This window comes from Dermacentor silvarum, chromosome 5, assembly GCF_013339745.2.
Source record: "Dermacentor silvarum isolate Dsil-2018 chromosome 5, BIME_Dsil_1.4, whole genome shotgun sequence".
Lineage (NCBI taxonomy): Eukaryota > Metazoa > Arthropoda > Arachnida > Ixodida > Ixodidae > Dermacentor > Dermacentor silvarum.
Genome location: NC_051158.1, coordinates 117,882,309 through 118,012,928, shown reverse-complemented (window position 1 = coordinate 118,012,928; position 130,620 = coordinate 117,882,309). Strand labels below are relative to the sequence as shown.

Sequence of the window (130,620 nt, the reverse complement as noted above, 5' to 3'; positions counted from 1 at the left end):
GAAGCTTAGGACCTTAGGGTGGAACGTTCCCAACGGCGATATGAAGGCGGCAAGTTTACAAGCTTGCTCGGTAAGCGGAACCTGCCAGTAGCATCGAACTACATCCAGTGGGGAAGTGAATCGGGCGCTACTAAACTTCTCGATGTGCTCTTAGATGCTTGGTATAGGATAAATTCGATCTTTAGTAAACCCCTGTGGGGGCAGGGGTAGGACCCTGTCCGGTTTCTGAATATAATAGTTTAATTATTACTACTACTACTTTAGTGATCGCGTTTAGCCTGCGGTAATCTGCGCAAGGATGCGGATTCTTGCCCGGCACCTCAACTAAGGTTAAAGGCCAGGTGTAATCGCTGCCGCACGGCTAGATCACACCCGGTCAACATTTTTTCCACTTCCGCATCCATAATCTCATGGTGGCGCAGTGACACTCGGTCAGCCTTTGAACGTACCAGCTCCGCAGCCTTTGAACGTACCAGCTCCGAAGAATTGAGCTCGATGTCGTGCGTAAGAACTGATGTCCTTCCTGGCCTATCTACAAATAAATCCTAAAATTCTTGCAGGACTTCCTGCAACTCCTTCATTTGTTCAGGCTCCAGCTGTGCTTTTGAGACTAGTTCCTTAATTGGTTCTTGGCTAGCCTCTCCGTTAGTGACTCACACGAGCCCCGGAAGCTCTATACCGGAATCTCTTCGGGAAGGTTTAGCATCATGCATACAAATGCTTCCCGTTCCCTAACCAAGGCTGAGCTGTCTATCTCTAACCGCCCTTATAGGCCTTCCGACGTGGGCGCTACAAGCAAATCTGGCAACTGCTCTTCCAATGACTCGGCTGCTGCCACTACGGGTACTTCTGATCGCGCGGATCCATACTCTTGTGGTTCCAACGCGGAGGCATTCTCGATCTCTGCTTTCTGAGATTGCGAACAGCCATCCACTTCACTTAGTGCCGTTTCCGCGACTGCTTTTGCAGCTAACTCACGAGCTTTCGGTCTCGTTTGTGCCATCACGCAGGCCTCCTCGAACATTAGCCCTTTCTCGCGAAGAATCGGATCCGACCTATTTGAGAACAGGTATGTGTACGGCGTAGGAGGCGTAGGCGATAAGGCAGCTTCCGTCTCAACGGTAGCGAAATTACCTTTAATAGCTACTTTTGCGACCGGAAGACATGTACTATGAGTTCCTACAGCTTGCTTTATCCAGACGCATTCACCCGTGAACATCTCAGGTTCCACATAAGAGCTGTGAACCACGTCCATGGTAGCCCCGGAGTCTCGCAGTACGCGACAGGATTTCCCGTTTACCTCAAGGTCACGCATATACGGTTCGTGCATTTTCATGTTCTCGTCATTGCAACCAACCGATAAAAACGCTACCTTTACATCGTCACATTGCGCAGCAATGTGCCCTGGTTTATGACATGTGCAGGAAAGACAGGGTTTCCTCCTTTCCAATTTAGCTGCTCTGCTGTAAATACAGGGGTACCTTCCGACCCAGGAGTACTACATATTGAGGTACCCTCAATTACAGGCTCGTTCTTTCTCTTTTCGGGCCCTAGCTTCGGCCTGCCACACCTGAAATTGAGATTGCATTTTCGACCATCGCTGACTTCGCGAGCCCGACGCGTCACAGATTCCTCGGCTAGTTTAGCGGCTCTGGCTAGCGTGCTAACTTCTGACCTATCATGAACCCATTACCTCACATTCTCAGGTGAACGGTTATACAATTGCTCACTGAACAACCATCGCGTGATCACCATAGGCTTTTTGTTGCTTGAGCCATTCCTCCATGTTTAACATAAGATTATATGCAAACTCTGTATAGGACTCATTCCTAGCCTTTTCAATTTCGCGGAACTTCCGCCGGAACGCTTCCGCTAACAGCCTATACTTTCTCAGCAAACTGGGTATTACCTTATCATAATCCTCAGCATCCTCTCTGGTTAAGCGAACGATTACGTCCGTTGCCTCGCCCGGTAACAGTGTGAGCAGACGCCGTGGGCACGACTCCCGAAAGAACCCTTGCTTGTCGCACGTCCGCTCGAAGTTCACCAAGAACAAACCAACGTCCTCTCCGAGCTTATAAGTCAGCATTAGCTCTGTCATATTTAATGATACGCGCTCTCCTGCACTGTTTCCATCGCTCCTCTGCCCTGCTGCTCGAGCTCGTTCCATTTCAATCTCGAGTCACTTCAAGTCTAGCGCACGTTCCCTCTGTTCCTTCCGCTCTTCCCGTTCTTTACGTTCCCGTTCTTCACGCTCTTATGCCTGACACTTTGCAGTCTCCCTCTCTCTAATGATCTCTAGGCATTCCATAAGCTTATCATCCTCAGCCTTTAGAGCAACAATAGCCTCAATAAACTCTGGTTTTCAGAGTGCGTCAGTGACATCCAGGCGCAACTCCTTCACTAGCTCCAACAACTCCGATTTACGCGACGACTTCTAATTCATAGCTGTTTTCAGTGCTGCTCTCTCTACTGTACACAACTCCGGCCACGGCGGCCGCATTTCGATGGGGGCGAAATGCGAAAACACCCGTGTACTTAGATTTAGGTGCACGTTAAAGAACCTCAGGTGGTCTAAATTTCCGGAGTCCCCCACTACGGCGTGCCTCATAATCAGATCGTGGTTTTGGCTCGTAAAACCCCATAACTTAACTTAACTCTACTGTACACAACTATCTTGCCGCGACCAAACTAGAAGAACCTGTAATATCTGTAAATAAATAAAAAAAACTAGGCGACAACAATAGCTCGAATTATCCGTTCTCTTATATAACACTTCAACAAAATCTGGCCAAACTAAGCAAAGAAAGTCCCACACTCACCACCTTGCAGCCAAGAATCCGGCGTAGACCATCGCAAACGCTGCATTCAGTTGCGACTTGCGTAGAAGGCTCGTAGATCCATATCTCACCACTTGCCATCCAGTTGTACATCGGGTTGGGAGTTGATTGATCTCACCGCTGCCATACAGTTGTTAGAGCGGGTACGGGGTTTGGTGAACCTTCGATAGCGTCTACTTGGAGCTCGAACCAGGTTGGCCATCGGAGAGGGTCCGACACGGAAGAGGAGGCGACGTAAAAACAAATAACACAAGTTTAATACATAGGGGTGAACGGTGTGCTCCGAAGAAAACATACAAGAAACGTTCAGCGTGCATGCACCTGCATGCTAGGGCAAACCAAAAGTGTTCTTTATGTGGCTGCTTGCTGTCTTTTTTATTCCCTACACCACCCGCGCACTCTTCGCCTCTCCTGTCCCTACTGCAGGACAGGGCAAACGAGATGAAGTAGTGATGGTGGGTGACCGTAGCGGAGTGAACGTCCCTAGCGGGGGTGAGATTGTTGCAAGGCGGCATGGCAGGTTTCGGGTCTCTGACGTATATCTGACCTTCGCGGCGGACACGTCTGTTCATGTTGACGAGCGAGATCGTTAGGCGGGATCTCATGCGTTTGCACGTGGTCCGGGCATGGCCGCTCGGAGTGAATCGCGACAGACTGCACGTGGTCCGGGCATGGTCACTCTGAGTGAATCGTAACGGTGGCAATAAGACGACCGGGTGATACTGCCAACAAAGTACTAAAAGTATTAATTGTTGATAATAAGCTCATAATAAAGTGACAATAATGATTGCGAGAGCGCCTGAGGCACTGAGAGTACAACTAAAATGAATATGGCCTCATAAACGTGAATTTTGTCCAGAACATGTTATTGAACAAGCTGGCAGCGCAAACGCACGAAGTGGATGAGCACAAATTTAACGTTGTACAACAGCTTTCACGCAGAGCATTTACGCTTGTCTGTCGCTGAGCAGGACTAAATAGATTCAATTGGGGTCACTGTGATAGGATTCGCATGGGACTGGAATGTTAAAACGCTCATACACTGACATTTGGTGGGCTCCAAACAAGACGCAAGTGGTCAATGTTAGTTGTTTTATTCGATGCTATCTTTACGTCGTTTCACAAATTTCTGTGTCTTTGTTATCAAAATACCTCGGACTAGAGGAGAACCTCCTCCACCCTACGTTTCCGATCCCCTTGATACATGCGCGTAGTTTCACTTCTGCAAGACGATGCGCAGGAGATTGTAGCGCACTGTTTAAATTTCCCCATGCTGTACCTTGCCCACCAATGCTATTTGTTGCAATTATGTTCATGCAGATCTCGACTCACATAAAGTGCCAAAATAATCTGAAGCTTTTTTAGAGCGCAGCTCTTAGGCGTCTGTTCCGGCGGCGAGTGGTGGTGGCGGCGTGGTCACTCGTAACTGGGCGAACGAGCACAGCGAAGCATGAAAGAGCTAACGCGGAGCACCGCGGCGGATGACAGACGTGAGGAGGAAAGCGAACAGGAGGGTGTCGCGGAACCATGAGGCGGAAAGCGGAGAGTATGGCGAAAGCGTGACAAGAAAAGTGTAGTGCGGTGTCTATGGCAACGAGATGGCGCCAGAGTAGCGCGCGTTGTCTGGGAGGTCTGCCGGCGGCGGCTGCACTGAATCACTCCCACGCGTCATTCACGCGCTCGCTCTCGCGATCCCCACATTACCGAGACAGTCGCGGTACACTTCGCTCAATTTACAACGTGCCGCACGAGACAGATTATCCGCGCCAGTCAATAGATCGCTAAATGAAAACACGTATAGAGCTGCACACAAATTTCGCATTAGGGAGTATTGTAATCGTCGGTGAATTTTTTCTTCGGATTCTCACCCGCGACGCCTACCCCATCTAACAGGACAAGATGAGTTTTCACAGTCACGTACCATGGCCAGGAGAAATATTGTTACGTGGACAGTCGCAGACGACAGGCTATGTACAAATATATTTTCAAGCGCATACGTTTAGCACGTACTGCAAGGTGACAGAGAGCCACAGCAAAATTGAAATTGTCTTGGCGTTTGCAGACGATTTCTTCATCTTCTATTGTACAAGGTATGAATGTTAAACCACCGCGGCAAACTCAGTGCGCCTGCTACCCACGAAAAATTTGTACGCATGTCCTGCACTCGTAGGCACATCAGTACTTCACGATTGTGGCGAGAACTCAGTGTTGCTTTTTGTACGCACCGGGCTATAGGCACTATGAAAATAGAAGTTACCACGTACGTCGTCGTACATGCCAGATACATTAAGGTGCCGTGCAGTTGGTTTGGCAGGAAGCTCGGAGAGAATATAGTCTAACGAGAAGACCAGGCACGTCAGGGTGCAAGTTACGGATTTATAGATTGCAACACTAAAGGACAAACCCGTAACCGAGGCGTCAGTACGTGAATATTTCACACGTTCGATGAGTGCTTGCAGCGGCAGATCGCGGTTCTTCTCGTCGATGATGCTTGTGAAGGTAGACACAGAGAAAGTGCAGCTCGCAATGCAGAACTGGTATAAGCATATTGATGGCGAAGACTGCATTTTCGTGAAGCTAGGCATACAGAAATGAAACTAGATCACGTGCTACCACAGTGCGCTATCAAGTAGCTTCACGAAGCACAAAAAAGTATGTACCTGGCTGGAGGTTTCCGCTGTGCGACCTCGATGCATAATTCCATCTTGCACTTCTCATATCTTTTTGTGCAACGCAACTTCCGGCTGATCTATACGTGTGTTAGTTTTTATAATGGGCTCTACTTTTTTTTTCATATTTTGCAGGAACGCCATGTTGCTGTGTCTCCAAGTAATTGTCAGCATGATCTGTGAGTATACCAACATTTAAATGCCCTTTGTTTTCAATACACAAGAAGCGTTTAGTGATGCAGTGCCCTACCAATAGAATGAATAACGTTATAATGCTCTATACGACACATATCATAAGATGAGAAGAAATATACCGGTATTATGCCTTATAGTATATGTTTTTGTACATCATATTGAACGTTCTGTGAAATCACATTCTTTTTTCTGCGTATGCCCGACGGGCCTTGCGGGTATACGTTCTAACCTACAACCAAACGCCGGAACGCCCACCGTGAGATGACAGCGATGCATGACTAGTGAAGTACACACTTTGATTTTCAAGTTAAGGTTTACAACGTCTCTAGCTTTACCATCACTGAAAGATTTGTAGGACCGAATACTGCAGTCTTGTTAATCTAACCACATATATAGTTTAAAGGGACCCTGCAATAGATTTTAGCGAAGTCTTGAAAAGCATTTCACAGAAAAGGGCACAGTTTTAGAGATATGTAGCGACAAAAAGTATCTGAATGCGTTCATGAGAAGCGGAATTATCGGCAATCAAAGATCGCCCCTATTTAGACACATACCCATTCAGTAGCACATACTTTGTGGACATACCTAATTAGCCAAGCTAGACAACAATGGACATACACAAAGTTCTTGAAGTTCCCACACAATGTTCATCAAAAGAAAGAACGAGATCTGTCAAGGAAGGAAATCCAGTATACATTGATAGATAACACACTTCACAACAAGACGTAACTGCATAGACTTAGACATTTCAAAGCAAAGTGCGGAAAGCGGAAATGTTGACGTACTTGGTTTTCCAATCCGAAAGTTGCGTAATCACACAACACGTAAACCACTACAAGGATAACTTGCTCTACTGTGAAACGATATTTACCTGGGGAGAGCCTTTGATAGGGTCTAGGAAAGTTTCTCTACTGCGTAGATAAACCAGAGCATACGTAAATAAACGTAATGTGGCATTCTTTAGTAATTAAGTGCAAGTCAAGATGGTTGTTATTTCAAGAAACAAAACGTGTGCATCTAAAAGGTAAAGAGTAATTGCACAATTTGAAATCACTGCAAAAGTGACACACAGGAGCACTCTGCTACACTATAGCGATAAGCCGTTAACTATCAAGCCATTAATTATTTCTTACACCTAAAACACATATTGACGCGCTGAACTCAGTTACTTTTACAAATCAATTTTAACAGTATTTGTAAGTTGACTGCTGAGTATAATAAAGACAAACAGGCACACATACAAAATCTATCTCTTGCTTTAAGGTAATTTCACCCGAAGTTTATTTAAATGGATGTTGAACGTGTTATTCCAAATGACAAGTAGCCAAGCAACACACAATTTCAATCGGCCGGTTGATGCGATAGTGCGTCAGGAGCAGGCTGTTTCTCCAGGGAACTTACCATGCAAACACACACACACACACACACACACACACACACACACACACACAAGGCAATTATTTGCTGACGGAAGCGCTTGCTAACTAAAGTAATGCACTTGCACACAAACCTTGTCACAGTGCAGTCGCAGTGAGCAGGAATCCCGTCTGCGATTATTGAGCTCCCCGCCCACAGCTACTCTTCTCGTATACTTTGCAGTTGGAGCGTGGCTGTTCATCACACTTCCGCGGTGGCTACTTCTCCTCGTGGGATTCGGACCGACGGGAGTGAAGCCGCGTAGTCTGGCAGCCGCGTGGCAATCTTGCCTGCGCGGCCGCGTCAAGAAATACGGCTGCTTCTCCAGACTGCAACAGTGGGGAATGATTGGCCTACCTATCTGGCCGAAGATAATCCTTGGTTACATTGGAGCCCTATGGGGCCTAGATTTGATAGCATAGGACTCGGGCGCACTCCTTCCAAATCACCCGCGCATAGACCACAAGTTGTGGAAAAATTCTAAATGGCGCAGCAATGGATGGTCTAGAGACCGCGAAGTTTTTGAAGGCAATAAAAATTTTACGTCATCGGAGATATGTCATAAGCTGAGTAAGAACAACTCTTTGTTAACAGTTTAGTATGAAATAGCAGGTAAATACGCGAGGAAGAGTCGTAGGGCTTAGGGCTGGTAGTTGTGGATGATTCCGAGAGGATGACTTCGCAAGATACGAGTGATGCCCAAGTACAGTCGGCATCCACGCTTAAAATTGATTGGCCTTGTGATGCGTATGGGAGGACCTGCAACTGAGGCGATGAAGATAATGTGGTTATGGTAACGTGTTGCATTGATAACAGGTCTGTTCATTCATAACAAAATGTGAATACCATGCCTCAAGACAACGTCGGCACAGCTACAATATTGGTGTCCGTAATTTAGAAATTTGCCCTCGTGGCGTAAACGTAAGTCTTTTACTATAGCATTGTGCGGGTACGCCGTAAACCCGGGACCTTAGTTACCGTCGGTCGGTTTTACTCGAGCTATGTCCTAAGCTGGGCCCACCTGGCTTTCACGACGATCTTGAATCATGTTCTTCAAGAATCTGGACGCCGAAAGGAAAACTAAGTAGTACTGAAAAGACTTGTAGACGGCGCAACGATGTCTTCGACGACGACAACAGTGACGACCATGAGTGCACGAGGGCTCACTGTATCGTAGAGCTAGAATGTAATCCTGATAGGCAAGTAGGAAAGATGGCTGATGAAAAATTGATAGTTATTCGGAGGCTACTTATACTGACGTGACAAATCTCACAATAGCCTTTTGGCACCTCGTGTGCAGAAATCCACAGCTGAAAGAAGCTATCACAGCTGGTATTTTAATATAGCCTTCAGACATACGCTTTCTTTTTTCAAGGATAGGCACACAATAATATATTTTACGGCTTGGAGGCTTGGTTCGTTAGAATAATGGTTGTAGTGTGAAATCTGCTTTGTTCGTATCACAGGACCTCTAAGCACTTTCTCAAGGCATGGCATTTCTCCCCGGACACAGCTGCACAAGATGGCCTACACGTGGTACAGACGCTGGGGCAGACCTTTACGTTCAGTTCCCAGGATTTTTAGCGGACTACATCTCAGACCCAGCTGTTACGAAAGGTGTAAAGGGCACCCCCATTTTCCGGAAAGAGATGTTGTTATTGACTTAAAGTTGGTTTGTTGGTTGTTCCTCATTGCAACTGCGCCATATACGCTCGGCTATTTTTGAAGGAATCGGGAGTTGCAAGGGGTAACGAATTACGTATGTTCCGAGAAATGTAAGTTAAAACTAATAGCCGTGGATATATGTGACATAGTCAATGCAAATAAGTAGTGAATAAAAATTCAATTTTTGTTAGTGTGGAGGACATCTGTAGTCGGACCGAGCGTGAAATTTACCATAAAAGTTTTGTCTCAGTCAGGAAACCAAGAAAATTCCGACAGTACTTAACTAGCAGTTGTCGACGTTGATGCGATTAGCATTGCATCAATGTAGCGACACACCATACCGCTTATTAACTTTTCTTTACAGTCTGTAATGAGTTTAAGGTTTTAATTGCTTCGGCGATACGAGACACACACTAATCAGGGATCGACCCACTTGCTTTGATATTCGCACGCCAGATTCGGTCGTGGCCATGGCGATATGATGATTGCTGCATGACAGCGACGCATCGACGCCGAGGGTATGAAGGTACTCGTATGATGTCGTTATGACGAAATGACGATGTTATGATGATGGTATGGCGAGGCGACAACTGCGTGAGGACGACGTTACGAAGAGAATCGGATGACGAAGATGGGTTGACGATGGTGGAATGACCCCCACGGCATCACCTCACGGTACACAACAATGAATGATGCAACAATGCTCATTACAGACTACAACGCGATAACCACATTGGTGTGACAACGATGGCATGACGACATGACAACGATGGAAATGACGACAGCCTGATTACGATCGAGTGACGGAGAAACGCATTCTGTGGAATGACAAAGGAGGTATGATAGTATGATGATGTCATGATGTCCACGGGTACCGTGCTTGGTGACCAGACGAAAAAAAATGACGACGACATTGCATGGTGTCGGCACGAGCGCTCCCAAGAAGATTCGTCGAATCGGCACGAGGCTATTGGAGAAGCTGAGCCAATGAGCAGCTTCCACGAGAAGTGGAAGAAAAAAAGAAGGCAAAAGCTTGCACTAGGCCACGCCAAGCTCAAGACACAGTGAAGCTGGCCGATTGATTGCGTCTCTTGGTTGTAGCTAGGTTGAACTTTGCTATAAAGAGGTTTAAACTTGGTTGTAGCTAGACCTACACTCGTATACGTCATCTGTGCTACTACTGGAAAGGCTGCGGTAGTACTGGAAAGGTGCGCCGCGCCATCACGCCACCGCCGCTCGATCGCCGCCACCACAGCTGGTATGACGTCATGCTCCCCCGCACCATCGCTCTAGCGTCCGCAGTCAGACAGGCTGACATAATGTCATGGTTGGCGGCAGTAGAAAAGAAACCTGCTATGAGTAACAACTTAAAAGAAAAAAAAACAAAATCTGGAAAGAAACCATCTATGATAATTCAAAGGGAAGCTCTTTACTTTTTTAAGGGAGATCAGGTTGCCTTAGAACAAGAACTCATAAAGCGAGATACACCAAGGAAGAATCACGTGCTTGCTGCACTAAAGCTAGGGAAACGATGCGGCATGTGTTATTAGAATTTGAAGACATTTTCCCAGCGGTCGGATTAGGCTCCTCTGGCCTCCTTGAAGCCCTTGGATTCAGAGATAGCAGAGGGAAAGTAAACATGCCCACAATAGATATTAGTAAGAGGCGTTTGGGAGATTGGTGGAAGAAAAATAGGGAAACGAAAAACAATAGTCGCGTACAAAAAAAAACAATGTTCCCAGTAGGGGTTCAGAACGATTGGTGACGGGTATACTTCGTCTTTTTTTTTCAAGTTTAAGATAGGTAGGACATCAGACAATATAATAATAGCTTGATGGTGCAACCCACCGCCCCGTTCCAAAGAAGACGCTCCTAACATCCATCTTTCCAGCATGTGAATGACTTGTTTGAAGTTCGTAATGGCCCAAAAAATGAAGGTATGCCAGTAGCAACGGGGCTGGTGGAAGGCTCCATTTACCTGGATAATATAATGTGTTGTTTCCGCAGCCTGATGCCATCGTCTGCAAAGTCTTGCCGAAACATCCTCGCTATGGCAGTTAGACGCCCTGGTTGTACATAGGTTCGTCTGCAGGCAGAACAACTATTTTGTCACCTTCACCTGGCTCAATCCACCCATTCTCAGCAGGATTGCTCTCAAAAGCAAGTAGGCTTCTGTTTGAATAATTTTCGTGAGGCTCTCCAAGTGTGTTTTTATGGTAAGGATGAAGAGCCGTATCCAAGAGCGTCCTATATCCGTATACCCTATTCATCCTATAATCAAAACGGGATGCCCATTTTCTCTAGCTCCCGTCCGGTCCTGCTCATGACGTTCTCCAACACGGCGTCCATGATATGGGAACTCATGCACTGGAGTTGGAGACAGCATACAACAATGTGGATAATAATGGGGAGATATACATTGCAATTTCTCAAAAGGACTCAACCTTTATTAAGTGACAATTCTTCTGTTATACCTAATTGAAGTCTTGGGTAGTTTATTTATAGATAGGCTGACTCCTAAATATCTAATTACTTTATTCCAGCTCTTGAGGCTGACTCCATAGTCGATCCACTTAAGCCGGTGGGCATCGTACTTGCAGACAAAGCACTGCCTTCTTTGAGGCTTTAAATCAACACCAGCAAGACCAAGTCTAGGGTGGTGTCTACACTTAATTCAATCTCTTTGAAGTTTTACACTTAATTTAATATTTTTGAAGTGTTCTTGCGCTGCCTCTAGATTCCTCATCAGTTCTTCATAGCTAGACGCGACTAAGTGAGGTCGTTGGCACACGCGGGTGCTGACGCAGCCCACTCACCATTGTTATGCCTAAAGCCGGACGAGTTCAAACCATGCAGAATGGGATCACAAATCAAACTGAATGGGAAAGCCGATAGGGGATCCCTTTGCTTGATTCCCTTCTGCACGAAAACTCGAGCCCGTCAATGTGACCATGGAAGGTAAAAGTGGTCAAATGCATAAAAAATACCGGTTGAATGTTTAAAACATACTGATCGGCCAATAAAGAGACATATCGCGATGTGCACCCCCCTTTTCGAGGGGAAGTAAAGAGAGCTTGATGACAGAATCGAATGCCTGGCGTACGTCAAGTGATACTGCACACAACGATTGAAACATTTCACACGGTTCACGAGTCCCTGCAAAATTAAAGGGATTAGAATGGGCTGCCAGTCATGGAAGAAGCCGTTTTGAAATGGGTGGCAGATGAAATGGGCGCAGGATATCCTGCAGACGATGAAGAATAACCATTTGGTGACAACCAGTGTCAACACCCCTTACGAGACTTTGCACATCTCCCGCGCAGTAAGCCCATCCCGCCCTGGGATCGGCCCAGCACCCATCGCCACAAGAACCGCTGCCACTTCGCATTATTTCAGAAGCACTATTCCCTTTTTTTTCTTCTTCCCTTGGAAATAAATCTATACACAATGAACGCACGACACAAATTCAAATTCGTTATAGGGTGAGCCTGGGTATATGAATTAAATCTTATATCGAACTTCTTTGATCGCCTAAGCCTGTTCGCTATAACCTGGTTCGATTGTAGTTAACGGGCTCCTGTCCGATGCCGGAAATTACAGCACAAAATAAAATATATACAGAATGACAAAGCTTTGCAAAAGACAACCTCTCGAAGACAAGGGGCGCTTTGACGAGTGAGTTCAAACGCTGTAGGATTGTTATAGAATGTAGGTCCAATAGACTTACAGGCAATGAGCCACTAAATTGAGGCCTGTCCACGCTGCTATCCACTGCGGGCCCATCTGCCCCGTCAGCGCAGCGCACCGTACAACATTGACAGCACTTTGGGCGATCAATAAGCTTTGGGCGATCCATTGCCCACGATATGTGTCGAAGCGGGCCCGGGACGTGTTAAGTTACGGTGGGTGATGGACAATCCACGGTGTGCCTTACCGTGATGCATAGGCCGATCATGTCATCCTAATAGATGCTATTGTAAACATTCGAGTACGCCTACATTACTCATCCTTGGCTTCCGTTACATTTCTGTTTTACGCTTTTAACCCGGTATCATATTCGTAGTTGAGTTATATTCTTCCAAATGCCGTATCTGGGCGGCATTAAGTCAGTCAGATGTCTCGTACTGAAAGAAATTAAAAAAAAACTAGGAGTACGCTTAAGCGTCGCCTTTAAGATTGGAACGCGATAACGTTTTTGGACACCGTTGACGCCGACACCGACACCGTATTTTCTGCGACATGAGGCCCGATCAAAATTTAGAAAGGCTTGGTTTTCAACATTCCACTCAATGTTGCCTAGAAACAAAGTACAGCGATACACCATCAGAATTGGAGGACGCTTAGCTTCGCCTTTAAGAGTGGAACGCGATAGCATGCAAAGATTCCTGGGTGCTTATCAAGTTTTTTTCTCGTATATTCAAATTACAATCCGACATTATCACGACTGTAGGCTGTGGTTAAGTTGTACTTTACAATTTTTCTGACGGATTTTACTTTGAGAAATTGAATTTTTGTTCACTAACGCCTTGCGCCACGCGAAAGGCCCCCCCGGTCGGGGTGGTTCGGGATGATGTGGTTCGGCATGATTATATTTCTGCCAAACGCCGATGCTTGAGCCGACGCCGACACTGAATTTTCTGCGACACGGGGTCCTAACGCTATCGCGTTAAAAAGTTATCGCCGTTTCACCTGCAAGGCGAAGCATCAATTGCGATAGCAAACTTGTAGAGAGCTAAACGGAGTAATGATAGTAGCTTTATCAGCTGTATAAACTTGGACATGCAGCAGCACCGGCAACACGCAGAACTGTTGTCGACGCCGTCGGCGTTTTGCCCACGTTCGCACAAAATGCGTGCGGCGTTGGTGACTGTTGCCGGAGCCTCTGATATAAATAGGTACTTGGTGCCGCAGCTAAACGTCCCCTCCCCCCCCCCCCCCCCCACGGCCTTTCGTGCGTCAGAAGGCGCGTTTGCTCTACATATATGGTGATTGTAAAGGAGGAAAGAGACGCCTACTTCTGCAGCCCTTAAGGGAGCACGGCACAGAACGCGCGTTTGTTCTCCGCCGTGCGTTCACTCCCCGTGAAAGCGCGCGTCCCTCGCGCCCTTTCACTCGCACATACAGCGTTCGGCGGCGCGCGGCGACGATTTCATCTCCATTGACGTCATACGGAACCTCACGGCGACGGCGACGGCGACGCCGACGGCAGAAATCTGCTTTGGAGTGTCCATATAATTGCTATCGGAATAAAACAACAAGCAATAAATGCGGCACGCCGCACGGAATCGTGCATGCATGAAAACTGCAGGTGTGGCCGAGAGGTAGAGTATTCACCTCGTACGTGGGAGGTGCTAGGTTTGAAACCCGTTGCCGTCGGAAACCCCCCTGTTTTTCTAATAAGTAGACATGTCCTGCAGCCGGGTCCTCGGCTACTCGGTAGGGTTTACATTCGAAAGGGGGCCATATATTAATTTCAAGGCGTGCACGGTCGCTGGGCGTCCCTTGTCCAACCACAGACGGCCTTGGTGCAGAGCATCGTCCGCGGCTGTGGGAGGCAGACTATAGAGCTGTCGCCGTGTAACTACCGGTAAAATAGCTACTAGCGCGCTCCTGGCCAGGTGCTCATCTATTATGGGATCTCAAAGCTTGGAAAGGGGTTCTGGGCCGATCCCAAGACGACATTTTGCCATGTGGCATCCCATAACGTATTTTAGGTGAGGGCGTTTATCCTCGGGCTGTGGATAAAATATCCATTTCATGTTGCAGCACATCAATAAGGCACACAAGAAATCACCTGAATTCGGGTACAAAAAAGACGCAAAATAAGGTCAGATTGATAGTCTATAGGGGATGAGACAATCTGTAATCAATAATTTTTGACAATATTACGTCATTCCAGAAATTGAGAAGGCCGCTAGAGCTGTCTTTGTAAAGTATGTTTCCCATGTGCATTAGTTTAAGAGCGTTGCGATACAATTCCATCAGACTGCGTATCAAATTGCCGTTTCTTTCCTGCATTCATCTTAGCCTTCTTTACGTTTCCTGTGCGTTTTACGTGCCCTCTTTCGTGAGTTTTGATATCTAAATTTATAGTAGCTTACTTGACGTTCCATTGTGTTTTATGTGGTGCACTTATGTCAACTTACTTCAAGTGTGACTTCCTCGTCTTTCTTTTTTACCTCTCTTTCTTCGTTACTTATGTTTTATAGCTATTTTTACGTGAAATAAGCACCTGGCACCGAAAGACACCAACTTCGATTCCTTACAGCGCGCCAATACTTCCTAGATTTTCACGGCATCTGCTAAGGGGGCCTAGTTAATTGTTTATCAGTAAAAATGGGCGACATTGTGTTCCAGAGAAGCCAAAGGCTGAACGTGGCAAGCTTCGCAAGCTTTTACCGAGCCATCGACGCCCAAATACAAAAAAAACTGACATTCATGACGTCACAGTGACGTACCGGCGCAGACGTATCGGAGAGAAATTTCAGATATTAAAATTTGACTCATTTTTTTTTCATAATGAACCTATTATGCATAAATTAACTAAAGTAGTGCTCAAATCATACTTTATCAGCCTAAACAGATTTAGTGTTTCGATTTAGTGTTCATTTAGTGTAGCGGTGTGCGAATATATAAACTTTCGAAAAATGAATCGCATGTCGTATTCGATTCGAAGACCGAATCGAATCGCCATTATACGAAAATTCAAATATTGTTCGAATAGTTCTCGAATAATTCGTAAACTGCGCACAATCATCAATAAAATTTAAGCAAGAATGCAATATATTTTGTCCCAACCATACCGAACGCAACTCATAGAGCACGCAGCGTCATTCAGAGAGATAGACTTTTTCGGCAAAATAATGATCAATCACAATTTTAAAAAAAATCAGATCTGGCGTAGCGCTGTGGGTATTGTTTGGTACTATTTATAGATAGCACACATGCATCCTCTAATCGGATTATTTCTGGATACGTTCCACTGCACAATATTTCATACAATGGTGGCACCATCTGCCGCGACAATAAGACTTAGAGAGAAGGTGTTTTTGTTGCGATTATATGGACACACCAATAGAATTTTCGCCATCGTCATCACCGTTTCTATGAGGCTCCGCATATATTTACGCGTATGTATGCTACACATGTGTGTCATGCTGTATAGGCGGATTATACCGGGTGTTTCAGCGAATACTTTCAAATATTTGTTAAAATTGCTTGTGTAAGATAGCACAATTATAGTTCATGGTTTGGTCTACTCGAAGAAGCGGACCTACATTATTTGCACAAAAAGGTGAAATGCATATTTGACTAATTAACAAAAATTCACTAAATAAGTTGTCAACTAATTACGTTAAATATTGCAATTTACAAATTCTAGCCGGGGAGTTCGCAAGGCGGATCGGATCCACTTGAAACGAATTCTCAGGATGACACCAGTTTCGAGATATTAATTTCCGAACATTGCGGAGAAATAGATTGGCGTTTCAGATACTTTTGTGCTTCAATGGATAAAACGACGTTTTGACAGGAAGGTAAGTGGAGCGACAGTGCATTGTTACCACAAGTTTGACGGCGCATATCTCCTGAATGGTGTCATCCCCACAATATCTTAAAGTGGATATTCCTTGTAGTCTCACCCGCTAGAATATGTAAATTGCATTATGTGCCATAAAGGAAATATATTAAAACTTAATTATATGATTTTGTTAATTTATCCCAATTGGCGATTTCAATTTTTTTCAAGTAGTGTCCTTCTCTTCCAGTAGACCATCTCATGGACTAATTGTGCCATATGCCCCAAACCACTTTCAAAAATATATGCAAGTGTTCGTATCACAGCATTCTATCACTAAAGTTGTTCACCGCAGGTCTTCCATTCCTGACTAAATTATTCCTCAGAATTTTGAGAGTGGCAGCCCACAAACGAATGTCACGAAACATAACACTCACAGCGCACGCCTTTTATCTAATGTCTTCGCAGACTATTAAATAGTAAAATAACGAAATAATATCGGTGCTCTCAAACCTGAGAGCGATATAATTTTACTGGCGCGGCTGTTTCCGGTCAGCGTAGTGGAGCCTTCGCAATATCATTACAGGCCCTACACAGCGTGGTAAAGCTTTTCAGGGTGCCAGAAATTTTGCCGCACCCTGGTAGGTCGCGTCCGCGTTAGTCGGACCCGCGTAGAACACCGTTCGAGAAGTTGAAGCGCAATGCTACCTACACCTTGCTATCGTAGTCAGTGCTTCGCCCTTCGAGCGAAACTGCCATTTTTCGAACAGCGAAGCTGTTAAGGGCTAGGTTCCCGGAGATCGTGTCCACGTACAGAAAAGCCACTGACCTAGCGGGCGAGGAGAGGAAAAGAGAGCCCAACCTTGTGAGAGTGCTGTAAGAGGGTGCAGATGAAAAGGAGAACGGGGAGGGGGGGTTGACGCAAGTCGCGCCGTCCACTACTCTCGCGTTGGAGGTGGAGATCCTGAGGCGCGCCAACCAGTGGCGGTGTACGAAAAAAAAAGTTGTCGCAGTTTCACCTGAAAGGTAAAGCATCAATTGCGATAGCGAATTTGTAGAGAGCTATACGGAGTAATGATAGTAGCTTTATCAGCTGTATAAACTTGGACATGCAGCAGCACCGGCAACACGCAGAACTGTTGTCGATGCCGTCGGCGTTTTGCCTGCGTTCGCACAAAATGCGTGCGGCGTTGGAGACTGTTGCCAGAGCCTCTGATATAAATAGGCACTTGGTGCCGCAGCTAAACGTCGCCTCCCCCCCCCCCCACGGCCTTTCGTGTGTCAGAAGATGGCGCGTTTGCTCTACATATATGGTGATTATAAAGGAGGAAAGAGACGCCTACTTCTGCAGCCCTTAAGGGAGCACGGCACAGAACGCGCGTTCGTTCTCCGCCGTGCGTTCACTCCCCGTGAAGGCGCGCGTCCCTCGCGCCCTTTCACTCGCACATACAGCGTTCGGCGGCGCGCGGCGACGATTTCATCCCCATTGACGTCATACGGAACCTCACGGCGACGGCGACGGCAGAAATCTGCTTTTGAGTGTCCATATAATTGCTATCACAATAAAATAGGTCAGTGGAGGAGTGGGTTGTGAGAGAAATTTGCGTTAGCGCTGGTTGTATGTACGGAGCTTTGGTCAAGGACTCTTGTCTGGGAACGTCGTAGAAAAGCGTGAGGAACGCGCTAGGGACGCCGTCGTCCGTGGACGTCGACGCGTCCCATCCCTCGCAACGCGCTAGGAACGCCGTCGCCCGTGGACGCCGAGCCAGTCCTTTCAGAGACGGGCATTATATAGCCATCGTCTCACTGTAAGAAAATACGCCATTGTGCTACTCGCAGCCGACACCGAAGCATCTTTCCCGAGTACGTGGCGAAGGGGTCGGTTTACCTTTTTGTAGCCAAATTCAACATAGCAAATCCTCAATATAACTAAATCCCAACATAGCACATCCCACCAGAGAGCCAGCTTCGCTGGATTTCCCTCTTCACAGGATCGAAGGGTTCTGACTTGTAGGGGCGAAGCTCCTCATAGCGGCACCCGTTCCGTCCCCGTCGTCGTAGTAGTAGTGTGTAACCAGTAGTGTGTAACCAGTCTGAGAAAAATGAGAAAAAAAATTCCGAAGTTGTGTCCGTAGCGCGGAATCGAACCAGGGACCCCTCGCTTCCGAGCGCGCGGCGTTATCCCACTACGCCACGAAGCGGACATGGACACACGCACCACGATGGCAATAAAAAAGTTGTCGCAGTTTCACCTGAAAGGCGAAGCATCAATTGCGATAGCAAATTTGAAGAGAGCTATACGGAGTAATGATAGCAGCTTTATCAGCTGTATAAACTTGGACATGCGGCAGCACCGGCAACACGCAGAACTGTTGTCGACGCCGTCGGCGTTTTGCCCGCGTTCGCTCAAAATAGGGGCGGCGTTGGTGACTGTTGCCGGAGCCTCTGATATAAATAGGCACTTGGTGCCGCAGCTAAACGTCGCCTCCCTTCCCTCCCCCTCCCCCAGGTCCTTTCGCGCGTCGGAAGAAGGCACGTTTGCTCTACATATATGGTGATTGTAGAGGAGGAAAGAGACACCTACTTCTGCAGCCCTTAAGGGAGCACAGCGCAGAACGCGCGTTTGTTCTCCGCCGTGCGTTCACTCCCCGTGAAAGCGCGCGTCCCTCGCGCCCTTTCACTCGCACATACAGCGTTCGGCGGGCGGCGAAGATTTCATCTCCATTGACGTCATACGGAACCTCACGGCGACGGCGACGGCGACGCCGACGGCAGAAATCTGCTTTTGAGTGTCCATATAATTGCTATCGCAATAATACCCAACATTAACGAAAGGCCGCGTTTCTAGCGCGTTTCTAACGCGTTTGTGTTAGCGCGTTACGGCCCGTGTAAGAAGCTGGTGTAAGACGCTGTGGCCTCTCCGCCTTACCTTCAACGCGTTTCGAACGCGCTGCCCAAAGCGGTGGCAAGTCAAGTTCAAGTCGAGGAGCGTTTATGAATACGGGGGGTATACTCTCTCAGCAGTCATGTGATGGCGTCGGCAAACGCGGTGCACGTTCCGGCATGTGTAAATGGCTGCGTAAGACGCTGTGGCCGCTCCCCCTTACTAGAGAGTACTGCACGTTTCTAACGCGTTTGTGCTAGCGTCCCCTTAAGAGGGAGATCCGATGATTCCCTCCGGAGCTTCGCCCACTCATCATCATTCACCCCGTGGATATGCTGTGATTTTTTTTTCTCGCTCTTCCATTGCCGCATTCAATAACAATTCATAGTTGAGTCGCGATGGTATACGCAGATGGCCCAAAAGTATTGCCTTTAAAACTTCTACGATAACGCATGACTGCGTATCCTCCAAGGAGCCAGGAATTTGCGAAGTGTCTAGTTATTCCTAATGCTTCCTTTGTGCGTATGTAAAGCATATTTTACAATGTTCAGCGTAATGAAAGAAACTTTCCAATGCTGTGAAAATTGTTGGATACTAATGGTGAGAATAATGTACATTGCTCGCCAACTATTCGAAAAATAACCGTTATTGGATTCAATATCAAAAACTACCGTATTTAGTCGATTGTAACGCGAGGAGGAGGAATAAACTTTATTTAGAGAAATGATCAGACGGTGTAAGATCGTCCGAGATGGGCGGCGTCCCTAGTCCAGGATGCCGTGGGCCTGAGCTGATAGCTTGGCCTTGCTCACCAGGTGATACTAGTCTTCAGGGCTCGGGCTTGTCATCTGGGCCTCCTACTGCTGGACGGTTGGTCCGGTGATGGGTGGTGTCGATGGGGTTTGTCGACATTCCAATACCATGTGGTAGAGAGTGTTGGGAGCAGAGCAGAAGGCGCATTTGTGAGTATAGCTCGTAGGATACATGGCGTGTAGCAGGGTGCCGTGCGGGAATGTGCCGGTCTGAAGTTTGCGGAAGATCACCGCCTCTTGTCAGCTTGGGATGCGGGGGTGGGTAGATCCTCCTACCCAGTCTGTAATGACTCAGGATATCGGCGTATCTTTTCGGAACGCTATCATGTTGGTCTGCCGGTGCTCGTGAACCCGGCGGGATAGCCCGGAGAATGTGATCTCGGGCAGCGGCGTAACGCGAGCTTTTTAATTATTTTCTTTGCTTGAACTCAACCCTCACGCTACATTCAAATAACGGCAAAATTTACCAATTTTCTCACAAAGACTTTCGAACGATTTTCTAAATACCGCGGTTTTTACCGTTATGCTGGTAATCTCTATATCTCGATTCAATCCATAGACAAGTCGACTGAAGTGAAACCGTTTTTGTAGAAATCGACGCCATTTTCTCTGTGCTTGTGAGTGGTGTTACGTCTCCTTTCGCGCTTTGACTACGTTCATTCACAACGTTATGGCGACGCAGAGCGTTCGGTGTGACGGCAGCTTCGAGAGACGAGTAATTTTGACGGCCGAGGAGCTGAGAAACTCCGCCGCGGCTAGGCGGCTCGACGTCATTGAGTTGACGATTCACGGTAGGTGACACCAATGAGAGGCCCTTTGTAAATGCTGGGCACGTTGGAAGGGCCTCGTAGTGGCCTGGTACTGTCGCCGAATGAAATGGTTGTGCTGTCTTTTAATAAATTCTTCATCTCAAACGAGCTCGGCAGCACGGATGGCTTGATTCTCGGGCGATCACGTTCGGAAGTAGTTTCGATTTCGCGAGATTTAGCTCGTTTCGGCACCGAACCCTTCCGAAGTGTATGGCTGCATGCCAGCGCTCTTGGCACTGGTAAGGACCTTGGCACAGTGTCAGAAACACTTGTTGGGGATGCTTTCGGTGCCGAGTCAGGCGAAATTTCGCGAAAGTGAAACTATCTCACAGAGTGATCGCCCGAGAATACCGCCCAAGGAAAGCTCTATTTCCTTGTCAGATGCAGATGATAATTGAAGAGCACTCGTTTCCGAATTTACTCCTTGAATAAAGGTACCAGTTCTCTTTCCGTTCATCTCGCGTTACATTCGCGGTTTTATTTCTTTTTATTTCGCGTTACAATACATGCCGCGTTACATTCGGGTAAATACGGTACTCCTATTCACACGCGCCGGCTTTAATGCATTCGTAATGGTAACGGCACGAACAAACAAAGGACGGGGTTCAACTAATGCATTCGGTCAGAACGAATCTATGACAACTTAGAATAGTTAGTTCTCATATCGAATTACATGGATTATAATCCATATTAAAGATTTGGAATATTGGCACAAGTCTCACTTTCGCTTATCTGCATGTTGATTACAGGTGAACTTATTTACATACTATCGCACCAACTTTTTGTTTCATCTGTACCGGATGTTTCAATGAACCCTTTCGGTAAAAAAAAAGTCGAATGAAAAATAAAGTGTATATTTATTTATGTTTCTTACTGCTTTCGGAAAAGAGCACCTGCCGGGCACATAATAGCATTATCGGCAAAAAAGAAATATCGGCAAACAACGACGAAAATAAACGATCCAAGCAGAAACATATTGCCGAGCGTGATCAGGAAAGCATCGCAGTCACACCACGTGATGTGAGATCGCCTGAAATACGGGGTGAACACGTTCCGCGTTCGGTTGCCATGCGCTGGCCGCTGCGCCCCAGAGTTGGCGAAAGAACCGTATCCAATTCTCGGCCCCCCTCCTTCCCCCACCTGTGGCGAGCGGCCAGGGTCGCCACGCAGAGCCACCAGCGATTGGTCGAAGGCCACGCCGGTAATAGGACACGCACCACCACCACCACCACCACAACGAAAGGGCGTCAACAGCGGCCTCTTCTCCCCTTTTTCACTTTTCACTCACATATAGGCGACGACAACGACGCCGCTCTAAAGAGTCGTGCGTGCCCGACCTCGAACGCGCGTTCACCTGACGCATCGGCGACGCGCTTTCCACACGAGCCAACACCGTCGCCGCGACAAAGCTCTCGGAGACTGTCACGCACATTCTGCGCGTGCGACCAGAGAGGCCGTGCCACCCGCTGTCGAGCTCTCGAGGAGGAGCGGTACAAGTCGTTCCTCATTTCCTGAGGTACCTCTGGCAATCCACCGAAAGCAGCCGAGGCGCCGCACTCAACCGCTGACATGGAGCCCGCGACGTGGACCCGGTTCGTTATCTGGACGGCGCTCTGCGCGTGCTCCATTCTGAGGACAGGTGAGTGAACCCGTTTAGCGCGTGAAAGCGGATGCGAAATCGCCAGTCGGGGAGCCGTTGGTCTCTTAAGACGTCGTTCGTACACACGGTCGTGCCAGCGAAGATTACCCGAGCAGGCACAACGCGGTTTGAGGTACAGATACCGCCAGTTGTTCACAGCATAAACTGGTGATTCCTCTCAGTTATTATTTCTATTTCATTTGAATTTGGTATTTACAAATATACAGCGAGGGAAAAAAGAAGCACGCAGCAAACTGCCACTTAAAGGACCACGACAATGATTAAAATTCAATGCAAAGAAGCATTGAAGACAGCCTATATAGGCCTGCCTCACTGACATGCCCCGGAACGAGGCGGAACGATTTTATTGTTTGTATATTTGTTTCGGCGTTTCGCAATCCGGGGAAATTAAACGACAGAGACGTGTCTATCCAGGCGCACTACTTTTTGGTTTGACACCTTGCAGTCTTGAGTTCAGCATATAGCCTTCTCAAACCCAGCAGATTCCAAGTCACGCAATGCCTTTTATAGTCAGTTCTCATTGTCAATCGGTTTCTTGCGAACCTCAAGAATGTGTTGCTTCATTAGAAGGTGCAGCAAAATGCTAAGAGCATAACCACAATGTGCAATGAGACCATTCCTGCCGTGTTTTTATTTTTTTATATAAAAAAGCATTTCGTTTGCCTCTACACAAAACTATGGCTTTAACATCGCCTGGCATTTCGTCGCCTTCACTTTTTATCCTGTATTGCCGCGTCAACTGGTGGCAATAGAATTGCACTACACGTTCATGTTTCGCTGTCGGTGAGGAGCAGCTGTACGTTTCACACAAAAAAACTTGGAGGACGCTTAAGCTTCGCCTTTAAGAAGTGGGACGCGATATTCTTCAAAGTTCCCTGACTGCTTCTCACGTTTCCCGGCCACTGCAGCTTATGCCACCGTAATGTTTACCTGCAAACGCTGACTGGCGAACGCTGTGCACGAAGGCGAGCTTTCTGGTAGAAACGCGGCCTCTTAGAGCGTGAGCCGATCCCGGAGGTAGTACACAGCCGCGCCAAAAATAATACATCATTTTCAGGTTTCTGTTACTGTATCGCCCTTTTAATATTTCAGCCTGAGAAGATTTACCATAAAAGGCATGCGCTGTAGGTGTTTTGTTTCATAAAGCTTGTTTGTGGGCGCTAATTCTCAAAATTCCGAGGAATACCTTTGTCAAGAATGTAAGACAAGGTAAGAGCAACTTTAATGATAGAAAGATGTGGCAATATAACCCACAAATACCGCATGCCATGTAGCAAGGCGTGGCATATACCATATACCTAAATATATACGGGAATTTTCGCTCACGGAAACTCCGCCGACACTGACACCAGATTTCCTGCGACACGGCGTCCTTAACGCTGTCGCGTCAATACTAGTTTTCACAGAAAACGGTGTCAAAAGATTAAAGCTGAACATATAGTGCCACTTGCATTTCGGGTAATGTTACGCCGTTACGTTTTAGCTAGTCCCCCCATTTCTGGTTTAATTCCAAAACAGGAATGGAAGTCGTTGGACGAGTGTCGTTGCTTGATCTGAGGAATATAGAAACGAAAATGATATGAAACCTGTTAGGTATGTAGCACGTAAGAGAAGATGCCAACTAAGCGCCTAGGTGCTGCAATGAGGCCAGCGCTTCGCTCGTATTATTAGGGTGAAGCAGGATGTAAGCTACGCTCCATTGCACCACCTCCTTACAGCGCTAACATCTACGGTTCTTGTCAGTCAACCAGGAACTACATGACCAAGAGAGAGACAAACTTTATTTTCTAAAGACTCTTATAGTCTTAGTCATCGCTGTCGGAGTCCAGCCTGTTCAGCTGAGTCCCCGGTATTGTTGGTGAGTGCATTTGTCTGGACCTATTGATGCGTTTGATGCTGGACGCCAGCCGTACGTGGCCAAAGTCTAGGGCGTAGCCCTCGCGGTGGAACGGTCCATAACCACAAGAGCGCTCCTACAGAGTCCGACTGCTAATCCTTCAGCGCGTGACGCCGTTTGAGTGGAAAGATCACGAGATTATCAGATAACAATGGGAAACTTCGCTTCCATGCTGAAGACACTGCACAGTGCGTCACCAGCAGACAATTTGCTTAGTCAGCTGCCTCGGTAACTGAAGGACTATCTTTTTTTATACATCTCGAACAGGTGGTCGCGCTTTCGATACCCGGTCATGGTGGCCGTGTTTTGATGAAAGCGAAACGCAGAAACACTGGTGCGGTTCGATTTGCGGGCACGTTTAGGGAACCACAGGCGGTCTAATTAATCCGAAGCCCACCATTACGGCGTCTCTCATAAACCTCAGAGTCGATATTAGTCGTTAGAACTTAATCCTCGTTTTTTATCAATGCGTGGCCTAGTGGACAAAAAATGTGTGGAGAAGGGGAGGGCGTTTTTAGTAAATTCAGCGACATGAAAAATATTGCATGGTCACTCTAACCTTTTCACAGTACACTCTTCTGGGTATTCTAATGTATGCTGAACATTAGGCGAGCGAATTAGTAAGTTTCAAAAGTACCTGTGGCCTGGAGAGTTCTTCAAGCATCGTTAACACACGCACAATGAAAATGACGAGCAGAGGTGCTCACACAGACGAGAAGAGAAAGAGCTATTTTGGCGGTCACATTGCGACACGCATTGAAGGCAATGACCTTTGGCATTGAGGAGCAACGCAGTTGCCCTGGATGGTGGGTTCGCAAGCCTGTTTACCTGCATTCAGGATATTGAAGAACCTCTGCTGAAGACGATAAATCAAGGGCTTCTCAACTTCTCACCATTGAAAATTACAGTATCTAAGCTGGTATCATGCTGGCTGCGTGACAGGGCCCGTGAAATGTTCTCATCCCACCGTTACAAGTCGTCGTTTTGAGTCATCAACAAATCTAGCATGTTTGGCGTCCGGAACATTAGCATCGCAGAGAATGGCGCGATGTTATTTTTCAACCAGACCGATCAATCTGGGCACAAGGAAATATATTTTGTGACGTTAAAATCAACTCTTTCGTAGGTATATCAAGCTTCGGCTCCTCGTTCTGACAAAGCATTCGGCTGATTAGCAACGCGGAAATAACGCTGCATTCAATTGCATTCAATAATACCGACCCTGACAACCGTACTACCGTTCGAAATGGAACAGAAAAAAAATTCTCGTCTAACGGTTACGGGGTGCACGTTAAAAAAACCTTAAGTTTAAAACCCTCTTAAATATTTTGTCGAAACGCTTAACCTCATCACTCAAGAAACATTTCTTGGAAAGAGTATAATTACTAGCATGTTGGAACTGGGGCCATGCAGCTACAGCTTCTGAAGCTTGAAACTTATTTTCAAAGATCTATGAAGGTGACTCAAGAAGTTTAACTTAAAGAAACACTAGAAAAGAATGTTACTTTAGGTTGTGTTAGTGTATTACGCGTCGGCAGTGGAGGCCACTGGTGTCGTGAGAACAAGCTTGAAGCAAGAAAATACAAGAAAGACGTGCGGCAACGTGGTCCTCAAGTTTACGCAGAACTCTGTGACCGCATATTCTCGCACCATCCGCCCGTATATAACGAAATATTTATCGGTAAAGAAGGACTAAAGTGTATTCCAAAGAACCGAACGAGACAACGTACAAAGGCTGCAAACTTTTCCTGCACCTTAACGGTGGGAAATACCACAAAGTGCTTTGAAATCCGTGACGCCGCAATGACGCACCGACACTGTGGTTACATCGAAAAACTCAAATCAGGTTTGGCTTTCTTTTTCTCCACTAATAATCAAAATTTTCTTTCCCCAAAAAGTGAAAACTAAGTTTTCAAAGAATACTACATTTGCGTGAACAAAAATAGAGGTGCTCTTCTTCGGGTCCCATCCGATAAAATACAACGAATAAAAGCGAAAAGACAACACAGTTCAAGTTAGCTAACGTGGTTTTCGGTGGTACTCAATAGTCCTTTGTAAATTTTACACTTTCGCACAATCTTTTCGCCGAACAATTTGAGGAGCGTGACTACACGTTTACAAGTAGCGGTTGAAACAGCTGCAAAAAAGGGAAATATACCCATCAACATCCCCTTATTGCCGTGAGGGGCAGCAGCGTCCCGGAAGACAAGGTCTTTTTTTATATTTAGCTACCCTAATGATCGGTAACAAAAACAATGCTAAGCAGCAACTCAACTCTCTCACTAAAAACCTGAGGCAGCAAGGTATGCGTTTCCGTACGGAGTAAAAAGTATTATGCTGGCGTGACGCCGTTTTTCTGAATGACTGTCTCCGTACGTGCTGTCAAGGTCTTTTACAGACCGCACAACAAAAGAAGCCAAGAAAAAAGCGCACGCACGCGGCTAATCCGGCCAGCCTCTGCCCACTTTCTAAGCAAATCTTGGTGTTGCACTTGAATCTGTTTCGAACGCGAGCCAAACGCCCCGCTCGTTTCACGGTTGAGCAATGATCACCGTGCAAAATGGAAAGTGAAGTTTTTGGCTCATTACCCTAACGGAAGAGAAAACGATTCTATTTACCCGGTGAAGGGCGCTTGTTGAAGATAGCAGCTGCGAGTAAAGAAGGGCGTTACGCAAGCGAAAAAGGTGCGCCACAAACATTCGCAGCCAAACAGTGTCGAAGCAGCCGAGGACAGCGTGTGCGTCACAAACACACAAGTAGGTGCGGATGTATGGACCGGCCTACGCTAATAATTTACATATCTCAAATGGCGAAGGTGTCACCGTAGACAAGGAGGTTACGTTGAAAAGTCATATGTTTACGCACCTTATGAAACTCTTCCTTTTCTGGCGCCCCTGGAAATACCTGAAGCCAAGGATGTTCTTTATTATACACCTTTTCTTTTTCTGCATTACTTGTGCCTCGTGTACATTGCGATACACTTGTTCGGAGCAGAAATACACCCAAAAAATCGTATATTGGAAACTATGGTACTTGGTGCGCCAAAGAATACTTATGACAAACACAGGTAGCGCACGCTCACAAGAGCCCCAGCGTCGCTTACGTACTGGCGAAGCAATGCTGTCCCCGCGACGCTAAATTCTTGCGTTTCCTGCTTTACGCAATACAAAAACTCTCTAATGAGGGCCATGGTTGGGAAAAAAATCTAGAACGCATAGATATGATTGAAGATCAATTCATCCTTAAAAAGCACGCCACAAACGCTCCGCAGAAACACTACAACTACACCTTCGGCTGTACTTTTTTTCTTTATTTCTCCTGCTGGTGATTTATTAAATGATCCGTTTTAACGGCCCAAACCAATTCTGAGGCAATGATGTACGCCATAGTGGAGGGCTTCAGATTAATTTTGAGTTCAACTCTGCAATCGCAGCTCTTTTTTTACTATCACTAATTACGGGCAATTAAATCATTTTACCGCATTATGAGCCATTTTATGAAACAAGTTCGCAAGTTTGCCATGCCCGCTGCCCGAATACGGGCCAAAGGCATAACTTCTCTACATGGACCACATTTTAAAGTAAATTACTCACTGAAACAGAGCGAGCAGTTAAATTCATAAACTTGACCATCGGACAACGGTCATCCCTATTTATTTCGTTATTCAAGCTGGCTGCCGTGAGGCACACGAAAGTGCCTATATTAAAAGGTGCAAGCGCTCTTCATGTAAAAATTGCATCGGTCGTTTATTCGACGGTCATAAGTAGAGTGTCATCTTGCCAGATGCGTTTTTGTACATTGGCCTACAATTTTCCACATAAGTCCAAATTATGCCTGCAGGCCCGCAGTCAATCTCCCTCATAGCACGTGGAAACTTCGCATGCATTGCACGCCCACACGCGGCTACAGCCATGACTGCTATAGTTGCACAGTAGTAGACGAGTCCAAGATGTGCGTACGGGAAATACGTGCGGGACATTTCGTAATCATCTACTGCAGTCGTGTACGCCGCAGTTACCTGCAAGTAAGGTGTCTTCGTGCTAAGCAATTTCCGGGCTGCTGAAATTACAATATTACCCCCCCGCCCCTGCAAGCGACCGAACAGGCCATGGGACCGGAATTGCAGTCAGTGTAACCGTTACTTAGCGGCAATTCTACAGTGCAGCACAGCCCTCTTCAGCTGTAATTAGAGGTGCACTTCCGTTATGGTCTATACTTTCGATACCCCGTTACAGTTGTATGCGTATCCAAAGACTAATACGCACGTACGATGTACTCTCTCCACAGACACAATTCACACAACAACACGCGCGTATTTCAACTTCGTCGTCACCACACTACGCTCCTGTCTTTACCATCCTCAATGTGCAGATGTTTACAGCAGTACGGTGACGCCTCTTGGGTAGCAGGACTCCTCGCTTTAAGCCGTGACGTTCCCGGGGGAATGCAGTTAGGCACGGCCAGATTGCGGTACGCGCGCGAGGAAAGAAGAGTAAGTACTAAAGAAAACACGATCGCGGGCACGCGTACCGGAGTCCGGTCGTGGCTGCCACCATAGCCGTGGCTTGGGAGCAACCTGAGTCTTCGAAGTCAAAGATGATTGCACTACGCGTCGGCAGCGTCACCCACTGAAATGCACAGGCTCTTTCTCTCCGGCATGCCGTCACGGCTCAACCGGGTCGAGTCAGCAGTGCGTCGCCAAGCGAGAATGGATGCTGAGTTCACGCACGCCGTATTTCCTCGCCTCGAACGCTGTGCGCCGCTTCAATCTAGGTCGCTATAAGGAGTCCGCGTGCAAGTGTTCAGCGCTTGCATGTATATAGAGAAAATTTATTTGAGGAAAGGCAGAGAGGCCGGCCTGAGCTTGTGTTCTCTGGCCTGCTACTCTGCACAATGAATAGAAGGGGGCAAAAAATTGCTGTGGTTTAGCTTTGGTTAACCCTGGTTGATAGCGATAGCTTCACTGCACTGGCTAGGCCCATTGTCCAGCTGTGGCCGAGGTGTGGTTTCGCAATGATATACAGACATGTTTGCAATGAATACAGTGTTTATTCATCATTTTTAGGCCTATGAAGACACTGCGGTGATCAGTAAAGTAGTAAGCCTTGGATGCAACTCGCAGTCGGGCCCAACTCTACTCGGGAAACGGCGGCAATGTCTCCTTTCAGGGTTCCGTAAATGCCTAAATATAGTCCGACGTAGCGTGAACGAGCGCACACGTTATGTGATGTTGGCGAGAACACCAGCGGCTATAGTTCGACCGACGGTTCGACGTACTGGCGCCGCCAACGTAACTGGACGCGCGGCCAATGCGCTCCGACGCGCCCGGCGTCTGATGACGCTCGCCCGCGTGCCGGTAACGTCGAACTATAAACGCGCCTTAATGCTCTCTTGCGTTTTGACCTCTAGCTCTCAAGGTGAAAAGTGGAGTCGCCGACGGCTGCCCGAGGTAGCGTAATGAAGCTTTCACTTCAAAAAATAATGATGAAAGATGATGAGAACAGGAGTAGCGGATGCATATATACAATTACCTCGTAACACAGTGGTCGCCTAAAAGTTCCGAGTTTAGTCCGGCGCTCTTCGAAAAATCTACAACAGCCCGAGTAGCTGTTGTTGCTACAGTGCGGTCACACATTGCGAACAATATACTTTCAGACAGTGTTTGCCTGCCAATGCCTGCTAGCGTATAAGCCAGCCTCTTCCGCTGTGACGCGTGGAGAGGTCAGTCGCAAAACAGCTGCTTCATAGTTTCAGACACTTGGCAGCATTCACATTTCCGGCTGTCCACACGTCCGATAAAATATGCGTAGCGCCGAGTGCAGGCGACGCCCAGGCGAATCCGGTGAAGCGCATTCGCTTGCCTTCACTTGACTTTAGCCGGGAGGCGAAAAGTCCTGCAAGAGTCTATTTCCCGCAGAAGCCTGTACCGATGGCCTGGTTACGCCTGGAAATCTGCTGTGCAGTCTCGCATCAACGTACTCAACAAAGTTTAAATCACTTCGCGATATGGTATCTTTACGTCGACGGCCCTTTAGAACCTTGAATCTGTAACTCCCTACTGGCCAAATGGAACGTCTCGGCCCCCTTCGACACAATGCTCATCTCCCTCAAGCCTTACAAAGCGCGCAAGAGATTGCGTATAATATTCATAATTTCTCTGAAGTCGCATCTTGCCGTCTGCTTTCGAGGAAAAAAAGATGCTAATTTGATCGAGACCATTGCGACGTCACAGACAACGAAAAGCACCGTGAATTTAATTTAGAACTGCGTGAGTTGATAGGAAAATCTAGGCATCAACATGCCAACGCATACCACACAATGTTTCACCGGTGTTTAGGCAAATACAAGCATAATAAAATGGAGCCGTTTTCAAACAAAAATTTCTTTTGGGACTTTACGTTCCAGAATCAAGAAATCATTATGAGGCGCGCTGTTGTGGAGGAAACCGGATTAAATTTGACCACCTGAGGTTCCTTAACTCTTTAACTGGTAAGATACGAAGTTACATGGCCTACGTCCATTTATAGTCCTATTTCTTCATGTTGCGCAAATATATACCAAATGAAATGTAAGAACGTTTCTACAAAAACTAAGCGAGATGCAGTAGGTTAACAAGACTGTCGTGTGGTACCTGTTTACGAAAGCCAGCAGCGCACCATTTTTTAGAGTTTTGCTAATAATGAAAAGAAGAGAAAAAGTTGTTTCTGCTCTTCAAACACGGAAACGCATCCAATTGTCAACATTTGAAACCAGAATTATCACTTTGCCAAAGACAATAGTAGCCTCTCTGCTAAGCACGGGCTGAAGGAGAACTGAAGGATTAGTTTCCGCTGGACAAACTGCCACATGCTTTTCAGGCACTTTGTTAGGCATTTTGAGGCATTTTCGCTCAGAAAATTCAATTCTATTCCATGTTCAAGATTTTGTCATAGAGTGGTGGCTTTCCCGTTTGTCGTGCTACATGCGTTGTCGTCAGTAACGGTAGTCAATACGAAACCTTAGGTCTTCGGTGTAGTCGAGCGAGGTGCGAGCTTTCTTAGCCTACAAAAACTTATCTCGTGGTGGAGCAGATCCGCCAACAGAGTAAGCTAAGGGACATTCTAGCTGCCTGCTGACTGCTTTGACGTTTTAGGTTCTACCATTCGATCGGCTGGCATTATCGTCATTAGAATGAAGCACTAAGTGGCTCGGAAAGAGTTGAAGTTTTGTGCTGCGCCTCTCTGCCCTCTTGAAATGCGACATAATAGCAATTTCGTCAAGGCCAGGTAAAGGCAACATTTTGTTTAGTTATGAGATGCTCACAAGCCAACGTTTTTATGGAAATGTATGTCAGCTAAGACGTTTTTTTTTAATATTATTATTATTATTGGTGCACAAAACATTCGAAATATGCGATTGACACACACTATTTCGTGCAAATTGCAATACGCACTAAATTTCAGTTGCCCGGAATTCATAAAGGCCATGGAAGGTAGTCCGTAGGTGTGTGTGTGTGTGTGTGTGTGTGTGTGTGTGTGTGTGTGTGTGTGTGTGTGTGTGTGTGTGTGTGTGTGTGTGTGTGTGTGTGTGTGTGTGTGTGTGTGTGTGTGTGTGTGTGTGTGTGTGTGTGTGTGTGTGTGTGTGTGTGTGTGTGTGTGTGTGTGTGTGTGTGTGTGTGTGTGTGTGTGTGTGTGTGTGTGGTGTGTGTGTGTGTGTGTGTGTGTGTGTGTGTGTGTGTGTGTGTGTGTGTGTGTGTGTGTGTGTGTGTGTGTGTGTGTGTGTGTGTGTGTGTGTGTGTGTGTGTGTGTGTGTGTGTGTGTGTGTGTGTGTGTGTGTGTGTGTGTGTGTGTGTGTGTGTGTGTGTGTGTGTGTGTGTGTGTGTGTGTGTGTGTGTGTGTGTGTGTGTGTGTGTGTGTGTGTGTGTGTGTGTGTGTGTGTGTGTGTGTGTGTGTGTGTGTGTGTGTGTGTGTGTGTGTGTGTGTGTGTGTGTGTGTGTGTGTGTGTGTGTGTGTGTGTGTGTGTGTGTGTGTGTGTGTGTGTGTGTGTGTGTGTGTGTGTGTGTGTGTGTGTGTGTGTGTGTGTGTGGCATCGTGCACGACCTGTAGATTATCTGCAGGCGGTGCACGACGCCACAAAAAAATTGAGCTGCCAGCCAACTCACATTGACAAAGTCAATGTGTGTTCTTGAGATGCACACCTATGCAGATAAAAAATAAGAGCTTACTTAAACAGAAGAAACAATTTTCGCAGTGGCAAGAACACGACCGCCACGCGCGGTACGAAGAGTGTGACGAAGCCTGCAAGTTTTGTCACGAAAACATCTGCTGGGGCTCACGGTCTACATTTTTGTAAATACCGCTGTTGAGCAGGTAACTAAATAAAGGTAAACTTAAAGGCGCTCACTAAGATTTCAATGTGTCTTACTGTTTCAGATGTTTTTGTTAGGTAAACAATATTGTTTAGCTGCGCCAGTTCAAGGGTTAACATGCACCTAAATCTAAATACACAAACGTTCTTGCATTTCACTCACATCGAAATGTGGCCGCCGCAACCTCGTTCTCAACATCGCAACACTACACATAGCTAATGGTTATCGCGGCAGGTCAAAAGTGCTCTTTACGACTGGAAACGTGGAAATCTGGTTTAATTCTTCAAGCACACAAACATCATGCCTTCATAATAAAAAAAAAAGAAAAGTGTAGTATAAGGCAATCTTTTATTTGCGTTTGTAACGTACCAGTTGGTAATACTGTTCGATTATTAAGCGGCTACGTTCCTGAACCATCTTGTCTCAAAAGGATATTGCTCCAGGGAGCTATATACAGGAACACTAGGTAGGCACACTTGGCGTGCCTGAATATCTCAGCGTACACATTCACTGCCGTCAGTGTATATAATGCGACTGTCTCTGTAAGCGATAACATGGCAACACGCGAGAAAAAAGAACGCTCGAGGTAAGAAGGCCTAAGTGATCACATGGCCCTTGATGTCTTCACACAGCATCGCGGATTTGTCATCTAAGCTATGCGCTTACAGGCGTTTCCCGGTTGCTGTTACTTCACAGGACCGTTGCACACGGCGTTACTGCCTTGATTCTTCAATCCACTAGACCTTTAAAGTGTCTTCATAAATATAGACGTGCTATTGAGGCACCACAATTAGGCACAGTAGCTCCTTCTCTTCTTTTTTCGGATAAGACTTCGGGATAGCCAGCCATTAAAGTGGCCAAACATTCCATATTCCGCAGCTAATAACGAATTTCGTTACGTGCTGTCGAGTAGGGTTGCCCCACACCGACTGCGCTTCGATCTGGTGACGTCCGTATGACTTGTTCAAAACTACATTTCGAGGAATTTATCATTTGAGTTCCGACATGACAACTGTCCATTCGCGTAGCATGCCGACCATTGCTTCGGAGAACACAGAGTCCACATGCAGTAGATTGCCTTGTCTCAACAAAAGGTTCCGCTACGCTTCGCCAGCAAACGAGGGCGAATAGGATGATCTTACCTGCCTTCTTGTTACCATTCATCGCAGTACCAAGGCACGCCTTCGTGCGTTTGGGTACTTATTTTAGCGACAAGTAAAATGCGCTGCGAAGAAGAACATGGCTATAGGAATACACGAAAGTAAGACCTGTGTTATGAGCTCCGCGCATGCTGGCATAGTGCAGTAAGCGATCCTAAAGAACGTAGCTGCGAAAGAATGTTGGTGCTATTGTAGTACAGACTACCAGGAAGAATTAGAGTTGGGCAGCTCATAATGGTTTATATTACTCTGCAGAAACCTGCGCACTAGCTCCTGTTCTATTATAGTAACTGTTATACGGTCGCATAAAAGACAAAAAAACGCACTTTCTTACTTCCATAAATTGTAGCTGCGTAAAGCTATGACGTAGTAATGTGTGCATATCAGTACTCAGCGACAAAAGGGTCTTAAATAACGAAGTCAAGAAATAATCGGTCACAGGCGCGCATTTTCTTAGTTCTTGAGCTACAAGATCGAGTATAGCCTGAACAAAAAGGCGACAAAAAAGTGTAACTCAATGGACTGCTTTCGTGGAAATTCACTCGCCAGAAAACCTCTACACGCTCGAAAGGGCAAATCGACATCGGTGTAATGTTCCGCGCTGAAGTCAGCAGAATTCATAGGAGTGGCGATAGCTCCGACAAAATGCTTTGTGACGTGCAAGATCGCGTTCATCGCGCGGTAATGCGCTGGTGTTCTCAGAAACGGTGCATTGGATGTTGGATAGTGTGAATTAGGCAGGATAAAAGGGCCATTTACAAACAAAATGACTGCCGTTCTATTCTACGAATAGAACAAAATCTTCTTTTCAGATTAAAAAAAATGGTATGCATATCTGACCTCGTACACATCTTTCATCTGCACTTGCACACAGCATAAACAATGACCAAAGTGCCGCTGTTCATCGTCGCGTGGTTACTTCGTTTTTCTTTAGTGCGTGCTGGCGATTCAAGCGGCTTTTACGCGGCCACACCCCTTCCGGTTGCGGAACAGGCGTCTCTTGCCCCTCGAAGTGCAAGCGACCGCAGCTTTTTGCGAGAGAATGCGCGCGTACGTGTATGTGCGTACGTGTTTTTGCGCGTGCCTCTGTGTTTGTGCAGAGCATTTGTGCAAGCCGTGTCGTTTGAAGGACTCACTCCGGCCATCGGTTTGGCTACAAGAAGTGCTTATTTACATCAAGAGTTCAGAAACTTCCTTGAGTACAGGAGTTCCCATTTGAAAGTTTATTATGCGGACCGCCAACCCTAGCTCAGATAAAAATCGCACCTCAAGACCCTTTAGCGCCCGTCCCTTCTCTGTGGCTTGCCATCTCGTATTCAGAGCTGTGCGATGAAAACTGAGTCAAGATTATTTTTATTACGATAGCAATTATATGGACACTCCAAAGCAGATTTCTGCCGTCGGCGTCGCCGTCGCCGTCGCCGTGAGGTTCCGTATGACGTCAATGGAAATGAAATCGTCGCCGCGCGCCGCCGAACGCTGTATGTGCGAGTGAAAGGGCGCGAGGTACGCGCGCTTTCACAGGGAGTGAACCCACGGCGGAGAACAAACGCGCGTTCTGCGCCGTGCTCCCTTAAGGGCTGCAGAAGTATAGGCGTCTCTTTCCTCCTTTACAATCACCATATATGTAGAGCAAACGCGCCTTCTTCTGACGCACGAAAGGCCGTGGGGGGGGAGGGGTAGGGAAGGGAGGCGACGTTTAGCTGCGGCACCAAGTGCCTATTTATATCAGAGGCTCCGGCAACAGTCACCAACGCCGCACGCATTTTGTGCGAACGCGGGCAAAACGCCGACGGCGTCGACAACAGGTCTGCGTGTTGCCGGTGCTGCTGCATGTCCAAGTTTATACAGCTGATAAAGCTACTATCATTACTCCGTATAGCTCTCTACAAATTTGCTATCGCAATTGATGCTTTGCCTTTCAGGTGAAACTGCGACAACTTTTTTTTCATAAATCAACCAAGAAATGTTGTAGGTTCTTGCGCATCTGGATTTGTTTAGGCAGCTTAACTGTGTGTGATCAAATAGAAACAATTATCCGGTGGGCGTTACTGGAGACGCAGCCCCACTAGGTGAAACGTCTTGCGCGTTCTGCAGAGGGTACATAAATGATGCAACCAAATACACAAGTGACATTTATCGAAGCATCAGAAATTTTACATGCTTAACTTATGATCACAGCTAGCAGGGCTCCTATGGTCTAATCTTGCTGTCATTCTAGCTCCCTATTTGCACGGCCCGCCGTGGTCAAAAGTGGCGGGCGCAAATCGGTATCCATCTGTATTGCTGCCCGAGTCTCCTCACGCCTTTTTTGGGCCCTGCGTGTCGAAAGCGGAGCGCCATTACCTAGCAAGCGCAAATGTTTTGCGAAAGAACAATGCACTCTTGTAGGCTTTGTAACTCCTGGTGGTTACAACTTTGAATTTGATAGACAATACCCACTATGGCTGAGAACTCTCTAAAACGCAACCACTCGCACTCGGATCCACAGATGTACTGCCGAGCTTACTCCTCTCTGAACGCCGAGCGAGCGGCTAAATATAGCTTTGATTGCGTCGTGCATGACGGGACAACGGCGCCATCTATACACACGACCTATAGGTGACTGGGTAATGGCTCTTGATCTACACAGCGATAGCAAAGTGACACACGTGGGTAGTATGGTTGGTTACGAAGGTATGAGCGATAATAGTATGACATGTTTTCTTTACGTGCGGTTTTACCAAGCAACACCCTATGCTGACGGAATGAAAGACATGTCACGTCAGAACTTTACCGAATTCGCATGCAACATTCCGAATAGGCATACAACAATGCCAGCGTCAGCTTCGAGGGGCCCTTCAAAATGTTTAGTTGATGCTATAGTCTTCGCAGCGAAGGCTCAAGTCTGCAGAGTTCTATACGCAAAATTCTTAGAAACTTCAGGAATAGCGTTCATCGCCAGCCGCAGCAGAGAGCGGCCTTCCTGAATATGCTCCTTAGCGCTTATCAATGTTCAGTTGCCATGTAATACTTACAGATTACCATCAGACTGTTTTGCTGCAGCCCTTCTGCTTTCGGTATTGTTTCTCAGTAGCGCGATACCCGCAGCTGACGAGATCCAGCACATTCTGAAGGCTATCGACGATGCCGCCTCCCATGTCCCTTGGCCTAAAATCCGCGCACCGTCCCTGGTCATTAATTTATATCAAACGTACGACCACATGAACAGATGCACTTCGACTCGGTAGCCTTCTTGGAACGACGACTCACGGTTCGTTGTCATTCCCGGCCACCCGGATACTCGTGGCTGCTAATGCAGATCAAGGATACATTCGCGGGGAAGTTGCCCGTCAGGTTTCTATGGTCACCTTCCTTCAGGAGCTCGCCTACCGACTGCCCTCACAGTATAAGCTCCTAGCAATCATTGACAAATCCCTTCATGTCGCACACTATATTACTTCGCGCACGAACACGATCATTTGCGCACGCCTTTGGCACTTGCGGTGCCAGGCAGTGCGCAGACCTCCTCAGCCACCGTTTTCATTGCCACAAACTCCTACACAACCAGTCGATTCTTCGAATCATGGATCGAACTTGACGTAGCGAATTCCTGCTGTACGCCTCGCAAACGTTCATTTCCATCGCCTACTGCACTGCTGCGAGTAGCCTCAAAACTCCCATTTGACGCTTTCAGACAGCTCCAATGCAGTGGTCAGCTTTGCCGCTACTATAGCTTCCTGCTCACTCAGTCATCGGCTAAATGCTCAGTCAGTACGCATACATCACTAATCCTACTGACTTCCCCTCATGCCGCTTGCCATCCCCGCGTCGGCACTCGCTTTCCCCGCTGCGTCGCCGCCCCGGGCCCTCTGAACAGGAGTACTGATAGCTACGGTTCAGTAAGAACTGCGCCATCTTCAAACTGTTCAAATTAGGGCTACTCTCCTATTAACATGGCCAAAGTCTGTCAATGGAATCGCTACTTTTACATCTGTGGATGCCGGCGCAACTGCTCCTGTGCCCGACCAAGCTGTTAACTGCGAAAGGTTACGACACGCTTTTTGGAGCATCGCTTTATACGGCCAGCGCACGTAACGTTACGCCGCTTGCACCCTGTACTGTGAGTTTGCTTATATTAATTAAATTATTTGCACTGTTGAGTTTAGTCTTCGTAGACACTGCTACCATGACCTCATCCTTGGGTGGGTCTTGGTCGTGTAACCATGCCGTCATCGACTGCGAATGCACTGAAGTTGATTTTTCATCACTTTGGAACGTACCCATGAGCGAAACTCATGATAGGGTGCCTAAACTGGTCGTCACTCGTCAGCGGGGACACATGCGACATTCCACCCTGCCCTTGTACCAGTCACCTGTGGCGCTCTCACCGACGCTACGATCTTTACACCATCCGACGTCTTCGTCGCTTCCACTGGCTTTTGCACCACTTGACATCGCGACTGTATTCAGCAAAATTTCACCGTGTAATCTCCCCTGTGCAACACCAGGTTCTTTGGTGGGGAATGTCCCGGCTACGTGGGACTTTGTTAATGTGACTCTGGACTGTTTCGATGTCAATTTCAGCAAAATGTGCGCTTCGCCGCGCCCTAAGAGTGGCCAATTGCTATGTTCATCAGTTCTATCGCCGACACTGTCACCCTTGCTGAATGGTCCCAGCTTTTTCATATTCTGCGTCCGCTTCTAAACTCCTTCGACGTTTTCCCACTGCATATGGGCCGTATATCCGAAGTCGAGCACCATACCGACACCGGTTCAGAAGAGCCATTCAACCAAACACCGCACTGAGCCATTGTTATTGACGACCAAGTCAACAACTTGCTTCATCATGGCATTGTCCAACCATTTCACAGTTTTATATAACGCGTCCCTGGGCGTCTCCTGTCGTTCTTGTCAGGTACGAAGACGGTCCTATTCGTTTTCGTGTCGATGATCGTCATCTAAATAAGATAACGCTGAAATATGCCTACCCTGTGATATGACACACATAGACGACATCCCTGGCAGCCTTCAATGCGCAGACTTATTTTCTTTAGGTTCTGTTGTTCGACCGTACTTAAACTGCCACCCTTTCAACTTAACACACAGATCACTACGCCGTTGGTTTTTCTGATGTAATACGAACATTATTATAGAAAGCCTTCAGGCCTCTGCCTTCTGCTATTCTAAAGGCCAACAAATTTCATTTATGGAAGCCTCTAGCTTTATTTTTGCGAGGTTCTCGATCAACCATCATAACTGCATGACCATGTTCGTGGAAAGCTGTTTCTTGTGTGAATACTTCATTTTCATATTTCGGGTATTTTAAAGACAGTCCTCCCTCCATGAAAACGGGGGGTGACTACTTCAGGACGTCAATAAAGTTTACTGCCTACCTACCTACTCATAATCTTCACTCCTTTTAATAGGCTTCTTGCCAAGCCCTCCTTCGTACTATACTCAAAACAGGGAGCCCCTGCGTGTTTCCAACATCAACCTGTTTGTAAAGCTCTTTACCATCATGTAAATGTAATCACAACAGGCAGATTGAATTTTTGTTGTCTTCGCTCTCACATAGAACCATAACCAGAGCGCTGGTTCATCATTACTGCTACTTCGACATTAATCACAAGCATTGCAGCAGATTTTGGAAAAGAGGAAGCTTCTTCCTGAACAAATTTTTGTACTGGGTTTGGTATTGTGGCACGGTGCTTATAAGACGCTCCTATTGTGGCGTTTTTTGAACTATTATAGTGTCTCTCCAGACGCAAGAACTGTTTTTATAGCAGAATATGTTGTCCTTGGAAATATTTAAATAAGCCCGTGGATAAAATAAATGTTCATGTATGTAATAAATGTTCATGGCAACCTGCTGTGGTTGCCAGCACCGCAAGTCACCACACATACGCGCAGCCTGTCGATCCCTTGTCCTACAAAAACATTCAACTGTACCGGTGTCGATCTCTACGGCCCACTTCCGATGGCACATCAGTGGAATATAGTCGTTGTTGATCCCCTCGCACTCTAAGCCAAAACCGCTGATTTACCAGCCGCTACAGCGCGTGATGTAGTCTATGATCCAACGTGACATTCGTTGATAGAAGTCGGGCTTTTTTCTCCAAAGTCGTTGAAGCTCTGCTTTACAAATGCCACATCATTCATCGAACGAGCACGTCATACTATCTGAAAGCTAACAGGCTCAACGATTGCTTTAACTAAATTCTCGGCAATACGTGTCCTATTCTACCATGGTGACTGGGACCGCTTTCTTTCGGATACAGCACTTTCAGACAAGCTAGAACGAAAGTTTCACTTCCTCCTGTAAGGACGCCAGCCTCCGTAGACCATCAACGCACTGCTTCCGCGCCGTGCTGATGCTTCCTAAGTGCCCCTGTGACCGAAGCTTCCCGACAAGCCATTATAGCGCCGCCAGCTCGCACGCACTTTCACATGGCAAGAGCAAATAACCCCGGCAGAAGAAAAACCGCGCCGTCATTGCCAGACCCCAGCTCCGCAACAGGGACTGTCTTGCAGCCTGTACCACACCTAAATCCTGGACTGCCTTCGGAACTAGTTCCCAAGATACGACGGTCATTACCGCGTCTTGGAGCGAACGTCTGGGTGAATTATCGTACCACTCGCTCCGTCGGACTACTTGCGCGAGCATGGATGCGACCTTGTCCACGTGCGGCGCCCGTACCATCACCCGCTACCTCTTCTGCTTGCCGAGTGAAGATGGGTCTTTTCTACGTCCCAACAGTGAAAAAACGATACAAGCATCTTCTTTACCAGCATTGCCAATACTCTGCGTGTGTTGGTCCCTGGTGTCTTTTGAGACGGTATACATCACGTTTCCACGCCATTCCTGCTCGAAGCGTCGTTCCAAGATAGTGCCGCGGCAGTAAAGCGCCTCACACATTCATAATTTGGTAAAGTACTTCGCTTCATCATGGCTTCATGTCTCGAACCCGTTCTTTTGGGGTCATGCTGGCCGTACTCATTTCTTTAGCGTGAGAAGCAGTCGCACTATACCGTCCTATATGCTGCACCTGAGTGACTCGCGTTATATTCAAAAACTCGTTTAGTCGATTTATCTGTATAATTAGGGCTAAATAAAGCAGTGTATTACCTTGTTCATTATCGGCAAAAAAATTCCTTGGTAGACCATTGTCGCGAAGACATTCATTCGAAAGCACTTCCTCCTTGAGCAATGAACAAAGCTTGCGCTTCCCCATCTTCCACTTGCTCCACGCCGGCAAGCAACATTTCTTATGCACGGCAGCTGAGTTTGACCTCGGCACCGCCGACAAAAGCAAACACATTCCCGCTAAAACTATTGCACGCACCGACGCTCTGAAATGCACCGCACACATTTGGAAACGGCGGGCGTTTGCTGAGTGCAAAAAAGAAACTACGTTCGTTAAAAACACCAAATACAATGAACTCCAGCAAAATGCCACGCCGATCCTTGCTGCCGGGACGCCGGGCTGCTGAGCACGACGGCGTGTGATGACGTAAGACAAGGCCGGCTTACCTTATCTAAAGGCGCGGATCAAGGAGGTTTTTAAACCTCCTTGGCGCGAATATATTCTGTCGCGGCGCAGATAAGCTGAGCCGGCTCAGCGCGGGTGCTCTACAGACTAGCGTCATCGCGCAACCAGCATGACTACGGCATTCGGCGCGCTTTGGCGTGGCCAGCGCGGGAACAACAGAACATGTCGGGAACGGCAATAGAGCAAAGTGCCCGTCGCGCGGCTATTTTTCGTCTATTCGCGGGCTTCTTTCACGTTAGAAAAAATACTTTTATGTAGCACGTATTGAGCAACAGAAAGCTGTATCGGGAGTTTTTCATGTTGCTCTACAATTTTCTCGTTAACACTGTTCGTCTAATTATCAGAATTGAGAAGTTGTTTCATTATTTAAGACTAATTATCTAGCTAGGCTGAATACAAAATATAACCTTAGTGTCTCCGTGCGACGGCAAACAACATTACCTTGGTTCTGACCATCAAGTAGCATTTGCGTATCTTTTAAATTTTGGCCCAAGTCAAGTAAAACACCCTGTATTCAAGACAGCAGGCGTGTTGCCATCTTTTTCGCATCGCCAGGGCTATTAGGGAGTTTTAGTATAGCGGAAAATAGCAAACGCAAAGATTTAGCGTTAGCGTTACGTGCTGCAAACTGCGCATGCGCAGAACGTAAACGTAGCCAGAACTCTTACGTACGTACGCTATTTCCGGAATATAGCGTTCAACACTAACGCACGCAAGGTATTCCGTACGTAGGGCAAGATGGCGGTGCCTGTTGAAGCGAGAGCCGTCCACTTCGGATCTATCGAGTCGTCGGCCTGCACTGTTCGGCTCATTCGTTCCCCATAATGCTCGTGTTTGCTTTAGATTTGTGTGATGATGCTTCGACAGCGGCGTACAGGTGACAAATGGGTGTTGTTTTTGATATACGTTCTCGATTAGCGGCGGAGTAGGCTTAACGAGAGGGTTTGCTCATGTTTGCTGTATCCGCCTCGAGATAGCGCCAAAGTGTATTTGCATTAACGTTTTGCTCTGTTCCGCTATTCTAAAACACTACCTTGTAACGCGCAGTGCAGCCTTTCCTTGCGTTAGCGTTGCTTCGCACGCTAACGCTAACGTAAGCGTTTTCCGCTATACTAAAGCTCCCTATTCATAACAGGGCAAAGGATTACGACATGCATGAAACCAGATCAAGCACATCCACCCATCTACTCGTGTGCTGCTCTCTGCCACCCCTTCGATAAGCTGTATCACCTGCTGAGCATATTTTGTTTGATATTTAGTTGTGCACGTGCAAACAAGTCTCTAAAAATGTTCAGAGGCTTTCGTGCACTTTATTTTTAAGGTCAATTAGTGATCTTACGTGTAAAGCTGATATTTTGTCCCTGGTAAATCACTGTTCTTTTAGATGCGAAGCATCTTATGCTCGGGGCTATGTCATTCCCTCCCTCCCTCCGCTGTGCGGCGTCCACACCCCTACTGCGCATGCGCATCCTCCTCCCCCTCCTCTCCTCTCCTTGTCTCATCTCCTCTCCTCCCTCCTCCCCCTCCTCTCCGACGTTCCTCTCCTCTCCGGATTGCGCAACGAATGACAACACCTGCGGCTCCGCGCGCGATAATGCGAAGCAGCTTAGGTTAGAGACGCGACGGTAGGCGCCCCAGAGGCACCGGCAACAGTCAACGACGCCGCGCGCGTTCGGTGCGAACGCGGGCAAAACGCCGACGGCGTCGACAACAGTTCTGCGCGTTGCTGGTGCTGCTGCATGTGCAAGTTTATAGAGCTGATAAAACTACCTTGAGTCGACCCCATGGCTGCTTCGCATACTACTCAGGGTTCCCCTACGGGAAAATGGTGTAATTTTGATTTGTACTGGTTAGTACAGGCGGCCCCATACCTCATCATCATCATCATCAGCCTATATTTTATGTCCACTGCCGGACGAAGGCCTCTCCCTGCGATCTCCAATTACCCCTGTCTTGCGCTAGCGTATTCCAACTTGCGCCTGCAAATTTCCCAACTTCATCAACCCATCTGGTTTTCTTCCGACCTCGACTGCGCTTCCCTTCTCTTGGTATCCATTCTGTAATCCTGATGGTCCACCGGTTATCCATCCTACGCATTACATGGCCTGCGCAGCTCCATTTCTTCCGCTTAATGTCAAGTAGAATATTGGCTATCCCCGTTTGTTCTCTAATCGACACCGCTCTCTTCCTGTCTCTCAACGTTAGTCCTAAGATTTTTCGTTCCATCGCTCTTTGTGCGGTCCTTAACTTGTTCTCAAGCTTCTTTGTTAACATCCAAGTTTCTGCCCCATATGTTAGCACCGGTAGAATGCAATGATTGTACGCTTTTCTTTTCAGCGACAGTGGTAAGCTCCCAGTCAGGATTTGGTAATGCCTGCCGTATGCACTCTAACCCAATTTTATTCTTCTGTAAATTTCTTTCTCGTGATCAGGGTCCCCTGTGAGTAATTGACCTAGATAAACGTACTCCTTTACAGACTCTAGAGGCTGACTGGTGATCCTGAATTCTTGTTCCCTTGCCAGGCTATTGAATATTATCTTCATCTCCTGCATATTCATCTTCAACCCAATTCTTACACTTTCGCGAATAAGGTCCTCAATCATTTCGTGTAATTCGTCACCATTGTTGCTGAATAGGACAATGTCATCTGCAAACCAAGGTTGCCGATATACTCGCCGTTGATCCTCACTCCTAAGCCTTCCCAGTCTAAGAGCTTGAATACTTCTTCTAATCATGCAGTGAATAGCATTGGAGAGATTGCGTCTCCTTTCCTGACCCCTTTCTTGATAGGTAACTTTGTACTTTTCTTGTGGAAAACCAAGGTAGCTGTCGAATCCTTGTAGATGTTTGCTAAGATATTCACGTATGCCTCCTGTACTCCTTGATTATGCAATGCCTCTATGACTGCTGGTATCTCTGCTGAATCAAATGCCTTTTCATGATCTATGAAAGCCATATAGAGAGGTTGATTGTACTCCGCAGATTTCTCGATTACCTGATTGATGACATGGATATGATCCATTGTAGATATGATCCATCGGATATGTCCAACTCAATAGATCAGATAGAATTTGCTGAACTGTCAAAACTGATCAACAAGAAGAAAGTAAGGGATATTCGAAATTATAACGTGGGAAATATTGAGGAAGCCGTAAAATGCGCAGCATTAAATCAGTAAGAAGAAAGCTTGGCATAGCACAAGGCAATATGTATGCACTGAAAGATAAGCATGGAAATATCATCAGCAATTTCGATGACATAGTAAAAGCAGCGGAAGAATTCTATACTGAACTGTACAGTGCCCCAAACAGCCAAGCTACTTCAATTCGAAATAGTGATGAACAGGATACAGAGGCCCCTTTTATAACTAGCCCCATACGTACTAATAACTAATTAAATTTCCTGCTGTAAATATATACTCGTCTGCTCGATACTCGATTCGATATTCGATACTTGCTGTTCGTATTCAATTCCTGTTCAAAAAAGATTACATTCGCCCACCTCTAAATAAAATGTGCACGCGCACAGGTTCTCACGCCAACGAAAAAATAAATAAACACAGCATCTTGCTTCCAAATGGAAATACAAAAGTATGGCTGACGTTATCACGTGCCTCATTTTCTGTTGTGCAAGTCGGCCAAAAATTTACGAGCAGACGTTCTGTTTTTTTTTTTTTTTGCATCTGCCCAACCGAGGCTCCCGCCTGTAACCCACGCAATGTGTAAGCAGGAGCTGCACATTGCCTTAATTCCTAATGAAAGGTTTATGCTCCCGTGCTCGGTCATTAACGTCATATAGTTCAAATTAGACGGTTCGTTAATAACAGAGCACAAGATTTTCGTCTTACAGAACCTGTGTATGCCTTAAGAGATACATAATGTGTTAGGAATACGGTTAGGACATCGTACACGTGTCAAAATTAAATTAATTAAATCCGGAGGTGTTACGTGCCAAAAAACACGATCTGATATTAGGCACGCCGTAGTGGGAGACTCCGGATCAATTGCGACCACTAGGGGTTCTTTAACGTGCACCCAATGCACAGAACACGGGCGTTTCTGCATTTCGCCCTCATTGAAAGGCGGTTGCCGCGGTCTGCATTTGATCCCGTGAACTGGTGATTAGCAGCGCAACGCAAAAGCCACTATGCAACCACGGCGGGAGAAGAGAATGAGAGAGAAAAGTCATAAGATAACCAGGCTGGACCCGGTAGGCTACCCTGCACTGGGGAAGGGGGAGAAGTTATTGAAAGAGAAGAAGAAAGAGAGAAGTTCACAGTTCACACCTTGCACATTTACAGTGAAGCGTTCATAGCTGAGTTTCGTCACAGGCGGTCATACAGCCTTGTGCACTTCAAAAAACGCAGCAGCGCCTTTGTAGCCTTGCACATAGCTGATGCACGAGGCCACGCGCCCAAGATCTTCTCCTCCGTAAAATGCCTGTCGTTTAAGTGCCCCAAAGCCGTCCAAAGGGCAATCCTCTCACCTTCGTATCTAGGGCAGTCACATAAGAGACGTCTGGTGGTTTCCTAAACACCACATGTGCTGGAGTTGGCACTGTCTGCGATTCCAATTCGGAATGAATAGGAGTTTGTGAAAGAAACTCTTATTCGCAGGCGGCACAGTAAGGTTTCTTCTTGTCGTTTAAAACCGGGTAAAAGTTGTAATTGCATCTGTGGGTCCATGGCATACAGGCGCTGACTGACTGACACCTGTACGGAGAGTTTACCAACCGTACAGGTGTCAGTCGGTTAATTACCAGTTACCTGAGCTTTTAAGTACCTACCCACAAAATTTAAGTCGATCTTATTCAACGGCAGATAAGACGTCTTCACCGGGAGCGTAAAACTGAACCGCGCGTTGCAAAGTTTCATCATTGTATGCCGGCTTGTTTCTTTTGCTTTATTTTTGATTTGTTATCCATCCAGCATTTTTGTCAAACTTGACTGTGTGCCGTTTGTTCGTATTCCCCGTAACACGCTCGCTACTTCTTTATTCGGTTTTCGTTTGTCGGTTATTATATGTATTCAATGTTTCAAAGTTTTCTAAGTTTATTGCTTTAAAGTGTTTACATGTTTTGATAAATGTGAAGTACAAAAGGAGGTCCCATAGTTAAAGACTGTATTGGGACCTCCGGTCAAGGTTAGGTGGGGAAGCAAAATAAAGCAATATCATGAGATTACATACAGATCAAAAAGTATAGAACAAATATAGGAGACAATTTGAGCGGAAATCCACAAAAAGGTCATACAAAAATGCAAGTAAAAAATAAAGTCACATGTGCGAGTATTAACAGATGTATTTAAAACGTGAAATACGTGCAACTGGCAGGCACAACAACAAACAAAAGCACACAGATGTATTGCAATACAAAGGCGTATCAATTGCAAAAAAAAGAAAAAAAGTAATATACGTGGAAATAGGCTAACGTGCCAACCTAGAAGAAAGTCTCAATAGCAATATGAAACGTGAGCAAGAACAAAAAAGGCGAAAGCTTGCATTAGGCCGCGCAAAGCTCAAGACAGCGAAGCTGGCCGATTGATTGCGTCTCTTGGTTGTAGCTAGGTTATCTCTCTCTCTTTCTCTCTCTCTCCTTATTTCTCTTTCTTTCTCCCTCTCTCACTCGCTCTCATTTTCTCTTTCTCTCCCCCAAAGGAAGTTGTGTTACAATCGTCAGTACAATGCAAACATACGGTTCCCATAAATGCACGTTCTGCAAGGGTGGGTGTGTAGCGCAATGGGTATGAGGGTCGCCTGCGGACCGTGGGTATACCGGGCTCGAATCGTGCCTTGCCAAGAACGTTAATTTTGTTTTTATTTATTTATTTATTTATTTATTTATTTATTTATTTATTTATTTATTTATTTATTTATTTATTTATTTATTTATTTATTTATGTGTCTCGCGCGGCGAGCGCAGACGCGCCAGCACGACGTCAGGGCGCATGCGTAGTAGCGCACAGCTGGCGGGAGCCCGGCGGAGCTGTGTCTGTATGGCATCGCCTGGTTGCCATGACTACGGCGCGGCAGTTTCGTGCCACACGCGCGAATTACGGCTGGATTAAACTGCGGAGGTAGACGACGACGCCCGAGCCAATTCTGATGATGATAAATTCGTGGCACACGTGCAAATTACAGCTGGCTTAAACAGCAAATTCCTGAACCAACTATTTAAATGTATGAATGTTTCACATTTCACTGCAAAGCGTCAACACTACTGTCTTGTCTGTTTGGTTGCGAGGCCTGTTGTCAGGGGTCATATAGAGAGGCCTTTTGCCTGATATTCTCTGGTAGAAAAATGCCTTGTTGTGTGTTATATATTGTTGCGTAGAAACATGATTTCGAGCATTAGGAAATGTTTACTCTGCCTAAATAAATGAATAATATGAATAGATGTATTATTTACACAAGGTCTGTCCCAAGAGTACATGCGATTAGTCAGCAAAAACAAAAAGTGGGAGAGGGTGCAGCTGCACCGCTCTCTCACTATCACCACTCGAAGGACGTGGTTAATCTGAAGTAGGAGCCAGTCTGCTGTATGAGCAGGCAGAATTTTATGCTGTCCACTTTTCTGCAACCCATTTCTAAACGTTCTCGAATTGGAGTTCGACGAACACACGGAACAAAGGATCAACACCAAGTTTCTTGGTAAATTGAGCAAGAATTGCGCACAAATTCATCAGATGTACGTTGCAAAACAGCCATGGAAAGGGTGCTGTAAAAAAAGACACTGTTTGCAAACTTGAACGCTTTAAGGATGTCCATGAAGCCCGGGCCCCAAGGACAATGCAAGATCGGGACGCGCCGGCACTCCACCTCGTGCGAAGATGATAACAGATTGTGTGCAATTGTATGAAATGCGAGATCGTGGGCGTTTTCTTGCGCTGAGTGACCGCCGAAAGACTGCTAGCATGATATCAAAACCACTTGGTTTTGGGAAAGTCGCCCATTCGCCAGATTTTGACAGAAATTTTTGAAATGATAAAGGCGCGTTCTTCAAGGTGGTGCCGCAACTGCTGGTTCCTGCCCAAAATGTTGTGACGAAAACAACGTTGCATTGGCTGGAAAGTTTTAGACAACAGTGATGAACACTTGCAAAGGCTCGTCACCGACGAAGAAACTTGCATTTACGAATGTGACCTCGAGCTGAAGCAGCAGAGCAAGGAGTGTGAAAAACGAGACGAGCCAAGGTGCGGAAGAACGAAGCGAAATTTAATGTTATATGTTGATCGTGTTTGTTTGACTGCCATGCAATTTTGCACCCCGGATTTGTACTTGAAGGTCAAACTATCAATGCAGCTTTCTACATGGAGGTCCTGAATCGTCTGCTATCGCGTGTGCAACGAGAAACCAAATTAGTCGAAAGAGGGTCGCTGGATTCTGCACCACGGCATAACGACCCCTGAGCACTCTGCATTGACAGTGCGTTAGTTTTTGGCACGCATGTCCAAACTGTTCTGGCCCACCGTACGTACGCGCCGGAGTTTGCCCCCCCCCCCCCCCTGGGACTCCTTTAGCAGCGAAGCTGTTTAATCCAGCCGTAATTTGTGGTTCGTATCAAGAAACTATCAAGAAATAAGCTTTCTCGCCGAGGCGGGATTGGAGCCTGCCACTGCACAATGCTATCTAACAATGTCTGATTGCTGTTGCTAATTATTGTTTTCCTTACTTTAACACAAGTTTGAAATGGCCGGAGACCCCTGTCAAGCCGATTGATTTTGGCTGTTTGTCTGTGCCGCCTACATCATGTATTGGATGTGAAATAAATTTGATTTGATGCCAACGTTTCCAAGGCGAGCGTCGTGACCACTAGGCTATACAGCCACGCTTGCAGAGCATGTATTTATGCGAACCATATGGTTGCGTTCCAGCGTCGCCGTCTTCGTCCACAGCTGGCGGTTCGAAGCTAAACATTTCGACAGAATTACCTGTCTGGTTGGGAAAATTGATAAAGACTTAGAGATTGACTCCAACCAAATAAGGAAATTTACTAGCCCGACGTTTCGGAACCAATTCGGCTCCTTCTTCAGGGGGTATTCTTCGGAGGTGGCGGTGTGCCGCTTTTAAAGGTTACGACGGACCTTTAAAAGCGGCACACCGCCACCTCCGAAGAATACCCCCTGAAGAAGGAGCCGAATTGGTTCCGAAACGTCGGGCTAGTAAATTTCCTTATTTGGTTGGAGTCAATCTCTAAGTCTTTAGCTGGCGGTTCACACGCTCGTGCTCTGCGAGGTGAAGAAGAGGTTTTGCGCGCTTTGCTCGGGAGATAAAGAAAATGAGAGCGAGAGAGAGAGACGCATTTACGGAGCGGGTCTGCTGGAACGTGTTGTCGGCGCTGCAACGCGGTGGAACGCAGTGTTGGTGTTGCAAGCTGCGCTATGCAACGCGCAGTGACGACTGGTACGCGAGAAAAGAAATTATCATCATCATGAGTGATAAGATGAAAAGTGCGCGCGCACTACCTGAAAATGCTGGGCTACGATCGCCTAGCTTCGCTGTTTTAAGCGTTCCGCGGCCGAGGGCAAGGTTTACTTTTTAATATTTTTTTATATCTCTATGTGCACACTGGCCCTCTGGGGGTGCCATTTCGGGGATCTGACAACAATTCCAAAAGAAACGATATCACTGCTGAAGCGCAGTAATAGAATTGAGGACCTCCAAGGGTCCTTCACGCAACGAAAGAAGAGGTGGGACCAGTGTATTGCGTCTAATAGGGATTATTTTGAGGTGATCACATTGATGTATGTTGTTTGCGAAGTTACATTTTTTAAACGCATTGCAGGCACAGATCTGCTATTAAAAGAGCGCATGACAATTACTAGTATCGTTATGGAGAAGTAAGTCAGCGAAACGTGCCAAGGGTGAATAAAGAAGCTCTTACGGAATTAAAACCATAATTCCATTCGCCATATTTGCGCACCCCTTCCACTGTGATTATGCGTCTAGAATTCCCTAACAATGGCACTTCAAGTAAGATTCGCTATAAGAGGGGGACCGGGAACTGGCAGTGTATCAGTGCCGCAGATGGTTCTTCGAAAAATAAAAGACACTGAATGTATTGAGATTCACGGAATTCTTTGTTGAAACTGCAAGTGTTCATCACTTTCATTGGGAAAACCGCAAGGTTTCACCGGTGCGTCCTTGAAGACAGATGACGTAATTATGTTTCGAAGATAATTGACTGGGCGGAGCTAAAACATCTAACAAAGAAATGCGTATCCAGCGTTACTGAAGAAAAATGATCGAGAAACAGAGTGTCTGACTAAAATACGAGCCAGACCAAGGTCGCCACGTTCGAGGGGAACAATTAAGTTGTGTGGTCTCGCAGGCTCACTTCGTGATCTCCAAATGACAATAGCGAGAACACAGCCCCGTGAACGTTATTTTCAGCGTCAGGTTTGAAGCCATTGCAACACTTTTTGCCAATGCGTCGGGCAAGAAACTATATGCCAGCAACTCCATGCACTGTAGCCAAGGCCGGGGTTCGTATCAGCGAATATTAGTAACGAGAGGCGGGTACGTGTCTAAGAATGGCGGAGTTGGTTAGTCCATCGCGCGGAACTATGGTCCTTCTCAGAAGCTTCCTTTAAGTCGACATCGCGCTGAGGGTGACCATAGGCGGACAATAAAGAAACCCACCTTTTAGTTATCTTCTCTGGTCGGCTGATACCATTCAAAGAATTAGGTGGTGCATTGTACTCAATTTGTTAAATGAAGTATGTAGCCTGTGTCAGGAGAAGAATGCAGCAGCAAATCCCCTTCCATTGAAACTTTTGTACTTGTGCCACCGAATTGTCTAGTCCTAGCTTCCATCCTTATCTTTAGTATTCGTGTCCACGTCTTTGCTTTCCTCAGACGGACTGTCTTCTCGCAAAACACGTCCCCTTGCCAGGGGAGGTATTTTTTCATCACGTGTGATTCGTGTCTGAGAATGGATGAATCGGACCACTCAGCATTTCGTTGTATAAGTCAATAAGAATTACGGGGCTAGTTGGCTCATGTTACGCCGAATCAAAGCTCACAGCACGGAGGACAGTGACAGAAGCGCATGTAAAGAAGGACAACACTTTCTCCACTTGTATTTCTGTCAATGTTATGCGTCGAGTGCCTCTTTGATTAAACGCTTGTACTAAAAGTTTGTTGTACACACACACAAACACACAAAGTATGTAAAGGGAGAAGGGGAGGGTGTTGGTTGAAGATGTATATCATACTAGCGGTCGATCTGCTGTAGCTACGTTTACATACACTCAGCAATGTCGCGCCGAGACGGCTTGTTGGGCCGAAAGCAACTTACTGTGTTCATGCATAAAAGCTAGCGGGTCGCGTCGAGTGAGCCCTGAGGTCAATTCGCCCGCAAAGTGTCGGTTGACTCTTCTAACCCTCTTGGCTGTAAACATACACGGTTGGGTCGAGTCAGAAGTAGGGCTAGGTAAGTTCTTTTTCTGACTCGACCCACTCGCTTCGAGTTCACGCAAGCAAAATTGTACAGTCTCATATTTCCAAAACTCCCAAATATCCAGGTAATACTCCTTTAAACTCCGTAATAAACGTGCGTATTTCTTCTTACTTCGAACATTTTTTTAAAGCCTACAATAGTTACTCGAATGACGTCACTACAGTGGAATAATCTGCCCCAAGCGGACACCGTTTACAAGAAAACCCAGAGCAACACATTTACCAAGTAAAATAATTCCATTAATTGTCATCCTAGTTACCAACTTTACCGCAAATATTTATATTGGAAAGTTATATGGAAGGTTCAAGCTCCGCAGTTCTAGATTTCAAGAAGGCCACGTAAACCTAAATAAATGGCGTAAAATTATTCCGTCAATTTAGCTGATTAAGAACGCATAATCACACACGCGTTACAAAGCCCGCTGCACATTTCTGCTCGAACCACAACCGATCGCACGCACTGCAGGTGGCTCCGAAGTTCCGGTTGAGAAAGTCGCGTTGAAACCTTGGCGTCGCACCGGGGAAGTTGGCGATAGCATTGCTGAGGCGTGCACCACCGTTGTCGGATTCCGGGAGAGCTAGACGACGCTGACGTTCGGACTCAACATCGCGCTCCCTCAACACTGGGTCCGCGGCTCTTCGCTGACGTTTCGCCTGGGCTTCGAAAACCCTCATGCTATAATGGGCACGTCGGCGACGAACCCTTTCCCTAACGCGTTCATTCTGGATATATTTCCATTAAATACTTTCAAAATTAAATCTGCCCGTTACGTAAGACAATGAATGGCGCATACCCCTTTAAGCAATGGCTTATACCTCCGTAAACGCGGCCTCCCCTTTACGACGACAGAAGTGAAGTGAAATTCTACGCTGGAATGATTAGCGGCAACGCAGCCAGCTGCGGAAGCCGACGACGACGACGAACCCGGGAGCAGTGGCACGAGCGCATGCCGAGCAGCCGATTTTAGAAGCGAAAGTTTCACTACGCTACCTCTGGCAGCCGTCGGCGACTCAACAGTTTTGACCTTGAGAACCAGAGGTCAAACCACAAGAGAGCATTAAGGCACGTTTGTAGTCAGACGTTATCGGCACGCGGACGAGCGTCATCATACGCCGGGCGCGTCGGAGCGCATTGACCGCGCGTCCGGTTACGTTGCGGTGCCAGTACGTCAAACCATCGGTCGAACTATAGCCGCTGTTGTTCTCGCCAACATCACATAACGTGTGCGCTCGTTCACGCTACGTCGGACTATATTTAGGCCTTTACGGAACCCTGAAAGGAGACATTGCCGCCGTAGCCCGATATAGTATAGTTGGGCCCGGCTGCGAGTTGCAACCAAGTCTCACTACTTGACTGATCACCGCAGTGTCTTCATAGGCATAAAAAATGATGAATAAATACTGCATTCATTGCAAACATATCTGTATATCATTGCGAAACCAGACCTCGGCCACAGCTCGACAGTGGCCCTAGCCAGGGCAGTGAAGCTTTCGCTATCATCCAGGGTTAACCAAAGCTAATCCACACCATTTGTTTTAGCGTTACATCGCCGGCGCAGGCTATAGTACACAAACTTCGCTTAAAACTGTCACGTTTTCATCTATGGTGTTAGTTTGAGCTGGGAAAGAGAAAACATATTTACCTTACGTACACATCAAAATGAGACAGAACATCCCGCTGAGTGTATGTCCGCCTATGGGCAAATGCGAAACCGTCGCATGTGGAGGCTACGCTGATTCAGTTTCTGTTCCGAGAAACAAATAACAACAAAAAAACAGGCAAGTTTGCACTCTGTCGCGCAAAGCTTAGGCACAGCGAAGCTTACTGGCTGCTACTGCTAGGTATTAACTTGGTTTAACTTAACTACGCATGTAGGAAGGTATTCTCGAACGATCATTTTCGGAGGTACCTTCCCTTTCGCGAGAATTCGCGTGACTAGCACTGAACGCGTCGGCGCCTACGAGCGACAGCGTTCCTGGCATGCCACAAACGCAGGCAGGCTAACCAAGGTTTGCACAGTGCCAAGAACGCTGCTGCTTGCTGACGCCGAACGCGTTGGAGGCTAGCCGCTCGATATCAATCGGCCAACTTCGCTGTGTTTTGAGATTTGCACGGCCTAGTGCAAGCTTTCGCTTTTTATTGCGATAGCAATTATATGGACACTCAAAAGCAGATTTCTGCCGTCGGCGTCGCCGTCGCCGTCGCCGTCGCCGTGAGGTTCCGTATGACGTCAATCGAGATGAAATCGTCGCCGCGCGCCGCCGAACGCTGTATGTGCGAGTGAAAGGGCGCGAGGGACGCGCTCTTTCACGGCGAGTGAACGCACAGCGGAGAACAAACGCGCGTTCTGCGCCGTGCTTCCTTAAGGGCTGCAGAAGTAGGCGTCTCTTTCCTCCTTTACAATCATCATATATGTAGAGCAAACGCGCCTTCTTTCGACGCGCGAGAGGCCGTGGGGGAGGGGGGGGGAGGGGGAGGGAAGGGAGACGACGTTTAGCTGCGGCACCAAATGCCTATTTATATCAGAGGCTCCGGCAACAGTCACCAACGCCGCAGGCATTTTGAGCGAACGCGGGAAAAACGCCGACGGCGTCGACAACAGTTCTGCGCGTTGCCGGTGCTGCTGCATGTCCAAATTTATACAGCTGATAAAGCTAATATCATTACTCCGTATAGCTCTCTACAAATTTGCTATCGCAATTGATGCTTCGCCTTTCAGGTGAAACTGCGACAACTTTTTTTTTTCCTGGCTCAGCGCGCCGCGGAGAGAAGAGAGACGGGGATCGGGAAGCGTATTTTGCTTTCCGCGGATGATTCCACACGCGAGAGAAAAAAAGGAGGGCGAGGAGGATGGCACGACCTTTTTTCAATGAAGAAGACGACGCTCGAACACAATCACATGGCTCGTATGAATGCATGCTCTAGAAGTGTGGCTGTATGGTCTCCCTCCCAAGCAGAATGGCTCAAGTGTATAAACTTCAAGAACCCGAACCAGACTGGCTTCCTAGGTTAGTAGGGCTGATGTACATGCCCGAGTTTTAATTGTTTCCCGTTTCATCCCTTGATAGGTTGGTATGATTGTACACCGTATTTCTGTGTGAATTGAATAAAGGCAACAAAGAAAGAAACAAAAAAGGCTGCATGACCTAGTGGTTACGACCCTCGCTTTCGTATCGGGGGTACGCGGGTTCGAATGCGGCGGTCATTGGGGTGTTGCGGAGCGCAGCGTAGCCACACCCCAAATGAAAAAAAAAAAAACTGCTCCAGTCAGGTAGACTGCTCTCTCCCTGATAGTGAGATTATATTTGGATCATCAAAACAGTGGTGCGTTTATTTAGGAATACCATCGATCCCTTAACAGCAGCCACAGTTGTGCCTCCTCCTCGCCCTCCTTTTTTTTCTCTCTCGCGTGTGCAATCATCCGCGGAAAGCAAAATACGCGGTCGGGACGGCAGAGAGCTGGCGAGGAGGAGACCGCGTGCGCATGTCTGTACGCGGTCTCCTCCTCCGGGTTGCCATGGCTACGCCGCGGCAGTTTCTTGGCACGCACCACAAGTTACGGTTGACTTAAACAGCTTCGCTATTAAAAAAAAACACCGCATATCCACGGGGTGGATGATGATGAGTGGGCGAAGCTCCGGAAGGAATCATCGGTAAACCGTGAATCTTCCGTGTAATTCGCCCAGTCTCGCCGCACTAAATCGAACGATTGACTTCCACCAATGACACGCGCCATATGTGACGTCATTCCTATTTTATAACAGCGCCCTTCATTATAATTGCACCATCTCCCGCTTAAGGGAACGCTAGAACAAACGCGTTAGAAACGTGCAGTACTCTCTAGTAAGGGGGAGAGGCCACAGCGTCTTACGCAGCCGTTTACACATGCCGGAACGTGCACCGCGTTTGGCGACGCCATCACATGACTGCTGATAGAGTATAACCCCCGTATTCATAAACGCTCCTCGACTTGAACTTGACTTGCCACCGCCTTCAACGCGTTTCGAACGCATTGCCCAAGGCGGTGGCAAGTCAAGTTCAAGTCGAGGAGCGTTTATGAATACGGGGGTAAGGCGGAGAGGCCACAGCGTCTTACACCAGCTTCTTACACGGGCCGTAACGCGCTAGCACAAACGCGTTAGAAACGCGCAGTCTTTCGTTAATGTTGGGTATTTATTGTCATCGTGGTGCGTGTGTCCATGTGCGCTTCATGGCGTAATGGTTAGCGCCGCGCGTTCGGAAGCGAGGGGTCCCTGGTTCGATTCCGCGCTACGGACACAACTTTCGGAATTTTTTTTTAATAAAAGTAGACGTGGCTACCTACTACGATGATTACTACTACTACACTACTACTGCATACTACAGAGGAGAGACAGACCCACACCATAAGGAGCTTCGCCCCTAAAAAGCCCTCTCAAACGCTGCCGGACTGCTTGGTGCAGTAACACATGCGCAGAAGCTCCATTCCCGTAGCTTCCCCTTCATTGCTTGCCCCGCTGAACTGCTGAGTGTATGCATTGCTCTCAGCGGGACCAGTCGTAAACGTTAAGCTAACGTAATCTTATTTCATTGGGCGCTGACAGCAGGAGTTTCCTTGCGTGCTGCGTCGCGCCATCATGTCACACCCTCGTTTAGTTAATTACTCCGTACGAGGAGTCCCGACGCAACGATCAACCTCACTATCGCCACTATCGTTGTCAATGCCTTGTAAACGCAGTACCAAGCCTAAGGTATTAAACCACTGTTACCAAACTCTACACCGATTATTTTCAGCGTTTTCAAAAGTCCCAGTGTTTTTATCACCAAATCCACCTTATATTCAGTGAATGGCTTTTGTATGCACGTGAGATTAAAGGCACATGGTGATGAAGAAATTTTTACTACTGATGTCAACCTTTTTTACTGCTTTTAACATCACAAAAATGTACACTGGCCTAAATGATGCAGTCGTTCAGAAAAACTACAGGTTGGGTAAAAAGCACATTACACTTGCGTTTTCGTTCGGCTTGAGTTCTCACGTCTCGTGCCGCCAGTGCTTGATTTTACACATGCATGAAGTAATAATGGCACAAATGAGTCTAGTGTATACATTGTTATGTGATCACCTGAATTATCTGAAAACAATCTATGTGTTCTAAAAGTGAAGGGCACTTAGGGGTCCCTACGTGGATGAATGCGCAAGCATTGGGACGGCCTCGTTCGCGTACTCGCGTGGAGGTCCAAAGAAGCCGGGCGTAAGTTTTTCTTTATTGCGATGGAGACTTGCCCTTAAGGCGTAACTTTTTATGCGTATATCTGTATTATATGTGTGCTACTGAATGAGAAGCCGGAGGTTCGTCCATCGGAACGCACGACAGAACTGCACCACCTGGCGCGCGGTCTGCCTCTGTGACTACGTGACTTTTTGTACCATCTCCGGCCACGCCGCTGTAACTTCGGCTTCATGAGCCATGTAATAATTTCGTATCAATAACCCCCCCCCCTTTTCTATGACTGAGTCAGGATGTGGAAGCCGAAATAAAGAACGTTACGTTCTCTTTCGCTCAACCCGTATTTGAACTGCTAATTTAAAGAAACAGGTGGCAGTACCGCGCGAAGGGCAAAGCATTGAAGAATACTAAAATGAAAAATGGTCTCTTCTACATCAGTAAATCACCCTTCTACAATAACAATAACACCACTCTTACCGCAATAAGACCATTGGTAAACCAAGAAAACCTTAATAAAATACGGGTGGCGACGCCTCCTAGAATTCCCCGCACCAGCTCGCCGTGATATCATGGATTTTGACAGCGTCTTCTAGAGCTATTTAATTTTTTAGCGATAAATATAGACTACATTGTGTTTTAAAGGAGCCAAAGATGGAACATGACGAGTTTCGGGAAATTTTGCTGAGCAAACGCGGCCAGCCTAAATACGAAAAAAACAACTTTGAAATCCGTGACGTCACAGTGACATACAGGCGTTGCGAATTCAGCGCGAAATTCAAAATCTGGAACTTGGCCCGCTCTGACCTGGCAAGACAAAAGTCCTTAATTAGCCAGGTCACGCAGGCGGAAGGAACCAGTGGGCCTTGCCCTGAGAGGCTCCACCACCCCTCATTAAAATCTTTTTCAGTCCAATAAAGTTTCTAATATTATTCATCATCAGCAGCAGCCTATATTTATGTCCGCTGAAGTACGAAGGGCTGATTCCAACTTGCGCCTTGTTGTGCCGTGCTACGTGCCTATCATCGAGGCGACGGGAGCTCCAACCTCTGCGCGACAAATCAAGAATTCGACGCGCGGGGGGATTTCAAGATGCATCCATGTCTTCGCCATGACGAATCAATTAGACGCGGGTCATTTCAAGCGGCACCAGGTCTTCTCCCGTAGAAAGAAGAATGCGACGCGGGTGACGTCAGCAACCACCCTGCCTCGTTCCTGTCGACGAGGAGCCCAAAAAGGGATTTAAGGCATGGACCTGCCTTTTGTGGACAGAGAGTTGACACCGGCCGCCCCGTCGGTCTGGTGCGCTCTTACTGCTACTAACAGCTATTACCAGCGACGACCTACTATTACCTGCTATATCTGCACATATCTGTACATATTGTATAAAGCTCTCGTCTCCTATTCGTCTGCTTCAAGAGTCCGTCTCTCGTCCCTGACCCCGAGTCGCAATAGCCTGCAAAGCTCCTTACTTCATAAGCTCACCTAGTTTTCTGCCGTCCTCGACTGCGCTTCCCTTCTCTTGGTATCCATTCTGTAACTCGAATGGTCCACCGGTTATCAATTCTACGCATTACAAGGCCTGCGCAGCTCCATTTTTTCCTCTTAATGTCAACTAGAATATCGGCTATCTCCGTTTGCTCTCTGATCCACACCGCTCTTTTCCTGTCTCTTAACGTTAGACCTAACATTTTTCGTTCCATCGCATTTTGTGCGGTCCCTAACTTGTTCTCGAGCTTCTTTGTTAACCTCCAAGTTTCTGCCCCATATGTTAGCACCGGTAGAATGCAATGATTGCACACTTTTCAACGACAGTGGAAAGCTCCCATCAAGATTTGGTAATGCCTGCCGTATGCACTCAAACCCAATTTTATTGTTCTGTAAATTTCTTTCTCATGATCAGGGTCCCCTGTGAGTAACTGACCTAGGTAAACGTACTCCTTTACAGACTCTAGAGGCTGATTGGCGATCCTGAATTCTTGTTCCCTTGCCAGCCTGTTGAGCATTATCTTTGTCTTCTGCATATTAATCTTCAACCCCAGTCTCACACTTTCTCAGTTAACATCAGATGGTACCAAAACCCACGTCGCCAAGTGATGACCTCACGTTCCCGGCGCTGGACCTGCCGCGGCTCGCGCTGCTAAATTCCACGGTCAACAGCCATCATCAGACGGACGCCGTGACCCACACCCAAAAAATTGACTTTTCCCAATTCGATAAGTGAGTTGACCCACGTTCAAAACCGACTGGCACATTCCCAAAATTGGCGTGGCCCACCCCAAAAATTTGGATGGCCCACCCCGTAAAGTGAATTTGCCCGATTCTAAAATTGTGTTTACCCACGCTCAAAACCGACCTGGCCCACTCCCAAAATTGACTTCGCCCACCCCCAAAAGCGACATTACCCGATTCTAAAATTGAGTTGACCCATGTTTAAAGCCGACCTCGTGTACTCACATAATTGACTTGGCCCATTTCGAGCCCATGACAGAATGATCATACGTGGCTGTGTGGTTGTCATTATATATATATATATATATATATATATATATATATATATATATATATATATATGTTGTCACTGAACACGAACAGTCGGCAGACCATTGTCCCAAGTATCATGCACCAATACTAAAACATATGCAAATGCCACGTAGCTGGACAGAACCAAGATAACAGTGTTTGTCGTCGCTTGGAGATACTCTGATATTTTCTTGCATTCCGCCTAATCATATAATTAGCTTTCATTATCAACTTCTTAAATATTATAATTAGATTAAAAGTGTCAATAAGATAATTGTAGAGTGGCATGAGAAACTCTCGATACAGCTTCCTGTTGTATAATGCGTGCTACATAAAAGTGTTTTTCCGAGCGTGAAAGGAGCCCGCGAATACACGCAAAATGCCTCGAGCGGCCAGTCGCACGGCAATTTTGCGCGTATTCGTGGGCTTAGCTTACATTACCTCCCGTCTTGCATAAGGATACTGTATAATGCGAATCCTAAATTGCTTCAAAGCGATTTATCGCTCATGTTTCAACATCTTCCACAACTATATCATTGATATCTCGTCGATTAGGTAAGTTTATAAAGTTAGCTAATTAGACGTATTCATGCACAATGAACAAGAAATACTGACTGTGACAACCATGAATAACACGCATCAACATGTAGTGTACGCCATTCGCGTAATGTCCTTAATAATTTTTTTATCGTTGGTGACATTCAGTTGGAATACCATGATAATTAAATGTGAAGTTACGTTGTTGGTCATTGCATGTTTGCCAGTATTCCACATAACCTGGCGAGAAGAAAAAAAAAATGTGGTTGATCCCTCTTATATAGGAATCGGTATAGAACACGAAAGTGAAACGTGTCTTCACAGAAGTAGTGTAATGTTTATTGCACATTTATATATAATGTCTATTGGTGTTTTGTGGCTAAAGCGCCCTTAGGCGTTGATGCACCCACGCTGACGCCTGGTGGCACGTCTCCTCCATCACGACTACCAACGTCGATGACCATGAGCAACCGTCGTGCATATGGAAGCTGCACTACGCTGCACACGCTAGCACAACGCGAAAGACGAAGCACGTAACTGACACACTAATACAACGCGCAAGACAAAGCACCTAACTGAATCGTCACCGAGTCAAATCAGCGCGTACAGCGCGTCGTAATTGCAGCCTCCGCGATCAACTTCAGAAACATTTTCAGAGCTAATTGCGGAGGCCACGCTCCGCTGTGCTGTGCTGAGTACGGTGAACGCCACCTAGGTGGCGTTGGTAGTGCTTCTTGATGCCAGCGTCCCTTCGAATGCTGGCATCGAGGCGTCGTAGTGCTGAGACCACCGAAGCGTTCACTGTCGGTGCGCGTTAGTGTCATAATGCAGTACTTCTCTTTTCTGCTCGTAGGCGGCGGCACCGCCCCGAGCAAGAGCGCGGGTACACGGAGGAGTGTTAAGCCCAGACCACACGTACGCTTGCGGACGCGCGTAAGCTCGCGTCTACGCGCCTTGCGGTTGCCGCGCCTAGCGAGGAATTGCGGTTTGCATCCACAAATACGCGCGACAGCGCGCGCTCACTGGCCTCACTTGTTTACACCTTGGCAGACGCCACTTCGTATTCCGTTGTTGGCACTGCTTCAAAATGCTTCGATATCTATAAACGTAATTGTTATCTTTTTGGAGCTGTTATATCAGCACAAAAAGTGAAGAAGAAGCACTTTCTTGCATGATATAATTCTGCTTAACTGAGAGTTGAATGTACCGCGCCGTCGCTGCGTAGCCAGGCGCGCCGACGCGAGGCAGCCCAGGCGCGCGATAACTGAGAGGAGCTGATCACCGAGATCGCGCCGCATTTCGACGCGTACGAGCCGTGCCGCACCATCTGCGCATGCGTGGGCGCGCGGACGCGAGCTTGCGCGCGTTTGCAAGCGTACGTGTGGTCTGGGCTATAGATATATAAGGCGCGTCTGTGTAGCTCTCTGCGAATGCGTTTGTGGCGCAATGGGTTAAACGCTCGGCGATCTATCGTCGCGGACCGAGAGGTCGTGGGTTCGATTTCCAAATTTTGCATGTTTGTGGAACTTTTTCTTCTGGTTTCTTTCTTTGTATTATGTTCTATGACGTATTTCCGTGACGGAAATACGTCAGTGAAGTCTTGGTGGACCCCGGCATAAAACACTTTCGTGTTAAAAAGCTCAGAGATTTGTGAAAGTAATAAAAGGAAAAGAGAGTGTTCACTGACTTTCCGCTGAGTGTCCGACCAATATTTTGCACAAACTCGATTATTAGGGCGGCCCCGTAAAGTCAATGTAAAACGGTGACCGATGTTTTACATGTCAAACAATAGTTCCTTAAAATTCTCGGATTCGATCTGCGCAAATCGTCTTGTGAACATTATTGCCGCGAACGCAATTTCTGTCGTTCGCGTATTCTCCGACCCATTACGACCGCCGTTCGGCCACTACGGTAGACAAACCGAAACTTTACATCCTCGGTCTGCGTTTTGCGGCCGCAAAATTGTAAGTTTGTATGGTGTGATTGTGCAGAATATAGTACGCGAAGTGCAAATTTGAGCGACGATTACGATTGTCATTGGATATTTTTGGTCAAGACGTTCAACGAAAGCAAGCAGCTCGTTTGTCGGCGTGCAGCGCTACCATCCCGGTAACCTGACGAGGTGCAAGTGCTAAATAAACTTTAACGTTACACACATGGTATTAGTCATTATTCCACGCAGATTTACCAATAGGGCGATCAAGCGAGCCCTAACATGTATAACGACAGACCGTAATAATTATTCATCCAGCTGAGAGCACGCCTTTCTTTCCCGACTGCCCAATTAAAAGAGCGCCGGCTCAAATCATCTATATCTGGTCCGAATATTACTCAGACGCGTAAGACTTAAATGAAACATTCGTAATGCATTGTATAACACAAACGATTTTCGTTTTCTTCCGGCAAAGTTACATACAATGAGCCACCAAACACGCAGACACTCAAAAGACGCCGATGCTGAAACGAATTGCTTTAGCTTGGCTTCTAGGGCTAAAGGTCGTAGCCAACACATGGCTGTGTAGTTGTCACTGAACACGAAAATCCCGCAAATACGAAGTTAGTGTTATGGCGCAACTTGGCGCAGTTCCGTGGTTTGGCGCAAGATGGCGCAATTGGCGCAGCACTTCCATCGCTGACGTAATGTCATCCTCGTCCACTACGCTATCGCTTGTTTATCCTCCGAAATACGTGCACTGGCACCACCGCTCTCAGAGTCTGTCAGAGCGCAAATCCTTACGGTAATTCCTCATTCTAAGCTGGTCGAAATGATTGTTGGATTGAAGAAGGATTGAGAAGGACTGAAGAAGCAAAGCACGTTTAGGAAGTCATGCAGCCAGTGTATGGTGGAAAGCTTCCTTCGTCAGCTGTACTCGCCTCTCAGAAGCGAAGCACATATCGCCTTCACGTTCAAGTGTTTACACACTTGAACACTTTTGGCAGCAGAAGTTCCTTTTTAATAAGTAGTTATCGTGTTAGCTCGCAGGCACCTACCATGGTTGCTTAAGGCTCGTTCACACTAGGCAAACACGACACCGATTTTGGTCTGCCGACTGTTGGCGACAGCGTTTTCCGTCCTGTGAACTGCTGTCGCGAACAGTCGGCAGACCAAAATCGGTGTCGTGTGGGCCTAGTGTGAACGAGCCTTTAGTACCTATGGCGTTGCTCTGCCATATAAGCACGAGGTCGCGGGATTAAATCCTGATCACGGCGGTCGAATTTCGGTGGGACGAAATGCAAAAACACCCGTGTACCGTGCACTGCGTGCGCGTTAAAGGCTCCTATAGGTGGTCAAAAAAAATCCGGAGTCACCCACTACGGTGTGCCTCAAAATCAACTAATTATGAAGGACGCCGTAGCGGCTGACTCCAAATTAATTTTGACCTCGGCGTGCCTCATAATCAGTCTTGGTGTTGACACACAATGGTTAATTTTTTTAACAGTTCCCAGACGTGAGCCAGTTTGATCGTAAACAATTTTTGTTGCTCGTTGCTCAATCTGAACAAAACAGAATGTTAGGAGAGCCTCGCCAATCATGGAAGAAGGAAAGCGTAGGAGAGGCCCCGGCCGGCACGGACGTGTTGGAGTAGAGTGTACTAGAAGTACACTCTAGTTCGATAAAGTGTGGCGGAAGTCACGTGTTGCTTTTTGCAAAGGACGCAATTTAGATGGCGACCATTGCGCCATCTAAAGGCCCCGCTTTAATTATTTCCCCTCAGGACCTCAATAAAGTTCGTACTCACTCACTCACTGCAAAGGAGCACTAGAACTTTAACCCAAATGTCAAATCCTGAAGCTCTCGCTGCTGCTCTCGGCCTCTGAAAAGTGAGATAAGATTTTTCCGCCGGTGTCTTTTTCGCAGCACATTTTTCATGCGAGACAAGGTGACATTGGAGTGTGGTGTGGAGCTTCAAAGTTTTGTTTTGGGGTCTGTGAGTGTGTCAGCCAGCAACATATACGATGGTGAAGATGATGTCCTTATCGTCTTTGGCGCATACCCACTGACGGGGATCGGCCAAGAGTCGGGCAGATTTCATATACGTGCTAGGTGAATAAAGTTAGCAAATGTACAGATACACTCAGGTAACCACGACGCGGGTCTTCGTCTTCTTCTTCAGCGTGCCATGGAAAAGCACAGGAGTGAGTATGCTTCACTAAAACTGCTACAGAAGTTTCGTAGGCTCGGTTTTGACGCGCGTCGGCAGCACACACTTCCGGCTGTTGGCGAGCTGATTGGAGGCGCACAGGTAGATGGCACACCAACATGGCTGCACTTCCGGCTTCAAAAACGTGACGTCAGGGCCTCTCCTATTTTGTTTCATTCCTCCACGACGTCAATGCTAAGGTCGCATTTCGCGCCCCGTGAAAGTTAGATAAGCATGTAGAAAGAAGTCATCCTGTCGATGACACAGGGGACGGCTGTAGCAAGCGACACAAAACGCGCTTTGTTAACTGCAGAGACTGTGTAGTATACCGAATTCCTCTTCGAAAAGTTTTAGGTGTAGACTAGACGGGATGACGCCTAAATGACATAATAAGAGAACATAGCGACTACGTAAAGAAAACATGTGATTGCTTACCTGGCTGTGCACTGGAGCACGTCTGGTGGCGAGCCGTTGTTTCGGAATTGCTTCGATGTGTCGAGACACGGATATGAACTCACATAGACTGATTATTGAAGCGGCAAGAATTGCAAGTTTACATACCGAGTGCGCGAGCACGCCTTCGTGAACATTATCCTGAGCATTGTTTTGACGGTGTTAAAATAAGTTGAGCAAGTAAATATTATTCGAAGGCACGGCGGTTTATACGCATGTCTAGCAAAAGTATAATATTTTTGAGCTCTTCGAATGCGTTTATTTTTATTTTTATGGACACCTCTTGTCCAAAGGGCATGGGTGCCTCGCGGTGCCTGCCTGCCGACATAGGCGGAACCTGAAAGTGTTCCTGCAGTTAGATTTAAGCGGGCGTTTAAAAAAATGAAAAAAAAAAAAAAACTTCTGCTGCCAAAAGTAGTTCCGCAGCCCTCCATCATACGGAGCCCCTCACGTCCGCAAGAACAGGGAACGTAGATAGCTATAAGGACAATACATTTCTTTTGCGATCAATAGTTTTTTTTAACTAATCGAGGGTCCTAAATTCTGCTAATAGCGCAGGAAAAAAATCTAAGAAAAAGACGAGCTATACTCTATCTCAGTAGTTCCTTGAAGCACTGCGGAAGCTGCAGGACTCCTTAGCCAATGGGAAGGCTGAACGCCCCTCAAAATTTGTTCATCCGCGTCGCGTCGTCTGCTGAGCGTCTTACATTAATTCATATTACTTACCCATAATTGTTACTATTTAACGTTGTTATACTATTTACTATCTTCTGCATTACTAATGCCGTCATGCAAAACACCGATGACGTCACATTGATTTTTTTTGGTACCACTCGTTGAGGACATCGCCGGCTTTTCTGCCTCATGGGACATACAATGCCTTCGCATTAAGTCAGATAGTGACCACACCGGAAACTTCTAGTTTGTTTGTTTCTTTGTTTTTCTTTTTTTTCACTGAATGACACACGTGACAAGCCACTGCTGGAACCTGTTAGCCACATGAGGAACGAAGAGCGATCGTGTTTGTTTGCCGTCCTATTGACACATGCACCACGTTTGGTGGAGTGACGCAACAAATGTTTTGGTGTTGCAATCATAAGCTGCATCGACAAGAATGCCTCAGCGGGGCTTTGCTTCGAGTGTTCGCTTTCTGTTCAATTTTATTGCCATCTTCCAAGGTAATACATAACCATTCAGGCCTTTCAAAGCCAATTAGGAGGCTTGTGCGATTAAGCCTCCTAATTACGCACCGAAACAAGTGCGTACTGCTGGAGGCAGTGCTATTCCAAGCGACACTCTTCAGCATACTCTTCTGGATAAGGTCAGCACGGCTCTGCCAAGGAGCGGAACAAAAAGAAAATACAGTAATACCATATCATGGAAGACTGTGTGCAAGGGCGTGCATGATTTTCTTTTTTATAGGTACCAGAACAAACGTTTTAATATTAAAAAGCGAACACGCAACTAGGCTACGTTTGCCGCAAACGTAAGCTATAAATGAATGTTCCAAGCAATATAACTATCAAAGAGAACACCAAGGTAATTTATAGAGTTTGCATATTCCACCGGCGTCCATTGACAGGACCGACAGTCACAATAACGCTAATACAGGGGTGCTTCTGTAACAGTTGTTTTTAACGGATTTCTAAATCAAATCATTTCGGTATTATGCTTATTGACGGACAAGGAATTATTTCCAAACCAATGCATTGAAACTTGTACATTATCTCGCAGTGAAGCGCACGCTTCAGTGTAACAGACGTGTTAAGTTAAGATTAAAGTATCATCTGCATATTGATAAACAAGGCAATTTGATAAACATGAGCTGATAAACTCCAGCTCTTAAACATACCCTGTGGTTTAAAGGCAACTCTTGGATACCACTCTAATGACACCACTTTACAGTGGTATCCTTAGAGTTACAATATACAGTAGTTATAGTAGTAGTAATAATAGTAGTAGTAGTATCAGTAGTAGTGGTGGTAGTAGTAGTATAATGTTTATTTATTTTTATTTATTTATTTTTTGAGGTCGGAAAGCACAGGTGCGCACCAAGGTATTTAAAAATATCGCAACACGCATTCACCAGCGCAGATGCTCCCCGCTGCCGCCTTACCGCTACGGCGTCGCTATCGCAGATTATTAATGCGCATGCGCGGTGTAGCACTGCAGAAGAATCGCTCCTTGCGGCCGTAGCTGTCCGGCTCGAGCGTTCTTTGCGATTCTCTCATCTCTGTACGGGACCACCACGTGCTACGTGGGCCCAGCCTTTCTGCTATCCGCCGGAATGCGCTCCTTGTCGCAAGTGCTTGCCCGCGGTCGTCCATCACCCCGCCTAAAACCGGAGGTGGTCATCGCTGGTGCAGCCGAGAGGAAGAGGGAAGCGGGGAGGCCGCGCCCATTTCTCTGACCGCAAAACGAGCTATTAGCATGCGACTCAGGCGCAGCCACTTTCGAAGGTCTTTCCCCTCCCCTTAAAGCTTCCAGTTTGTTTCCTTTGTGCGCGTTGCTCTCTGCGCACACGTTCGGAAGCTGCACAAAACGCACGCCTTCACAAGCAACGGCGGGCTCCCGCAAATTAGCCAAAGAGGAAAGTCAACACGACTCACTCACGCCGCCTCTTCGATGGTTGAAGGTGTGCGGTAAACAGACAAAAAAGGAGGGTGCGGAAAAGGCCCGCGATTGTGTTGCGACAAGCGTCGACACCGGTAGCGGCGTTTCTTTCTTTCTCTTTGTTTCTTTTTTTTTTCTCAGAAGCATTTGTTTTCGCCCCAGGGCAGCCTTAAGACAATGGAAGTCCGCGTGGCTCCCTGTCGCCCTGTGCAATGTTTGCGTGAACGCTGCGTCGCACTTTCTCTCGTGTTCTTTCATTTGTGTATGTGTGTGTTTGGTTTTGCTGTTGTTATTTCGTTCGAGGGTGCGTAAGCAGAGAATGGTTGAGGGTCAAGCTGCGAGTTCTGCCAATGCGCCGAGTCTCAGCGGAAATCTACAGTCAGACATATCAAAAAATAGAGAGAAAGAGAGAATAGCAAAGGGGGTCTTCGCGAACGTTGTTGCAAATGATGACGCGTGGAGTAGCATAATGTAAGTGACAAGAAAGTCGTATACTTTAGCGGCGGCGCTATGCACGAGAAGCATTTGGACGCAGCGTAGTGGAAAGAATGAGTAAACAAGAAAGACAGCGTTCGGAAGGCGAGGAGAAAATGCGTATAACAAGTCTTGCGCCTCTGACGAGTGCTTTTGTGTGGAAGAACAAAAAGTAATATTTAAAAAAAAAAACGGCAGATCCCACGCCATGTGGGAATCAATCTTATAATCAATCTTATACGAAGCAGTGTGCGGGGAGCCTACCAAGTTACCGAAACTACCATGAGAGCACCAAGACGTTGGCGGCTCTTTCATGACCTACATGACACGCATGTCACGACATTCATGTTATCAGTCTTTAGGAGAGTCCCTTTAGCTACACCTAAGAGACCTTAGGGTGAGGGCCTTAGTCATACTCGTTACTATGACTTCTACCAACATCCTTTAGTGTTTCCTTCTCTTAGTAACCACGTCCGAACCCATTTCAGCGTTTTTCTGTGCTAATAATTTTTTTGCTGAGTCATTGACGTTTTTTTCTGAGCCATGGTCATGACTATGATTTCTACTAACATCCTTTAGTGTTTCCTTCACTTAGTACCCACGTCCGAAACTATTTCAGGGCTTTTCAGTGTTAATATTTTTTTAGCTGAGTCATTGACGTTTTTTTTTTCTGAGTCAGGCTCATGACTATGACATATACCAGCGTCCTGTAGTGTTTCCTTCACTTAGTACCTATGTCCGAACCCATTTCAGTGGCTTTTGAGTGTTAATAGTTTTTCGCTGAGTCATTGTCATTTTTGCTGAGTCATGTTCATGACTATTAGTTCAGCCAGCATCCTGTAGTGTTTCCTTCACTTAGTACCCACGTCCGAACCCATTTGAGTGGTTTTTGAGTGTTAAACTTCTTCGCTTGGTCATTGTCATGACCTACATGACACGCATGTCATGTTATTCATGTCATGACATATCATTTATAATCGTCATATACTGTTGTCATAGTATGCCAATTTTGGTACGTACTAAGTTAACGAAACGACCATACGAGCACAAAGTCGTAGGCGGCTAGATAGACGGTCAAAGTAGCAAATGTTCGCCAAGAAATGCTTCGCATTTAAAAGTAGGAGGCCCACGAAGTATATGAAGATTTGAACGTGCGCGACGCTTTTTCTACGAGGAAGACAGTAGAATGGAAGAAGTAAGGAGGTCAAACAGCCCCACTGCCAACTTTGCTACCTTGCGCACTAGAACTAGGCTGGGGGAGGAAAAAAAAGGAGAGAGAGAAAGAACACAGGAGAGGTGCCACATGGAAACTATATGCAGTCACTCGCTGAGATCTGTCGACTTCAAAAAGTGCAGCAATGCAAGTGTCGCTTCCCGAGCACGCGACGAATGTGGCGACGTTCCAAGGACTTTTGTCACCGAGAATGAGCTTACTCTCTATTGTTTTCTTCCTTTTCTTGAAAGATATAAGCAGCACCATGCCTACTCGAAGGAGAAGCGATCATAAGGCGTAAGCGGGCAAGAAAACGACGCCTGCTTAGCCGTAATGAAAAAGATGGCCGGACCCACGCTCAAACCTCGGTGGTCACGCAAACGCAATATTTCCTCTACTGCCGACGCAACATATGCCTTTTCTTTTCATTTTCGTTTTCTTTTAGATGCACCTGCAGCGCTTACGTGCGCCAATGACAAAGCGCTAATGAAAGTGTGGAGCGTGGCCAAGGACGCGATCTCTGCATACCGAATATGATGAACGAATGTTGAAAGTCTAATGAAAGCCAGAAAAAGATTTTGACTCCGTGGGTAGGCGTTCCCGAAATGCCGAATTCGTGACACGTTATTGCTGAGTTTCACTTCTGTCTTTCCATTCTCGCTGCACATTGCGAAACGCGGCTGACTCGAAAAAAAAACACATTTATTTCGCCGAACACCTTAACGCGACATGTTTGCACGTGTTTCCACCTCTCGGACACGGTATTTGGCAACACCTAAGGTCAGGAAACAACAGGTAGCCTCTCCGTAAATAAAGCGTCTTAGAGGCATACTTAGACACCGCCAAGCAAAGCTGTTGTCACCGAACGAAGGCCACTACAAAAGCAAAGAAGAAAGAAAAAAAATCATGATCCTAACCGGTCGTGAAAGCTTTAGTGTTGTGTCATTTGTTGCAAGCGCTCTCATGTTCCGAGTCGTAAATAAGTCCATATACGTTGAGTGAGTCTAACTGCTTCTCAGAAAGTACGCGTCTGTTCTAAATTTCGATTACGAATCGAATATCCTTTCTGTTCGATCTGTATCCCATTCTGCATTTTAATATTCGAAATTTTCTAATATTCGTCTGTGGCCGAACATCTATATGATGAAGAATGACTTAGCACAGATACGGAACTTAATTACTTAACTGACACGGAACTACAGGGGCGGTTTCTATGCTGGGCATTTTGGCTGTGCAGAGGTACCACGGCTTATAAATTATAAACTATATCGTAAAGCGCGTTATTATTGCTCGATATCTGGCAGTCTTCTAATTAGGAATGTTTCCTCACCACGCTGGTCGCAGATCTGTTAGCTCAATTACTGTGAAATAGTGCTTTGTTTCCAGCGGGCCTCGATATGCTCGCTGCTGTATTTATTTTTGTTTTCCATGATCAATTAAGAGCTCAGAATTGGGTTTAGTTTGTCCGCGTGTCCTCTCTTTCGATTACTGCGACGTCGCTATAGTCATGGCGCCGTCCTTATTGTGTCATTGGGCCACATACTTGTTTCCAGCTTCCAGTCCTATAGTAGCCTCTCGGCTTAACCAGGGCTCCTCTTCGTCGTGAGACTGTACTCGTGGAAGTCCGCGCAGCGACCAATGAAAAGCAAAATGATAAGCATTATGTCATGAAGCAAGCAGACAGCGGATCGAGCAATACGACGAACGCGGAAAGCTATTCTTCAACAACCGAGATTAAGGGGGCAAAATTGAGCTGCGCGAGCCACGTAACGCGTAGGGCGGGTAACCGGTGGTCTATTAGCGTTACAGAATGGATGCCAAGAGAAATGAAGCCCACTCGAGGATGACCGGGGTAGTCTGGTGAATCTAGGAAGGTTTCGAGCATATAGGATTTGGGGTCAGCTGGCGCGAGACAGCGGTAAATGGAGATCGCTGGGAGAGGCGTTCGTCCTGCAGTGGACAATAGTTATTAAACTCACGACGATACTAACTAGAAAATTTTTAGGGCGCTGTCGTTTCGAAATTGTGTTCTTAGCGACTTGCCCCAGTGCCAAACTCGTTGTTTGTCCCCCTCGCAGCCCTGTGCCAACAGCAGGAGTGCGACCCTGTGCCGGTGCTCCGTTGCTACGGCGGCGTGCTGAGCAGCATCGAGACAGACATGGACAGGCTGGTCGCCAAGTACGGGCCCGAGCTGGACGCCGCGCTTAGGACGTTCGCCGGGTGAGTGAAGGCGGCGCTTACAATACCTGTCAGTGCTCACATGAGCATCCCCTCCCTTCTCACGTACACACATAGAAAGATATGCCTTTATTAACAAGGAACAAGCTGAGAGGTCGATTCGAACTGAACCTCTGACCAGCTAGTCAGCATTGGGAAAAGACAAAGGCGAGTATGAAGTGAAGGAATTGATAGCGAGGACAAACGTGTGCTTGAATGCACACGCACAGTGAAAAAAAAATCTTCAAGGCGTCAAAATCCAGACCACTCTCGTGCAGGGATTTGACAATGGACTTTAGAACATCACCTCGATGGGCCAAGCTCCCAAGAGAACCTTTTCAGTAAAAGATTGATTGCTGAAGGCGACGACCGACCGTGTCAGTGCAAGGAGTCGCTAGTTTGTATCTGCAACAATGGTGCTCATTTTTTATAGCCCTATGCTATCTCGTTATTTACAAGAAAGGTGCACCAGTTACTCGGTTAACACGGCTAAACCAGTACACATACATACAAATACAGCTACTGTGTACGCTTAGGGCCTAATGCAGAACTAGATCCAGGACAAATACGAAACCGCTTTATAATTATGATAATACGTCAGAAGACAAAACAGAAGAATGTACAGTCCGGCTTGTCGGCATTGTGAACAGGAAATTTAGTTTACTGATTAATATTCCGATAAAAAAGGAAAACATGGGACATTTTGCCGTCCCAACTGGGCCAAGTCGGGACTCAGGACATTTACTCAAAACTCGGGACTGTCCCACTAAATTAGAGACAGTTGGTAACCATACGTATCACCTTTAATGTTGCTACCTCGCTTACTTAAACAAACGTAGGGTCATTTAGATTGGAACATTGCGTAAGGGGGGCCGGGGGGGGGGGGGGGGGGGAGTTGAGTGGGAAGACATATATCTATTTTTGTGTTTGCGCTTCAAGTCTTCAGCTCTCCACAGCGCCAAAAGACACTGCCTACCTAGCGCTGGAAGCAAAATGGGAGGGAAGCGATAAACATTCGCCATGACCCCTCTTATCGCGAGGCTAGTGTACGAGCTGTGAAAATGCCCAAGTGCGTCTTCGCCGTTACGTCATAGAAATGAGCGACCATATTCGGTCAGCGGTGCATTTGCTGCCAGTCACTTGGTGCCAGTACATTAAGTTGCCAGCGATTGTATTAATAATAATAATAATAATAATAATAATAATAATAATATCATTATTAAAGATTAGAAGGACGCTTAAGCTTCACCTTTAAGAGTGCAACACGATAGCATTCAGATATCTGAATGCTTGCCAGGCTTCCCGGCAACTGCAGCTTTCTTTTTCCTCCACCTTCGCTTCTGCCCGCTGCTGCCGAGGAGGCGAGCGCCATCTGGATGGTGTTTTTGCAAGTAACCTACCCGGGCGTGCCACTGTTGGTATGGTAGAAATGCTGGAAAAGGGGTTTGTGTTTCCTCGTAACAGAATTATGTTTTCTCGTACATTTACATTATAATCCGACGCTATGATGTCTGTAGGTTGTGGTTAAGTCGTCTTTACGATTTTTCTGATGGATTTTACATTGAGAAATTCACTTAGTTCAACAAAGCCTCTGCGCCACGCGGAGGGCCTGCGTGGTCGGGGTGGTTCGGGATGACTTTCTCAGTCGCATGACGCCGGCACTCACGCCGACACCGACGCCGGATTTTCTGCGACGCGGGGCTAACGCTGCCGCGTTAATAATCGTAGTGTACACTCACTTCACCGAATGTGCATTCCCTTCAATGGAACCTCCATTTTCTTTGCTGTTAGTAAGCGTTCAGGTTGCACTCCAGTTCGCCTGTATTTTAGTAAATTCATCATCATCACCTACAAAAGGCCACTCTTACTGTGAGAACAGGCTTAACAGGCCAGAAGTGACGCGAAAACGAAAAACATGGTGGCGACGCCGTTTTGTATAGTTCCCGCGTCATGTGGCCGTAACGCGCTCGGGCCTAGTTAATTGTTTCTCGGCAAGAATGGAATACACTGCTCTCTAAAGCTGCCAACGACTGAGCTTCGCAAGTTTTCAGAACTGTTGATGCACCACAGCAGCCGAAACACGAGATAATATACGTAAAGGTATATAGGTTCTAAACAGGGATAAAGTACCTAAGAAAGGCTGGCCGACGTTTCTATACGCGGACGCCTTTGACGAAGACAGGTCCTCGTATCGAATAGTTCGCCAGTATTTCTGACGCACTATATCCCTGTTTATCCTGTTTATAACCTTTACACCACAGTGTGCTACTTCATCTGTCAGCCCCTCCCGCTGCCCCCCCTGCGCCCCCCCCCCTCTTGATCTGAGAAAACAATTCTAAATTCATGACGTCACACGGACATACAGACCGATAGAGTGCCGGCTCGAAATGCAAAAGAATTAAAGATTGGACTTTCCATTCTATAATCAAGTTCTTATGTACAACTAAGAAAAATAATGTTTCTAAAGAATACTTTATCTGTTCAAGCTGACTGAGTGTTTCTTTTTAGTGTCTCTTTAACAAAGCCTCGGCAGAGGGTGATATTGACTCTGCACTGACATGCAGGAAATACCCGGCTTCGTCTTCACCGTGCAAGATACGGCCCGGAGAGCAGGGTAGGTGTACAGCCGCCGAGCGCGAGCAGCTGGAGCGCATCGAGGGCGTCTACGAGGTCTTCCAGAGGACAGTCAGCGACAGCGACGCCCTCAAAGGTCGGTTTGACCACGCAAGCATGCTCGCTGCCTTGGCAACATTTGATACGCCGTATCAAAGAAGGCGCGTAGTCAACCAAGGTCCACTTGGAGCAATCGGAAGAAGCATGCTTCCGGCTCGTGTCATTGCACGTATCAAAAAATATAACTTGCTTAAACAATAACTTAAAAAAGACACTTCTGCATCAGAAAATGTCAACAGGTACTCGCAAAAACAACGAAAGGACTCTACATAAAATTGTCCCGAACATTTTTAACATATGCGCGTACACTGCGAAAGTGTTTCACAGCAATGAAAGCTGTTTTTTTTTTCCAAGGCCCGTAACGCGCTTATCGTGACAATTTATAGGCGGTTGTCCACCGTCCCACGTTTGTAGTGCAGTAGGCAATCTTGCTCGGGATGGAGCGGGCACTCCAATATGTTGTATTCTCCGTAGAAAGATCGGCATCCGCCGCATATTTAGTTTGGAGGAATCATTTAGGTTAAAAACGGATACGGGCACACATATTCACAAATACTCAGTAGCCCAGATGTGCAAAAGTAAGAAATTTTAACTATAGCTAGAGGGGAGCGTTTTGTGTGTTGGGTCGTGATTGAGGAGGACGGCCGTATCACATACGCAGCAGTGAACGAAACACACACACACACACACACACACACACGCACACACACACACACACACACATATATATATATATATATTGTTACAGGTAACTCTCCGTGAAAAGAGGGTTTATTCGGACGCAACCGACGGTCTTGGGCGCCAGCCGAGGTTCTGCTATCGCTAGGAGAACGTCTTCTTCTTCTGCCCCCCTCGTACTCCGTGTCCCACTACTGCTTGTGGCACATACCCAAATCATACAAGGCTTTCGCGCTTGTAACACATCCCCCAACGTAGACGAAACCCACCGGGCAAGTCAAACAGCATCTCGAGTGGTGCAGGGCTTCAAGCGGGCAACATGAGTCACTTCAGTCTTTGAAGACCGTCGACCATTTGAAAGGAGACGTGCTATGCGGTATGTCAATTCGCTTATACGATCTAACACAACGTAAGGTCCAACATAGTGCGCCAGTAGTTTTTCGCACAACCCACGTTTTCTGGTAGGCGTCCACATCCACACTAAGTCACCGGGATCATATGTGACGTGTCGGTGTCGGCGGTCGTAACGTGCCTTCGAGCGATCTTGTGAAGCAAGAGTGCGCAAATAAGCAAGGCGGCGGGCTTCTTCTGCACGACAGATTGTCTCCGATATGCAGGCATCATCGTGGTTCAGAAATGGGAAGATCGTATCGAGGGTATAACGTGGCGGCCGAGCGTAAAGAAGAAAGAAGGGGCTGTAGCCGGTAGTTTCGTGCTGGGCGGTGTTAAATGCATAAGTTACGAAAGGTAGAACGCTGTCCCAGTTCTTATGATCCGTCGACACGTACATGGACAACATGTTCGTGAGAGTTCTGTTGGTGCGTTCCGTAAGGCCGTTTGTTTGTGGATGGTACGGCGTAGAGTGTCGAAAACTTGAACAACACAGGCGAAGCATCTCTTCAACCACATCTGCAGTAAACTGGCGCCCGCGATCGCTAATAACGACTTTAGGAGGCCCGTGTCGAAGGATGATAAAACGTAGTAAGAAAACGCACACGTCGGCTGCAGTAGCCGATGGTATTGCGGCCGTCTCACAGTAGCGTGTCAGGTGGTCAGTGCACACTACGATCCAACGATTTCCACTGGAGGACCGTGGAAACGGGCCGAGAAGGTCGATCCCGACTTGCTCGAATGGAGTCCTTGGGGGTGGCACAGGGTGTAATCTACCAGGAGGAGGACTTGTGGGACGTTTGCGACGTTGACATTCGTTGCAGCTAGACACGTACTGTTGCGTCGTCTGACGCATATTAGGCCAGTAAAATCGTTCTTGAAGACGGCAAAGCGTTCTAGCTGCTCCCAAATGACCGGAGGTTGGTTTGTCATGCATAGCCCGCAAGATGGAAGTGCGTAGACTTTTCGGGACCACCAGGAGATATCGTGAGCCTGTGGGAGAATAGTTCTTCTTGTACAGAAGCCCATCACGTGTGCAATAACGATTGGCTGCGGATTTCTGTTTGGCAGCAAGCAGTTTTAAAGTGTCGTCGTTTTGCTGCTCAGTCTTAAAGGTATTGAGATCAGGAAATGCTGGCTCCAAGGCTACGATGTAGTGGTCAAAGTTGTCCGCGTCACAGTCCGTCGTGGGAAGCGGTAGCCGCGACAGGCAGTCGGCGTCGGAGTGCCGTCGACCGCTTTTATAGGAAACGGTGAAGTCGTACTCCTGTAGACGGAGTGTCCAACGTGCAAGCCTACCAGATGGATCGCGCAGATTGACGAGCCAGCACAGCGAGTGATGGTCTGTGACGATGGTGAAAGGGCGTCCGTACAAGTATGACCGAAAGCGCTGTACTGCGAAAATCACCGCGAGACATTCTTGTTCTGTGACGGTGTAATTGCGCTCGGGCTTGCCCAGAGAGCGACTGGCGTACGCTACGACGTGTTCTTTTGTGTCGAAGCGTTGAATAAGAACTGCGCCGACACCAATACCGCTAGCATCCGTGTGCAGTTCAGTGGGAGCCAAGGGATCGAAGTGTTTGAGAACTGGATGGGACGTCAAACGGAACTTCAATTCACGAAAAGCACACGCACATTCTGGGGTCCAGTCAAATTGAACGCCTTTCTGAAGCAGACACGTCAATGGATGCGCGATGTGAGCAAATCCGGGAATAAACCGACGGAAGTATGAGCACAGGCCCAAGAAGCTTCGTAGCTCTTTTACTGAGCGAGGTTGCTGAAAGGCTTCGACCGCAGCAGTTTTTGCTGGATCAGGTCTTATGCCCTCTTTGTCCACTAGGTGGCCTAGAACTAGTGTTTGGCGTTCTCCAAAGCGACATTTCTTGGAGTTTAGTACCAAGCGTGCTTTGCCTAGGCACTCTAGTACAAGATTGAGGCGAGCGTTGTGTTCACTAAACGTGCGTCCGAAAATCACGACATCATCCAAATAACACATGCAGACTTCCCACTTCAAACCACGCAGAATGTTGTCCATGAAGCGCTCAAAAGTTGCAGGTGCGTTACACAGCCCAAACGGCATCACATTAAATTCGAAAAGTCCGTCGGGTGTCACGAATGCCGTTTTTTCCTTGTCTCCCTTGTGCATCGGAATATGCCAGTATCCGGACCGCAAGTCTACACTCGAAAAGTACGAGGCCGAAGAAAGGCAATCTAAAGCATCATCAATCCGTGGCAAAGGGTATACGTCTTTCTTAGTAACGGCGTTGAGGCGGCGGTAATCAACGCAAAATCGCCATGTGCCATCTTTCTTTTTAACTAGAATTACTGGGGCTGCCCACGGACTACTCGATTCTTGGATAACGTTTTTCTTCAGCATGTCACGGACTTGGTCATTGATCACCTTGCGCTCCGAAGGTGACACCCGGTATGGCTTTTGTCGCAGAGGCTGGTGAGATCCCGTGTCTATGCGATGCTGTACACGAGAAGGGGGAATGGATGGTGGAGCCTCTTGCTGGGAAAAGTCGAACACCGCGAAGTGTTTTCGTAGAATATTTGCCAGTTCCTGACGTTTGTTAGTGCTGAGCGATTTGTTTATCATAGCCATCATCGAAGTGTCCGTGGCGCATGCATCCGACTGGGACTCATCCGTGGCATCGGGGGCTTCTGCAAGGATGGCGAGCGCCAATACTTGATCTTCACGAATAGCCGCAAGTTTCAGACCCTCCGGTAGTATTGTGGGTTCGTTGGAGCAATTTATCGTCCATAATACAGTACGCCCGCCGATAACCGACAGCGTACAATAGGGCACCAGAACATTCTTCTTCAGGCAACTAAGGTGAATGGGCTCTACGGTAGCTTCAAATGTTCTGTCGGTTGCAGGAGAACAGGCGACTGGGACACATTTGGCAGACAGCGGCGGTACGATGGTATCTGCGGACACACAAAGGGCACATTCGTAACACGGCGGGTGTTCCACAAAGACAGCCGGAAGGCTCGAATCTACAGTAATTTCTCCCGTTCGGCAATCGACATTGGCACCACACAGCTTAAGAAAATCGAGGCCCAGAATTACCTCATGCGTAGCATGAGGTAAAACTACAAACTCCGCGTTAAACGTTTCACAACCCAAGCTAACTGTTGCACTGCACACACCTACAGGGTACAATAGTTCTCCACTCACTCCACGAAAAACATCGGCACGGTCCCACGAAAACAGCACTTTTCGTCCTAGCAGGCGTTTGAATGCGTGGCTCATTACGGAAACGGTCGCTTCAGTGTCTACTAAGGCCATCGTTGAGACGCCGTCTACACGTACACAAATCTTATTTTTAAGCATGCAAATTGGCGGAGGTATTTCTGTCATAATCGAAGACTGTCCAGCGGCCTCACCTCCAACGGCCGCGCTGACTAGTTTTCCGGCGAAGGCGACGGGTAGCGGCGCCGGGGAGACGGTGACCGGCTTGCGCGAGGAGCAGAAGGTGGTGTCAAGCTCCGATCGGAAGCCGGTGAACGGTTTCGCAGTGTTCCCAGGTTCTCATTGGACATCCCGCGTGGATATGTGTACGCACCGCCAACACGTTGCTGGCCAGATGTTGTTGATCGGTCGTACCTTGGCGGCTGGCGGCGTTGTGGGGCCACGTTGCAGTACCTGGCGATGTGGCCCTCGATACCACAGTTGTAGCACAAGGGCAGAGGACGTTCGACGAAATGCCGCTCCAAGCGCTCAGCCGGCAGAGGTTGTCGAACAGGGTACAGCACCCCAGTACGTTGAACAGGAGCCGTTCGCCTCTGTGCATCACGGCTGGAGTGAAAACGTTGCCCATACCGCTGCTCTGACGGAAACGTCTCCAGATGTGGCCACGTCGTTCCAGCCACATCGACGTCCGTGACACACACAGACGGTGGCAAAGTAGCGCATGGTGCTGTGGGCGCCGAGTGATACACTGCGTACGTAGCCGGCGGTTGAGCTGTGTTGCACACTAGTTCATTGTGTCGCCGCAGTTCTTCGCGTACTATTTCCCGGATAGTAGAGGCAAGGTCGGTGGATGGACTGGTATCGACGCTGGCGACAGTTGTCACGTTTGCCAGTCGTCCAAATTTGGGTGCAATGCGACGGGTCTTCAACGTCTCAAATGTACGGCAGTGACGCAAGGCATCTGAGACGGACGTGACGTCTTCTCTCCCTATCAGAAAATTATAGACGTCTTCTGCGATGCCTTTCAGAAGATGTCCGACTCGGTCGTCCTCAGACATCCGTGGGTTTATGATCTTGCACAACTTGAGTACTTCTTCTATATAGGTTGTGCATGTCTCTGTTGGAGTTTGAGCTCTTTGGGCAAGTGTTCTCTCGGCGCGTTTCTTTTTGGCATCAGTGTCGCCAAAACAATTCCATATTTCTTCAACAAAGAGTTCCCATGTTGTTAAGGACTCTTCGTGGTTCTCGAACCACATCAATGCGGTTTCTCTCAAAAATAAGACTACGTTGTCAAGCTTCGTGAGCGAGTTCCAGTGGTTATATCGGCTCACCCGATTGTAGTGCGTAAGCCACTCGTCCACGTCTTCTCCCGCTCTTCCCGCGAACGAGCGTGGTTCCATGTAATGGTGGGCAAGGGCAACTGGCGTTGACCTTTGCGTGGTTGCAACTGGCTCCGGGTCTGGTCCTCCGTTCTGTGGCATGATGAATGTTGTCGGCGAGAGACCGGCTAGACGGCGGCTCCGGCGAAGTTCAAGCGGTTGCGACTCCGTAGTACGGCGACGTCGTGTACCCAGCACCTCCACCACTCTGTTACAGGTAACTCTCCGTGAAAAGAGGGTTTATTCGGACGCAACCGACGGTCTTGGGCGCCAGCCGAGGTTCTGCTATCGCTAGGAGAACGTCTTCTTCTTCTGCCCCCCTCGTACTCCGTGTCCCACTACTGCTTGTGGCACATACCCAAATCATACAAGGCTTTCGCGCTTGTAACAATATATATATATATATATATATTATTACGAAAGCAATGCTTACACGTGTAACAAAAATACTATTATTTTACTGACGTTTCGGCCAGTGGTCCGGCCTTCATCGGAGTTAATGGGAATACACAAGACGTTCGTTTCCAAGGTGTCGGGAAGTCACGTGGAAAGGACATGTGGCTCTAAACAAAGTGTAAGGGGAAAAAAATGAAAAGAAACAACAAAACACACGTTTTTTTTCGTTTTTTTTTTAGTTTTTTTAACGAGGCACTAACAGATGGAGAGAGCACCACACATGAATGGCAGCTGCGATGAGTCACGGAGGTGGACGTGTTGTCCTCACCGTCGAAGAAGCGGGAAAAAAAAATTACGGTGGCGGAAGGGGGAAAAGTGAGGAAAACAGATGTGGGTGGCTTTGATGAGCCGCCCCTAAGGCAGCGCGTTCCCTATAGTCTCGAGGGACCACCATCGTTAAGATAGAAGACGACACTCTACCAGGGGCATGCGACACAATAGCGTCTCCAGAGTGAAAAAGAGAGAGGATATGCGGACGTGTCAGCACGAAGCAAGACCGCTTTACATGCGTCGCGGTTAGACTACAAGAATTTACTTTCGGCTATAACCACATTGTTCTAATCAGAAGGCAAGGACGTGAGTTTTCTGGTGCTTTCATTAATACCCGAGGCGGTGATATGGTATTTTTTTTTCCCTTACACTTTGTTTCGAGCCACATGTCCTTTCCACGTGACTTCCCGACACATTGGGAACGAACGTCTTGCGTATTCTCATTCACTCCGATGAAGGCCGGACCACCGGCCGAAACGTCAGTAAAATAATAGTATTTTTGATGTTGTTAAACGTGTAAGCATTTCTTTCATAATAATGTTGCGGGAAGGAAGAAACGTACTGGTTTTACAGATGGGTTTTAATGGCTGCGCAGAGAAGCGAAAACCCAGAATCTTCGTTGTCGTCTCCCAGGGCACCAACCATGTCCTCTTCTTTCCACCTTACGCACTGTGACATTACCCCCGTCAGAAGAAGCACCTTACTGGTGCGACTCACTGGTTCCAGAAAGGAACGGTTTGAGGCGGCTGACGTGGACGACGTCAGATAGAGGTGAAGGCACGGTAGTATCCAGTGGAGACACTTCATATGTGACAGGCGTCACCTGGCGGAGGATGCGATAAGGGCCGTAGTATCGCGAAAGGAGTTTCTCCGAAAGACCGACACGTCGAGATGGAGACCAAACTAGCACAAGATCACCTGGTTCGTATTCGACATCGCGGTGGCGCTGATCGTAACGGCACTTCTGACGTGTCCGTGAAGCAGAGAGATGAAGACGGGCAATCTGGCGTGCCTGGGTCGCTGTGGTTATGACATCACGAGCGTACTCCGTCGGCGAGTCGAGTGTGGTCGAAAGAAGAGTCTCGAAAGGCAAGGTCGGTTCACGGCCATATAGAAGGTAAAAGGGCGAATAACCAGCTGTGTCGTGGCGCGAGGAATTGTACGCAAACGTGACAAATGGTAAAGCAGTGTCCCAGTCGCGATGATCGGAGGAAACATACATCGCGAGCATGTCAGTTATTGTCCGGTTCAGGCGTTCAGTAAGACCGTTAGTTTGAGGATGGTAGGCTGTAGTAAGCTTGTGTTTAGTAGCACAGGATCGAAGTAAGTCGTCGATGACCTTGGCAAGAAAGTATCGTCCGCGATCGGTGAGAAGTTGACAAGGTGCGCCGTGGTGCAAGATAACGTCGTGAAGCAAGAAGTCAGCGACGTCTGTAGCGCAACTGGTGGGAAGGGCTCTTGTAATGGCATAGCGGGTGGTATAGTCCGTAGCGACGGCAATCCACTTATTTCCGTCGTTTGATATAGGGAATGGTCCGAGAAGATCAACGCCAACGCGAAAAAAGGGTCGGTCGGTATATCCAGAGGCTGCAGCAGACCAGCGGGATGTACAGCTGGTCGTTTTCGGCGTTGACACGACTCACACGCGGCGACATAGCGACGGACGGAGCGGTTGAGACGGGGCCAGAAAAATCGTCGCCGAATTCGGTCATAGGTCCGAGAGACGCCAAGGTGTCCAGGAGTGGGAACGTCGTGCAGTTGCTGGAGTACAGTCTGCTGAAGATGAGACGGAATGACGATTAGCAGCTCGGGCCCCTCTGGGTGCATGTTGCGGCGATATAGGGTGTCATTTTGTAGTACGAACATGTGAAGGGATGGGTCAGACGGGTCAGAGAGCAGGCGTTCGATAAGCTGCCGTAACGATTCATCGCGTCGCTGTTCAGCCCCTATGTCTTTCAAGGCGGAAAGCGAGAGAACGCAGATTGGTGCGGCATCCATGCACTAAATCGTTCGGTGCATCGACGGGGTGACGAGACAGGCAGTCCGCGTCCTGATGTAAACGACCCGACTTGTAGACTACAGTGTATGTGTATTCCTGAAGGCGTAGGGCCCAGCGACCGAGGCGTCCGGTGGGATCCTTGAGGGAAGAAAGCCAACAAAGGGCGTGGTGATCGGTTATAACCGTAAATGGTCGACCATATATGTAAGGTCGGAACTTGCCCACAGCCCAAACGAGGGCGAGACATTCCCGCTCAGTAATCGAATAATTGCGCTCAGACGGGGAGAGGAGGCGGCTGGCGTAGGCGATAACGCGGATGTGCCCACGTTGGCGTTGGGCTAAAATTGCGCCGATGCCGTATCCACTGGCGTCAGTGCGAATTTCTGTCGGAGCAAAAGCGTCAAAATGGGCGAGAACAGGTGGTGTGGTGAGTAGCGTGATGAGGCGCGAGAAAGAAGTCGCTTGTTCAGAGCCCCAGCAAAAAGGAACGTCTTTGTTGAGGTTAGTCAGGGGACGAGCAACATGCGCGCAATTTTGCACAAACCGGTGGAAGTAAGAACAAAGACCGATAAAGCTGCGAACATCTTTGGCAGAGGTCGGTACAGGGAAATTCTGCACTGCACGAACTTTAGCGGGATCGGGGCGAATGCCTGACGAATCGACGAGATGTCCGAGCATGGTTATTTGGCGGTGACCGAAGTGGCACTTGGACGAGTTGAGCTGCAGGCCAGCGGCGCGAAAAAGGGAAAGCACAGATGAAAGTCGTTCAAGATGGGTCGCAAAAGTTGGAGAGAATACGATGACGTCATCCAAGTAACACAAGCAGATGGACCATTTCAATCCACGCAAGAGCATGTCCATCATACGTTCAAAGGTCGCCGGGGCATTGCACAAGCCGAAAGGCATTACCCTAAACTGATAGAGGCCGTCAGGTGTAACGAATGCGGTCTTCTCACGGTCCATTTCTTCCACGACAATTTGCCAATATCCGGAGCGAAGGTCTATTGATGAAAAATAAGTGGCACCATGAAGACAGTCCAGAGCATCGTCGATCCGTGGAAGCGGGTATACATCTTTCTTGGTGATCTGGTTTAGATGACGATAGTCCACGCAGAATCGCCAGCTGTTGTCCTTCTTTTTGACGAGCACAACAGGGGAAGCCCACGGACTGGAAGAGTGTTCAATAATCCCTTTGGCAAGCATTTTGTCAACTTCGCTCTGGATAACTTGACGCTCAGAGGGCGACACCCGGTATGGGCGTCGGCGAACAGGTGCCGCATCGCCGGTATTTATACGATGCTTCACAACCGTAGTTTGACCCAAAGAGCGATCGTTCAGGTCGAAAATGTCGGCGAAGGACTCGAGGAGGTCATGGAGCTCTGCGGCGGATTGGGGGTCGAGGTCCGGCGCAATCATCTTTGCAATGTCGTCGGCCGGGGCAGATGCAGAAGGCGCACGAACGAGCACTGGTCGAAGATGTCGCAACAGATAGTGCTGAAATATAGCACTCGCGGGACGGTGACAATGTGGCAAGTGACATCCCTCGAAGAAGTACCCGAGGGCACTGGCCGAAATTGAGGATGGGAAGACAGGTCTGATTGGCCGCTACAGAAATGACGGTGTGTGGGAAGGAGACATTGTGGGAAAGCAGGACTGAAGTCGCGGGAGTGAGGGCATAGTCTCCGTCTGGAACAGGTGGAGAGGCGAAAACGGTGATGCAGGTTGCTGCTTGGGGAAGAAGACGAATAAAATCCGCAGAACAAAGCTGAGTTGGGGCTTGAGCAGGAAGGTCAATGGAAAGGGGTAGGTCAAGTTGGACAACACCGGCTGAAGAGTCAATCAGAGCAGAATGGGTGGTCAAAAAGTCGAGGCCGAGGATCACATCGTGGGGGCAGCGTTCGAGCACACTAAACAAAACGGACGTGTGGCGTCCGGCGACACTGACACGTGCAGCACACATTTCGAGCACAGCCGGAGTTCCACCGTCGGCGATCTGTAGCAGTCGAGTCGGAGCAGGAGTAAGGACTTTCTTCAGGAGCATTCGAAGGTCAGCATGATGGAAACTTGCGCTCCAGTGTCGATGAGTGCTGTAACAGGCAAACCATCCACATCCACGTCCAAAAGGTTCCGATCAGTAGGCAGGGTCAACAGAGGAATTTCAGGCCGGGGTGAACGAGAGCGGCTACTGTGCGGTGATGATGAGCGGTTAGTCGCAGTGACTCGGGCGTTGTCAGGTGCATCTTCGAACTCGGTGGGGGGCGCAGGCGGGCGAGGATTCAGTGGGGAGCGGCGGTAGGCGGGAAAGCTTGGTCGAGAGAGGGCCAGCCAGGAACTTCGGCAATGGCGAGAGATGTGGCCCACACGTCCACAATAGAAGCAGATGGGTCGATCATCATGTGTGCGCCATTCGGCCGGGTTGCGATAGCTCGGGTAAGGACCGCTCTGGTTCCGGTAAACAGGGGCAGAGGCAGCAGACGAAGCGAAGTCAGGACGGTTGGCGAAGCAGATGGATTGCAGACCCGTATTGGAAAGTTCTTGGCGAACGACCGATTGAATGAGGGACACGAGCGGCCGGGAATCGTCAAAGCACTGCGTCACTTGTGTGGCAGGAGACGCTGCTTCAATTTCTCGCCGGACTATACGTACGACGTTCTTGGAGGGAGTGGGCTCACGCGGAAGACAAAGGTCTTCACACGTCGATGAAGCAGCGGTGTTGGGTAGGCGCGTGAACTGCTGAACTATGCGGTGGCTTTTCATTTCTTCAAAGCGGCGACATTCGTTAATGATCTCATTAACTGTTGTGATGTTCTTATACACGAGAAGGTTAAACACGTCGTCCGCTATGCCTTTTAAAACGTGACTGACCTTGTCTGCCTCTGTCATGTTTTTATCCACCTTGCGGCAAAGAGCCAAGACGTCCTGGACGTACGCCACGTAAGATTCAGTGGACGTCTGTGCACGGGTCCCAAGGTCCTTCTCAGCAGCACGTTGGCGGCCGATGGACTTGCCGAACAAATCACGAAGCTTCTGTTTGCATTGCTCCCAACTAGTAATCTCTTCTTCATGTGTCTCGAACCAGACTCGTGCCGTTTTTTTTTTTTTTTTTTTTTTGAGGTAGTATATTACGTTGGCCAGCATAAGCGTGTTATCCCACCTGTTGCTGGCGCAGACCCGTTCGTAATTTGCCAACCAGTCATCGACGTCAACGTTGTCAATCCCAGAAAACATGCCAGGGTCGCGGGGCTGGGTTAGGATGACCGTCGGTGGCGTCGACGGGGCCGCGGTTGAAGACTCCCCTTCGGATGACATGGCAGCCAGGTTACGTCCGCTGCGGAGCTCCGTCTTGCGCAAGTGATTACCCCGCACCTCCACCAATAATGTTACGGGAAGGAAGAAACGTACTGGTTTTACAGATGGGTTTTAATGGCTGCGCAGAGAAGCCAAAACCCAGAATCTTCGTTGTCGTCTCCCAGGGCACCAACCATGTCCTCTTCTTTCCACCTTACGCACTGTGACAATATTTTCACCGGGTTCAGCGTAAACTCCTAATTGACTACATATATTATATGCATGCTTTACGAGCGCTTCTTCACACTTCAAACGATTACGGGCGAGAAAGGAACTTTGCGCGCGGGTGCTTTTCTTCGGCGAATCCTATAGGATTCGCTGAAACAACTTAATTGCATGTGGTCACGGACAATGTATTAAGCGCAACTGATTCGACGCGATAGCTCGGCTGATGTATTCTTCGCTATAGCCTCAGAGATGAGTACATCATATAACTGTTTTGGCTGCATGGTACTCGTAGATATTTTTCGTTAGTGTCACTGCCTAGCAGTGATTTAGCCAACAAATGTAATTAATTAAGGACATATGTTGAACTGAATTTTGAGCTATCATTCTCGCATTCGACGAGCATATGTTCCATTACCTATCTACTTTTGATATAACCAGTCTCTTAATTGCTCAGAGCTGTAAAGTCCAGAAGGCCGTTTGTACGTGAGCAAAACATAAAAATTTAATTGATTGAACGTAAAAAAGTTAAATTATTTCAAGTAGTGTTCGACGTTGATCTCTCTCGCGTGAGCTTTTTTGTATTTATTTTTATATTAAACAACAATGTCGTCCTTGTGTAAATATTAGCGCGCTATATCGTGCCACTGTACCTTTAGCTATAGCTCTGCGAGCGCCGTCGCCATCGATGTGGTGATGGAGCACCGTCGCCATCTTTGAGACGGCGGCCCTTTTAATTCGTACTTTTTTTCAGCGCAAAGACATGAAACCAAAGGAAGGGCAGCGCTCTGTTTTGTTATCACGTCCTTGCGCTGGCAAACCGTACCATGACAAACCAACTAGCCTATCGTGTCTTCAAAAGTACATTGACTGGATTGGAACAGACACTGCTACTTTAACTGTGTTTTAATACTCTCGTAGACGGCAAAGTAGACAGCTAAGCGGCCAGCGGCCACCTTATATCTCGTTCCAATTCTGACGAAAACGTCAAAGAAGACAGCTTCGCTAAGACAGCTCCGCTAAGACAGCATCGAAGTCAAAAACTATGCAGGCTACTTTCCTGTCCAAACAAGATGGCGGTTGAGCAGAACGCTCGGAAATTCGATGGGAAAGTCGTCTGCGCACAAGAAAATGTACACACGCTTTGCTATGCCGTTAATGTAAGTCGCGTCGTGTCTTTCAAAGGTTCGCAGACGGAAAGAGTTAAAATGTAGAAATAATGCGTGCTTGTCTAAACATTTTCCTTATCGCCGCTAGGTGGAGTCACGTCGCAGAAGCGTCTTCCACACGTATTCCAGACGGCTCGAAACGGGTTCTATTACTTGGTATCGAAGCTGTCTCTTTAAATGTCTACGTAGACTGTCTGCGGCGCTAGCCAGAATTGGAACACACCTTTAATTCGCCACTGTTCTCCTTACATGGTTGCAAACTGCATGTACAGACACGGGTTGACATAGCGAATATAGAACTACATTCATTCTAAATTGTTGCCAACCAGCTGTAAAGACTTGTCAAGATATAGCGAATGTAGACACTACTTGAACCAACAGTGCAATATCTCTTATTCGCGTATCCGTTGACCCTTGGCACACGCAGACATGGTGGAGGCGTACAAGTGCTGGGACCGGCGCAAGTACCGCGACTGCTTCGCCAGCCTGCTCCAGGACACGCTCATCCGCGAGTACCGGGACTCGTCGAACCAGTACACGCCGGCGAAGACCAGGATCTGCAGGTACGCGTGGCGACGCCCTTGTGCCCCGCTTGTGTGGGGCGTGCCCCACCGCTATGGGGACGAAAGTGCAGTTTTAATTCTAGTTATACGTATGTATACATCACCGTTTCTGTGTAGAATATTAGCATAGCATCGACTACACGTCTCGAAGATATTGCGGAGGGGGCTCAGGGATCCCAAGGGTAAGCGTTGAGTCAGCGGTCAGGAGCTTGACCAGCAGTGGAGAGGGGCCCGAGACAGAGACGAAGGAAGTAACAAATAGCAAATGCTTAATTACATCGCTAAGTCAGAGCTGTCAACTCAACAAGCTCCTCGACGAAGAGCGAGGCGAAGGCTCCACCCTTGATGGCTTCATTATGCTGAAGGCTGCCCGTATGCGATGCGCAAAACACGTCGCGATGTTCTGTTTTCAGGTGATCAGGCACCTTCTGCATCATGATACAGGCACCTCGTGGAGCACGAAACCAAAATTAATTCGTGGAATTAAGTTTGCTGGTATTATTTTCTTTCGACGTGTAGGGCCTTCACTTAAAGAAAAAAACAGTCAGAGCCCTTCCAGCCTGTGAAGAGGGAAGTCCAGCGAAGCTGACACTCCGGTGGGATTTGCTACGTTGGGGTTTAGCTATATTGGGGATTTCCTATGTTGAATTTGGCTACAAAATCGTAAACCGACCCCTTCGCTGCGTACTCGTGAAAGAGGCTTCGGTGCCGGCTCTGACTAGCACAATGGGGTATTTTTTAACACTTAGACAATGGCATGCAATGCCCGGCTCTGAAAGAACTGGCTCGGCGTCCACGGGCGACGGCGTTCCTAGCGCGTACCTCACGCTTTTGTACGACGTTCCCAGATAAGAGTCCTTGACCAAAGCTCCGTATAGGCTCATTCACACGTACTAGGCCGACACGACACCAATTTTAGTCTGCCGACTGTTGGCAACAGCGTTTTCCTTTCTTTAAACCGTTGGCCACAGCATTTGCCGTCCTGTAAAGTGCTGTTACCAACACGCGGCAGACGAAAATCGGTGTCGTGTAGGCCTAGTGTGAATGAGCCTAATATACAACCAACGAAACTCCTCTCACTCCACGCTCCTCCGTTGACCTATATTTTCCTAGACAGGCGGGAGCCCGGAGAGAGCCGGCGACACAGGCGGCCGAGGCCAGCAGGGCTGCGCGCATGCGCCGCAGTTCGGGAGTGGGCCCATACAGGCCGTCATGATCAGCCGCCTATCTCTCCCCCGCCATCAGGCCGCCGCGCCTCGCCCTCCTCGCCTTCCTTCAATTTATCAGCATCCCTGTCAGCAGACGCACGCGGAGCAGCCGGAGGGGCGAGGGAAAGAGCACGCGTCAGCAGCCGAGGCGGAGGGACGCCAAGGAGGACCGCCGCCGGCCTAGCCTCCCAGCAGGGCTGAACTCTAGTCGGGCGCAGCTTCCAGCAGGCTTGCCGCACTAGACTCGCAGCCGGGCCCAACTCTACTCGGGGGGGGGGGGGGGGGGGGAGGCGGCATAAAAGAAGGTCGACTGGCGCATGAGAAGACAGCGGGGGCTCAGCCGGCCGGGAGGGAGGGGGCCGTGCACTCAAAAAGACGACGACGCTCGAGCCAATGCTGATGAAGATAGTTTTTTTTTTTCTACACGCGGACACGATCCTCGGAGACCTAGCCCTTAGCAGTTTCGCTGTAAAAAAGAGAGTAGAAAATGTCTTGCTAGTGCACTTCCTTAAGCTCTCAAACCTCCGGTCCCTTCGCAGGCAATGGTCTGCCCTGGCCAACAGTTGTTTCGACGACACGACCGGTGCCCTGTGCCCCGATAGTGCGAGGGCGGGACGCCAGCACTTCCGCGACGTGATGGCAGCCTACGTGGGCAGCTTCGGGTGCCCGGACAGCGGCGCCACAGCAGGCAAGCCGCTCCTGTTGACCAGCACTGCCATCGCCTTCACCGTCTGGCTGATGACGCGCCTTGGCGCCTTCTACTAGTCGGCTGCTGTCGTGTCGTGCGACGAAAGACCGGCAAGCGGCGTCCGGCCAACGTTATCTAATCATCGACATCATGATTAGCTTGTCGAGGTCTTCAGAAGCAATGAAGGCGTCCCCCAGAGATCATCCAGTCCCTCCCAATACCTCTACCATCGATATGGGTTGACACATGTCTAATCCTAGCTCCATTTCAAAAAAGTATATCGTTACTTCTTTGATAGAGACTTCGTGCACCATCACACGTAAAGCGCTTCCTATATAAGAAAGAAAATTTACATATTTTTCACGGACGCATGTCCCCGTTTCGGAGCGCGCTTCAGCAGTTGGATCCGGTAGGCGATACAATCGTTAATTTCCTCTAAGTTTTTAACCTATATACAGAGTTTATGCGAATAATTTTGTGAATGGTATGCACGGTGTACGCAATGGTATGCATGTTCCCTGCTTGTGCAAGGTCACATTTTAATATAAATTTTACCCATGCACTTTAAAGCTTACTATCTTTCGGATTCCAAGCATAACCGTCATCTACTTTGCGACCAATTCCTTTTACCCACTGCATCACTGCTTTCCTGTCAAGAACGCTCTGTAACGCTGATCCGCTCATATCGTTCGTGACCTGAAAGTAACATGCACGCAGATAGATGATGATTGAAGTTTGGAGACAACGTAAAAGCCACGAAGGGTGCAAATTTGTTTTTTAGTGCATGGTATATTTGTCCGAGACACATCTTGTATCCCAATCAGCAATGCTCCAGAACTGTCTCAACTCATTCGAGAAAGCGGAAATGTGCTCCGGTAAGTGCAAGCGCAACTAGAACTTCACAGGTGTTCTCTCAAACCAAGTGGCTCATTAGAGGCACCGTGACCTATAAGTCAAGAGATCTTGACAGGCCCGTAACGGTCACAAAATATCAGTTAACCACTGTCATGATCACAAAGCTGATGCAAATCTGTCCAAACGAGAGCTGGTCCGAACGACTGCAAGGACACTGGAGACTCGCAAAACCCCGTGTCCAGATTGTTTGTACCTTCTTCAAGTCTCGCACTTCCTGTCCGTGAGCTCAATACTTGCCCAACGTGTTAAAGGGACAGTAAAGGCAAATCATAGGTTAACGTGGACTGTAGAAATATCATTCGAGAAACGTCGAAGCGCTTGTTTCCTGCCAAGAAAGAACCTAGTTTAATAGAAAATCATGTCTAAAGGGCCCGCGTACCTCTAGTACAATTCAAATCGCCCACCCCCAAGCGGGGAGTCGTGACGTTGCATACGCCGTCAACTGCCGTCGGTGAGTAAAACGACACCCGACAGCCGGTGCTGCAGTTTCTTGCGCAAAAGGCAGAAGCGTCGCCAGAAACCGAGCCAAGACAGCCGGCAGTGCGAAAGGGGAAGGGAAAGCGCGCGCCGAATCATAAACACTGGCGCGTTAAGTTAAGGCGCTCGAGCGCGCTCTAGCCAGCAGAGTGCGCTCTTTTAAACTTAACGGCTAAAAAGCGACTTCCGGTGCGTGATTACGGAGCGCGCTCTACGCGCTCCACCCTGGAAACGGTGCGCGAGAGCGCGCGCCTGCTGCGGCTTCCGGAAAAATTACGTGTTTCCGACTCTTTCCACTTATGCAAGTCCGTGCTCCTTGCCTACTCGTTCCTGCCGCCGCTGCGCAGCCGGGCGTCTGCTCCAAGGCATGATCGGGAACTTCGCGTGTTGGCGCGGTTTGAGCTTATCACGAACCGAAAATGACGGCCCGAGCATTACTTTCCAGACGCTCAGGTACGTAACCGAACAGTCGCAGTTTGGCGCCTTCTCGTCGCTACGTTCATGTGAATGACTTCTTCAGGTCCTCACGTTATCATGGAAGATGTTGGGGCACTGCTCTTTCAATTGTGTGTCCGTGTATCTGGGCACAAGGTTGATCACATAATCCTGGATGCTTCGGATCATAAGACTTTCTGTCCTCTTGCGATCGGCAATGAGTCATCAGTCAGCATACCGCGGAGCAGAAATAAATACTCTGATAGGGTACCTCTAAGAACAGCACGAACAGCTTGCATCGCATACGTAAGCCGCTGCTGCTGTGTCCGTCGCCGCGCGTCAAGTTATTCTAGCTCTTCATTGTCTATCAAGAACTGCAGGAAGGTGTTTATCGGCGGCGCCATCTTCAAAAAGCGCGCGCAATGCGATAGCGGTCGCGGAAGCAACATAACATTCGCCAGACGGCGCGTTCGTGCGCCCGAAAGCAGTCGGCGAAAATCGCCGTTAAGTTAAGCTCCGAAAGCGTCGCACTCGAGCGCACTCGAGCGTGCTCCTTTGGAGTTCGGAGCGCGCTGATTTAACGCGCCCACTATTTTCTACGCTGGTCGCGATGGGCATCGTTCTCTGCTACTTGCAGCTTGGGCGAGTTTCGCGAGCCAGCAAAACCAGCGCAGCACTACGCAATAACGAAACTACTGAAACGCGATAGCGCGGGCGACGCGCAAGGTCGAGCGCGAACGAAATCTTTCGACCGATCGCGTCGTTATCAAAAGTACCCTACGAGTTTCGTTTTTTTTTTTCTTGAATCGAATAGAAGTAACCAAGTAGCATTTTCCTCCCTATTATAAAACACTGCAATGATCTTTTTATTACGAATGGTTAAGTACTGGCAACATTATAATGAATCATTACGTCATCGGGCGAGTACTTGAATGTCCCCGTGGAGTCCCCAATCATGTCCTGCATTTACCTCAATTTCTCGATTACTACGCCTCTGGTCTCGATAATATTGACGCCTTAGACGCTCTCGGGCATTGATATTGCCACATGGTGTGGCACAGCAAGGGGACTGAAGAAGAAGAGAACGAGGTTCGTCTCGGCATCGCGCATCGACGCTTACGTTTGCCTGGATCCTCATTGAGCGTATATTCTACAGCAGGGTATACGCGACAATTTGGTGGATGTGCTGGGTACGCTCAACTCGTTCTCTTCTTCTTCAGTCCTCTTGCTGTGCCACACCATGTGGCAATATATCCCTTTAACTTGATATAAGATTTGCCTTTACTGTCCCTTTAAGTGCATTTTCAAACGTTTGCTGGAGCCTTTGTTGACTTTCAAGACTGTGCGAGCAGATTACGAGGCTCTCCAGTGATTTTGGTAACGAAGGAACGGGCCACTGTGACCGCGTCCTGACAGGCACAAATTTGGAGCCCTATGGCCAGTGTAGAAAGCCGGTTCTCGTAACCACTGCTCTTGTAGATCACCAGCACATGTCCGGTTATTCACTGACCTATCAACAACGGTGGCCACCTGAAGTTGTTTATTTTTTGTCCAGTGTTACAAGGTCTTCCCTCAGGTCATCATCGCTTAGTCTTATGTACTATAACTTTTCTTATTTTACAAGCTTGTCTTGGCAGACTCATGACCCGAATGACTTTGCAGACGTTTGCGAGCCGGGACATTTGTTTGTAGTCCAACACGTTCTGCTGTAAAAAAGAGACAATAAAAAGGTATTCACTCCCACCTGCGATATCAGCCTCGCTTTTCTCCAAATGCATACTCCACATATATATATATATATATATATATATATATATATATATATATATATATATAGTGTAAGCACTATTAACGTACTTCGTCCTTTTCATTTGTACATAGCCATCATCACCTTCCCTGTTCTTCTACTTCTTCCCGCATGAGCTGGGGCGTTTGCTTTTTGGAATAAAAAGCGCTTGACAGCTCGGTCGGTCTCGGTCTTATAAAGTGGTGGAGGTACGTCAAGACCCCGACGTCCTCTCGCGTTCCCGTCCTCCCTGGAGCTACGTTCCGGTCGCCGCCTGCGCCCGGTTACCCCTACTATGATGGACACTTCCAACCCCGGCTCTTCCGGCGCCTCTAACCCTACCGCACAAACGGCTCCGCCTGCGGTTCCCTCTTGGACTGTGACGTGCCCTCAAAGCGATCCCCCTGTCTTTGCGGGACGCCGCGGTGATGACATCGACGATTGGATCGACAACTACGACCGCGTGAGTTCTTGCAATAAGTGGACCGATACCCAGAAATTGAGGCACGTCGCATTCTACTTGACTGGTGTTGCACAGACGTGATATTTCAATCATGAATCCGACATCGCGGATTGGTCCACGTTTACCGCCAAGCTGCGGCAAGTCTTCGCTTCCTCGTCTAGCCGTGCAGAAGTCGCCAAGCAGAAGCTGGGCACGCGCCTCCAACTTCCGCAAGAGTCGTACACCTCATACATAGAGGATGTCTTGGCTCTGTGCCGCCGTGCGAACCCTAGCATGACGGAAGCCGAACGCGTGCGACACATATTAAAAGGCATTGGGTCTGTCGCGTTCAACGCCTTAATCGTGCAAAATCCGGCTTCTGTCCAAGACATCACTGCCACGTGTCAGCGCCTGGACGAGATGCAGTCTCTTCGTCTTCAACATGACAGTAGCGATCCTCAGGTTCCCCATTCTTCAGATCTCCGTGCTCTCATCCGCACCATCATCCGCGAGGAGCTTCAAATATTAGACCTGAGGCGTTCACCTACTGCCTGTGCCCCAACCCCCACCTTCGACTTGCGCGAGGTCGTAAAGCAGGAGTTGACAGCGATGACTACGCCCACGACGCATCTTGCTCCGGTAGCGCGCCCCTCACCTACCTACGCGGATGTTGCTTCGCTCCCCACCCCTACCGTGACATCCGTGCCTCCTGACGTTACCTATGACCATTTGGCCTCGATGGGAACCAGAGCACTTGCTGCGCCATCCTACCCTCAGTGGCGTCCACCTCGTCCGGTTTGTTTTTACTGTGGTATACGCGGCCATATATCTCGCTTCTGCCACCGTCGCCAGCAGGATGAAAGACGAGGCTATGCTGAGCACGAGAGAGACCGCACTCGCCGACCAGACTCCTACTATCGCGGTTCGTACTCGTTCCCTCAGCGGCGTTCACTGTCTCCTCCAGTTGCTCCCAATCTGCCTCATAGTTCCCGTTCGGCCAGACGTCGTTCTCCTTCGCCTTACCGGCGCTCTACATCGCCGCTTCGTCCCACTTCCCATCTTGCCGACCAGCACTCAGAAAACTAACTGTTGCAGGTTTTGGAGGGGAAACTGCTTCCTATCGGTCTTCAACAATTCCTTCTGTTCGCCCGTCCAACATGCTTTATGTAACTGTTGAAGGTGTTCCCGCGTCTGCTCTCATCGATACCGGTGCCGCCGTTTCTGTTCTTCGTAGTGATCTGTGTTCACGGCTCCGGAAAGTGAAAACGCCTTATCTTGGACCTATTTTGCGTGGTGCTAATAATGCATTCATACACCCCGACGGACAGTGTACTGCTCGTGTTTTCATCGACGGCATTCGCCACCACGTTGAGTTTATCGTGCTTCCAACGTGTATCCATGAACTTATCTTGGGTTGGGACTTCCTACATTCTGCTTCAGCCGTCATTTCATGTAGAGAGGAAGTTGTCCACATCACGGATACAGCGCTTGCACCTGTTACAGATTCTTCACCTTCATGCGTGAACTTGGCCATTGATGAAGACTACGTCCTGCGTCCTGGTCACGAAGACGTTGTATCCGTAACATCCCGGCAGATCGCCGACGGAGACGCTCTAGTCGCCCCTTCTTCCCGCTGTACTTCTCGTGGAATCCTCACTGCCGCCTGTCTCGTCCGGTTTTCACGTGGCCGCGCCCTTCTGTCTGCCTGCAACACGACCCCAGATCCTGTGATGCTGCCCAAAGGGATGACTGTGGCAACCCTCGCCGATACTCAACCTATCTCTATAGTCACGCTTTGCCCTTCTTCATCGCCAGCACCTACCTCGGGTTTAGATTATTCCTTCCCTCCCCCAGCCGTTCTTGGTTCTGACCTAACCGCCGCGCAGTCCGAAGCCTTACTGGCGGTCTTAGCGAAGCACAAAGCCTGTTTCGATAGCTGTTCCCCTGTGTTGAGCCAAACTTCTGTGGCTTCACACCGCATCGAAACCGATGGTTCCGCTATCATACGACGACGCCCCTATCGTGTCTCGCCGCCCGAACGGAGGGTCATTGAACAACAGGTTGCTGATATGCTTGCGCGGAAGATAATTAGACCTTCATCTAGTTCCTGGGCTTCTCCCGTGGTTCTGGTAAAGAAAAAGGATGGCTCCGTTCGCTTTTGCGTCGACTATCGAGCGCTCAATAAGATCACACGCAAGGACGTATATCCAATACCTCGAATCGACGACGCTTTGGACACACTGCAAGGGGCGGAATATTTCTCCAGCCTTGATCTTCGATCAGGCTATTGGCAAATTCCGATGAACGAAACTGACAAAGAAAAGACCGCATTCGCTACACCAGACGGACTTTATGAATTTAACGTGATGCCTTTTGGTCTTTGTAACGCTCCCGCCACATTTGAGCGCATGATAGATAACGTACTTCGTGGACTAAAATGGAAGACCTGCCTCTGTTATCTGGACGATATTGTCATCTTTTCGTCTAACTTCAGCCAACATCTTCATCGATTAGACGAAGTTCTCAAGTGCCTTGCAAATGCTGGTCTCCAGATCAATACAAAAAAATGCAAATTTGCAAGCAAGACTATAAAAGTATTGGGCCACGTCGTCTCAAAAGATGGCATCCAGCCAGACTTTCCTCGGCCCCAGCAGCAGAAAGATCTACGTAGTTTCCTCGGCTTGGCTTCATATTTTCGTCGATTTATACGCAACTTTGCTGCCATAGCAGCTCCGCTACACAAGCTACTGGTTACCGGTGCCTCTTTCACATGGACTAACGAATGCGAATCAGCTTTTCAAGCTCTTAAGCAACATCTTACTTCCGGACCAGTGCTTCGGCACTTCGATGACCGAGCCCCCACCATACTCCGTACTGACGCAAGTGCACAAGGTATTGGCGCAGTACTTCTGCAACGTAATGCAGCCTCTAAAGAGCAAGTCATCGCATATGCCAGCCGAACACTTTCTCCAGCTGAGCGGAACTACACCATTACAGAGCAAGAGTGCCTGGCTATCGTCTGGTCGATTCAGAAATTTCGCCCATACCTTTACTGCCGCCACTTCACCATCGTCACCGACCATCATGCTCTGTGTTGGCTGTCATCAATGAAAAACATGTCAGGACGCTTAGGACGCTGGATACTCCGCTTGCAAGAATATGACTTTGCAATAACGTACAAGTCTGGAAAAAGTCATCATGATGCAGACGCATTGGGCCTCTTCGATTATCCGTCTCTGACAGTCCCGGACTGTCCGAAAAGACTGCATACGCAACGCTCATTGGCTGAAAGCCCTGTCTCGGGCAGTCCGGGACTGTCAGGAACGGATAATCGAAGAGGCCCATTGTCTCGCTGCCCACTCTCGCTCTCTCCCGGTAACGCGTCGTCGTCTTCCTCACCACGTCGTTCCGATGCTACGCCTGCCTCACACCAGCTCTCGATAACGCCCCTGGACCTAGCTACGCTTTCATCACGCTCTGATCTCGTCTTGCTTCAGCGGGCCGACTCCTACTGTCGAACTCTCATGGATCGCCTTAGTGGATTCGCCGAACCACCCAACAGCCGCTTGCGACGCCAACTTCGACAATTTCGCCTGCAAAGTGGCGTGCTACACCACTACGTTGTGCAGCAAACATCTGCAGTGAACTATCTCGTGCGCCCAGTACACTCCGTCACTGACCGGCGCCGCCGGAATGCCGAAATTGTTCACGTCTCGCGGATGAAGCCCTTCACTCCCCGTTTAGATAATCTGTAATCTGCGGCCAGGCTGGCCGCTTCCATGACGGGGGGAAGTTAGTGTAAGCACTATTAACGTACTTCGTCCTTTTCATTTGTACATAGCCATCATCACCTTCCCTGTTCTTCTACTTCTTCGCGCATGAGCTGGGGCGTTTGCTTTTTGGAATAAAAAGCGCTTGACAGCTCGGTCAGTCTCGGTCTTATAATATATATATATATATATATATATATATATATATATATTGTCACGCGCTAAGGCAAGCGCAAGCAACAGTACCAGCAGCCAGGCACGAAGAATGCCAGACACGAAGGGACCATTCTCCAGCTGGCGCGGGATCTTCGACTTCGTCGTCTTCTCCGTTCTTGCTGGGCACCCAATGATGATTGTTGGCTGGCTCAAAACACCCAGGTGGCATTATTCCCCCTCACAATGAAGCATCGACTCGATGCTCAAACACAAGACGTACATGGAAAGTACACAAATTACGTAAGACGCACAAAAAAAATGTAAACGTGCTAGCCCAGATACGGACATGCACACTAGGCAAAAAAATGCGTTCTGTGGTCGGGGAAAAAATTCGCTTCGGAGTTCTTCGGAGGACGACGCGACTACAGCAAAAAGTTTGTTCAACAGTACACCAGGCCCCGGAAACTCTCGAGTTCACCAAATGGCCACAGAGGGCGAAAAATCAACCGCGGCGTGTTCCAGCATAAGCGCGCAAGTGGAGCTACTGTAATTTGGTCGAATACTTTAGTTTGTATTTTTTCTGCTAGGGGCGCTCAACACGACTCAATATTTGAGCTTTTAATGTACATATAATAACCGACAACACACAATTACAGTGTCATTTTTTTACAAAATAAGGAGTCTATTGTTTTTATTGGACTTATGTTATTAAAGTCCGTGCTTTGTTACTTGAATAAAGGTTTTGAGGCCTCACTGACATGTGATTAGCGGCAGCCCACTGGTATCGATTGCAATCCGTGCCGTTTATCGATTCAAATTGTACGGCGGTTATATTTGCGAACGGGGTGGTCGTTTCCTTTGAGCAGCATCACGCAGGTTCATTTTAATTAGATATCAATAATACCTCAGCCAGTTTATGCGTCCAACATTCGATAGCTGCCACCAAGCGAACGTGTTTAAAGACGGTGAACTTTCTCAGCTGCGGCGTTTCACTGGCGGCTGCATGCACGGCTTCCGCCGTTTGTGATCTGCCGCGTTTGGCCGCGTTGCGTCTGGTTGCTCGAAAAAAAGTGCTGGCCAGCACGAAAATTCATCGCTGGAACCGAGCACAGTCTGCTTGAAGACTACCCACGAAAGCGGATTAATCTTGCAGCCCCTGGGCTTGTGCGCCGGTGAGTAAAAAAGCAGTGCTTCGCATTTTCAACTTTGAATTTCTTTGCATGCGAGGCGGATAAAGCAGATTCCTGTCGTCATTTCTTAAAAGTAGAAAATAGTAATAATTCTAAAGTTATTGCCCTTCCAAAGCAATTCAATAGAGGCTCTTGCTACTTTGCCAAGTTGCTAAAATTGCTAACATGAGTACAGCATAAATAATAAAGTTTTGGCTGTTTCTCCATAACTGATACAGCGCGATAAATTCACTGCACATTAGTGACAAGTGTACTTCCGGTGATACAGTTCGATTAACTGCATTTGAGACATAATAAAATGACTGTGTTTATTACTAGTATCTGGCAGAAACAATTGTCATCTAATCGAGACTTGACTAAGCACAGCCCACACAAGGACACCACTGAAAGAAATGCACACTCAAAACAGTGTTTGTGCGATTTTCTGTCATGAAGCGTTTCGTGCACTGTTCTCTGTCATACATGAATCACAAACTCACGCACACTTCCAGCATAGTAATTGAGGCTATTTTTTCTTTCGACTCCAGCCTCCAAGACGCTGCTCATATTTGGACTCATCCCTTTGGACTCTATTGGCTCTGGACATAGAAGTCAACCGTGAACGTGTCTCCACTGGAAGTAACATCAAGGGCCAGAATCCTCACAGGGTATGTTTCTGAACACTTCAACTAGAACCGTGATTTTTCTTCATTTATGGGACTAACTTTTGTTTCACCATTTTTTGCTTACATGTGTGTCATGGCTTTGTCATTTCTCTTTTCAGGAAGACGGACAAAAGAGAGATTATTGGTCTGCAAGCTGCCCACGCTAAGCCACAAGATGCTCAACTGTCACCACAATGACAACAGGTCCTCTTGAACTACGTGCCTCACTATGAAATGTTTGGAAGTTTACCAGATAGAGAGGTGTGAGCCCTATTAGGAAAACAGCAGTCTACAGTTCTGTATCATACTGAGCGGGAATGAGAAATTTGACATACAAGCTTAGTTGCTTTTAAGGGCGCTTTATGATAATCGGAGAAGTAACATGTTCAGTCCCACCTTCTTTCTTTTGCAGTCATTATAGCCATGACGACCAGAACAGAAACAATGTAGCAAGCTCCTACTTGCTAATGCGCAAACTCTGTCATCTGTTCTTTGCAAATCAATTTGACGGGCATTAGTACCACGAAGTATCACATGCTCCCTCACAACGATAATTTGTTACATGAAAATGCAAAGAATTTTAAAATGATAAAAAGCGCTTAATGCAATTTTAAGGAAATGACACTTCATGATGTGTGAAACTCATTTTATTTTTTGCTTTAAGTACCCTCAGGGCCACAAGTATTAAAGAGGGGAGTGGTTACAAAGTAGTAGAGTAAAACAAACAAGTGCAGTGAGTCCTTGTAACATAATGATTCTCCTGGATTATACAATGTTAGCTAATGTTTTGCAAAAAAGTTTGTTATCTGTGATGGCTACGATACTTAGTGGTTCCATTTCTGAGATGTACGGGGCATGAAAGAAAGACTTCATGTTCCATAAATCAATTCCTACCTTACTGCGATGATCGACGCAGTTTGAAATGCACTGAGGCCGCAGTATATGAAGTCGGCATGAAGTGTGGTGTGATAGAAAATTTTATGAAATAGCAAAAGATGGCCGACTTTGCGGCGATTAGCTAGTGGAATGAGTGCTAGGCCAGTTTACATTGAAGTTATACTCGCGGTACGGTTATAATTAGAAATAAAAGTACAGTTATTTTGTACTAGTTCAAGTGAAGTAATAAGATTAACACGACTGGCATCCCATATTGCAGATGCATATTCAAGTTTCCAGTGAATTAGTCTTGTAAAGCTGTAGTTCTAAAGTAGACGGTGCTTTGGAAAGGTTGCGCCATAAGTACCCGAGCATGTGATTAGCACTGCTAATGACGTACTCTATATTATTGGTCCAATTTAAGTTATTTATATGACATGACCAAATCTAAGGGAACGTTGGCATGGCTAGTGCTAGGATTAGAATTAGATCTGGAAATGCGCATGATTTTACATTTGTTTACTACAAGAGGCTCATATACAGTTTGCATGAAATGAATAACTAGGTTAGTACTGCACCATAATTAAGAGATAGCTAGAAAAGGCAAGCTCACACAACCGGCCAGCCTATTTCACACTTCACAAACTTGAGAAATCACTCAAAGCAAATTTTCTGTCTCTTCAAACAGCAGATGACAAAACCTGCGCACAGTGTGCTCCCAAAAATATTTTGAAATGTACTCGCAGAATAAGTTCAGCTTAACATTCAGCTAATCAACAGTGAACGAGCAAGGGAAACCTCAGCGTGGAACTTGTCTTCGTCTCGGCCCTCACAAATATGTTTGCTTGGTGAAACGTTGGCTTCAAGCTGAGGCTTCCCTTGGTCACCTCTGTTACTCAACTGAAGTGTTCATCTCCTTGCAACGTCTTTGCTGTGTTTGAATACCTATACCGAGATTCTTTTTCAACATGAAACCACAAATTCCGTTTTCCAAGGAACTGTGAGTATTAATTGGGCTTGCTTATATGTTGATTCGGCAGTCCGGCAGCAGTGCACATTGAAAGCACGCGCTAAAAGATACGCCTTTTTGCAGACACTTCTCAGGAGCATTGGCGTCACTCTGCGTCACCTCAGCAAGCGAGGAAACTGAGCAATCTACATCTACGATCCGGGGGACAACACTTGCTCGCTGCGTGATCAAGATTTCAACATCGTCGTCACCAGGGGGCAACGAGTCCTGCGGATATATAAAGTCTGCGGAAACGTCATTCTTTCTGCAGTCCGGCAGCAGTGCACATTGAAAGCACGCGCTAAAAGATACGCCTTTTTGCAGACACTTCTCATGAGCATTGGCGTCACTCTGCGTCACCTCAGCAAGCGAGGAAACTGAGCAATCTACATCTACGATCCGGGGGACAACACTTGCTCGCTGCGTGATCAAGATTTCAACATCGTCGTCACCAGGGGGCAACGAGTCCTGCGGATATATAAAGTCTGCGGAAACGTCATTCTTTCTGCAGTCCGGCAGCAGTGCACATTGAAAGCACGCGCTAAAAGATACGCCTTTTTGCAGACACTTCTCATGAGCATTGGCGTCACTCTGCGTCACCTCAGCAAGCGAGGAAACTGAGCAATCTACATCTACGATCCGGGGGACAACACTTGCTCGCTGCGTGATCAAGATTTCAACATCGTCGTCACCAGGGGGCAACGAGTCCTGCGGATATATAAAGTCTGCGGAAACGTCATTCTTTCTGCAGTCCGGCAGCAGTGCACATTAAAAGCACGCGCTAAAAGATACGCCTTTTTGCAGGTGAGACAAGCATTTTTCCTCTGCGATATTGAGGCCGTTAAGCCATTACCTTTGTGCATTGCTGCCGGACAGAGTTCTTTTGTCTTGTTTTTTCAGTGATTATAGCTCTGTTAGCCTGTTTGTTTCTGCCCACTAATGGCGAAGGATTCGCGTGATACTGCTAAGGCCATTGAAGACCTGCGTCGTGAATTAAGAAAATAGCTCCGAGAGATAAAGGACACTTTGAATGATGTCAAGGACCTGAAAGAGGAACTTCGTCAAATACTAAAAGAAAACAAGGAGCTAAAAGCTGAAAATAGTAAACTACTGCGCAGGGTCGAAGAGGTCGAGCAGTACCAGCGTTCCAATAATTTAGAAATCAAGGGCGTTTCTCCGGACATTGAACCATTTGAGGCTGTAAAAAAATTGGAGCTATTGTGCATGAGGAAGTGTCTGAGGATGATGTCGACATATGCCATAGGGTGCCCACTGCTCGGCATGACGTAAGCAACATAATTGTACGATTTGTACGAAGAACCAAGAGGAATGCCTTGTTGAGCAAAGCAAAGAAAGTTAAAATTGACAGTGCGGCACTGGGCAGTCGCGCATCTTCCCCAGTATACGTCAATGAACACTTGACAAGAACTGGCAAACAACTACTTGGGGCCGCAATTCAACGCAAAAGGGAGATGCACTGGAAGTTTGTTTGGACGACAGGTGGGAAGGTTTTCGCTCGTCGAACTGAAAGTTCTCCGGTGCTAAGAATAGCAGAAATTGGTGATCTAAGCAAAATGGCCACAGAGGTGGAATAAACGGGCTTGTAGCAGTTGTGGTAATTACATCATAGTAATTGCACCATAATGAATAAAGAATGTTACTATGAACTTGCCTCCTGCAATAGGTTATTGCACGACGCACATAAGCGACTAACGTTATTTCATCTAAACGTACGCAGCATCCGTAACAAAAAAGAACAGTTGGCTGATTTCTTCAGTCGACTTTCATTCAGCTTTGACGTACTAATGTTCTCGGAAACCTGGTTAACAAAAGGCGAAGACCCTCCTTCTTTTGAAAGTTATAAATACAATGGCATAGTGCGTACCGAAGAAAGAGGTGGTGGTGTAGCCATTTATGTTAAGGAAATACATAACCATGAAGTGCTCTCCGAATTTTCCTGCATAAACGAAAACATAGATTGCCTAATGATACGCCTTCAAAGGGCGCTTGTAACCGTGGTTTACAGGCCTCCCTCCGGTAGCAGGCAAGCATTTTTGGAATCGGTAGAAAGTTTATTGCATTATTCATGTCGTTCTGGTTTACCTTTCACTGTAATGGGTGACGTCAACATCGACATGCTTTCGCTAAATGCCTCTTCTAGGCAGCTAACGGAGCTCATGAATACTTTTGGTTGTGAAAATGCTATCACGAACGCCACTCGATTGAGTGGTGAAACGGCAACTTTGCTCGATATCTGTATTACAAATTCGTGGTCACCATCCCTCGTGGCTGGGGCGATTTCACTTGAGATAAGCGACCATCTACCAATTTTCTGCGCTTTCCCTTCATCGCGTGATCACTATCTCGCTATTAAAAAAGAACAGGTGTTATTTCGGAAAATCAATGCGCACACGCTAGACCTATTTCGTCAGCGTATTATTGAAGAGAACTGGGAAGACTTATTTGAGCAAGTTGACTCAAACGCTGCGTATGATATATTTATCGGAAAAATAAAGAAATGTTATGATATGGCCTTCCAGAAGGTGCTAAAAAATATCGGAACAAAAAAATAAGGAAACCATGGATCACAAATGCTTTACATAAGAAAATAATGAAGAAAAATCGCATGTTCCACGCGTTCGTAAAATCCCGCGACATCAGTATGTTGAAGGAATACAAGAAGTTTCGAAATCAGCTTAATCACGAGTTGAAATACGCCAAAATGAATTACTATGAAGATGTCTTCAGCAGAATAAGCAATGACCCAAGGAAAATTTGGGAAGAGGTCAAAGATTTACTGGGTCACAAAATTCAAAGCAATGTAACTACCGTAGAGACAGAAACAGGTGTCCTCAGTGGTTGTGATGCAGCAACAGCATTCAACAAGTATTTTATAACTAGTTGTGAAACCACAGATGACTCTGATGGCCAAGGTCTACACCTGTTGTCGAATAATTATAACATTCCTAACACAATTCTGTTATCCCCTGTTACGTGTACTGAAATTGAAAAACTTGTTAAGAAAATAAAAAACAACTGCGCAGCAGGGTATGACGAAATAAAACCAGTACCGATAAAGTACGTAGCCGATATACTGTCCGCTCCACTTGCGCATATCGTCAATCTTTCTTTTACTACGGGCATTTTTCCAGATAGGTTGAAAATTGCTCGTGTCTGTCCTGTATTCAAAGGAGGTAACCCGAAGCACATGTCGAACTATCGCCCCATATCAGTTTTACCAGTTTTTTCGAAAGTGTACGAAAGCGCAATGAACGTTCGGTTGCAGAATTTCTTTGATAAATACAACGTTATAAATGATGCCCAATATGGATTTCAAAAAAACAAATCTACCGAACTTGCCTTACTTCAAATAAAAGATCATATAATAGACAATTTTGAGAAAAAATTATACACAATTGGTCTATTTATTGATCTTCGCAAAGCGTTTGACACCGTGTGTCATGAAGTTCTATATAAAATAAGCACATGTGGTATACGAGGTGTTGCACGTGACCTACTACAGAGTTACCTAACAAATCGCTCCCAATATGTGATAACTAACAACGAGCCATCAGTGTACATCGAAGTGAAGAAAGGAGTGCCGCAGGGATCCATCTTGGGTCCCCTGCTATTCATTATATATATTAATGACCTTTGCTGTATTCCAGATTGTCCTAAATTAGTAATGTATGCGGACGATACCAATATTTCCTTTGAGGGTGCTTCTCTGGTTGATCTTGAAGGGAAAGTGAACCATTTTTTAAATCAGCTCTCATCATGGCTAAGACTAAACAGATTAAGTTTAAACGCTAATAAGACTAAGTACATGTTATTTGCCCCTGTGAATAAGCCAAGAAACTTCAACATGAACATCTCCTATGAAGGCCATATATTAGAGCAGGTTAAGACACAGAAGTTTCTGGGTGTATGGTTCCAGGAGGACTTATGTTGGAATGAGCACATAGTAAAGTTAACGGCTGATTTAAGTAGGAACATTGGATGCCTGTATAAGTTAAATTCTTTAATACCACTGTGGCTAAAATACACGCTTTATTATACTCTTTTTTTACGCTCGACTATCTTATTGTGCGCTTGTGTGGGGGACTACAACGTCAACGAATTATTCTAAACTGATTGTTTTGCAAAAAAGGGTTCTGAGAATCTTTGAAGATTTTCATGGTCCTATACGAGACCTGCGGACAGAACCGTTGTTCTTGAAGCACCTTATGATTAAAGCTAATCAAATATATTATTTCAAGCTTTTCCAGTATATACAACGCAACAGGCTTTATTGTTTGCAAGATACTCGGGATTGTTCGTATCCTTTTCGTACATACACACGAAGAACTCCAAAGATCAGAACTTCTTATGGACGGCAACACACTGCATTTCAGGTGCCTACTCTGTTGAATAAAATCAACGGCTTCATAGATATAGAAAGTGCCATTTCCAAAAAAGTTCTTAGGAGGTTCCTGATTAATAATAACATTGAATTTTCTTGATTATTGTTATGTGTTCTTATTTGCCTATATCGTTTAGCGTGTGTCAATACCAGGGATATACTATATGCTCTGTTGTATCTCTATCCATACGTTGTTTTTTATATTTTTAAATTTTTTTTTATACTTCGTGCATATGTTCTTGTTTTGCTTGACCTGGGAGTGATGAGCAATCACATCTAGTGTATCGTCAACAAGTTTCAATATGACAAGTGCGATATTATATATATATGTGTGTGTATATATCTAATGACGCTTCTGTATTATATACCTTACATTACTCAGTATACGTAACTTTCTTCCTTCTTTTTGTAGTATATAATATGGCCTGCGTGCCGCACTGTATTGGAGCAAAGGCCTTCTGTCAGGCTTCAAGCCTTTTGCTTTTGCTCCATTTTCTGTCCTTTGTGCAGAAAGAAACAAATAAAGAATGAATGAATGAATTTAGTGTCCTTGTTTATTCACACAATATTTCCAGAAGTCCTTGTAAGCACTGCTGTCTCCATAAGGTTCCTTGGTTTCCCTACGAGTACTCCACTTGTGTCAAAGCCTTTGCTGCCGCACCTGAACACTAAATGTGCGGCAGAAAATGTGATGTAAAATTTAGCATAACGCCCCCCTCCTACACTTCGTGCCTCTCGCCAATGTGTTATGAGAGCAATAAGACATTGCAGCTCGAGCTTATCTTGCTGACAGTACATTGTTGCCGAGTAATTTTTTGTGTTCCTTTCTTTAATCTATCGGATATCGTCGAACGCAGAGAATATAAAACGTCAAGCAGCACTGTACGCAATACAAGTACGAGGGCAGCTCGGCATAAATATCACTGTCTGAACCTTCGTTCTCCCTGCTTTACGGCACGCCGAACACGATGAGAAAACTTCGCTCGATTTCAGCTTTGGGTCCCAAAAAATAGATGGTTATCTGTGTTTCTGTATGTTGTAAACTCAGTGACGGACAACATTACGTCCACCTGAGCTGTACGAAAATTGTGATCATGTACTGCCTCATTCACCATTGACAATAAACAATGTGAGCTTACTTGTTTGAAGTGTTTTATTGCCAGTTGAGGCCTCTCGGTCACCTGGCGACATAATGAAGATATCTGTAGTCATGTTAGAGTACAGTACACACGAATACCTCCCCGAAAGCGGTAACAAAACACCCCAAACCAGCGAGCGAGCAGCGCGACCAGCCCTACTACAGAGTAGGGTGCCTCGATGTCCTCCTCGCCCGCCGCTCCGTACAGGGTGGAGACATTCTTTGACGGCGTTGGTGCCGCCAGAACCGGTTCGTTCCAGCCGCCGCCGCCATGTTCATGCCCGCCGCGCACGCTGTCCGGTGCAGGTGGTAGGACATCGCTGCGACGAGTTCGCTGGGTGTCGTCGGTACAAAATGCCTGGTCTAAGATCTACGAAAGACCTGTGGCAATTGACACCTCCTGACAGCTGACGTAATAAAAACCTGCATGGCGACTGAAACGTCATGACAGAAATCACGTGTCTACTCGTCACTTATTGACCTCTTTTCTTTAGCACCGGCATTTTTTTATGTAATAGGAATTTCCAGGGCTGCATAAGAACATGCTGACAAGCAACACAGAAGAAGTAGTTTAATGATTTGAAAATGTAGAGAGGTCGGCCGGAAAATGGAACATCTGGCCTGCTACTCTACGTAAAGGAAGGGGAAGAGGGAAAGAAAGAGGGTCACATTGGGGGATGACAATGGGAGGAACGAGGTGAAAGGATACATTGCATAAATTTTATCACAATCGTGAGTCCAGGCCCGTGTCGCCTAAGAAACGTGAAATAGCACGCATTGTCTCTATCGTCTGCCAAGTCTGTGGCCATGCGCCCAGCAAGAGGTCTTCCGACAGTGGTCCATTGTATAAATGCCTCAAGGTAGCTGCCAGTGTCAGTCTTGCGCGCGCATACTCAGGGCACACCACGAGCACATGGTGTATAGTCTCTATAACACCACACACTGAACAGTCCGGGGAGTCTGTCCGTCCAATGATGTGCAAGTATTTGCGCCTGAAAGCGACGCCTAATCGCAGTCTGTGTATTAAACATGTATGAGGGCGTAGAATTCCACGCAGAACAGGAAATTGCATATCGGGATCCAGCCTTTTAAGGCGGACGTGACGATCGTCTAGCTGTGTCGTCGCACTCATTAATTTTGACAGGAGGCATGTGATGTCCGGTCTAGAGAACGGCACTACAGTTCGTAGGCCATTGCTGAGGGCGCGCTTTGCTTCAGCATCGGCCATCTCATTATCATTGAGCCCACAGTGTCCCGGGATCCATTGGAACACTATGCGGTGGTGTTTTTCTTGAGCGCATGAAAGTAGCTCGGTAATCTGTAGTGCCAGAACTTGATATGCGGTGTGGCGCAGGTAGCATCCCAAAATTTGCAGCGCGGGTTTTGAGTCCGTGAAATGCACCATTCTTGAGGTCTTTCCCCGCAGATGTGGCGAATCGCTTCCCGAATAGCCACAAGCTCTGCAGCGGTTGATGTTCAATTGTGATCTATAATGAAGCCTCGAGTCATCTGCTGGGCTGGTATCACCACAGGTGCTGTCGATGCATTTGGTGACGCGGACCCGTCTGTGTAAACATGAACATAGGTCTGGTATTCTGACCAGGTGTATGCCAGAGCAAGTTGTTGTAGTCCGCTAACGGGAACTAATGATTTCTTTAGTATGCCGGGGACATGCACGCGTACCGAAGGTTGAACCATCACCCACGGTGGTTGGACGGGGTGATATGGAAGGGCATAGCCTGTTGTTATGTGGGGTAGATGCCAGCGGAGTGCACTTGTGAAATTGCTGTCCGGCCGCAACACAACAACAACACAGCAACACAGGTTCACCGCGTAACTGCCCGAATAACACCAATGCTGGCAACGTAGCAATTTTTGCATTCCTCTACGAACGCTTGTGTTAAAAGCATTATTTCCCACTCTGAAACAAAGTCAGTGATTGCCGCGCAACCTAATTTCTGTATTTACAGCTCGTAAGCAAAACACGCCACGCTGATGAGCGGTTGCAACGCGTTTTACGAGGGTATTTCCAGACGACAGCATTAAAGCGCCACTAAACAGAAACTGGAAGTTCAGCTGGAATAAAAGAGGGGTCTTACGGAATGCGCACAGTTTTTGTTCGGTGCAAAACGATGTCTTATTAGTGGAGAAATTCGTAATCGAAGTCCAAATATCTCTTCCTCAATTTCTGTCGTCCCTGATTCGGTATTGTAGGATCCTTCAGTTTTTTGCTGTTTACTCGCTTATTAAAGCTCTGTTCGCAGTAAGAATGACACGACTGTAATCGTAACAGGACTGCAATCCACCAGTATACAGCTCAACTTCCGGTTTCTCGTAAGTGTCCCTTCAAATAACGTGACGAAGATTATTTAGCTGTTCCGTTAAATCGGATGCCATAAAATATATTGCTACTTTACTGTCATGACGCGTTAGTGCCTGTTTGAAGTGCTGTCGTCGACAAAAACAGCGCATTGCTTCCGTCAAACCGCTCATCACACGCGCGCCTACAACGCGCCGCTCGCAGCGGGCAAGAACATGGCGGACGCCGTAGCAGACGACGCAGTTGTCTCCACCCTGTACGGAGCGGCGGGCGAGGAGGACATCGAGGCACCCTACTACAGAGGCTAGAAGGGTTCTCCTAGTGTCGGGAGCGAGCGCCCTTTCCCAAAGCGCAGGAGAAATCAGTTTGGATGTTTGGCGGCGTAGTTCGAAGAGGGCGCTGCGCTCCGGTGGCGGGTAGAGTCACTGGAAAATTTTTCCAGTGACTCTAGTGGCGGGTCACTGGCATGGAGCCGAAGGAACGTAGACCTATGCGCTGACACAAGTCGTCGACAGTTTTGCGTAGCACGTGCGGCGACGGAGTTTACCGTGTTCCTGCCTTTCTTTACGTTGACACCGTAGTGCGATGACTTGATACGCTGCAACGTGCTGAACTTCTGTAACTATGCCTTCAAAAAAAAAAGAGAGGACGTGTTTTGTTCCCCTTTGTATTGGGGCAGTTAAAAGTCATCTACAGAAAAGGTTTCATTGTTCCGCGCTCCATCCGACCATGTGCGCTTGAAAGAATGGGCTGGGAGCATCAAGAGAGATGACAAAGTGCTTAGTGAAACCTGTGTTGAGTGCTCTCGCCACTTCGACGAGCGATTCGTTCAAAGAACATTCAAGCAGGTAATCAATGGCCAGACTGTCGAGCTCGACCGTGAACGTCCGACGCTTACTGAAGACGCCATTCCTATAATTTCTCCGGACGCACCATCTTATTTCACGAAGCAACTGCCGAAAAAGAGAGCAGAAAGAAACCTGGACAACAGCGATACCCCGCCAGCGAAGCGCAGAGCTCCGAATAACGACCCAGCTGAAGCCGTCGAAACACTGGCCTGCACTGTTCTTTACAAAAGCAAAGAACATAGAACAAAACACACAAAATGAAAAGCAAGGGCTCTGGAAAATGAGGCGATGCCAGTAGAACGACACTGTCTAGCGAAAATTCTTTTGCTTTTGTACATACATTCCTTCGTAGTGCAAAAAAAAAAAAACAAAACAACTTCTAACATATTTTATATTTTGAAAGCGCTCATCATACAGTGTTCTTGTAGACCACAGTGTCCAATTTTGTAAAGCTAGAATAAATGCAATAAAGTATGCGCACGAGACGAACAGAATGCATTCAATTTCCTCTCCTCACATTTGTGGGCTGTTCGGTGCCGCTTCTCCCGTAAGACTCCGTTTTATTGCGGCTGCTTGCGTATAGCTTTCATCACTCTGGTTAAAACGGCAGCGCAGCAGGGACGAAGACAAGATACACATCACAAGCGCGCCGTCTTGTTTCTGCATCTCTTAATCTCAGTTGCGCTGCCGTATGAACGAGGTATATATAGGCTCACTCGCCCAAACCAAAAATTTATTTCATCATTCGTCGCGGTAAGCATGCTCGCTAATTTTGGAAGGTTGTCAAGACCTCAGATCTGAACGAGCGCTCCCTTACGAAGAGTAGCGACCTGCGGAAAGCACCTGTCACTTGCGAGTGCCTGCTGCAGAGCGCGCCGGAGCTCGCAAGCGCAACCGATGATGATGATGATGATTTATTGGCATCCCCTTTGAAACGGGGCGGCGACAAATAGTCACCTAGCCTGCTTGATTTAATCAGGTATACTATACATGTTCTTTATCTTGCATTTTTGTATACCTATCATTATTTTTCTTTTTCAAAAATTTACCTTGTATCGCTGCCTATGATTTTAAGAGATCAGGTCGCATCCATCTTTTCCCTACTTTTTTTCCACCAGTACTCTAATCGTATCTTGCTGATCTCTACGGCTGATCTGTTTATGTTTCCTTCCACTTTAAACCCAAGCGCTTCTGGGAGTTGCACGTTACCTACGGTTCTCGCTGGGTGGATCCCGTCGCATTCCATTAGGATGTGCTGAGTGGTCTCTGGATCTTTACTGCAGCATACACATGTCTCATCTGTCTACATACAGATACACATGATATGACATACACATGTCATACACATGTCTCAACCCGCAGCGAGCGCGGGCGCCATCTGTCGGAGCATAGCAAAGTATTTCACCTCGGCTCGTGCCTTCACGACACTAGGAGAACCCTTCTAGCCTCTTGATGATGATGATGATGATGATTTATTGGCATCCCCTTTGAAACGGGGCGGCGACAAATAGTCACCTAGCCTGCTTGATTTAATCAGGTATACTATACATGTTCTTTATCTTGCATTTTTGTATACCTATCATTATTTTTCTTTTTCAAAAATTTAAAAATTTACCTTGTACCGCTGCCTATGATTTTAAGAGATCAGGTCGCATCCATCTTTTCCCTACTTTTTTTCCACCAGTACTCTAATCGTCTCTTGCTGATCTCCACGGCTGATCTGTTTATGTTTCCTTCCACTTTAAACCCAAGCGCTTCTGGGAGTTGCACGTTACCTACGGTTCTCGCTGGGTGGATCCCGTCGCATTCCATTAGGATGTGCTGAGTGGTCTCTGGATCTTTACTGCAGCATACACATGTCTCATCTAATTCCGAATATTTGTTCCGATATAGCCCTACGAACCGCTACCGTAGCGGCCATATTGCTCACTACCTAATGATGATGATATTAGTTGCGATTCTGCCAGCGCCATCTCTCGGTCGCATACTTTAGTTCACAACGCCACCGCTACGCTTATTTTCGTTGCACTGTGGAAGGTACAGTTTCCCTTCTCTAAGTTTGTATGGGTGTTCTGTGAGTACACTATGTGAACATCACCGTGCAAAATACGGCTTGAGGCGGACGACATGTACAATCTCTGCACGGGGTAATCGGCGCTTGGACGGTGGCAGGTCTCCGTCAGGAATCACTTCATAGTTCACGTCGCTGACACGCCTTAGTACTGTGTACGGTCCGAAGTACTTGCTCAGGAGTTTCTCGCTGAGGCCTCCCCGTCTAATGGGGGTCCAAACCCAAACTTGGTCGCCGGGCTCATAGGTAGCTTGTCGATGGTGGAGATTGTACCTTATTGCATCTGTAGAGTGCTGCTGTCTTATGTGCACACGGGCCAGTTGACGTGCTTCCTCGGCGCGCTGAATGTACTCCTCGACGTCAGGAGCTAACTGGTCGAGCTCATCGATGTCGTCATACGGAATCATGGCGTCGAGCATAGTTTGAACAGCTCGACCATAAACGAGACGAAACGGCATGAATCGTGTAGTTTCCTGCGTGGCAGTGTTGTACGCAAACGTTACATACGGCAGGATTTCGTCCCACGTTTTGTGTTGCACATCCACGTACATCCACGTTTTGTGTTGCATATCATGTCTGCCAGTGTTTTGTTTAGTCTTTCTGTCAAGCCGTTAGTCTGAGGGTGGTATGCAGTGGCCTTTCGATGACTCGTGTAACTCAACTTGAAGATGTCGTCTAGGAGCTTCGCCGTAAATACGGTCCCTCGGTCAGTGATGATGAATGACGGTGCACCATGCCGAAGTACAATGTGATGCATAAAAAACTGGGCAACCTCAGATGCTGTCCCGCGTGGTAGTGCCTTCGTCTCAGCGTAACGCGTCAAGTAATAGGTTGCGACAATGATCCACTTGTTGCCGGAAGAAGACAAGGGAAATGGGCCAAGAAGGTCCATTCCAACTTGATCAAACGGCATACGCGGAGGGTCGATGGGTTGAAGAAGGCCTGCAGACTTGAAGGGGGGTGACTTGCGGCGCTGGCATTCACGACATCCTTTCACGTAGCGTTTGACGCAAGCAGTCAGTCTAGGCCAGTAGTACAGTTGTCGTACCCTGTCCAGAGTCCTTGAGTAGCCCAAGTGACCAGATGTCGGCTCGTCGTGGCAGGCTAATAGAATGTCGTCGCGAAGGGCTTGAGGCACAACTAGAAGATGTGGTTTGGTGCCGGCACCTGTGTTTCTTTTGTATAAGATGCCCTCTCGTAGGCAAAACGACGACAACCGTCACGAAATCGAGCGAGGAATGGACGCGATGCCGCCTTCTAAGTGATCGATGATGGGTCTTAACTCAGTGTCCGATCGCTGTTTAGCGAGCAGATCCGGCCCGCTGAGGGCTCCCAGGAAGGCGCTGTCTTCTTCCTCGTCAGGATTATCAGATTCAACAGGTGCTCGTGATAGCGTGTCAGCATCTTCATGTTTTCTGCGTGACTTGTATACGATGGTGATGTTAAATTCCTGGAGTCGTAGACTCCAACGTTCTAATCGTCCAGAAGGGTCTCGAAGGTTGGCCAACCCGCATAAAGCGTGATGATCGGTCACAACTTTAAATGGCCGCCCGTATAGATACGGCCTAAACTTTGTAGCAGCCCAAATGACCGCGAGGCACTCCTTCTCTGTGGTGGAATAATTGGACTCGGCGCGTGACAGAGTGCGGCTCGCGTAGGCTATAACTCGTTCAGTCCCGTCTTGCTTTTGCACCAGGATAGCTCCGAGACCGATATTGCTGGCGTCAGTGCGTACTTCTGTGTCAGCGTCCTCATCGAAATGACCAAGCACGGGAGGAGAAGACAATCGACGTTGTAGCTCGGCAAAGGCGGTCTGTTGTTCATCAGTCCAGCGGAATGGCACGTCGTCACGCGTAAGGCGAAATAGCGGCTCTGCAATCTTCGAAAAATTTTCAATGAAGCGTCGATAATATGCGCACAAGCCCAAAAATCGTCTGACACTTTTCTTGTCTGTTTGAGCTGGAAAAGCAGCTACGGCAGCAGTCTTCTCGGGATCGGGCCGAACACCTGCCGCGCTCACGACGTGTCCGAGAAACTTTAGTTCCTCGTAACCAAAATGACATTTCTCTGGCTTGAGGGTAAGGTCAGCCGATCGAATGGCTTCGAGCACCTTCCGAAGGCGTCAAGGGTGCTCGTCAAAAGATTCCGAAAAGACAACGACATCATCGAGATAGACGAGGCAGCTTTTCCATTTGAGGTCAGCGAGAACGGTATCCATCATTCGCTGGAATGTGGCTGGAGCGGAACAGAGGCCGAAAGGGAGTACTCGAAATTCGTAAAGGCCGTCCGGAGTAACAAATGCAGTTTTCTCGCGGTCCCGCTCATCTACTTCAATTCGCCAGTAGCCACTTTTCAGATCGATAGAGGAGAAATACTTCGCGCGCCTCAGCCTGTCCAGAGAATCGTCGACACGAGGCAACGGGTACACGTCTTTCTTGGTGACGTTGTTGAGCTTCCGGTAGGCAACACAAAACCGAAGCGTGCCATCTTTCTTTTTAACAAGCACGACTGGCGATGACCAGGGGCTGCATGAAGGCTGTATTACGCCGTCTTGAAGCATTTCCTTCACCTGTGTTTGAATGGCATGTCGTTCGATTGGGGAAACACGATAAGGCTGTTGCCGTATGGGGTGCGCGTCGTCATAGGTGATGATACGGTGTTTCGTAATCTCCGTTTGACGTATCTTCGACGACCGTGCAAAGCAAGAGTGAAACTCGAGTAACAGCTCGCGCAAGGGTTGTTTGTTGTCTTCAGGAAGCGTTGGACTAATGTCGACGTTGCGTAAAGGTGCTTCAGCAGTGCCAATTGCCTCGGAAACAAAACATTCAGTGACATCGGCGATTGGGTCGGCGTAGGCGATGACAGTACTGGGGGAAAGGTGGCGGTGTTCGTAGCTGAAGTTCGTGACAAGAACGTCAGAGTGGCCATCATGAAGATCAATAAGGCTTCTTGCTACGCAAACACCTTGAGAAAGCAGGAGCGAGTGATTGCTTTCTGCGACCGCTTCACCGTGTAAGAGCCTGTCACATGCCACTTGAACCACGACACTTGCACGCGGTGGTAACGTGACAGCGTCGTCGAGAACACGAAGAGGTGCTCGAGGGTGGATGGTGTTGGTCGTCGCTGCGGCGCTTTTTGTCGAGAAAGTGACGAGGCGTTGGCGAATGTCGATGATAGCTCCGTGCTCCCTGAGAAAGTCCATGCCGATGATTAGGTCTCGAGAACACTGAGGGAGAATGCTCAAGCTGGCAACAAACGTAGAGCCGCGAATCTCTATTCGTGCCGTGCACATGCCGAGTGGTGTGACAATGTGCCCGCCAGCTGTACGAACTGGCGTTCGATTCCAAGGCGTCGTCACTTTCTTTAGAAGGGTGGCCAGTTTTTCGCTGATTATTGAATAATCCGCTCCAGTGTCCACTAAAGCAGTCAATTCACGACCGTCGAGCAATACAGGAATGTCCAAGGAAATTTTTCTTCCGTAATCAGCAGGTACTGTCGTCGTCAATGTATCGTCGATCCGCGTACGCGTCAGCAGGGGTCCTTGAGCACGTCCAGACTGAGCGGCCTCGCCCCCGAAGGCCGCTGTGGTTAGGTTTCCCGGCGCGGGCTGGGCGACCGACCCTGCACCACGCTCGAATATGTACGGCTAGTCGGAGAAAACCGCCGCGGCGAAGGGGAGCGTGACTGGTGTCGAGCTGATGAGGATCCGCGCTGCTGGGCAACGTATTCTTCAATTGCAGGAGGACGCTGGCCGAACCTAGGTCGCGGCGAGTTTGCTGGGAATCCGCGTAGTCCGAGCTCTCGATATGAGCACTGTCGGTAGACATGCCCAGCTTCGCCACAGTGAAAGCAAAGGGGACGGCGATCAGGTGCCCGCCACACGTCTGATTTTCTTGGGGCCTCCTGTCGGTTGTCGTGGTAATACGAGGCCGCTTGGTCGGGCTGTAGTATGGCCGGGGACGCGGTGCGAAACGGGGAGGAAGGTGGTGCAGGTTGCCGCAAAGCTTGCGAATATGACATACGGGGGCTGTTAGTTCTTACCGGTTGAGCTTCTGTGTTGAAGGGTGGTTCTCTTAGCGCATGCTGCACTTCGTCACGGACAACGCTGGACAAAGAGCTGAGCGTCGGCTGTGAAGGTATCGACAGTTTCTGGAGTTCTTTGCAGATTACGGAACGGATGAGCTCTCGGAAGAAATCGACGTGGCCCCCGAGAGCTCCGAAGAAGTCCGTAGGTGAGGCAGCATTCACTTGGCGTTCGTATGATGGTGCCCGCTGCCGAAGAGTCTGTTTCATGGTGACGGCCTCGGAAAGAAATTCTGACACAGTCTTGGGAGGACTGCGTACGAGACCACCGAACAGCTGCTCTTTCACTCCGCGCATCAGGTACCGCGCCTTCTTTTCTTCTGACATGCTGGGGTCGGCTCGTCGAAAGAGACGCGTCATGTCCTCGACATACATTGCGACACCTTCGTTCGGCATTTGAATACGGGACTGGAGATCACGCTCAGCTTGTTCTCGGCGATCAGGGCTCGCATACGTCTCAAAAAGACGGCGTTTGAATTCTTCCCATGAAGTTAGGGTATCTGCACGGTTCTCATACCAAACACGTGCGCCATCATTAAGGCTGAAATATCCGTTTTTCAGTTTGTCTGCATCGTCCCACTTATTGAACGTGGCAACACGTTCATAGTGCACCAGCCAATCTTCAACATCCTCATGCATGGCACCGTGGAAGGGATTCGGTGTTCGCGGATTGAGTAGTGTACAATTAATCGGCGTAGTGCCTTCCATACCGGTTGAAGTGGTCGAAGCTGCCATTGTCTCTGGGAGGAGTCCAAACTCAGGGGCTTGTCCACGGATCCTTCTGCTGGCGCGGTGTACAGGCGTAACCACCGGTACGGGACTGGAGCTCCTGCTGCTCGGAGGGGTTTGGTGCATAGATTAGATTACCCAGCACCTCCACCAGTTTGTCACGCGCTAAGGCAAGTGCAAGCAACAGTACCAGCAGCCAGGCACGAAGAATGCCAGACACGAAGGGACGGTTCTTGCTTGCTTGCTTGATCCTCATCCGTGGCGCTTACCCACTACGGGGGATTGGCCAAGAAGCCGGCGGTTAAAGGTTAAACGGAAGGGGGAGATGGAGAAAAAAAAAAAAACTAGACGGAAAACTAAATCAGGGTGAAGTATAGTGTTTATGACAATTTGGAAAGAGATTTACAGGGCAGAGACAGAATTAAAATCATTGTAATTGTATAAAAACAGCACAAAAATTTTGGTATTAGAATAATTTCGAAACACCAATTAGCGATTTAATGAGTTATCCAATTATTTATTTCGAGAATTAACTGGGTAGTCTTTTTGTGTCACAGATATAGTCACAGAGGGCCACGCATATGTTCCTGTGGCTAAAGCCCATTGAAGAAGCCCCGAAGGAGAGGATATTTTCAGTAGTTAGGGAAATACCCAATTTACGGAATGAAAATTCGAATTTCTTCCTCTCATTCGTAAAGCGATGACAAAATAATAGAAAGTGGTCAATGTTTTCGGGTTCCTGGCAGGTAGGACACAGAGGGGACGGTGCCAGACCGGACCTGTGTAGGTAAAAATTTAATGGTGGGGTTCGGCAGCGTAATTTTGTTATGGAGATCTCTAATTTACGTGTGGGGCACCATTTATTGTCCCACTAAAAGGACAAATGATTAAATTCCGACATTTGGATTTTCAGTTTTGTAGAATCTTGCAATAGGGAAAATTTTCTAAACCTAGCCGCAGTGACATAAGCCGAACTAGGCATGACAGACATAACTGGTCCATCAAGAGATATCCGCGCAAGTGTGTCAGCCATTTCATTTAAGAATATACCACGATGGCCTGGAACCCATACCAATCGTACCAGACTTAAGTTAGGAGGGGTTAACAATTTAAATGTATTGGTTACAGTAGTGGCTGCAGATGAAGTGAGCGATGTACATACTGACAGTGAATCAGCCACTATAACCACTGTTGAGTAATTTGAAGGAAGTTTCCGCAGAGCTAAGATAATCGCTGCTAGTTCAGCCAAAAATATGGGTGTGAAATCCGGAAGGCGTACTGCATAAGACCAGGATAGTGATTCGGAGAAATACCCACACCTGCTTTCTCTTCATTCATTGACGCGTCAGTCGCGATCACGTGATCTATTCCTAGTTGCGTTAAATGATCTTGTAACATGCCGTTTAAGTATGTAGTGGGCAGGAGTTTGGCATTCGATGGAAATATATCGTCAAATTCAATCATTATATTAGGTAAGGGTTTGTCTGAGCAAGCGATCTCAAGTATATTAACATTTAATAGATCGAGCTCAGCTTGTACAAACAAAACTTGAGGTCGAAATAGGCGGGACCAATGCTCTTCGAAAAATGCCCTCATTTCCCTAATAAATACAAATTGTGATCTTCTCAAAGAAGATGCATAAATGTTTAAATATGTTTTTACCGTTAGAATGCGGAATCTGCAGGGAAGTGTAGGCAGTCGTGCTTTTTGATATAAAACATTGTTGGCTACTAATTTTGGCAAACCGAGACAATTCCGAATTGCCTCCCGCTCTAGAAGAACCAGGGGGTTAATTTTGTACGCTGGCCCACCAGAGAATAGCACGCATCCAAATTCCAATATCGGACGAACATACATACGATAAATCATCATTAAAGTGTCTCTGCGTAGCCCAGAGCGATGTCGGCCAAGTTTGCTTATCATGCCAACCGCGCGTGTCGCCCTAGATTTAACATGATCGATGTGATTTCGCCAGCTCAGGTTTGTGTCGTATATTACACCGAGATATTTGATAAAGTCAACTTGCGGAATAATTTCCTGATGATATTGGAGAGAGATATTAATTGGTACATTCAATGGAAACACAATCAAAGCGCTTTTGTTAACATTGAGCGACATTCGAATATTCGCAAACCAGGCTTCAAGTGTTCCCAAGTATGACTGTAGTGTACTCTGTAATGAGTGAATATCACTCGCAGACGCAAAGAATGCTATGTCATCTGCATAGACATATACTTGTACACTACCGCACAATGGGATTGAACTTAGTAAAATGTTAAACAAAATAGGAGAAAGGACAGATCCCTGGGGAACTCCTCTTGTCTGACTATATTTTTGTGTCACCAAGCCACGCTGAGAACAATAAAATTTTCTATGCTTTAAAAATTCATGGGAAATCGAGGGAAATCCATGCTATTTAAAACGTTTAGGAGTATGACATGTTCTAAACTATCGTAGGCTTTAGCTAAATCAAGGGTCACTAAAGCTTCATACTGCCGCCTGAGCCGTGCAAGCTTAATGCGTTCCTCTAAATCGACATGGGCGCACCATATCGAACATCCGGGTCTAAATCCAATCTGACATGGGCTCAATAATGTATTATCCGTTAAAAATTTCATAATACGAATGTGTAATACCCTTTCTATTAATTTCACAACATTTGAGGTTAATGCGATTGGTGTGATATTATCTGGGTCCAATCCTGCTCCTTGGTTTTTGAGCAGGGGGATTATTTTTGCGAGTTTCCAGTCAGGAGGAATCCATGCGTTCATGAGGGAGTAGTTAACGATATTGGAGAGGTCTCGTGGGGAGAGGTAAAAAATATTTTTAACATGCCTGATGTAATGCGATCTGGACCTGGAGCTGTGCCAGGGAGCAGCCGAATAACGTGCTGAAGTTCTTCCATTGATACCTCTATAATGTCATCCCCTGATAGAACCCCTAAGAAGTTTACTTGCAGCTGAGTTGTAAAACGCTCTTCTAAGGCTTTTGCGATCTTATTTAATGATTCTAATAATTCTTCTGGTGGCAACACCACTGAATCAATATTTATGGGCACTGGAAAGGCCTTACGAGAGCGAAGAAACCTAAATAATGCTTTTTTATTATCACTTTTCGATAAAAAGTTGTACCGTTTTTCATCATAATTATCTTTCGCTAAGAAAACTGTTCTTTTAAACGTAGCAGCAGCATATTTATAATTACTCCAATTAGTAGGGCACTGATTGAAAATAAGTTTCTTCCATGACGGTTCTCCAGCTGGCGCGGGATCTTCGACTTCGTCGTCTTCTCCGTTCTTGCTGGGCACCCAATGCTGATTGTTGGCTGGCTCAAAACACCAGGTGGCAATATATATATATATATATATATATATATATATATATATATTTCTCCGTTAAATCATCGCACAATGCATTTGTAATTCAAGTATGTACAATGTTATGGCATTGTGCCACAGATGCAGATTTCAGTGATGCTACTGTGGACTTATGATTTGGAGCAATTTTTGGAGCATCAGAAATTTCATTTTGGAGCACTTTGGAGCAGGCAATTTGGCATTTTGGAGCAGCTTGGAGCAGCTGATTTTTCACATCCTGAAATATTTCGAAAAAGCGAGTTGCAATTTACATTCAATTACCTGAATAATTATTATGTTCTCACGAGAAGCTTCGTAAACATTTCCATCTATTGCAGATCTCGTGGAGAAAAAAATTCACTTGTGTGCATGCGACACACACAGACACAAATTGATATTATTTCGTATATTACTAGTTTTCCCAGATGTCATCGGTAATATCCAGAAAAAGAAATGATGGACACATTGGCGGCACGCAGTTATTATAACCACGTCATGCTGCGCTTCAAACAAGCTACTAGCTGCGTTTCCGGAGTAGATAACTTCCGCCGATGAATCGCCAATTAACCTTGAAGCCACGAGCCTCGGCAGGAACCGCACTTTGCCGTCGAGCCGCCTTATCAGGCGGCGATGAGCTGTGTATAGGGCCGACACGGAATGATTCCCCAAGATAATTATTTCTCTAACATTAAAAAAATTATGAGGTTTTACGTGCCAAAACCACGATCTGATTTATGAGGCACGCCGTAGTAGGGGAAATTTGGCCACCTGGGGTTCTTTAACGTGCACCTAAATCTAAGTACACGGGTGTTTTCGCATTTCGGCGCCATCGAAATGCGGCCGCCGTGGCCGGGATTCGATCCCAAATTCTCTAACATTGACTCAAGCAATAATAACTATTTTAGTACACGCATGCACATAGAGGTAGTATGAAACATGGTTTTGCAGTGCAAATTTATACGGGACACAGCGAGATACATACATAATACTCATAACCAACTAGCCCACCTTAGTTCCTTGAATACAGATAGAGATAATGCGCAGCCGTAATATGTCGGCGATACGGCCATTTCCCCATCTTGTTGACAAAAAAAAAAAAACGAGAACTTCTAACTACGTACCACTTCAAACGAACCTCGAGTTTTGACCAAGAAATTCCGGCAGTTATCAAACATTGTCAGCACTTCATTTTCTAATTACGCTGGCTGCGCCGTTACTGACGACACCGGTTGCGGCGGTGATCAGAGGGCAGTATTTACCAGGCTGCTATAGCCATCGCCTCAGCACCCGATTTTCTAAGTAATGCTTCTATACGCTTGATAAAATGACTGACCCGCAGGCAGAGCAGTCAGTGACGGTGCGTCCAAGCAGCGGCAAATGTCGTAGAGCTAAACCTGGCAGAAACAAAAAAAGCTGCCGAAAAGAAAACCAGAGTTCGTTTATGAATAAAAGGGTATCCTTGCCTTTATTGGCTCGTCATCGTCGCGCCCAGAGTGAACTGACACCTAGAAATCAACTGCATGAATGGTACGACATTGCTGGTCCACAAAGCGGACGGAAAGCTTCGCACGACTGACAGTTGAAACCGCGTAGAAGGACTCGTGCGCCGGCCCCCGGGCATGCCGCCGATGCCACCGCGTCGTCCGTCGAACCGGAAGCTGCTAGCAGACGGCGCACCCCACAATTCCCTGCGATTTCTCATTTTACGGGTCTCACGCACGCGAGAGAGGAAGGCGGCCGGAGACGCGCGCGGACTTCGTTCGCTCGCGGGGCACGGGGAGAAGGCGGCGGAGATAAAACCCCTATATCTAAAAAGTAGCGACACTCTCCTCCTCCACCTTCCCTCCTCCTCGTTTCTCCTCTCTTTCGCGCTTCTTTTTCGACCGTTGCGCCGCCTACACCGCTTGAAACACGTGCACTTGTTTATCTTTCACCGCTGATCAGATTCGACGATCGCCGACTGTGTTCGTCGCTATCGTCGTGCTCCTCGCCAGTCGGTAGACGCTTCTAGGGCGAAAATGGCGATGGAGCGTGATCGTAAACAAACGCAGCCAGCGCCCCGGGGGCAACACTACATTTGCTAGTAGGTACAGCGTTTGACCGCTGGCGCCACGCTGCGCCGCTCGCACGTACCGCGTTTCTAGGTGGTTCCGTTCACCGAGGGCGCTCGAACGCAATGATATGGTTAGCACGAATGCAGTGGCTGTATGCTGAGTGGTTACGGCGCTCGCTTCGGGATCTTGCGTACGCGGGTTCGAAACCCGCTCTGGCTACATTTTTTTTAATATCACGCTTTTCCCTTTTTTTTCTCTCACTGTTTGCCAGCGCGGTCGCTTGAACCCCGGCGTCACGGCGGCAGCCGTGGTGCCGGGCGCCGACGCGAAGCGGCGGTCGTTGGGGTGTTGCGGAGCGCAGCGTAGCAACACCCCAAATAAAAAAATACTGCTCCAGTCAGGTAGACTGCTCCCTCCCTGATAGTGAGATTATATTTGGATCACTAAAACAGTGATGCGTTTATAATACCACCGATCCCAACAGCAGGCTAGTCACCACCAGCCCAGCGTTTTCTCCGTCAACGCCTCCTCCGTTCCAACGGCGGCGGCTACAAACATGGTACGCGCGAGCGGCGCAGCGTGGCGCCAGCGGTCAAACGCTGTACCTACTAGCAATTGTAAATACGCCGCCCGCAAACGCTGTACCTACTAGCAAATGTAGTGTTGCTTCCCGGACTCCCGGCGGTTGCTGCACCCGAACGTGCAGCACCCGGGCATTTCCTTTCGTTTTGTTTTAAGTCTACGAAAGTTACATAAACATTAAATTATACAAAATGCAAAATCTGACCTCGTTGATGACTCGTACGCGCGGCGTGTGCGAGCGATGTCTCTCTGCTTATCTGCTCCGGCGCGGCTTAGATCCGCCATCTATAGTGGAAAGTGATCACCTGACGGCAACTGACCAATCGGCGGCGCGGCGGCTAAGAGAAAAGGGCTGCGGTACTTTCCAGGTTCCAGTGACCTTAATTGGGACGTACGCGCTAGAGCTTTCTCGTCTCCTGTTTGCTGCTAAGGTTGCAACTAAGGCTCGCCCTATCGTCACGTTGAACGTTTTAATTCCCCGGTGGTGCAATTGGCCATAGACGCCGTCAAATCCGAGACTGTTTGGCGCAGTTAGGCGCAATTTTCGTCGATTGTATCAGGATGGCGCAGTAAATCCCAATTGGCGCACTTTGGCGCAGGAGTGGAATCACTGAGATTTTTACGAGGCAATTAAAAACGGGACATGCATAATATCCTTAGTGTTGCCTTTGGCTTGTTTGCATCGAACGGTGGGCAAATTCATAGGGGTAAATGATGTGTGGAGTGCCTCTCCCCCAACTTACGTGCCCGATCTAACCGAAGAGAAGAAGCAGTAATCTGTTGAAGTGCGTGAATATTGGAAAGTTAGAATACTAATCGAAGAGTATTCGCCATCCAATTCGCAGTCGTTTTGAGAATTCAACTTATGGGGCAGCTTAATACAAGTGACGGCTGTTCCGAATGATCCTGCTGCCAAATAACTGCGGTTGCTACTCAGATGCAACAGTTATACTCGGCGAACGTATACATGAATAACTTCAGCTAAATATTTTTAGTCAGTCAATAAGGATGGCTAGCATTTGGAGAATCCACAAATGCAGTAGTTTATCTCGATTTAGGCAAACTACAATATATTCTTGGGCCAATGTCATCGTACTTGTATCCCTTTAAATCGACATGCAGTGTTTTAATATTACAGGGGGCTCGAGCAAACACAACACATGCATCTGATCGGGCGTTGTTCCCTTGTTTCATTACTGCCGGTAGAATATGGTACACCAGATAGAGCCGTTTCTCATTTACAAGCTCCTTGGTAAATGTATCGCCCAGGTGTGAATAGCATTGCATGTATCAAATAACATAAGCAAACATTTTTTTTAAATCGACGAAACCTTTATATTTAATTTTGCGTTGGGCTGAACAAATATCCGGCATTAAATTCGATATTTTGAAGTATTCTTACCAATTCAATTCGGAAAGTTCGCCGTTTCAGGTACCCCTACAAATTTGACATTGAGCTTCGATATATTTCGAAAGTTCTGTTAATCAGATTTTTCACCTACTGTTATCACTAGAAACCGGAATTATAGGCATTAAAAAAGTATGTTTTAGGCACCAAGAATAGGCAGGCAAGACAGCGTTTTAGGCGTACAACTTCGTAAATCTGGGCACCATAAATTTTAGCAAAAATGAAAATACTTTCAAACGAATACGTGCGCGAGCTATGTCTACATCAAGAAAAACGAGAACTTGGTGATTTGAGATGATACCAAGGCGCCGGAGTTGAATATGGCCGTTTAGTCATTTCATAATACTGCTGAACTAGTGAGGGCCAATTGGCTTATTTCAATCAGTGCACTGTTCTGGCCACTCATGTTCAATGGCAACTGTCTCCTGCTCGATACATCGTATTAGTTAAACAGACATGACAAAGAATGCTCGATAACTTTGGAAATACTGTTTGAAAGAAGCGCTAATTATGTCTACCCGATGCAAATGAATTACGACGCAGCAAAGGCACACAAGCAATATGCAGTTAACTAAAAAAATTTACATGTTCTTACACGGAGACTGTAAGGTACACCTCTGACAATTTTCTCACCCAGAAAAACGATATCCAGATTGTATAACACGTTCCAACACCACCGAATACAATCACACATTAGAAGAGCATTTTTCAAAAGATGTTCTGCCGCTGAGATTTTTTTAATGAAAAAGTGTACTTTCGGGCCCATCGCGGGTGGGTGCCTTTTAATGCACAAGGAAATGCAGCTGTAAAGAGATGTTTCGCCGTTGGTCTTTAACACAGGGGTGATTCCCTAATAGAGGCTTTTCGGTTGCTCAAACGCTGCATTGAAAATAATTTATATTTCAGTATGCTTCAAGAAAACGAGCATGCGACTCACATATTTGCAGAAATCCGATTGGAAATCATGCGAAAAAGCATCTAAGAAGCACTGTGAAGACTGTGGAAACAATAGCATACCCGCACCATCTCCAGTTTCCTAGATTCAAAGTCGTTCTTGTCGCCAAGAAAAAAGTTGTACGCCGAGAAGGTACGTTCGACATCGACAGATGTCATTGGGGCGTATGATTGTACTTGGGAACATTCGATGGCTTAAACACCGGGATTCTGGAGTGCTCACCAGCAAGAACTCACAATATTTTTTAAGTGTCTAAAACTGATTGTAACTTCGCACCTACCTTTTCGGCTGCCGGTCTTTCAGGAACGACGGTGATATGTTGCTGTGCATCCAGAATTAGCTCAACGTTTCTAATTAGTTTCACCCGAACTTTCAATTTTCATTTGTAAAGGGGGTTTATTTGGGTCGTAGAGCGGCAGCGAGAAACGCAGCACCAGCAGGTAGGGCGTAGCCACCGAACAAACTGGGTACGAGCCACACGATGGCAACGGGGCTGTACAACGTGCCGATCTTCTTCCTCACAATCACCCCCAGGTATGGAAGAGTAGCCATCCTGGCGACCTAGGGAGAGTGCAGTGGATCATAGTACGGCTTCAGCCGGTCAATGTGTATAGTCTCTCGCCCGCGACGACGGAGATCGGAAGATAGCGACATGGGTTCAACCACGTAATTAACTGGTGATGTTTACGCAACCACGCGCGAAATGGCCCGTGCCACTTGGGAAGGAGCTTCGACAAAAGACCAGGAGCAGCAATAGGTGGGATCCAAAGCCACACGAGGGAGTCGATGGCGAACGGGTGGGGAAGTGGTTTGAGGTCATGACGCTGTTTTTGGCGACACTGTTGAGCAGACGTCAACGAACGGGCAAGCTGTCGGCATTTCTCGGCGTGCTGAGTGACCGTAGCAACAGGTGAGCAGTCAGCAGGGTCTGGCCGGTACGGGAGAACCGTATCAATGGTGCTGGAGGGCTGGCGGCCGTAAAGCAGAAAGAATGGTGAGAACCCGGTAGTTGCTTGGGAGGCAGTGTTATATGCGTATGTGACAAAGGGAAGTACAGCATCCCAGTTGGAATGGTCTGACGCCACATACATTGATAGCATGTCACCAAGAGTTCTGTTGAATCGTTCAGTTAAGCCATTCGTCTGTGGGTGATAAGCGGTAGTTGTGCGGTGAATAATTTGGCAGTCCGATAGGAGTGACTGCAGCACGTCCGAGAGGAATACGTGATCCCGATCGCTCAGCAGTTCACAAGGTGCGCCATGGCGGAGAACAAAGTTGTGCAGAATGAACGAGGCGACGTCTTTTGCTGATGCGGCAGGTAAGGCGGCGGTTTCAGCATATCGTGTCAAATGATCTACGGCGGCGACAATCCATCGGTTGTCAGCGCCAGTCAGGCGCGTAGCCAGGGGGGGGGGGGGGGGGCTGATGGGGCTTCAGCCCCCCCCCCCCCCCCCGAAATTTTTTCGTGCTGTCATGCACCGCCGGTCAAAACGACCACCGGCGCCGGGAATCATTGTGAATTTTGTCTACAATGTCTTTTTGACACTCGAAAAGACATTTCGGTGTCAAAATTGCGAACTCGGGCTGGATTTCGTGGAAACGCCCATGCACCTGGAGTCACATAACGTAAGGAGCCCCAGCCGAGCCAAAATTTCGAGGGCTTTTCGATAGCAAGCGGGCGCGTCGTGGGATCTCGCAGCGGCACCGGAATCTACGGAGCGCATAGATTTCAATTCCGAAACTTGATGGGTATAAAGTTCTCATACACTTTTGACGCGAAAAGTGCACTGACATTTCCAAAGGCGTGCTTCTGATTTTGAATTCTGGAACTTTCTGGGTTTAATGTTTTTATAAACTTGGGCCAACATGCACGCACTTGAACGCGTGTGTCCAAGCCGTTCCAGAAATGGAAGCACGCGCTCGCAATCTTCCACACACACGAAAATATTAAATATCACCGTGACTGTCAGCTGGCATCTGATAATTTTCTCCAAACATTTTCAGGAAGCGCGCCCAATGTGATCGATAAGCAGGACCAGGGCAGGCAAAGTAAAATAAGAGAAAACAGAAGGAACTCAACGGCCTATTTAATTTGAGACAGTTCTTTTTTGCGGGCGGCAAGGTCTTGCTCTCCGTGGTGATAGGGACACTGGTCCTATGGTTTAAGCAAAGCCCCCGCTGAAAATACAGCTATTTCCAGAGCGCTTCTTCGCGTGTGAGCTGATTGTGGAGATACACATCTGAAGAACCATTTGGATAGTTGACCCAGTAATTCCTCGTATTTAAACTAGACGTACAAAACCAAATTATAGAAATTTGTGGTGAAACTATCAAAGAAAGCCTAGATGCAAAAGTGAACGCTGCAGGCTGCTTCTCCGTACTTGCTGATGAAACGACGGATACTGCTGGAATTGAACAGCTTACTGTTTGTGCAAGGTACGTAAACAAGGATGGCAACGATATCGAAGGAAGGAAGGAAGGAAGGAAAATAAGAGGTGAAAGACAGAGAGGTTAACCAGGTTAAGTGTCCGATTGGCTACTCTGCACAGGGGGATGGGGTAAGGGCAGAAAAGATTAGAAAACAAAAGAAGATTAAAAAGAAAACTAAAAGAAACGTATCAGTCCGCACATTCTATAGTTTTTCACTAAGCCCTGTTTCTTTTAAAAAGCGTAATAGCACTTTTAAAGCAGTTCGTTCCGACGTCGGCTGGGACCAGGGACCAAGAATTGTGGCTTCCGTAAGAGGACGGCTGTCTACCTTGTCGAGTGTGGTGCTGAGGAAACGATATCGAAGTGTTTTTAGGTTTTAGCACAGAAAAACTGCTCTACCCGGGCCCGGCCCGGCCCACGGTCCGGGCCGGGCCGGGTAGAGCAGTTTTTTCACGGGCTCGGGCACGGCGTCTGCTTGTTGACCCGGGCCCGGGCCGGGCTCGGGCTTTCTGGTGGTGTGCATGTAACGTGCAGCGAGTTATTCTCGGGCGTGTCAACTCTGAAAAACATGTATTTTTCGGTCTCGGGCCGGGTTCGGGCCGGTTTCGAGCCGGGCTCGGGCCGGCCCTCTGGCCTAAGGTAAAGGGGTATCGGGCCGGGCGGGTAACGTAGATTATTGCCCGGGCCCGGGTCTCACCATAAAAGTTTTGTTCGGGCTCGGGCGGGCAGCACAACGTAAAAACGGGCCCGGGCCGGGTCCGGGCTGAAAAAATCGGCCCGTGCAGTGCTCTAGTACAAACTGCTGCATATTCTAGTCGCTCTTCCACTGCCACTGCCAGCGCAGCGAGATTTTCAAACGTGAGATTACTAAAAAAACCACTTGCGCTTTACAATGAGGAACGCATGGTTATGCTGGCGCTTCTATACGCCCACAGAGACGTCGCCATCAACGTGTCCGAAGTTACTGAACGCTTCGCTAAACCTCCCCGCCGAGTGAAGTTAATCGTTTAGATAGCGAAGCAGCAAAAATCAATGCCTGCAAAAATATTGTTCCTTCACGTTCCTAGATAAGCTCGCAATTATGAAAACGTATGACTGTTCATTAGCTTTTAAAACCACAGAAACTTTCACCGTTTATTGTAACAGTTAGCATGATGATCAAAATTATCCTGGGAATACAAAAATTACGGGGACATCAATAACCAATTTTGACAAACCTTGTTCATTGAAAGCCCGGCACACGCGGCGTTTCCCAAAAACGCACTCGGATGTTAGGTAAATCAACTTGCCGCATCATCTGTGGCTTTCGTTTGCCCTTTTCTCACCTTTTCAGCTACATGTATTTACTTCTTTTTTGAAACGAAGCAATAGCCTTCTTTGACTTTGGGTGCAGAATAATTGTTGCCGCTGTGCAGGCAGTTAAAATACGCATTTTCGTATTGATTTCTGCATTCTTTTTCTCTTATTCTAGCCACATGGTGCTGTCGTGATCGCAGCATGGCTCAAATGCATATCACAATTTCTGAGGTCATAGTTTTGTTCTTGTCTGGATCGTCTTTCTTTATACTCGTATGCGTGAAGTTTACTATCTGTGACTGCGCAACATGTTTATTTGTCTTGTTTGACGCATTATATACAATGACGTTTCCTTAGATACGTAGATTTATTGCAGACTTATACGTATATTTAAATATCTTGTTGCGAGGTTTTGTGTATACAAGCTTGTATACTTGGTATACTTGTATACTGTGTATACTTGGTTTCACGCGACACTTTCTTGCCGTTTATCTTGGCATTTGTATATTCCATTCTATCTTCGCATTTCTAATGTATATCTTGCGGAACTTCTGCTTTTTATATGTACTCGTTGTTGCAACTATAATTTCGGTGCAATTACAATATACGACCTTTATGTTGATATCAGCTATTACTGCCACAATTTTTGGGACATACGCAATCCATTGCAACGAAGGACAGCGTCATTGTGGTTTTTCCCTGGCCGTTGCATATGTACAAAAATGTAAACAAGGTTGTTAAATGACAAAAATTCATGAAAATATTTGTCAACTTGTTCATTTTATGGCCTTTACGTTTTTCATACCAGCTGCATGCACTGCTTTACTGGTTTCGAACTGATATAGTTCTAAAGTTCGCGTGATATTTCCTTTACTTATTAGATAGAAAAAAAAAAAAACGCGGAAGCATTGATATCAGCTATTACTGCCACCATTTTTTGGACATACAAAGCTATTCTTTTATGAAACAAACACATAATTTACTTGTCTTGACTGTGCGTAGCGTTAAATAATTCGTTTTCAGCACCTAATATAAAATGGCATTGGCAATGGCAACGCAGTTATTATTCATGTATTTGATGCCTCGACAACGTTTATAAGGAGGAGGCCGCGTTGCAACTTGAGCCCCCCCCCCCCCCCCCCCGAAAAAAATTTCTGGCTACGCCACTGGCGCCAGTAGATGGAAGAGGACCGTATAAATCAATGCCGACGCGGTCAAATGGGTGAGCTGGGCAGGGAAGTGGCTGGAGAGGTGCGAGACACATTTGCGTCGCTGGCAGGCAATGCAGGAGCGTACGTATTTGCGGATGAAGGTGTACATGCCGCGCCAATAGTAGCGTAGGCGAAGCCGTGTGTATGTCTTCGACACTCCGCCGTGACCACACTGGGGGTCGGAGTGAAAAGCAGAGCATAAATCGTTTCGAAGGTGGCGGGGCACGACGAGCCATGTGCGGCCGTCATTGTGGTAGTTGCGGCGGTATAAAAGTCCGTCGCGGATGGCGAAATGCTGGGCCTGTCGGCGTAACGCTCGAGTTGCCTAGGCCGCCGGAGGGTTGGACAAAATATCGAATATCGTGACGATCCATGGGTCTTTTCGTTGCTCCAAGGCCATGTCCATGATGTCAAGTGGGGAGATATCATGACTGTCGGTAGGAGTACTGGCAACTGGAGTAACTGGGGAGCGTGAGAGGGCATCGGCGTCAGAGTGTCTGCGTCCAGAGCGATAGACGACACGGATATCGTATTTTTGGAGGCGGAGGGCCCACCGAGCGAGGCGACCCGACGGGTCTTTGAGCAAAGAGCGTGATGATCCGTCACCACGTCAAAG

The 130,620-nt window shown here is 47.4% G+C and overlaps 1 protein-coding gene across 1 annotated transcript; it reads left to right on the top strand.

The window, feature by feature from the left end:
* The first annotated feature begins 22,067 nt into the window (after positions 1 to 22,067).
* LOC119453745 (uncharacterized) lies at positions 22,068 to 92,992 on the top strand. The gene is made up of 5 exons (XM_037715808.2): positions 22,068 to 22,445; positions 71,102 to 71,243; positions 73,805 to 73,950; positions 87,391 to 87,526; positions 89,274 to 92,992. Exons 1-5 carry the CDS (start codon positions 22,376 to 22,378, stop codon positions 89,497 to 89,499), a joined length of 720 nt encoding a protein of 239 aa, XP_037571736.1. The 5' UTR covers positions 22,068 to 22,375; the 3' UTR covers positions 89,500 to 92,992.
* The last annotated feature ends 37,628 nt before the right edge of the window (positions 92,993 to 130,620 follow it).

Bases quoted from the DNA above. Each gene is read 5' to 3' on its own strand.
- LOC119453745 (XM_037715808.2), top strand. From the start codon at position 22,376: ATGGAGCCCGCGACGTGGACCCGGTTCGTTATCTGGACGGCGCTCTGC. The intron at 22,446-71,101 runs GTGAGTGAACCC...TCCCCCTCGCAG, and splicing joins GTGCTCCATTCTGAGGACAG to CCCTGTGCCAACAGCAGGAG. The intron at 73,951-87,390 runs GTCGGTTTGACC...TGGCACACGCAG, and splicing joins CGACAGCGACGCCCTCAAAG to ACATGGTGGAGGCGTACAAG.